Below are 144179 nucleotides of genomic sequence, written 5' to 3'. Positions count from 1 at the left end.
GGAAATATGGTACCATGAGGCACAGGCTGCAGTACCTGAACTACAGATTGTAGCAGGACAATGATGGATTCATTAGGTAGGTGAGTAGCTGAATTGAAAAGTGGGAGGGAAGATGACATTCCCCTTTAACCTAGTAGTACCTTTATAATCTGCTCCTTCAGTTTATTTAAGCACATGTCTTCTTTCCCCAATGCATGCAGCATAAGTAGGCAATGCTGCCATGCAAATTTTGACTTTTTGTCAAAAGTCAATTGCTAACCAGTCCCCCTGACCTCTGTATTTGCATAGAGCTGGGACACGTGGTTGTCACGGGAAGGGAGGAGGTGTTTTTGATGTGTGGGCTGTGATTAACAGCTTGGCTTCACATTGAATGAATGAATGAATGATTTGTACAGCGTTACAAATGCAAACTGAATTGCCTCAAGGTGCTTGATCCGTCCTGTGCTTCCTGTTCTTTAAAAGAGGTTAGTCTTGAGTTTTTTTCTGAAGGCCTGATGGTTTTCTTCCATGCGGATGTTAGTGGGTAAAGCATTCCATAGCCGTGGTCCTTGTACTGTGAATCTTCGTTCTCCCTTTGCTTTGTAGCAGGATTTGGGGATGAGGAGGAGGTTTTGGTTAGTTGATCAGAGGTTGCAATTTGGTGTGTAGTGTTTTATTTTGTTGCATAGGTATTGAGGAGCGCTTCCTTGTGTTCATTTTTCGGTGAGGCAGAGGGTCTTGAAAGCGATCTGATCCTTTACGGTTAGCCAGGGTAAGGTCTTAAGGAATGGGGAGATGGATTCCCAGGTTTTTTTTTTCCTGTGACTAGTCTTGCTGCCGTGTTTTGGACAACTTGTAGACGTGCAATCTGGTATTTGGGTAGTCCTATGTAGAGGGAGTTTGCATAGTCGAGTCGGGAATTGATGATTGTTCCAACTACTACTGCTTTCTCTTTTTCTGGAATGAAGGGGATAAGTCTACGTAGCAGGCGGAGAAATTTGTGAGATTGTCCATTCTTTGCAAGAAGAAAGATGAGAACCCAGGGGGAGAATAATTTGGTCTCGGGACAAACTGAAGCAACAATTTGGTTCAATCATTATGTTATAATTATGAGTTGTTTGTCATTTGAATAGTTCCTATTTGGCATTGGATTCTGTAAACACTGGCACACATAATCCCAGAATGCTCAGCTATAGGTCTCTGCAATACAACAGTACTATACAATAATAACAAGTACAATACAAGTGCTACAGTAAAATACAACAATAACCTGTCTCCCCCAAGTTATTACACATCTACAGCCATGCAATTTAACATTTCTTTCTATTAAAAGTTATACTGTTTCTCTCGAAGAAGAACATTTCACAGTATATATGTAATATAATTGTTGTATCTATGTTGCTTTTGGTTAAAATAATCATTGTAAACCTATTGCTATATCATCAACATAAATTAAAGTGATTTATTAGAATTTATATTCATATTGCAAGACAGTCACATATTATGAAATAGTTGCAGTATTTGTGAAAGCCATGAAGCCCCCCCACCGAGATCCAGCCTGTTGGAAGACTATGCTAATTACTACAGGAAATGAAAGTTCTTCCTCGTGTATCTTTGAAAGACATTAACTCAAAATGTGGCATTGATTGAAATGGCAAGATCAGTGTTGCATTATGTGCAAGTGTCTTCTGAATGGAGAAAATGAGCACATACGATTTCCTAGATTAATCTGCATGAAGAAACATTAGAATCATTTGATGATGACAGGATGTAAATGCTGCAGGTGTAAGGATGATGGCCGCCTGGTGGCTACTTTAGGGAATGCATCATTTTTTTTCTCAACACACCAAATGAATAATCCCTGACACTTCTGCAGTTAGCATGAGGTTAAACTAAACATGTGAGCTGCCACTGCTGAACTTTGTATCTGTTATGCTGATCCAAATGCTTTAATACCTTCTCAATCGATGTCCTGGTGTATAGATGAAGACCCGACTTTCCACTGAATTTACTAGCTGCATTACTGTTACAAATTACAAATCCTAAAAAATTTGGATTTTTCAAAGATCCAGAGTGGCAGTGTCTGTATTTCTCTTAGCATATGTTTATTTTAAGGTACCGTTAAACATATTATACTTGCTTTGTTGCCTAAATAAGATACTTACATTTATATATAATATCTCACAAAAGTAAGTACACCCTCACATTTTTGTAAACATTTTATTATATCTTTTCATGTGACAACACTGAAGACATGACAACAATTGAACAAATAGGTCCAGTGAAAACGATTTCTTTATTGTTATAATAAACCCACGCAGCAAGGATAAAACCACTGACTCGATTCACACTGTTATAACAGGTACTTATTCATAGCTACGTTTTAAAATAATGATAAAGACATATATATAAAAAAGCAAACAAAACTGTAAATTGGTGTAATTAGGCACGGTGCACGCCCACTACAGGTGACATAATGCTCTCAGTTGATGTAAAGGTGGGTCAGCTAAACTTCTTTCTCACATGATCACAAGGTTAACTCTTCAGACAAAAATAAAGACAAACAAGCCAAACCCGCAAAGGATATATAACTAAAGACCAAAAATTGAATGGTGATGCATGCCTGGCATAATTAAACTACCTAAACAGGTGGAAAATATCCGACTCAAGAAAATCTTCTAAAAAACAAAAAATTTTGTTTAACCACTTTCCGCAGAATGACAGCTGGGCGTTGGTTCAGTTATCCTGACTGGGCGTCATATGACATCCTGCACGATAACAGCGGGGGGGTGGGCGTGAATTGCAGCGATCGGTGGTGCGGTGTGTCAGTCTGACACATCACTACACCGATCTCGGTAAAGAGCCTCTGGCGGAGGCTCTTTACCACATGATCAGCCGTGTCCAATCACGGCTGATCACGATGTAAACAGGAAGAGCCTGTGATCGGCTTTTCCTCACTCGTGTCTGACAGATACGAGTAGAGGAGAGCCGATCGGCGGCTCTCCTGACAGTGGGGATTGTTTATCTGCACAGCCCCACCCCCTGGATGCCCAGGGAAGCCGCCAGGACCACCAGGGAAGCCCCCTGCATGTGGATGGCCAGGTACCTCCCCCTGGCCATCCGCATGTGAAAATTGATGCCCAACATATGCCAATCAGTGCCCACAAATGGGCACTGACTGGCACCTCTGTGGCACAATAAAAAACAGTGATGCCCAGCAATGCCACCCACCAATGTCATCAGTGTCACCCATCAGTGTCCATCAGTGCCACCTATCAGTGTCCATCCGTACCCATCAGCGCCCACCTATCAGTGGTCATCTGTGCCACCTATCAGTGCCACCCATAAGTACCCATAAGTGCCACCCATAAGTACCCATCAGTGCCCCCTATAAGTGCCCATCAGTGCCGCCTATGAGTGCCAATCAGTGCCGCATATCAGTGCCACCTATCAGTGCCCATCAGTGCCACCTATCAGGCCCATCAGTGCCGCCTATCAGCACCCATCAGTGTCACCTCATTGGTGCCACCTCATTGGTGCCCATCAGTGCCACCTTATCAGTGTCATCAGTGCAGCCATATCAGTGCCCATCATTGAATAAGAAAACATACTTATTTACAAACAAGTTTTTTTTTCAAAATTTTTCGATCTATTTTTATTTGTTGCGCAAAAAATAAAAATTGCAGAGGTCATCAACTACCACCAAAAAAAAACTCTATTTGTGGGAACAAAATGATAAAAAATTTGTTTGGGTACAGTGTAGCATGACCGCGCAATTGTTATTCAATTTGAGACAGCGCTGAAAGCTGAAAATTGGCTTGGGCAGGAAGGTATATAAGTGCCTGGTATTGAAGTGGTTAAAAAAAACACTTTCCATAAAAATATGTGCGCACATATGTATATGTACTTTGATAAAAATGCCTGTAGAGTTTCCCGGCAGAAGCACCTGTGCATGTCTAGCATTAGAATTCTCATGTAAACATATTAATATATGAGAAGTAAAACATATATATATGCATCACATAGTAGATCATTATGTGTCACTTACCTGAAACCGAAGCCTGCAATGTCACTGCTGTCCCCCCACTTTCAGTGAGCATCCATCTTCACCCCTTTTACTTCTGGGACCGTGAATGCTGGCTGTGGTAATTACTAAGTCAGTGAAACTGATCAAATCACCTGTGCAAAATAATGGAAAGCCTGAAAACATGACCTGCCGGGTGTACTTGAGGAATGGAGTTAAGAAACATTGGCCTAGAGGTCAGACTGCTGCTTTTTCCTCCTGCAGGATCTACAGTATGTGGATGGTCTGTTCCTAATTACTTAGCTGTGTTAAAATAGGTGTATTGGCATATACATTGTTTTTCATTTTTTGGGAGTTTAGTACTCTATTAATCCCCTATTCAATATTTTTCTTCTGCTATAGCTTTGGAACTGTAATAGTGCCATTTTGTAGGAGTTAGGACAGGAATGGATATGAGTATAGTGTTTTTTAGGAGATTGTTTTTCCTTATGTGCTGTTTATTATTATTTTTCTTAAAAAAATGCTGGTTATCTGTCACAGGGTTTTTGCAGGTGCCTCTCATGTCCATGCGCCAATGGGTCCAGTACTCATTAGGTCTAATCAAAGTCTGGATTGATTTTACCTTGCATACAGTATGGCTGATAAGTATATTAATAAAATTTTTAACGTAGGTCCTACATTTTATTTTTTACATTCACAGCTTTGGATGATTACACTTATTGGGGGTCATCTATTATAGCATTGCAGCGCTAACTAGTGCTAATTGCGGTAATTAGCACTAATTATCGCTAAAATGGTATTCACTATAGTGCTGGTGAGCAAATACTCCCAAAATCAAATTTACTATAGTTCCCTGAAACCAAATAGCACCCAAACCCTTATGCCCCATACACATGGTCAGATTTTCCAATGGAAAATATTTGATGGGAGCTTTTTATCAGAAGGCTCCATCTGATATTTTCCATCTGAATTTCCCGTCGCACAAAATTTGAGCTCTGGTTCTCAAATTTTCCGACAACAAAATCCGTTGTTGGAAATTCCGATCCTATGTACACAATTCCGACACAAAAAGTTCCACGCATGCTCGGAATCAAGCAGAAGAGCAGCACTGGTTATTGAACTTCATTTTTCTCAGCTCGTCTTATGTGTTGTACTTTACTGCGCTCTTGGCGTTCGCAATTTCTGATCAACTTTGTGTGACCGTGTGTATGCAAGACAAGTTTGAGCCAACATCTGTTGGAAAAAAATCCATGGATTTTGTTGTCGGGAATGTCCAATCAATGTCCGATTGTGTGTACGCAACATTAATCTGCTAAAACCTGGAGAATTGCACATGGAACTATTGTTTAGAGCATGATATAATTGCCTACTGAAATATGCAGTATATTATTTAATGATAATCTGCTTTTAAACTGTGTGAAAATGTGATTTATACACTGAAATATCTCTAAAAGTCTGAGAAGAGATAAATTCCCCATTTTTGTACAACTAGGTGCCAACACAACTGAGCATGCTCAGACCTGCAAATAGCTCACATTTCAGCTTTTTTACAAGGCACTATAGTAAATCCGAAAATTAGCGCTGAGTAAAAGAGCATTTTTTGGAAGTGAAAAACTGTGCAATTATAGTCCAATACAAGTCTTAGCCATTGAGTCTAATGGAACAATTGTAACTTTCACAAATAAATCCTTTTAATGTTGAGATGAAATGTATCTTTCTCTGAAATAATTTTTCCTTTGCAACATTGTTGCTTCTACTTAAAATATTTTGTTTTTAAGAATGCTAGAATGTGGAATGTTTTGATGTTTTGGTAAAATATATTTTTCTCTGTCACTTTCACTTGTTACTCTTCATCTAACAACAATCTTTACCCAAACTCACACGGTGTCTTTACAGATACAATACCATTGCTGATGCAAATTTAAAATGAGTCACAATTTTTTGTGCTTTTTATTATTTCCAAATAATCATAATTTGAGCCCAAAAAAATGTGATATGTGTACCAACATCAGAAATCAAAATGTAATACCCAAAAATGTGAGGGTAATATCACTATTCTACATTGACCCACAAAAAAACACCAAATATCCCAAAATAAATCAAGAAGAATAACTCTTGTGTAATGTAATTCCATTACCTATATGTCCAAAGAAATGCAGTGTTTATGTGTATTTATGTGTAGGAGGTTTTCACATGTGTCAGCTCTGTGGCTTAGAAGTTGGAGCTTCTGCTTAGCATCCCTAAGTGTCTGGGTTCAATTCCCAAACATCCTGCTTCATGTAGACAAGTTGTCTCATCTCCCAGGTCCTAAAACTAAATGTAGTATTTATGTGTAGGAGGGTTCCACCACCATTGTAATTCTTGCCAGATACACTAACCAATCAAAAGTATTGAGAAGCCTGCCTTTACGCACACATGAACTTTAATCGCCAGCCCAGTCTTAGTCCATAGGGTTAAACATTGATTTGGCCCACCCTTTGCAGCTATAACAGCTTCAACTCTTCTGGGAAGGCTGTCCACAAGTGTATCTATGGGAATGTTTGATCATTCTTTCAAATGCATTTTTGAGGTCAGGCACTGATGTTGGACGAGAAGGCCTGACTTACAGTCTCTGTTCTAATCCAAGCAACTCTGCAATTCTGTCTAGCAGCACTGGGGTTGCTGGTTCATTTCACCCAACACCCTAATGCTTGTGTCAAAGTTGATATGTTCTCCTTGTGGGTTTTTCACTACAATCCAAAAACATGCTGGCAATTCTATTTGTCTCCTGTCGAAAAAGTCTCTAATGTAAGAAAGTTCGTTTTGGACTTTTGGATTGGAAGCTCGTTGCAGCCAGGGACTGATGTTAATGTTTGTTAGCACTAATCATTCCCAGGTACTTGGACATTTAATATTGTAGGGCTTACACTGCATAGGTACATATGATTAGAAAACTGTTGCTTTGTTTATGTGCATGCAAATGGACTTTGATCCTTGGCCTGTAGTTGGAGATTTGATGCACATAGCCAAGGGCTAATACAGTTGCAAATTGTATTATGTGTTCCTGCCCATCAGGTGCAATCACTTTAGACATACACATAGAGATAGATTGAAAGATACTGGTGGGCGTGTACTTCTATTGGGCGTGTGTCAGTGTGCTAACAATGTAACCTACCTTATATAAAGGGCTACAGTAGGGTGGGTTCATTTGGCCTGAGAAGGCCAGTTTTTTTACTGTGATTTGTGCCTATTGACAAACGCCCAACTAGGGGCTGTTTGTTTGCTGAAATTTTTGTGCATTTTTTCAATCAAAATTGGGTTTATGTTCCTGTCTGACCATGCAAACATGGTTTGGAAGCATGTGCTGACCTTCTACTCTTTAATCTCATTGCTTAATCATGTACACAGAAATGCAGCTTCCAGCAGTACATACTCACCAATGTATGTATGTGGATTTATGGGGTGGGGGCAGGTGTTATATTTTGAACATGTGGCTTTTTTAATATTATGTTGGAATGCTTTGTAAGAATAATGACTGTTAAGTATGTTTATATAATCTTGCAGATAAAAATGTGATGTGTTGCCCGTTATACACTGAAAGTAAAGCTGTGTCCACTCGAAGATTAGGCAAATTTTAGATTGTAAGCTCCTATGAGCAGGACCCGTAAAACCCAATTGCTAACTGTTTTGCTAAAGCTAGCACCATATATCCTGTAGATATTTTTGAAGCTAGTAAATGAATGTACATCATTTTGTTTCTGCTGGCATAATAAAAGTAAATTATTGAGCTTGTTTGGTGTGCTTTTTTTTCTCTCTCTATTTTCTTTCTTCTTTTTAATTCATTTTGGGGGGGGGGGGGGGGGGTTGGGGAAGTGCAAGATCAGCTGATTTCACACTGGAGGTACTTTACAGGTGCTAAAAATAGCGCCTGTAAATAGCCTCTCCTCTCACTCCAGTGTGAACTGGCCCTAGGTTCACACCTATGCATTTTTTTGTGTGTTTTGCAGTTTTCAGAAACACTCTACAGTCCATTTAACATGGTTTTCTATAGTACTAGTTCACAACTATGCGTTTTGCAGCCAGTGTGTTTTTGGAAATGGTCGGGTTATACATTTCAATGGAACTGCACCAGAAATGCAACTGTTGCCTTTGTGATGTGATTTTTGATGTGTTTTGCATTTTTTTTAACACTGTATATAGCTGGTTGCTAACTGGGGGGCCAAGAAGCCATCTGCTGTGTCCTTAACAACCAATGAATCTTCAGCTTTCAGCGGTTTCTCCACTGAAAGTCCGAAAAAATGCCAGCCAAAAGCAAAAAAACTGCATTGTGGCCCCCCAGGTCTATACAAGGCCCTTCGGGTCTAGTATGGATTCAGAGAGGACCACCCTCCATGGCAAAATTTTACAAAAATGGTATGGGCCCCCCCCCCCCATTACCAGGCCCTTTGGATCTGGTATGAATTTTAAGGGGAACCCCCACATCAAAATATAAAAAAATGTGTGGGAGTCACCCCAAAATCCATACCAGGCCCTTCAGGTCTGCTATGGATATTAAGGGGAACCCTGTGCCAAAATTTAAAAAAATGGCGTGGGGGTCTCCCCAAAATCCATACCAGATGCTTATCCGAGCACACAACCTGGCAGGCCGCAGGAAAGGAGGGGGGAATGAGAGAGCACCCCCCTCCTCCTGAACTGTACCAGGCCACATTCCCTCAACATGGGGAGGGTGCTTTGGGGTCCCCCAAAACACCTTTTCCCCATGTTGGGACCCCAAAGCACCCTCCCCATGTTGAGGGTATGTGGCCTGACAGGTTGCATGCACAGATAAGGGTCTGGTATGGAATTTGGGGGGACACCCACACCATTTAAAAAAAAAAGAAAATTGTCGTGGAGTTCCCCTTAATATCCATACCATACTCTAAGGGCCTGGTATGGACTGGTGTGGGAACCTATGCCTTTATTTTTTTTACTTTAATTCTATATTGCCGGGAACCGGAAATTAATTACAGCAGCGAGCAATTTTTAATTTAAATTTTTCCTTTAGAAATGTAATTTTGCTGCGGTACAGTAATAAACATGGAAAAGGTGCGCTACTTTACAGGCATACTATAGACACCCCCCTGGCATGATATTTTAAGGAATTTTTCATTTTTATTGTTTCACTTTAAGCATTATTAAAATCATGAAAAAACAGCCACTTTAAAAACATTTTTCCAATTAATACATGTCTCCTAGGGCAGGACCCAGGTCCCTATACATATTTTATGGCAAAGATCTTGCATATAAGCCTTCAATGAGAACTTTGGATTTTGCAGGTTCAAGCTCCATTGACTTCCACTATTCTCTATGTGATCTGACAGACATTTTTGCCCGCAATAGAGCTGCTTCCCATTTGCATTAGTGCTCAGTTTCTGAGAGTTGAAGTCTTATTTGGCCTTATTTGGGCGCTATTTTCTGGGACTGCAGGATAATTTTTCATCACTATAGAAAATGACACCCTTTATGTCCAGGGCATTTATGAACTTATTGCGTATTAATATATACAGTATCTCACAAAACTGAGTACACCCCTCACATTTTTGTAAATATTTTATTATATCTTTTCATGTGACAACACTGAAGAAATTACACTTTGCTACAATGTAGTGAGTGTACAGCTTGTATAACAGTGTAAATTTGCTGTCCCATCAAAATAACTCAACACACAGCCATTAATGTCTAAACCGCTGGCAACAAAAGTGAATACACCCCTAAGTGAAAATGCCCAAATTAGGCCTGAAGTGACATCACAGAGATGGTGGATGTTAGAGACCTTGCTCTCCTCTACCTTTCATTTGAGGTTTGGGTCTGGAGACATTGTTGCCCATATATATATATATATATATATATATATATATATATACAGTGGTGTGAAAAAGTGTTTGCCCCCTTCCTCATTTCCTGTTCCTTTGCATGTTTGTCACACTTAAGTGTTTCGGAACATCAAACCAATTTAAACAATAGTCAAGGACAACACAAGTAAACACAAAATGCAATTTGTAAATGAAGGTGTTTATTATTAAAGGTGAAAAAAAATCCAAACCATCATGGCCCTGTGTGAAAAAGTGATTGCCCCCCTTGTTAAAACATACTATAACTGTGGTTGTCCACACCTGAGTTCAATTTCTCTAGCCACACCCAGGCCTGATTATTGCCACACCTGTTCACAATCAAGGCATCACTTAAATAGGAGCTGCTTGACACAGTAAGGTCCACCAGAAGATCCTTAAAAGCTACACATCATGCCGAGACCCAAAGAAATTCAGGAACAATTGAGAAAGAAAGTAATTGAGATCTATCAGTCTGGAAAGGGTTATAAAGCCATTTCCAAAGCTTTGGGAATCCAGCGAACCACAGTGAGAGCCATTATCCACAAATGGCGAAGACATGGAACAGTGGTGAACCTTCCCAGGAGTGGCCGGCCGCCCAAAATTACCCCAAGAGCGCAGCGAAGACTCATCCAAGAGGTCACAAAAGACCCCACAACAACGTCCAAGGAACAGCAGGCCTCACTTGCCTCAGTTAAGGTCAGCGTTCATGCCTCCACCATCAGGAAAAGACTGGGAAAAAATGGCCTGCATGGCAGAGTTCCAAGGAGAAAACCACTGCTGATCAAAAAGAACATCAAAGCTCGTCTCAATTTCTCCACAACACATCTTGATGATCCCCAAGACTTTTGGGACAACATTCTGTGGACCGATGAGACAAAAGTGGAACTCTTTGGAAGGTGTGTGTCCAATTATATCTGGCATAGAAGGAACACTGCATTTCATAAAAAGAACATTATACCAACAGTAAAATATGGTGGTGGTAGTGTGATGGTCTGGGGCTGTTTTGCTGCTTCAGGACCTGGAAGACCTGCCGTGATAAAAGGAACTATGAATTCTGCTGTCTACCAAGAGATCCTGAAGGAGAATGTCCGACCATCTGTTCGTGTACTCAAGCTGAAACGAACTTGGGTTCTGCAGCAGGACAATGATCCTAAACACACCAGCAAGTCCACCACCGAATGGCTGAAGAAAAACAAAATGAAGACTTTGGAGTGGCCTAGCCAAAGTCCTGACCTGAATCCTATTGAGATGTTGTGGTATGACCTTAAAAAGGCCGTTCATGCTTGAAAACCCTCTAATGTAACTGAATTAGGACAATTCTGCAAAGATGAGTGGGCCAAAATTCCTCCAGGACGCTGTAAAAGCCTCATTGCACGTTATCGCAAACGCTTGGTTGCAGTTGTTGCTGCTAAGGGTGGCCCAACCAGTTATTAGGTTTAGGGGGCAATCACTTTTTCACACAGGGCCATGATGGTTTGGATTTTTTTTCACCTTTAATAATAAACACCTTCATTTACAAATTGCATTTTGTGTTTACTTGTGTTGTCCTTGACTATTGTTTAAATTGGTTTGATGTTCCGAAACACTTAAGTGTGACAAACATGCAAAGGAACAGGAAATGAGGAAGGGGGCAAACACTTTTTCACACCACTGTATATACAGCCCTCAAATTTTCCACCCGCCTATTTACATTTTGCGAGTGGAAAATGAGGGCTTGCGAGCTGGGCTGTCTGGGAGTGGGGGGGCGAGCACCGACAGCGGGTGGGGTTGATCAGGTGTCCCAGGGGAAGAGAGCATGGAGGAAGAGGAGAGCCACAGGGTCACCGAGCGGCATAGAATGCTGTTACCGCGTACATTGAAATTGTCTCAGCTCTGCTCACAGCCCTCCTCTTAACCCCACGCCTGTGATAGCAGAATGTGGGTCCAATGCTTGGATGTGTTCTGTCTGTCAGAGGTGCAGAGTTAGGAGAAGGTAGGACTGTGTTTGATGGCAAGCAGAGCAGAGGCAATTTCATGCAGGCTGTAACAGCATGCTATTCGCGCTCTGTGATCCCATGGCTCTCCTCTTCCTCCAGCCATGATCCGGCCAACCCCTCTCTTCCTCTGCCCTGGCGAGGCTGCAATGTTGGGCACAGGGAGGCTTCAATGTTGGGCATGGGGAGTCTGCAATGGGGGGCATGATGAGGCTGCAATGTTGGGCACAGTGAGGCTGCAATGTAGGCACAGTGAGGCTGCAATGGCGGCATGGTGAGGCTGCAATGGGGCCATGGTGAGGCTGCAATGTTGGGCATAGTGAGGCTGCAATGTTGGAACAGTGAGGCTGTAAGGGGCACAGTGAGGCTGCAATGGGGGCATATCATTTATCAAAGCCTTGGGCATGTTGAACCTGTATATTATTTGCAACAAAACAATACATTTATATTTACATTCTTTTATCAAGTGATTGTAAACATCTGACTGAGGTTAATAAGGTATGTAAGACGAAGAAGTCAGCCTATAAGAAGGTATATCCTTTAAAATAAGGTGAAATATTGAAATATTAATATTAATATATATAACAGGTCAGAATATATAGAATTCAGACAGCTGTGGAATAACTAATGAGGGTATATAAAATATATCCGGGGCATGCTATAATTATAGCACAGTGTGAAGTAGTTAAAAACATGTGAGTGTAGCTATTATCATATAAATGTTGACAAATAAAAGGTAATAATATCCATAATGTAAAATGTCCACAGGCATAGATAGTATTTATTAGGCAGGTAGCAGACTTTGTAAAACAATCGGGTTTTTAACCATAAACAATAAATCCACAGTAGATTCTTTAAAATATCTTTATATTTTTGAAAAAGTAGTTTACTGATAACATAGAATCTAATTTAATAATATAATTATACTGTATATTTACCATACTCTGTGGTTCTTCAAAAAAAAAAAAAAGTTTTCACCAAAAATAGAAGAACCAAATAAAAGTAGGACCTACAGTATATGACTAGGTTAGATGAAGAGTCAGGTACCCAAAAGGTTAAATAGTGAATAAGCAAGCTACATAGAGGTTACATATTTGATTGGTTGGATGGGAGCTGGCAGGGAGGGGGCTCTAAGAGTAGTCCAGAGGGAGGAGTAAGGTGAGTCAAGTTGGAAAACTGCAGACAATGAAAGAGCTTTGAAAGAGCTCTTCCCTCTTGAAGGAGAAGAAACAAGAAAATGCCTTGAGCTAGTTGGAACATCTTCAGCTGGCTGCTGATGCTGATTGCAAGCATACACACTGGACAGAGCTGTGCATATGTAAACAATGCAGAGCTCCGTCCTGTCAGCAGGGATGTGCTGGATTACCAGCACATCCCTAAGTGAAAGCCACACTGTACACACAAAAACACTGGTTAGACACACATTTAACCCTTTGATTGCCCTAGATGTTTAACCCTTTCCAAGCCAGTGTCATTAGCACAGTCACAGTGCATATTTTTAGCACTGATCACTGTATTAGTGTCACTGGTTCCCACAGTTAGGTGTCCGATTATCCATCACAATATCGCAGCTATAAGTCGCTGATCCCTGCCATTACTAGTATAAAAAGATAATAATAATTCCAGCATATATACTATAATTTGTAGATGCTATAGCTTTTGCGCAAACCAACAATCAATATACGCTTCTTGGGATTTTTGTGTAGCAAAATACATATTGGCCTAAATTTATGAAGAAATTAGATTTTTTTAATATTTTAATTGGATATGTTTTATAGCAAAGTGTAAAAAATATTGTTTTAACTTTTCAAAATTGTTGGTCTTTTTTCTTTATAGCACAAATAAAAAACAGTGATAATCAAATACCACCAAAAAAAAAAAGCTTTATTTGTAGGGAAAAAATAGACACAAATTCCATTTATGTACAGCATGACCACATAATTGTCAGTTAACCACTTTCTGCCCGTGCTATAGCAGAATGACGTCTACAGCGCGGGCTTCAAGTGCAAGGTGAATGTCAATAGAGGTCCTACCGGGATCGTGCTGCTCGCGCGCCCCCTGGGGCACAGCCAGAGTGCACTGTGATCACCGAGTCCTTCAGACTTGGCTGATCACAGAACACGGTAAAGGGCCAATCACAGCGGGCCCTTTACCAGGTGATCAGCTGTCATCCAGTGGCAGCTGATCAGGAAGTAAGCACATAAACATAAGCCGGTTACTGGCTTTTTTTTCTCCTCATTAACCGCTAGTAACCTGCTTCTGTTACAAGACATCGGTCCCGATCTGTGCTGCTAATCAGTGCACACGAGTTCCATCTATCAGTGCCACCTTTTAGTGCCAATAAGTGCCCAGCAGTTCCAAATTTTAGTGCCAAACAGTGCCACCTTTCAGTATAAATCAGTGCCCATCAGTGCCACATTTCAGTGCCAGTGCTAACCAGTGCCACCTTTTAGTGCCAATCAGTGCCCATCAGTACCTCATTATCACTGTCCCCTACCAGTGCAGACATCCCAACCTGCAAAAACTAATTTTAACACAATCAGACACAACTAGAGGATGATCAAATTAAATGGAATCAGTATTTAGAGATTTATATCTTCTGAGGGATATTGAAAGAACACTGTAACCACTTCAGTGATTTGAGGAATAAAGGAAATGTCATGTCCTTGTTCATATGTGATGTATGAGCAAGGACACATGTAATTTTATTATGACAGAACACTAGTTATTAAACAACAAATTGCGACAATTTACCCACGCTAATACACATACCTTTTCTACTTATTTTTCAGACTTGTTCGTTGAGACATAATCCAGGACTTCCAGGACTTGCCTTTATTCTTCAGGGGACAGGTTGATTTGCAGCAGTCTGGCTCTGGCTCTGGAAAGAGGGAGTTGTTCCCTACCCTTCTTGTTGTTTAAGAACTCCCCACAATGGATATCAGTCGGTTGGTCTGGGGAGGAGACCTGGACACCCTTGATTATAAGGGGCTTGGATGTCTTTGCTGTTCGATATCCCAAAGTAACATACTGAAGTTCTGGACCATTTAACTGTTCCTGAAGTATTAGATCTCCTTAGTGGAAGGTTATACAATATGGATTCAAGTAGATAATGGCATGAAGGTAGCGTACATCAATTGTCAGGTGGATCCAGAGTTTTGCCATAGCAAAAAGATACAGTCAGGTCCATAAATATTGGGACATCTACACAATTCTAATCTTTTTGGCTCTATACACCATCACAATGGATTTGAAATGAAACAAATGAGATGTACTTTAACTGCAGGCTTTCAGATTTAATTTTAGGGTATTTACATATTTGAGGGTATTTTGTATATGTGCCTCCCACTTGTTTGTATAGAGCCAAAAAGATTAGAATTGTGTTGATGTCCCAATATTTATGGACCTGACTGTAGATTGGTATCCTTGGCAAAAACTTCAGGGTCCAGCCTTGTCAGGCATGAGCATTCCAAGTATACACAGTGGCAGGCAAACTGCATCAGACAGCAGCGCTTAAACCTGTGAAAGTGATTCCTACCCCTGGAGCTATTTCTAGCGTGACCTTTTCCTATCCTTGTTTGTCTTGCATGTCCAGGATGGAAGGCATTTCATTGTTCCAGGCTGACCCAGGCAATGTGGTATGCCAACCTAAGGAGGACACCAGAGAGTTGCTCAGAGGGATCTACTGGATCAGATCATCTAATCCCAAGGAATGTTTTTTTTTCCATCCAGCTTCACACTGCCTTCAGCATTTTTATGATAGAAGCTCAAGGCATCATGAAGTCTAGGAATCCCTTGATGCCAAACTGGGAGTTTAACTTCTTTATAAATCTATCGCTGGGCATGAGATGCATGCTTATTTTGGTGTAAGCCTCAGAACTTCCTCCTTAGGAGTTTGTTCATAGGACAAGTCCTAAGCTCAGCACTATTAGTGCTGTTGATGTTGCTGCCCTTGTAACTTCATGGGACCATAAGTAGTACACTCGTAGCCTTCACTTAGTAAGGTGAGTGTTCAAACTGGTGGTCTTGTCTGGCACAGAACCTTTCATGGGTTTTGTAGAAGACAAGGTTGTTGAGACCCAGTTCTTTGTCTTGCCTGTAGCAGTTTTTATCTGTTTCCCTAAAAGGGACATTCTTATGCAGTACTTCGGTCTTCCTCCTGTTCACCCAAAATAACTTTTCTTCTATTATTTGGCTGTAGTAAGGGTGGAGAGTCTCTCAGTGTCTGCGTTCTTCTTGTTTTTCAAGATGGGCCCTGTACTGTTGCTGTAATTGCTAGGTCCACCATATCGAGTTGACTCAGCAGACCATCATTAAACCCTATGGTTTAGGGTTTAGGTTCCATCCCTTCCTGACATGACACACTTTACTAAATCTTTGAGTGCTTCCCCAGCTTTAAATGAAGATCCCAGATCTGCAAGGCTGCCACCTAGGATGCTATCCTCATTTTCTTTATGTTCTCCCAGGTGCTTGAGGTAATTGTAGCCATATTAGTGAACTTATAACAGGAAAGGTTGGGTGCTGTCCATTGTTCCCTTTTTGTTGGTGTTGGCATCTGAGTTTTTGGGCAGGCCTTTGGGGTGGGCCCCCTAGAAGAAAGGTTTGCACCCTGGGGGCTTGCATTGCAGATGGTGCTCAATTTTCTTTTTGCCAGGTGGACATTCTGCCTCATCTGAAGCCAGATTCTTGTATAACGACCAGGACGTTCTTTGCGATGGAGACAGTTCATAGCTTTGTTGTTGCATCAAGAGCATATGGGCCTTTGTTTGCCTATCCAACAGTGGGATTGCTTTGACCAACCTTAGGATAAGCACTACCTCAATACATCCAGATCAAAGATAGCACACTTGGAAGTAATAGTCAAATAGGTTGCCAGAACAGCTATACCCAGTTCCATAGAAACCAACAAGGATAGAAGGTGGCAGCACACAATTGCCTTGAGGTTCCTAAAGTTAATTCAAAGAGCCCACTATATAGCTGGGCTGCAGCCACCATCGGTAATTGCTGCACATATGACCATTAGCATGAGATGTCAACTGACTTTATAGGCAGGGCAGCCAAACAGGTCCTTTAATGGTGAGTTCCTTTATCACTACTGATGGGGCCCAGTAGTCCTCACTACAGTTGACTTTACCAGGAAAACAGTAGCTTACACAATTTCTTTTAAGATAGGATTTATTTAAACTTAGCACCCTGGTAGTTTGTTATTGGTCTACCACATTTAGGCTGCCATGTTGGCACCAGGAAACAGAAAATTGTATCAGATACTTACCATAATATACCTTTCCTGGAGCCAATTCATGGCAACATACTAAACCTACCCAGTTAGTTCCTAGCAATATACAGAGAACGGACTGTGGGCATCAACTTTTTATAGTTACTCACATAGTTACTTCAGAATGAAAAACCGCAATCTTTATAGTGTTACTACAGGCTTTCCTTATAATCTTTCTTTGAAACTTGTTAAAAAAAATGATATCTTGTAAATCCATCTTTAACATGTATGTAAAGGCAAAACTATATGCATACACTGATGATCCATAGGAGGGGCGTTTAGGACTACCCACATTATCCCCTGAGTGACCTTCTCCATATCTCTCAATGCCGTTTACCTTCAGCAATAAGGTAACGATTTAACACACCTACGGGTGTTGCACACACTGAAGATCCACCTGTCACTGAATAGTCACGGAAAATTATTTGCTGCTACTATAGAACACCTCTACTGGATGTTCCTATAGAACACCATCACTTTGCACTTTGCACTTTGGACCTGACACCAGGGTCCTTTTGTGTTTCTAGTTACACTTGTCTGTTATAGGGACACTTTATATTTCCTCATCTTGTGTCACCGATTGGCTCTATTTTTTTAGCATTTCATTTGTGCCATTTTTTTTATTTATTCATTCTTTTTATTCATGTGTTAAACTCACTTATTTACCTTTGGTTATTATTGAGGATTTTAGCCAGATTCCTTTAGATTGTTTACTTTGCACATTTTGCACTGTGACACTTTTTCACTTTAAATATTGCAATTTCTCTACTTGCACTTTATATCTCTTACGTACTGGCAAAACCATTTTTTGAACACAACTTTATCCCTCATGGAGCGCAACACCAACTTCTTTTGTATATTTATTTATTATGGATAGTGTTTGACCCCTACGGTGTCTGCAGCAACCTTGTCTCCATCCTCCCCTGCTTACTAGCGCAGAAGTACCTACTTTTATATTGTTGATGTTGTTGTTGTTTTAGATAGGATAGAGAATAGTTAAACACCTATCAGGTTACTTTTTGCTGCCTGTGCCTGGCAGGGCAGATTTACTTACACTTCCTGTCCTGGAAACACAGCAGGAAATGAGAGGAAATCTCTCCAAAGTGAATGGAATTCCTATATCAAAAAGTTGTATTTGGAACATGTGTCCCTATTGGAGGGTTTACCCTTCCCTCTTGCTCTGATAACAAATTTAAAGCTTTGGATTTCTCTTCACTTTCTGTGTCTGTGACAATGGTCATTCCGGTCTCAGTACAGTTCCTATGATCATCAGCTCCATTTAGTGACCAAAATACCGTTTTTTTTCTCATTGAGGCAATTTTAAAACTATACTTCGAACACTAGATAGAGCTGACTATCACAGGAATTGATCTATTACAGAAAATACTAGGACAATTTGTCCAGCCTGCCAAAATGTTTGTGACATTCATCAAAGGAATGTTTTATAAACAGACTCCAAAGTGTAAATGAGGGTCCTTTAATACTTAATAGCACACATCTGGGGTGATGTTAAGCCCTCCACTTCGTACTGTGCCTAAGACTGGAAGGTAAATGTGATTCCAGCCAAAGAACACTTTATTTGCTAAAGTGCTGTATATCATAAACATTTGCAAGTTAAAAAATAAAATGTTCACATTCTTTTCATTCTTCAGCTTTTTTACAGCCACCTCCTGTCTAAATGCATGAACTTCAACACTAGCTGCATTCAAATTTTAGGGTGGGTTTTCTGGTGGTGACAACAATGCACCCTGCCCATGCAATGTGTGATGAATCTTCCCCTTGTAGTTCCAATCGGAGGCCCATGTGGTAGCGTGACAACATAAGAGCAGGATTGGGAGACAAAACTGAGGACCTTTATTGCAGGTCACAAAGTAGTCTTTTGGTAACAATTGCATATTTAACTATATTGAAAAATTTGAAATTACATTACTATGCTAACGCTGATGAGATGTTAATATCTAGGTCTACATATACTTTAACCCCCACTGGCAGTATTCCCGAATGTGGCTCAGGGTGGAATTTCAGAACCAAAAGCGGTAACCCTGAGCCAGAGTCAGGATCGCATTTCAGGATTCAGGAAGAGCTTACTTACCTTGTCCCCGGGATCCTGCGATACCTCCCCGCAGTGTGAGCTGCTCATCCTCCGCTCGATTCATCATGGAGCCGGGCTCCATTCCCTGCGAGCGTTGCAACGCACGGGGATGGAGAACAGCACCAAATTCAAAAAGTGAAACACACAATATACATACAGTATACTGTAATCTTACAGATTACATTACTGTATGAAATTATTTCACATCCCTTTTGTCCCTAGTGGTTTATTCAGTAGTTTTATATTATAAAAACTGTTCTTTCTGCCTGGAAAATGGAGATTTTCCATAGCAACCAAAACCGTCCCTTTACATCAAAAGTGGTTTTAGACCAGCTAGAAAACAGCGATTAATAAATTAGAATCGCTAATTTATGGGGAGATTCATGTGTTTTTGATTTGATTACATTATTGAATAATTTTTATTATTATTATATTATTATTTGGTATAATTATTTATAGTTATTTCTTATATTATAATTTATGATTTTGTTTTTCGAAATGTATCATACCCGTGATGTCTACTCGACTCTGGTTTGGACAGATTTAAGTGAGTAATTCCTAAGAATTACAGACCTACAATATAAAACACCAAATTTCCATGAAAAATAATGGTACCGCTTTCAGCACCAAAAATCTGAAATAATCATACCGTCAGGGAGGTTAAGGAACTCGGGGAGGCGATCCCTGAGGTTTCCTGCATACATCATTTACTGTAACACTATATTATATTATGAATAACTTCTGCATCAATCACCATTAGGGATGAGCCGAACACCCCCCGGTTCGGTTCGCACCAGAACTTGCGAACGACCCCCGCGTTCGGTACGAACGTTAGAACCCCATTGAAGTCTATGGGACTCGAACGTTCGAATTGGAAAGTGCTAATTTTAACGGCTAATATGCAAGATAGTATGCTAAAAAGGGTTTGGCGATCTGCCTCCTGCCTCAGGGGACATGGGTCACTGCAAAAAAAAGTTTTAAAAACTACCGTTTTGGCGGGAGCACTGATTTTAATGACGATTAAAGTGAAAAAAAAAAGTGAAATATTCCTTTAAATATGGTGCCTGGGGGGTGTCTATAGTATACCTGTGAAGTGCCACGTGTTTCCCGTGTTTAGAACAGTCCCTGCACAAAATGACATTAAACGGAAATAACACCATTTAAAACTGCTTGCGGTTTTAATGTTATATCTGGTTCCTGCAATATGGTTGAAAATCATTCAGAAAAATGGCATGGGTAGCCCTCCCTGCCCATTACCAGCCTATTTGGGTCTTGTACGCACATTAAGGGGAACCCTGTACCCATATTAAAAAAAAGGAAATGCGTGTGGCCCCCAGGCCCTATATACTCAGAACAGCAGTATACAGGCGGTGCAAACAAGACAGGGACTGTGTAGGTTTGTTGTGTTAAGTTGAATCTGTTTGTCATTTTCAACCGGTACATTTTTAAAGTGTAGCTCCAGTCAAAAAAAATATCTTTAAGCTTTTTGGAAAACATAGGGAAGGGTTATCACCCCTGTATAATTTGTTTTGTCGTCAATCTTTTTTCATCTCACTTGCTGTTGTCTCCTTCCGTTTGCAAGTAGGAGATGTTTGTAAATTGGATGTTTGAAAGTAGAGGCCTGCCCTATATGCTCTGCAGAAATGGCGGAACAAGGTGTTGGTTTTGCAACAACATTGTAAGCCCTCAAAGTGACTCTTGGTGGCCGCTGGAGCGCCCTGCTGTGAACGATTATATCAAGAATTGTAATTACATGCCATTGTTGAACAGTGGTAGAAAAATTGACCTTTGGTGGTTGTGGTGCTGGTGCCACAACACTATAAGTCCTCACAGTTACTCTGGGTGGGCACAGGAAGGGGCCCTCCTGTGAAATATTATATCAAGAATTGTAATTACATGTCCCTGTTAAACAGGGGCAGAAAAATTGGGCCTTAGGCACTGGTGCCATCACACTGCAACCTCTGCCATACACTCTAGTTTTTTTGCAGGAATTAGCCCTGCTGCAAAGCATTGCATCAAAAATTTTACTTAAACGCCCCTGTTAAACAGGGGCAGAAAAATTGGGCCTTAGGCACTGGTGCCATCACACTGCAACCTCTGCCATACACTCTAGTTTTTTTGCAGGAATTAGCCCTGCTGCAAAGCATTGCATCAAAAATTTTACTTAAACGCCCCTGTTAAACAGGGGCAGAAAAATTGGGCCTTAGGCACTGGTGCCATCACACTGCAACCTCTGCCATACACTCTAGTTTTTTTGCAGGAATTAGCCCTGCTGCAAAGCATTGCATCAAAAATTTTACTTAAACGCCCCTGTTAAACAGGGGCAGAAAAATTGGGCCTTAGGCACTGGTGCCATCACACTGCAACCTCTGCCATACACTCTAGTTTTTTTGCAGGAATTAGCCCTGCTGCAAAGCATTGCATCAAAAATTTTACTTAAACGCCCCTGTTAAACAGGGGCAGAAAAATTGGGCCTTAGGCACTGGTGCCATCACACTGCAACCTCTGCCATACACTCTAGTTTTTTTGCAGGAATTAGCCCTGCTGCAAAGCATTGCATCAAAAATTTTACTTAAACGCCCCTGTTAAACAGGGGCAGAAAAATTGGGCCTTAGGCACTGGTGCCATCACACTGCAACCTCTGCCATACACTCTAGTTTTTTTGCAGGAATTAGCCCTGCTGCAAAGCATTGCATCAAAAATTTTACTTAAACGCCCCTGTTAAACAGGGGCAGAAAAATTGGGCCTTAGGCACTGGTGCCATCACACTGCAACCTCTGCCATACACTCTAGTTTTTTTGCAGGAATTAGCCCTGCTGCAAAGCATTGCATCAAAAATTTTACTTAAACGCCCCTGTTAAACAGGGGCAGAAAAATTGGGCCTTAGGCACTGGTGCCATCACACTGCAACCTCTGCTATACACTCTAGTTTTTTTGCAGGAATTAGCCCTGCTGCAAAGCATTGCATCAAAAATTTTACTTAAACGCCCCTGTTAAACAGGGGCAGAAAAATTGGGCCTTAGGCACTGGTGCCATCACACTGCAACCTCTGCCATACACTCTAGTTTTTTTGCAGGAATTAGCCCTGCTGCAAAGCATTGCATCAAAAATTTTACTTAAACGCCCCTGTTAAACAGGGGCAGAAAAATTGGGCCTTAGGCACTGGTGCCATCACACTGCAACCTCTGCCATACACTCTAGTTTTTTTGCAGGAATTAGCCCTGCTGCAAAGCATTGCATCAAAAATTTTACTTAAACGCCCCTGTTAAACAGGGGCAGAAAAATTGGGCCTTAGGCACTGGTGCCATCACACTGCAACCTCTGCCATATACTCTAGTTTTTTTGCAGGAATTAGCCCTGCTGCAAAGCATTGCATCAAAAATTTTACTTAAACGCCCCTGTTAAACAGGGGCAGAAAAATTGGGCTGCTGGCATCACCCAGAACCAAAAATGTTCTTCCAACATATCAGCGGAGGAGGAAGAGGATAGACAATCAACATAACAGGACAGTCACTCAGCATCAGCATAGGCAGTCTTGAAGGGATGTGGTATTTCAAAAAAAATTATTCGGTTACATCAGCTTCAGGTGCTTGGTAGCTGTGGGTAATCCAAGACTGATTCATCTTGATGAAGGTCAGTCGATCAACTGATTCGGTGGACAGGCGCACCCTGTGATCGGTAACGAAGCCACCAGCAGCACTGAAGGTGCGTTCCGAAAGAACGCTGGATGCAGGACAGGCCAGTAGCTCAATTGCATACTGTGCAAGCTCTGGCCAGTGATCCATCCTCAAGACCCAGTAAGCCAGAGGATTTTCAGTGGGAAAGGTGTCCAAGTCTGACCTTGCCCCTAGGTATTCCTGCACCATGTAAATTAGACGCTGGCGATGGGTGCTGGAACCAATCATACCTTGGGGCTGCGGACTAAAAAATTGTCTGAAAGCATCAGTCAGACGGCCACCTTCTCCACCGCTCCTTCTGACTGATGCCTCAGCAACACGTTGTCCAGGACCAGGAGTTTGTGACCTCCCAGTCTCTGGGAACGCGTTGCACAGAGCTTTCTGCAAGGCCTCCCGGAGATGTCTCATCCTCTGCTCCCTCTGCGATGGCAAGATAAGGTCGGCAACCTTACCCTTGTACCGTGGATCAAGGAGAGTGGCCAGCCAGTAATGGTCCCTCTCCTTGATCCGAAGAATACGAGGATCCTTCCGCAGGCTTTGCAGGATCAGGGAGGCCATGCAGCGTAGGTTAGCTGAGGCATTCGGTCCGGAGTCCTCTGGGTCACTAAGGACAACATGATCCGCAGCTACCTCCTCCCAGCCACGTACAAGTCCACGTGTTTCTTGGGACTGTAAATCATCCCTATAAGACTGCTGCTGCTGATGCTGAGTGCCAGCCTCCACCTCCATGCTGACACAATCATCCTCCTCCTCCTCTTCCTCCTCCTCACCCTCTTCCTGTGTGATGGGTGGCACAGCAGGAACACTGTCTGGATAAAGGGGGCCTTGAGCGGCAAGGAAGTCCTCCTCTTCCTGCCTCTGTTCTGCCTCAAGTGCCCTGTCCATTATTCCACGCAGCGTATGCTCCAAGAGGTGGACAAGAGGTATAGTGTCACTGATGCATGCACTGTCACTGCTCACCATCCTTGTGGCCTCCTCAAACGGTGACAGGACAGTGCATGCATCCCTGATCATGCCCCACTGGCGTGGTGAGAAAAAACCAAGCTCTCCTGACCCTGTCCTGGTGCCGTAGTCGCACAGGTACTCATTGATGGCCCTCTGCTGCGTGTGCAGCCGCTGCAGCATGGCCAATGTTGAGTTCCATCTGGTGGGCATGTCACATATAAGGCGGTTCTTGGGCAGGTTCAACTCCTTTTGGAGCTCAGCCAGCCGAGCACAGGCATTAAATGATCGGCGGAAATGCACACAGACTCTCCTGGCCTGTTTCAGGACATCCTGTAAGCCGGGGTACCTGCCCAAGAACCGCTGCACCACCAGGTTAAGGACGTGAGCTACACAGGGCACATGGGTCAGTTGGCCCTGTCGGAGGGCGGAGAGGAGGTTGGTGCCATTGTCGCAAACCACCATTCCTGGCTTAAGCTGGCGTGGCGTCAACCACCTCTCGGCCTGCCCCTGCAGAGCTGACAAAACATCCGCCCCAGTGTGGCTCCTGTCCCCCAAACAAACCAGCGCAAGCACGGCATGGCATCGTTTTGCCTGCGTACTTGCGTAGCCCCTGCAACGCCTACGGAGCACCGCTGGTTCTGAGGACAGAGCACTGGAAGAGGCCATGGAGGAAGAAGAAGAGGAGGGGGTGGAGGAGAGAGGTGTGTCACAACCAATAGTAGCATTTTGGAGGCGTGGTGGCGGAACAACCTCCAATACTACTGCACCTTGTCCTGCATCCTTCCCAGCAGCCAGAAGAGTGACCCAATGGGCCGTGAAAGACAGGTAACGTCCCTGTCCATGCCTGCTGGACCATGAGTCAGCGGTAATATGCACCTTACCGCTGACCGCCCTGTCCAGCGAGGCAAGGACATTGCCTTCCACATGCCGGTAGAGAGCCGGAATTGCCTTCCGTGAGAAAAAGTGGCGTTTGGGGACCTGCCACTGAGGAACCGCACATTGTACAAACTCACGGAAGGGGGCCGAGTCTACCAACTGAAAAGGCAGCAGTTGAAGTGCTAGCAATTTAGCCAAGCTAGCATTCAACCGCTGGGCATGTGGATGGCTGGGAGTAAATTTCTTCCGCCGGTCCAGCAGCTGGGGCAGGGACATTTGTCTGCTATAATCGGACGTGGATGTACCACTAGCAGAGTTCCCGGAAGCACTTGGCTGTGACACACCTAATTCTACACCTTCATTCCTCTCAGAGCAGGTATCAGAGAGGACTGAAGGTCTAGTGGGGTTGGAGATGCCAGCTGATGAGGAGCAAGGAGAGGTCCGCTTTGTTCTTTGGTGTGGGTCTTTGAGGTATGCTTGCCAACGAGCTGCATGGCAGGTCAACATATGTCTGGTCAAGCATGTGGTGCCCAAGCGGCTGATGTTTTGGCCACGTGAGATACGCTTGAGACATATGTTGCAAATAGCAGCGGTGCGATCTGATGCACTCGTCTCAAAAAAGGCCCACACCAAAGAACTTTTAGAATAACGCGCAGAGGAAGCGCTCTGCGCAGATGAAGCGCTCTGCGCAGGCGGAGCTCTGCGGTGTGATTCAGTCGGTGTGCTGCCCCTAAGCTGGCCCCCGGAGGGCATCCTGCCTCGTTGGACATGTGCCTCCTCCTCCTCCTCCTCCTCCTCCCTCCTTCCAGGCACCCACGTGGAGTCAGTGCCCTCATCATCCCCTCCCTCTTCATCGCTGTAGCAAACCTGGCAGTATGCTGCAGCTTGTGGAACATGACTGCCAGATTGCTGTCCTTCTTGAGCATCCCCTCTCTCTGTGCTCACGCTACTGCCTTCCTCTAGCTGAGTGTCATCATCAGAGCCCACCAAACACTGGGCATCCTCCTGGAGCATGTACCCAACACTGTGCTCAAAGAGTTCAGGAGACTCCTCAGGAGGACGTGGTGGGTCTAGGGAAGGAGTCACTGATGATGACATTGAGAGGAGGGACGACGATGTGTTGGCAGCTGCTTTTCTACTACCCTGAGACTGGGTGAGAGAGGATGAGGAGGATGAAGAGGGCTTGGTCATCCACTCTACCAAGTCGTTGGCATGTTGCGGTTCAACATGTCCAGCTGCAGAAAAGAAGGACAAGCATGTCCCATGGCCACGTGCTGATGACAATGCACCGCGTCCCCGACCAGCACTGTTGTCTCTAGACACAGAGCCTGCTTGCCCTCTTTTATCGGCTCGCGCCTGTCTGCCTCTCCTTGCTGGCCTTCCAGACATGGTAATGGCCTGAAGGGAGTTGGGTAAAACAGTAGTTGGGTAGTTTATATTGTGCTGGAGGCACACAACACCCACTAACTCCTGCAGATGCCTTTTTTATAGAACAGCAGAGTTAAAGGGGTATATACAGATGTATACTGTGCTGTGCTGGAAGCACACACAACTTCTAATAACTCCAGCAGATGTCAATCGGGCCCAAATAGAGAACAGCTATGTAGGTGGATAATAGCGGTATGTACTGGGTACAGAGCAGGCACACAGCACGCACTATCTCCTGAGTGACACTGCTGACTGCAAGCTCTATTGTTAAAGATGGACCACTAGCTATATAGGTGAGGTGAATATCACGGTGTATACTGCGGTCAGGGCACGCAGACAATAACCAGAAAACAGCAGAGTTAAAGGGGTATATACAGATGTATACTGTGCTGTGCTGGAAGCACACACAACTTCTAATAACTCCAGCAGATGTCAATCGGGCCCAAATAGAGAACAGCTATGTAGGTGGATAATAGCGGTATGTACTGGGTACAGAGCAGGCACACAGCACGCACTATCTCCTGAGTGACACTGCTGACTGCAAGCTCTATTGTTAAAGATGGACCACTAGCTATATAGGTGAGGTGAATATCACGGTGTATACTGCGGTCAGGGCACGCAGACAATAACAAGAAAACAGCAGAGTTAAAGGGGTATATACAGATGTATACTGTGCTGTGCTGGAAGCACACACAACTTCCAATAACTCCAGCAGATGTCAATCGGGCCCAAATAGAGAACAGCTATGTAGGTGGATAATAGCGGTATGTACTGGGTACAGAGCAGGCACACAGCACGCACTATCTCCTGAGTGACACTGCTGACTGCAAGCTCTATTGTTAAAGATGGACCACTAGCTATATAGGTGAGGTGAATATCACGGTGTATACTGCGGTCAGGGCACGCAGACAATAACCAGAAAACAGCAGAGTTAAAGGGGTATATACAGATGTATACTGTGCTGTGCTGGAAGCACACACAACTTCCAATAACTCCAGCAGATGCCAATCGGGCCCAAATAGAGAACAGCTATGTAGGTGGATAATAGCGGTATGTACTGGGTACAGAGCAGGCACACAGCACGCACTATCTCCTGAGTGACACTGCTGACTGCAAGCTCTATTGTTAAAGATGGACCACTAGCTATATAGGTGAGGTGAATATCACGGTGTATACTGCGGTCAGGGCACGCAGACAATAACAAGAAAACAGCAGAGTTAAAGGGGTATATACAGATGTATACTGTGCTGTGCTGGAGGCACACACAACTTCCAATAACTCCAGCAAATGACAATCGGGCTCAAATAGAGAACAGCTATGTAGGTGTATATAGTGGTATGTACTGGGTACAGAGCACGCAGACAGCACGCACTAACACTACTGACTGCAAGCTCTATTATTAAAGCTAGATCACTAGCTATATAGGTGAGGTGAATATAGTGGTGTATACTGCGGTCAGGGCACAGACAGTAACCACTACACAAGAGCAAAATAGTAAATCAGCCAAAAACGATTGGTGTGTAACTGTGTTGAAGGTACACAGAACACCCACTGCTTCAGATGCTAACAAACACTACACGAGGCCGCCTGAAAGGCAGCTTTATATAGTGTGGGGCGTGCACTACACAGTCTGAGCTATGATTGGCCACAGGCAGGATGCCTGTGGCCAACCATTGCTCTTCCCGCTACTGGCGCTGCGATTGGCCAAGCATGCGGGGTCACAGTGCATGCTTGGCCAATCGTGAGACAGCAATGCATTGCGCCATCGCAGTGCATTGTGGGCCACACAAATTTTGCCGCGAACGGCCCAAACGTTCGGAATTCGGCGAACGCACGAACGACCGATGTTCGAGTCGAACATGCGTTCGACTCGAACACGAAGCTCATCCCTAATCACCATATTAAGTATAATACCTGATACAATGTTGGTTATATCAATGTGTAATCTGAAAGTCACCTTTCCAGAAGGCATGGTGTTGCTGTAATACCATTTTCTTGAAAGGGTCCTCTTAATTTATTAATGGGGCAATGATCAGGCTGCATTGATGAGGACACCGATCAGGCTGCACTGCTGTGGACACTGATCACCTTTCCAGAGGGCATGGTGTTGCCTTAATACCATTTTCTTGTAAGTGTCTTCCTAATTTATTAAACTGAGCTAGGAATTGGGAATGGGTATCCTGTGTTCTCTCTTTAGAGTCCCAGTGTGAGGGGCTAAAAAGAAATCCTGCCATGGTGCCCAACAAAGGACAAGAACATCACTTGAGAATTGTTGCCAGGGCTTGAATTCTGGGGGAATGCATGGGAACAATGTTCCTGCACTTTTTTCACAGCAGGAAATTTCCATTAGCAACCACATCCTACAGGACTGCAAGCTGTGGCAGGTAGTGTGGGTGGGGGTGTGGGAATAGAGGGCATCCATGCCAACAGGATCAGTCTGCCCTGGGTGCCACACATTGGGGAGGAAGGGTGTCACCCCAGCATGTCCCTCCTCCCCTTCCTCGGTCCTCCTCCTCCAGGGGAACCCTGTAACATGGTCTTACCTCCTAGAGTCCAGTGAAATGTGGAAAAATGCCAGCATGTATTATAGGAGGCAGGACCTTGTTACAGGGGCTGCTGGAGAAGGAGGACCAATGTGTGGCACTGCACTGGAGGGGACACTGATCAGGCTGCACTGATGGGGACACTAATCGGGCTGCACTAATGGGGCACTGATCAGGATGTACTAATGGGGCACTGATCAGGCTGCACTTATGTGGACACTGATCAGGCTGCACTAATGGAGACACTGATCAGGCTGCACTGATGGGGAACACTCCTCAGACTGCACTGATGGGGACACTGATCAGGCTACACTGCTGGGGGCACTGATCAGTAGGGATGGTCGGACTATTGCCGCCGTTCGCCCGGCGGACTTCCGTGTATACTGTGTAAAAGAACTTTGACCTATGATGACACATCCATCATGGGGTACAGGACAGCCAATTGAGACATTACAGCACATGGACACTTGGACATTCCCCCTAACTTATAAATAGACCCGATCCGGCGGCCATTTTACATTCTTTCTTCTGTCACTATAGGGAGAGGTTGCTGTGTGGAGCAGGGAGAGACTTCTGTGACCCAAATCGCTATTTATTAGGTCCACAAAAGTTCTTTTAAGGACTGGTATCATGGTATAGGTGTTAGGTGTAGTTCAGGATATAGGTTTGAGGCAGTGCTGTGCTAGTGATTGTTGCAGCAGCCTGAGTGTCTTTTGGCAGTGTAGAGAAAGGGACAGGACGCTGTGTGCTGCAGGGACAGTCAGTGTAATCATTAGCTGTTACTATTAGGTCCACAAAAGTGCAATTCAAGTTATTGTTCCAGCAGCCTCTGTTTTGTCAGTTTATATAGGGACAGGCAGGAAGCTGTGTGTGAGGCAGTGAGGGACAGTCAGTTTAATCAGTAGCTGTTACTATTAGGTCCACAAAGGTTCTTTTCAGGACTGGTATGGTAATAGGCTTGTACACGTATAATATTCTTTCTTCCAAATATAGAAAGAATATTATAATTGACTGCTGCCCTTCTGCTGTAGTCTGCTAATCATTCACAACCTACTTGTTCCACAAAGGTCCTTATAAGGACTGGTAAGGTCTAGGGTGCTACAGTACATAGGGTTGAGTGAGGTACAGTCTGCTATTCCATAAGGACTGGTATAGGTCCACAATACATAGGGTTGAGGTGCACTACTGCTGACCGCTGCCCTATACTGCAGCAGTCCTTTATCAGTATAAGGACTGACGTACAGTCTGCTAATCATTCACAACCTACTTGTTCCACAAAGGTCCTTATAAGGACTGGTAAGGTCTAGGGTGCTACAGTACATAGGGTTGAGTAAGGTACAGTCTGCTATTCCATAAGGACTGGTATAGGTCCACAATACATAGGGTTGAGGTGCACTACTGCTGACCGCTGCCCTATAATGCAGCAGTCCTTTATCAGTATAGGGACTGAGAGTTTTGTCACAGGGTCATTTAAAAAATGACAGGCAGAGGAAGAGGCAGGCGGAAGAGGCAGGCCCTTCCGCAGGGGTGGTAGGGGTAGGGCAGGAGCAACAGGCTTGAGCCAAAGTGGGAAGTTGCAGAAGGTGCGTTCAATTACTTTAAAGGACGCACCAGACTTGGTTGAGTGGCTCACTCAGCCTTACTCTTCTGCACCCTCCTCATCCTCTCGATCTACACCCTCTTCTTCACTCTCTGCTATGTGCACCCCCAAAGACACTACCACCAAAAACAACACCACCACCACCACCGCTTGAGTCACAGGAATTATTTTCCGATCCATATCAAGACATTTCTGATGCGCAGCCACTCTTGGTATTGGATCAGGAAGAGGAGGTAGCAACAACCGCTACTCAGCAGTCTGACGACAGTACCCAGATCAGCCCAAGGAGGAGGTTGGTCCCCGGTGTTGCTGCCTACTCCAAGATCTCTACTTATAGCGGTGGGGAAGGTGACGTCGATGATGACGTGTCTAGTGATGTCACGTGGGTGCCCACAAGAGAGGAAGAGGAGGGGAGTTCAGAGGGAGATATGGACCAGCAGATAGGGAGGAGAAGCAGGAATAACTTACATTGCACAGGAGGGACAAAGCAGACTGCAAATGTATCAGGAGCGAGTCATCGACCATGTACGGTCACATCTGGCGCTCCCAGGACACCAGCACATGGCTCCGCAGTGTGGGCTTTTTTTTAACGTGTCCACTGCTGACAATAGCGTTGCCATCTGCAATATTTTCAGTCAACGCATTAGTCGCGGTAAGCCCAACACTCACCTAGGGACGACCGCCTTAAGAAGGCACATGAGCAGCCATCACCGAGCCCAGTGGGAGCAACGGAACACACAAAGCCACACTCCAGGCTCTCATCGTCCAGCCTCGTCTTCTACTTCTCCTTCTCCTCTCTCCTCACAATTGTCCTCCACTCCACCTTCCATCACGCCAAGCTCACGTTTTCCTGCAAAAAGGCAGGCTTCCGTGGGCCTAATGTTCGAGCGTAAAAATATGATGACGCCGGATAACCCTCTTGCCCAACGGTTGACGGCTGGCTTGTCAGAACTCATAGCCCGCCAACTACTGCCATATAAACTGGTGGACTTGGAGGCCTTTCGCAAATTTGTGGCCATTGGAACACCACAATGGAAGGTCCCAGGAAGGAAGTATTTCTCAGAGAAGGGCATCCCAGAGCTATATGGCCATGTTCAGCGGCAAGTGAATGTATCTCTGGCACACAGTGTCGGTGCCAAGATACATCTGACCACAGACACGTGGTCTAGCAAACATGGGCAGGGAAGGTATATCACTTTTACTGCCCACTGGGTGAACCTTCTGATGGTCGTCAAGCATGTAACCCGTGGCACCCGTATAGATTTGGTTTTACTGCCACCAATTGCATGCAGGCCTGCCTCTACTTCTCCTCCTCCTCCTACTCCATCCTCCTCCCTCTCTTCTGCTGCGCCGCCCAAGCTCCCCAGAACCTATTCCACATGCCAGGTGAGACGTTGCCATGCCGTGCTGCGTCTGTTGTCCCTGGAAGCCAAGAGCCACACTGGCCCGGCACTCCTTTTAGCTTTGCGTTCACAGGCAGATCAGTGGCTAACACCGCTCAATTTGACAGTTGGTAAAGTGGTGTGTGACAACGGTGCCAATCTGCTTAGCGCATTGAAACAGGGCAAAATTACGCACGTGCCATGCATGGCACACGTCTTAAACTTGGTCGTGCAGCGATTCGTTGTCAAATACCCTGGGGTCCAGGACATATTGCGGCAGGCAAGGAAAATCTCGGCCCATTTCAGAAGATCTTACACGGTCATGGCTCGCCTTGCTGACATTCAGCGACGACACAATCTGCCGGTCAGACGTCTTATTTGCGATTGCCCGATGCGATGGAACTCAACCTTCTATATGCTTGATAGGCTGCTCCAGCAGAAACGTGTAGTTAATGTCTACCTGTATGAACTCTGCGGCAGAACAGGTTCTGGGGAGCTGGGTTTTTTTTCACCACGCCAGTGGCTGCTCATGCGCGACGCATGCAGACTTCTGCTGCCATTTGAGGAGATCACCAAACTGGTCAGTCGCAGCCATGGCACCATCAGTGACATGGTACCTTATGCCTTCTTTATGGAGTGTGCATTGCGTCGTGTCATTGATCAAGCTGTGGAGGAGCAGGAGCGGGAAGATGAGGAAGTCGCAATGCTGGAGGGCTACTCTATCTGAGACAAGTGAACAACAGGAGTCTGAAGAGGAGTCAGAGGAGGATGGTGCCGGAGCGGATGAGGAGGAGCAAGAATAGCATGCTTTAAACCTTTCTGTGATCCCTGTTGTTGTGCGTGGATGGGGAGAGGAGAATGAAGAGGACGACATTATCCTGGATGATGAGCAGGAGCCAGGCCACCACACCGCTTCCAGTTTAGTGCAAATGGGGGCCTTCATGCTCCAGTGTTTTAATAGGGACCCCCGTATAAAAAACATAAGGGTCAAGGACCAGTACTGGGTGGCAACGTACTTAGACCCCCGGTACAAACACAAAATGGCGGAAATGTTACCGCCGTCACAGAGGGCTTTCAGAATGGAGCACTTCCAGGCCTTGCTTCGAGAAATGCTGCATTCTGCTTTTGCGTGTGCTGGCAGAGGAGCAATTCCCACTCCCAGAGAAGGAGTTGCGGGTACCAATCCAACAGGGCCTGCAAGAAGAGGCTGGTTTGAAGATGTGTTGGTGACTTCGGATATGAGGTCATTCTTTCAGCCGACCCATCGACAGGTGTCATCCGGATCCAGCATCAGGGAACGCCTAGACCGCCAGGTGTCCGACTACATCGGGTTAACGGCCGATGTGGACGCTCTGAGGAGTGATGAACCCCTGGACTACTGGGTGGGCAGGCTTGACCTCTGGCCAGAGCTTGCCCAATTTGAAATTGAACTGTTGGCTTGCCCCTCATCCAGTGTCCTGTCCGAAAGAACGTTCAGCGCAGCAGGGGGGATCGTGACCGATAAGCGTACTCGCCTAGCTCATGACAGTGTTAACTACCTCACATTTCTAAAAATGAATGAGGCATGGATCTCGGAGGAATTCAACACATGTGACCAGTAGACCATGTATATGTCTATAAACAATTTTTTTAATCGAGCACACAGACCTTCTTTCTTCATTTGGCTCACTTCCTTGTCCAAAAAAAGCACACCGTACTATATGCCTGTACCCTCCTCTTTGAAGAGGTTGAGCGGTGTCATATTTCTACTGGGGCGGCTTATTATGAGGGGCTCCCACCATCCCTGTGCTGTGCTGACTTCCTCCTGGGGCTGCTTATTATGAGGGGCTCCCACCATCCCTGTGCTGTGCTGACTTCGTCCTGGGGCTGTACCTCTGCTGTGCATATTATGAGGGGCTCCCACCATCCCTGTGCTATGCTCATTATGAGGGGCTCCCACCATCCCTGTGCTATGCTCATTATGAGGGGCTCCCACCATCCCTGTGCTATGCTGACTTCCTCCTGGGGCTGCTCACGGTGCAGGTGTCAGTGCTGTATATCACAGTGCTGGTGTCAGTGCTGTATATCACGGTGCTGGTGTGAGTGCTTTATGTCACGCTGCTGTCAGTGCTCTCTATCATGGTGCTGCTGTCAGTGCTGTATGTCATGGTGCTGCTGTTAGTGCTTTTTGTCACGCTGCTGATGTCAGTGCTCTCTATCACGGTGCTGTTGTCAGATCACTCTATCACGGTGCAGGTGTCATTGCTGTATGTCACGCTGCTGATGTCAGTGCTCTCTATCACGGTGCTGCTGTCAGTGCTGTATGTCACGGTGCTGGTGTTAGTGCTTTATGTCACGCTGCTTATGTCAGTGCTCTCTATCACGGTGCTGGTGTCAGATCACTCTATCACGGTGCAGGTGTCATTGCTGTATGTCACGCTGCTGATGTCAGTGCTCTCTAAATCATGGTGCTGCTGTCAGTGCTGTATATCACGGTGCTGGTGTTAGTGCTTTATGTCACGCTGCTGATGTCAGTGCTCTCTATCACGGTGCTGTTGTCAGATCACTCTATCACAGTGCAGGTGTCATTGCTGTATGTCACGCTGCTGATGTCAGTGCTCTCTATCACGGTGCTGCTGTCAGTGCTGTATGTCACGGTGCTGGTGTTAGTGCTTTATGTCACGCTGCTGATGTCAGTGCTCTCTATCACGGTGCTGTTGTCAGATCACTCTATAACGGTGCAGTTGTCATTGCTGTATGTCACGCTGCTGATGTCAGTGCTCTCTATCACGGTGCTGTTGTCAGATCACTCTATAACGGTGCAGTTGCCATTGCTGTATGTCACGCTGCTGATGTCAGTGCTCTCTATCACGGTGCTGCTGTCAGTGCTGTATATCACGGTGCTGGTGTTAGTGCTTTATGTCACGCTGCTGATGTCAGTGCTCTCTATCACGGTGCTGGTGTCAGATCACTCTATCACAGTGCAGGTGTCATCGCTGTATGTCACGCTGCTGGTGATCATCTCCTGCACCCTCTTCTTTGCCTACCCTGACCTTCCCTCTCCTCCATTGCCTTCATGCGCTCCACAGTCCTGAATTGTCACAACAATTTCACATATAAAAAAAGAATGTTTGTAGTTGTCGATCCCAGATTCACCTCATACATGTGTTATGTCATTGGCCATGTGGTGGGACTTTGTTTGCACAACTATTAATTATTTTGTGGCTGCAAATTTGACCTGTAGGTTTGCAAAGTTCACCTCCCATTGAAGTCAATGGGGCCCGCCGCGAACGTTACGGTTCGCAAACTATCAGCCGCGTTCGCAGTCCGCGTTCGCGAAACGTCCCATCGGAAGTTCGTCCATCACTACTGATCAGGCTGCACTGCTGGGGAACACTGATCAGACTGCACTGCTGGGGACACTGATCAGGCTACACTGCTGGGGGCACTGATCAGGCTACACTGCTGGGGGCACTGATCAGGCTACACTGCTGAGGGCACTGATCAGGCTGCAATGCTGGGGGCACTGATCAGGCTGCACTGATGGGGAACGGTGATCAGGCTGCACTTATGGGGAACAGTCATCAGGCTGCACTGATGGGGACACTGGTCAGGCTGCACTAGTGGGGACACTGATCGGGCTGCATTGATGGGGACACTGATCGGGCTGCACTGATGGGGACACTGATCGGGCTGCACTGATGTGGACACTGATCATGCTGCACTGATGGGGACACTGATCAAGATGCACTGATGGGGAACAGTGATCACTCTGTACAGCTGGGGACACTGATCAGACTGCACTGATGGGGAACAGTAATCAGGCTGCACTGATGGGGAATAGTGATCAGGCTGCACTGATGGGGAACAGTGATCAGGCTGAACTGATGGGGAACAGTGATCAGGCTGCACTGATGGGGAACAGTGATCAGGCTGTACTGATCAGGCTGCACTGCTGGGGACACTGATCAAGCTGCACTGGTGGGGACACTGATCAGGCTGCACTGCTGGGGACACTGATCAGGCTGCACTACTGGGGACACTGATCAGGCTGCACTGCTGGGGACACTGATCCGGCTGTACTGAAAGGGGAACTGATGAGGCTGCATTGACGGGAACTGATGAGGCTGCATTGATTTGCACTGCTGAGGCCATATTGCTGGGCACTGGTAAGGCTGCATTGCTGGGCACTGGTAAGGCTGCATTGATGGGTACTGGTGATGCCGCATTACTGGGTACTGGTGATGCCACATTGCTGGGCACTGGTAAGGTTGCATTGATGGGTACTGGTAAAGCTGCATTTGATGGGCACTGATCAGGTTGCAATTGATGGGCACTGATCAGGCTGCATTTGATGGGCACTGAGGAATGAGTAGCCTGGCGCCTGGGCCCCATTTTGCACAATCAACCGGAGGACACTGTGTGTGTGTGTGTGTGTGTGTGTGTGTGCATAATATATATATATATATATATATATATACATACATACACACACACACACACCTTTTTATTTTTGAGGTGGGAGGCTGCACTGATGGGCAACAGTGATCAGGCTACACTGATGGGGAACAGTGATCAGGCTGCACTGCTGGGGACACTGATCAGGCTGCACTGCTGGGAGCATTGATCAGGCTGCATTGCTGGGGACCCTGATTAGGCTGTACTAATAGGGACACTGATCAGGATGCATTGCTGAGGACACTGATCAGGCTGCACTGATGGGGACACTGATCAGGCTGCACTGATGGGGACACTGCTCAGGCTGCACTGGTGTGGCTGCTTTGCTGGGCACTGGTGAGGCTGCTTTGCTGGGCACTGGTAAGGCTGCTTTGCTGGGCACTGGTGAGGCTGCTTTGCTGGGCACTGAGCAGGCTGCTTTGATGGACACTGATGAGGCTGTATTGATGAGAACTGGTGAGGCTGTATTGCTGGACACTAATCCGGCTGCAATTTGATGGGCTCTGAGGAGTGAGCAGCCTGGAGCCTGGGCCCCACTTTGCACAATCAACACAGGCAGCCTGAGGACATTGTGTATATATATATATACATATTTGTTTTTTTGTTTGTTTTTTTACTATACTTTTGCACTCTGTAACGGACTCGTCCCACACTCCACTTTAGTGTTTTCATCATATACCGCTTCCTCCAGTCTGAATATAGATATCAGATATTCCAACCACTGACAACCAAGAGCTAGGCAGTACTCGTTTTAGCTGCTAAACATGAATTATTTATTGGTACACAGGTAACACACGGGACAATCCCCCCTCCCTTTGAATCCTGGGATCTGTAGACTGTCAAATCAGCAGGGAGATCTGTTGGAGGAATCCCCCCCCTTAAAGCATTTACACATCCCATAATTCTTTTCTCCTAAGGCAGACAGACACAATAGAGCACAATACAGCCACACCCCAAACGACCCAGCAGAGAGCACATTATAGTATAAGACAATATACAATATATATATATATATAAAGCATTCCAGTGTAGCTGTACAGTGAGGTTCAATTAGTACAGAGCAGACTGGGGTTCTAGGTCACCCTGTGCCCCTAATAGACACACGGTGACTTAGATATAGGAGGTACATGGGGAGCTGAAACAAGGGTTTCCCAACCTCTCCAAGGGATTTTGGGTTCCACGGGTCACCCATCCAAAGTGACTCCCATCACACACACATTGGTGCATAGGTAAGGGATCCTAATGCCCCATACACACAGTCGGACATTCCGACAACAAAATCCATCGGATTTCTTCCGACAGATGTTGGCTCAAACTTGTTTTGCATACACACGGTCGCACAAAGTTGTCAGAAAATCCGATCGTTCAGAACGTGGTGACGTACAACATGTACGACGGGACTATAAAGAGGGCACTAGCCAATAGCTTTCGTCTCAAAATTTATTCTGGGCATGCGGGGCACTTTGTCCGTTGGAACTGTCTACACACGATCGGAATTTACACGATCGGATTTTGTTGTCAGAACATTTTAGATCCTGCTCTCAAACTTTGTGTGTCGGAAATTCTGATGGAAAAAGCCTTATGGAGCCCAGGCGCGATCAGATTTTCCGACAACAAGATCCGATCGCACATTTTCCATTGGAAAGTCTGACCGCTTGTACAAAATCATAAGTCTAAAGAAGCACATAAACCATAACTATGCTGTCTACCCTACTATGACCAATTCACATTGATAGTTCAGCTCGCTTACCAGTGATTAAGGAAGGGCACACTTCTGTTTGGGGACCACCTTTTCAAAAATCTTCCCATTGTGAAGAGAATGAGGTTTGGGTTTCAGCAGAGACACACACATTTGCTGCCCATTGCTATGGGGATACTAGTCCACATCCCTGGTGTGAATGGCAGGTACATTGGAGCACATGTATTCTAATTTCTACTTTTCTATTTAACTAAAACTTTTAAACATATAGCTCCCCCAAGTACTTAGCACTATGGACAGTGTTAAGTACATGTATTTAGTATTACTTTCATTAAAACATTACCTTGGTTTAACTTAAACATTAGCTTTACTGGGTAAAATTTCAAGGACAGCACACCCGCTTCACTAAAAGCAGTCAGTATTGTTGGTAAATATATGGTAAAGCCAGGTGACTCCAACATCACAATTTTACTTGGCTCCGTCAAGAATTAATACATTTGTTAGTATATTACCTTTTCTTTTTTAACTTAGCTTTGTCTTAAAAATGAAGTAAAAGATTTGTTCTCTATTTTTCCTAATTGCCCACAAATATATGAAAAGCTACCCCACAATGCTTCATTAAAACATTCAATCAGCACGGCCCTTAAATTAATGAATTAAAAACAATCTTCCATATGTCACTCAAAACATCAGCTAATGCAAAGTATAATTATTAATTTGTTCAGTGGAGCAACATTTTAGAAGAAAGGTCAATTAGCTCTGTTTTACAGTGATATGAACATCCTTTTATGAAACTATTTTTATACATCAGCACAGTGTCACAGGTTTCAAATTGCATTGATGTCTGAAGAACATTTCTAGCAGAAAAAAAATCTGTAGACTTTACTGTTCTCTAAACGTCCTTTGTCTGCATGAATTAAGTTAGAACTGATGGAGTGGATCAGTAGAGTAGGAGAATAGTGATATAACCTCTTACGAGACCAGAAAGTCTCAAACATTTCCTTTCGCAAGGTATTTCATTAGAGATAAATGCTGGACAATTTGCATCTAGAATTGAGAATACTGTGACTATGGCTGTATAATGAAATGAGACATATGTCTATTTAATTTCACTCACAAAAGAATTCTGAAGAGCTGGATCATTTGAAAGGCAAAGCAGAATGTCTATGACTGTCAAGCGTATAACCAAAACACCCTAAATAAAGAGCAATACACTGTCAATACAGTACATTATTAGTATAAATTGATAACGGCTATCCTGCTCAAAACTCAAATAATCGTGTCTCTCTATTTACCTTTGTAGCCATGCCCCCGTAGGTGTTTCTGAATGTAGTGGTTCACCTGTTACCCTGCCTAGCCAGGAGGTTTTTTTTATTGAGGGAATTTTACTTGGATGGGAAATTAGAAATTATGGGATGCCCAGGAACATTCAGTGAAAATTGCTTGGGACTTCTATATACACTCCAGTATAAACAATCCAGTCTTCTCTCCAGCACAAACTCTTACTTAAGACCTCTTATCCTTCACACCTCCAGCACTTCACTTGCTGCATACCGTCATTCCTCTAGCACTTTCCTTGTTGTAGGCTGTTACTCCTCCAGACTAGCTAGCACCACATGGTTAGGCCTGACACTAATTCAGCCAGGCCTCAGTGAACTGCCTTTTGCGGGCAGGGACCTCGGGCCCCTGTGGTGTAGAAATAGTTCAGGTGCTAACTGTTCTCTATTCAACTATCAATCCCAAATAGCTCCCATCAGGCCCTGTCAGCCAGCCTGGCTGCAATGACCTCTCTCCACTGCCCTTCCCACAGTCCTCTCTCCTGGTTCTGCACCCATTTCAAACTGCAACTCACTCCAGCTCTTCCACCCAACAACTCCTCCCCAGCTGGGCTGACCCCAGGTATTTGCCAATCCAAGTTGGTGATTGGTCAAGGCTCCTGAAAATTCCCCAGGCAGCGCCACCTCTCCTCTCCTTCTCTCCTTCTAGCACCTTCTAGAAAGAAGAGGGAGGGGACAGTGATGATACCTGTGAGTCACCCAGCCCTGCCCTGAGCCACTCCCAGTCTAGATAGAAAACAAACAGGCCTAGCCACCAGCTTGGCCTGCCTAAATTTTCATACTCTGCTAGAAAAATCCTCACTCAACACCTACCTAACTAGAGGGCTATTTTTTTGTTTTTTTTTAGGTTCCAACGTGAACTTAAAATTTGCTAATTAAAGGAGAAGTTTGGGCTGTATAAAAAACAAAAAACAAACATGAGCGCTGATTATTCAGTTCCCAGTCAGCTTGGAGCAGAAAGCAGTGACTGTCTGTCACTGCTCTCCGTTCTGCTCACCCAGTGCTCAATGGATCACCAAGCTGGAGATGGGTGGATGCAGATATCTTCAGTCAAATGATATGAGGATGGAAACACCCGTCAATTGGGCAGCTTGGTGGATATCAACAATATCGTCGGAGATCCTTCCAGATTATAGAGCAGCTCTATGACATCTGCTGTTAGCGTGTAATAGCCTGGCTCTGGGTCACAGGAGAGAGAAAGTATGTATATTCCTGTAGCACGCAAGAGAAGTATGGCCAAAATAGCTTAGTCCATACGTCTCTTTTAAGCACAAAATAACATATAAATTTGATAGTCCCCACCCCCAATGCACTACCAATACTTACTCCCCCTCTGCTCCCATTCTAACTCCAAGAAAAGGTCAGATCAGTTTAGATATAAGGAACCTCTTCCTTCTCCATGTGATAGCACTTGGGACTCCTGACTGACCACTTATCACCCAACACTGCATCATGGAAGGAAGGGGTATTCCCAGCAAGCATAAAGGCGTGGCAGGGGTGGGCTCATACATGAATGTACACTTAAGTCTGAATGGAGTGTAACCAATGGAGTATGCAATAAAGTTTGGGTTTGCTTTAAAGTAGAGGCAAAATGGGGCTAACAGGCAGGAACTTGTAAGCCATCCATGTAATTGGGGCAATTTGTTAGCCCCCTTTTGCCTAAGGAAAGTCCTTTTTTGTTTTAATTTGTGTTAAATAAATAATTTTTACTGGATTTACTTTATGGATGCCTGTTTTTGCATGTGGATGCCGTTTTGCATGCATCCTGCTCTGGAGTAGGAGAGCTTATCATTCCCTGGGGATATCCGGATTGGGGACACCGTTTACTACATGCTCTTTGCCACTGCAGGGGTGGGAGCTTCTGGTGAGTGCATACCTGAGGGGGCGCACAAGAAGTCACTTTATTTAATGCACGAGAAGTCACTTTATTTGATGCACGGAAGTTGATATAAAGTCGCATCACCTGGAAATCAGCACAAGTCACTTTTATGGAAATATGAATATTGGATACTAAAAAATGTCTTATTATATATTGGTTTAACTGACTATTTATTTATCATTGCTATACATTTGATATACATATTTTTTTCAGTTTGTTTCACTTGTCAACATATAATCCATTTTTTTTCACAGTTTTTCATTATCGATATTTTTATATTTTTTTCATATATAATTTTTTTGTCACCTGACTCACTTTCTATTTAGGAATTCACTTATTATTAACGTCAGTTTTTTAGCTATTATCCACTTTGTGATGATGCACCATTTCTGATGTGGATAAAGAGTGCTTTTATTTGTTTATAGGTTACTTACCAACAGGATTTTATTACACTGCTTAGGGATTCATTCTCTCATCTTTATTTGTCCTGAACAGATAACACATCAGTTGCTTAAAAATAGGAACCCCCATCATAGTTCTAAAGGTTCACATACTTTTCCCTATATTGTTTCCTATATTGTTTTAAACAGATTAGCAGATTAGCAGATTCACATATACTGTTGCATACTATATCTTTACCATGATTGGTTGATATATATTTATACTCATTATTAGCAGCGCCAATATGGCACTGATAGGTGGACATTGATGGATGGCACTGATAGGCGACACCAATGGGCATTACTGATGGGCATTGATTGAAAGCAATGATGGGCATTGATGGGCAGCACTGATTGCCAGCACTGACTGGCATCTCTAATGGGCAATGATTGGTGGCACTTGCGGGCAGTGGTGGGTACTGATTGGTGCCACTGATGGGCACTGGTAGCTGGCATTGGTGGGCAATGACGGTGACTGATTTGTGACACTATTTTACATTATTGCAATCAGGGCACTGATGATCAGTGCCCTGATTACATTCCTAGCTGTCCCCTGTGAGGAGATGCCGCTGATTGGCTCTCCTCTCCTTACTGACACAGCCGATCACATGCTTAAAGAGCTGCGGATGGGGCTCTTTCCAGAGATCAGGATTGCGCCATGTCCTAACAACACGGCACAGCTGCGATCGTTGCACTCCCCCGCGGGTGCACGAGAGCTACCGTTTTGGGATTCCGTCATATGATGTCGTCCCAGAAGGACAGCCGCACCGCCCCACTATCATTTGGCGGTGGGCAGCCGGCAAGCAGTTAATGGTGGTTATATAGATGAACTGTTGATAGGTAGGTTGTACTTTTTTAATTTAAAAGGTGCCAATGTGGCTATGAAATGGTATTGGGAATCAAAACCTGTCTATTTATGTTACAGATTAAGAAAATGTATTTTTGTTCCTGGAGAAGCAGGCGTTGAACAGTGAAATGAGTTGAATGTGAATGTGGAGACCTCATCTTGTTGGTTATAACCATACTGGAAGTAATAATGTTTATGATAGATAACATCTACTATATATGTAGGATGTGATTTGCAATCTCAGCAACGTGTTGATATTTTTAATTGTCATAATAACATTTTGGATATTTTTATATCAATTATTATTATCTTTGGTACCTCTAAAGTCCTAATATTTTATTTTTTTCTGGGGGGAATTTGTTAAGCTGTTTTGAGCTGTATTTTAATTATACTGTCTGCCCTTATGTTGTAAAGTGCTGTATATTCTATGTTATTTAAAGTACTGCATAAACTATTAGTGCTATATAGATCCTCTAATAATAATATTAAAGAATGTGGTATTGGTAAGAAGGATATTTAAGAATTTTACTACCCTACGCTTTCTTCTCTTTTCACATTGAGGTTTACTATTTATAAACGTTATATAGAAGTCTCACTAATGTTATATCATTTTAATTTACAGACTTTTCAATGTAATTTTATGGTACATATGAGGATGTAGCAATTAGGTCAATTTTAAATGGGGAAACATTACAGGAAAGTTTTTTTGTATTTTACTCCCAATAAAAACCAAGAAAAAACATTTGCATATCAAAATGTGCTTCCAAATGAAAGCACTATCTGTTACTCAAAAAATATGTACAGTACACCATGGCGGTCTACAAAACCAGAAAAACCTATTGTGCAGAACATAGACATTACCGAAACCGTGAAAAAAAAAAAACCCCCGAAGGGGATTTGGGCAGAATTTTTTTTTAGGATCTTTTTTTATTTTCTTCCATTTTATTGGTTGAACTAGATGGACTTGTGTCTTTTTTCAGCCAGACTAAGGCCCCTTTCACACTGGGGCAGTTTTCAGGCACTACAGCGCTAAAAATAGCGCCTGTGTAGTGTCTGAAAAAAACGGGCCCTTTCACTCCAGTGTGAAAGCCCGAGGGCTTTTACACTGGAGCGGTGCGGTAGCAGGACAGTAAAGAAGTCCTGCTAGCCACATCTTTGGAACAGTGAAAGGAGCTGTGTATTCACCACTTCTAAAACACTCCTACTCATTGAAATCAATGGTACAGCGTGGCTATACCGCCGGCAAAGCGCTGCTGCAGCGGCACTTTGCTGGCAGTTTTAACCATTTTTTGGCCGCTAGCAGGGGTTAAAACCACCCCGTTAGTGGCCGCAAACCACCATTAAAACGACGGTAAAGCGACGCTAAAAATAGCGCCGCTTTACCGCCGATGCCCACACCGCCCCAATGTGAAAGGGGCCTAAGTATCTATGTAACTGTAATTCTTTTACAGACTTTGTTTCTCTGTTGTGATGTAAACATTCAGTATATTTTCTCTACAGAAAGGTCAATGGTATAGTTTGCCTGTGCTAATCTGGTCAGATAATTTGGGTTCTGTTTAAACATTGGCAATCTTCCAAGATTATTCTGGAGTATTAAATAGACTAATGGGACAAAATAATTTTAATGAGGCAATTTGAAATACATTTTGAAAGTCAAAATAATTGTGAGATTACGCTGCTATAAATATGATCACTGTTATTTACTCCAATTAGCATTAACATAATATTCTTGTTTCATTAAATTATATATGAGTATCCTGTTTTTATTTGGCAATCTGATTACCTTTGTTTTTAGATGCCTGTACTTAGTGGAGTACAGCTGGTAGCCTTATCATATCTATCACTAAGGATAAAGGGGAGTATCTACTGCACCCTATTCCCCATGGTTTGTGCAAGAAAACTCCTTAATTGACCGTATTTATCAGCGTATAACACACACTTTTTTCCCCTTAAAATCAGGGGGAAATTGTGGGTGCGTGTTATACGCCGTTCCTTGCTGTCTCTGAGGGGAAGGAGGGAATGAGCGCTGCCAAAATAGGCCGAGCTGAGTGTACTGTGTACTTGGCTAGGCTCGGCTCTGCTCGTAGTCACACCCAGTCCCACCTCCTACCCTTTACGTCCCGCCATTGGACCGGTGTTGTGTCCACCATAGGAGCCAGGCCAAGGGGCGGGACTGTGAGACGTGCCGAGAGGAGCTGAGTACACAGGATATCCGGCTCTGTCTATCTCTAAAAATTAAAAAGATCATGCTACATTTTTAGGCAAGGCTGCAGATGGACACTGGGCAAGGCTGCAGATGCTAAACTTGGGGTATATATTATACGCCAGTGCATGTTATACACCGATAAATACGCAACATAGATGCTTTCCATTAATCTACAAATTTTGAAGTATGTGGTTAAAGAACATGTTTATCTTTATATAAACTAATACTAATCAATCTTTCCCACCGTTCCTAAGATGACATACACTACTTTCCCTCCTCTACCCCAACTGCATGCTTACTCTTGTATCACAGTGGCAGTCTTCTCCTATGCTTAATTCCTCTCTGCAGAAATCCTCTTAAGTAATGGCTGCTCCTGCACGCTTACATTTGAATGGGCCATATACAGAGGATCTCTAATCTTAGTATATAGTCCTATTCAGGTCACTGGACTGAAGAATTTTTTTGCAAAAAGGAGGTAAGTACTGTAAAAGGCCATCACTATAACAGGGATGTGGGAAAGAAGCTGGGGTGAGGGAGATAGAGGAGGCTTGATTAGCACAGGTTAGTTTAAAAGGAGTGAGGGTTCAGTGGGTTGGTTTTAATTTGTATAAATATAGACCTCTCCTTTATATTAGGATCAGGAAAAGTGAACATAGAATTTCATGAAGGTACTGTCTTCAGATATATCCAGTAAACAAAGTCCTCAATATCTTCTGGCAACCTTACCCCTTTGGAATACAGATTTTTTATTTATTTTTTCTGCTGTCAGCATTCTTTTGTTTACATTTCAGCTCTCACCAGGGATGCCCACTGACAGATAATGAGTCATCTGTAGTTATAAACATGACGACCGGCTTCCCAGCCTGCTCCTTAACAATTACCTATTCTTCACACAGAATTTGAATCAGTCGATCATTTTTTGACTGATCCAAATTCAAATTATTCCAAAAATTTGGAATTTGGAAGAAAATTAATAAACAAAACGAAATTTAACAGATGGAATCAAGGAAACTAAATTAGTAGCATAACGAATATATCCAAAACAAAATACATGCACGTCTATTCCAGGGTCTGTAGTATAGCTGTGTATAAAGAATCCGATACTAGTACATAGATTGGAAATTGTTCAGACCACAGGTGCCAGGGTACTTCGGGATGCTGTAGAAATTGCTTTGGAGGCTGCATGCAGGTTTCAAGTGTCCTTGTTGCCATTGTTGTGTCTCAGCAGAGAATAATTGTCATGAATGGCTTACATTCATGACTCATTATTTACTATTGTGATGCCTTGATTAGTGACCTTGAGCACATGTGTACAGGGCCAATCAAATCAGCCCTGTACCATGTGATAGATGTGGCCAATCACAATAATAGACAGGAGTCATGAATAAAAGCTGTCCATGACAGTTACAATTGCTGTTATGGTGATCTTTACTGTAATAAGCAATTACCATGTAAAATAAAACTTCTAATCTAACCTCCCCTGACTTTATGAAAGACATTGTTTCACAAAGTGATTTGTGCACATTAGATTTATTCATAGTTGTGTTGAATAGATGGCACAACATTGTTATTAGTATCCATATTATTATATAAAAGTTAAAAAAATGCCATTCTGAAGTGCAGGAAGAAATAGATTCCGTTAAGAGGCCATTGGTCTCTGAAACAAGATAGAAAGGGCAGAAACATAATCTTTGATAGTGCTGGAAGCCAAACACTGGTTCCAACCCAACCATTGTCTCAGTATTATTTTTCATGTTTTTTTTTATTATTATTTATAGACTTTTTTAGATTTTTATTATTTAAAATTTTAGTTTTTCCTCTTAAAGCAGTCCCTGCCCCAGTCAACAAACGCGGACAGGGTCAGTGAGGTTTTAACTAAAAAGCTTACAAGCGATCTATAGACTATTGTGTCAAGAATGCACCACTGACCAGAGGTGGTCCAATATGCACTTGGGGTGCAAGCCTGCCCTGTTGCATGTTTTATGATAGAGAGTGTCTTCACCATAGTGGGTGAAGCTGAATTTTAATAACTTAGGATAAGGGTGTGCGGTGTTTTAAGTTCTCCGTTTTTTAACTACACAATATTTTTTACAAACAATTAGGTGCAACAAGATAGATCTTGAATGCAAACAAGAAGCAACTGCCTGATATTCTCTAATCTCCCCAAAAATTAGCCAGCAGCAGGACATGTTTATTGAAAGTCTAAAATGTACCAGAGACAAGTGGTAAAAGTAAGTTTTTTTACTCCAAGAGACCACAGAGGATATGCCAGTCTACTGGCCAACCTCAGATAAAATTTAAAGTATACGTAATCTTCATGTTGTAAAACAACCCGGTTTAAAATAGAAACAAAATGCAAAACATTTGTGTTTAGATATATATAAAAAAAATACAGTAAATCCCCTTTTTCTCCTTTTGCATAAGTGATCACATAACCTCTATTGTCAGCTGCATAAGGAGCTCTGAGAGGGGAGCCATTGAATAGCTGTTTGGGAGGGAGCATGTTCAAGCAAGTCTGATCATTAGAGGAGAGCAGGCTGAGATCTCAACACAGCTAAAGAACTGACCACGCTGTGCTATCATGCCTAGTGTTATCAGTTTTTAATAGAATGCAGAGGGACTGACAGAAACACCAAAAAGGAAGAAATACAAAGAGAACAGGATACTTTTTCATGCAAGTACGTGGTACAGCTGGTATATATCAGGGATATTAAATACTGGGTTTACATATTCTTTAAACAGCGTTTTTATTCTAAAATGTACTACAAACAAAAAACACAGCTTGTGATTTTACAAGAAATAGGAGTCTGCCTAGAATACAGTGGTGTAATATTGGCCAGCAGGGAAGTTTACAGTTTAGGCCCAAATTTGCTGCCAACAAAGAGCAACGAAAAGGTGTTTTACTAGAAGAATTAAGAGACCACATATGGAAAAACAGCATTCATTTGGCTTCGGCTTTATAAGTAGCAATCTTTAGACATGTGCATTCGTTTTCGTCCGAATGCAATTTCTTCCGAATTTCAGGTATTTTCGTTTTCGTTTTGACAAACGATAACGAAAGCACAGAATCCAAAAAATGAAAGATCCGACATAAATAAATGCATTATTTTCATTTTCGTTGTTACTACAGTTCGATATAGAATAGGAGATTCGACGTGACTCTGACAATAACAATCTGTGTCTATAGAACCTATGGTCGAATGTGCCTAACCTTACCTCTATTAGTCCAAGATTATATAGAGAAAATATTCGACAGAAAAAAAAGATTTGACAGAGAGAAAAGATTCTGCAAGTTACTGTCCTAAAAAGTGTTTGGGGACCCGGGTCCTGCCCCAGGGGACATGTATCAATGCAAAAAAAAGTTTTAAAAACTGCAGTTTTTTCGGGAGCAGGGATTTTAGTAATTTTAAATTTCGTACCTGGGGGGTGTCTATAGTATGCCTGTGAAGGGGCACATGTTTCTGGTGCTTAGAACTGTCCCTGCACAAAGTGTCATTTATTCAGGAAAAAAAGTCCTTTAAAATCACTCGCAGCTATTATGAATTGTCGGCTCCGTAATACAGAGAACACTCATTGAAAGTCATTGATAAATTTTTTTTAAAAATAAATAAAAAAAAAGCGTGGGGGTCCCCCAAATTCAATTACCAGGCCCTTCAGGTCTGGTATGGATATTAAGGGGAACCCTGTGTCAAATTTAAAAAAATTGACGTGGGGTTCCCCCTAAATATCCATACCAGACCCTTCAGGTCTTATCAGAATCTGGAAGCCCCCTTTAACAAGGGGACCCCCAGATCCCACCCCCCTGTTTGAAATGGTAAGGGGGTACAAAAGTACCCTTACCATTTCACAAAGAAAGTGTAAAAAATAGTTAAATAAGACAAACACACTTTTGAAAAATTCCTTTATTAAAAATAAAAAAATAAAAATAAAAGATTCCAGAGGTGGTAATCCACTCTGGCTATCCAGCGAAGGGCAATCATCTCTCCGGGGTCCAGCGATGGCTGATCTGATCCAGCGCAGCGAATCCATCCATCTTCTGTCTCCACAGAGGAGACACTGCGGGGATCCCGGCGGCCTGACGTTTGTTTTATGCGGAGGGCGGGGCCACCCATCACCTGACCCCGCCCCCTCTGACGCAAAGGGAAACCCGGGCTTCCCCGTGACGTATGGGTGATCCCGCCCCCCTCTGATGTAACACAGGCAGGTTACCGTTACATCAGAGGGGGTGGGGTCACCCATACGTCACTGGGGAAGCCCGGGTTTCCCCTTGCGTCAGAGGGGCCTCAGCCTGCTCTCCTCCAATAAGCCAACCCTCTCCCTGCACAGTCATTCACTGAGAAGACCACTGTGTTGCTTCTTCTTTCCCCTTGGCTCTCTGAAACCCTTATAAAAACAGAAAAGAGGTATTTAGAATGTTTTTTTTTTATATATGCTTATGTAATAATTCCCCTTTGGTATTAATAAAGTATTCTGTAACTGTATACACAAATGTTTGCTTTTCATTTCCATTTTAAACTGAATGGGTTGTTTTACAAGGTGAGGGTTCACATATACTTTAAGAGACCGCAGAGGATACTCCAGTGTAAAACTGGCCAGCCTCAAAATAATTTTAAATGTCAATTTTAGGCTCAAATTTTCTACAGATAAAGAGCACAGCAGCAGCATAGATAAAATATAAGGTAGGTATTTAAAAGTTAGACCTATTATCCATGATTAAAACACTGCTGTATCTTTTGTGTTCTAATTATTGTTAACCATTTGTCGCCCTCTAACAGTACATTTATTGCTAACAGGTGGCCCAGCCAGGCTAAGGCCGCATACACACGGGCGGACTGTTCGCCCAACCTTGTCCGCTGAACAGTGTTTGGGCGGACAGTCCGCTCGTGTGTGGGCTTTCAGCGGACAGTTTCAGCGGACAGTTGGACGGACAAAGTCTTTCGGAAATTCCGAAAAACTGTCCGCTGAAACTGTGTTTGAGCGAACAGTCCGCCCGTGTGTGGGCTTGTCCGCTGTACTTTCGAAATGAGCGGACTGTTCCCGCTCGGAAAGTCCGCCCATTTCGAGCGCGTGTACAGGTAGGCGGGGCCCGCGAAGGAGACGTCGCGGGCTCCGCCGCCTGGAATGGGCTTAAAGGGGAACCCCAACGCCGAAAAAAATCGGCGTGGGGGTTCCCCCCAAGTCCACACCAGACCCTTGTCCGAGCACGCTACCCGGCCGGCCAGGAAAGGGGGGCGAGCGAGCGCGCCCCCCCTCCTGAGCCGTACCAGGCCGCGTGCCCTCAACATGGGGGGTGCCTTGGGGAAGGGGGGGCCGCGCGGCCCCCCCACCCCAAAGCACCTTGTCCCCATGTTGATGAGGACAAGGGCCTCTTCCCGACAACCCTGGCCGTTGGTTGTCGGGGTCTGCGGGCGGGGGGCTTATCGGAATCCGGGAGCCCCCTTTAAGAAGGGGGCCCCCGGATACCGGCCCCCCACCCTATGTGAATGAGTATGGGGTACAATGTACCCCTACCCATTCACCTGTGAAATAAAGTACAAATAAAAACACAACACAGGGGGAAAAAATATTTTATTGCACAGCCGGGGGTCTTCCGTCTTCGGGGGTCTTCTCGCCGGACTCCTCCGCTATGTGTGTGTAGCTCTTTTGCCAGCGGAGGAGTCCGGCTTTCTTCCTCCCCGCCGCCGGCCTCTTCTCCCGACTTCGGGGGTCTTGTCCCCCTCTTCGGTTCTTCTGCCGGGCCACCGCGCCTGGTCCGGTGGCCCGGTCTTCTGTCGCCGTCTTCCGTTCTTCTGTCGCCGCCTTCGGTTCTTCTGCCGGGCCACCGCGCCTTCTTGTAGCTCTTTTACAGGCGGTGGCCCGGTCTTCTGTCGCCGCCTTCCGTTCGTGTTCTTCTTCTTGTTCTTCTCCTGGAGATGTTGACTCGACGAGCTCTCCGGCCGGAATGCCGGGGACGCGCTGTGCGGTCACTTATATAGTGACAATGGGGCGGGGTCACATGGTATATGTCACATGGGTTGGTCACATGGGTTGATGTCACATGGGGACTATGACATCGTAAGGGGGCGGGGTCACCATGTGACATCAACCCATGTGACATATACCATGTGACCCCGCCCCATTGTCACTATATAAGTCACAGCGCAGGGCGGCTCTGGCATTCCGGCCGGAGGGAGCGACGTGTCAACATCGCCTGGAGAAGAACAAGAAGAACAAGAAGAAGAACACGAACGGAAGGCGGCGACAGAAGACCGGGCCACCGCCTGTAAAAGAGCTACAAGAAGGCGCGGTGGCCCGGCAGAAGAACCGAAGGCGGCGACAGAAGAACGGAAGACGGCGACAGAAGACCGGGCCACCGGACCAGGCGCGGTGGCCCGGCAGAAGAACCGAAGAGGGGGACAAGACCCCCGAAGTCGGGAGAAGAGGCCGGCGGCGGGGAGGAAGAAAGCCGGACTCCTCCGCTGGCAAAAGAGCTACACACACATAGCGGAGGAGTCCGGCGAGAAGACCCCCGAAGACGGAAGACCCCCGGCTGTGCAATAAAATATTTTTTCCCCCTGTGTTGTGTTTTTATTTGTACTTTATTTCACAGGTGAATGGGTAGGGGTACATTGTACCCCATACTCATTCACATAGGGTGGGGGGCCGGTATCCGGGGGCCCCCTTCTTAAAGGGGGCTCCCGGATTCCGATAAGCCCCCCGCCCGCAGACCCCGACAACCAACGGCCAGGGTTGTCGGGAAGAGGCCCTTGTCCTCATCAACATGGGGACAAGGTGCTTTGGGGTGGGGGGGCCGCGCGGCCCCCCCCTTCCCCAAGGCACCCCCCATGTTGAGGGCACGCGGCCTGGTACGGCTCAGGAGGGGGGGCGCGCTCGCTCGCCCCCCTTTCCTGGCCGGCCGGGTAGCGTGCTCGGACAAGGGTCTGGTGTGGACTTGGGGGGAACCCCCACGCCGATTTTTTTCGGCGTTGGGGTTCCCCTTTAAGCCCATTCCAGGCGGCGGAGCCCGCAACGTCTCCTTCGCGGGCCCCGCCTACCTGTACACGCGCTCGAAATGGGCGGATTTGCCTCCTCCTTACGTGGGCGAGTCCGTTCATTTCAAAAGTTGAGCGAACTGTTTGCCCAACCTTGTTCGTCAAACAGTCCGCTCGTGTGTGGGCAAGTCCGCTCATGCAAATTTTGAGCGGACTGTTTGACAAACTGTTTGCCGAACAAGGTTGGGCGAACAGTCCGCGCGTGTGTACGCGGCCTAAGCGATGTACTGTATACACATATATGCCAGTACTTGTGCTAATGCTACAGGTGACCTGCACAAATAGGGTCCAAAATGTCAATATGATTCCAGCTTTAAAAGGGTTAATCTTTAATAGCGCCACAACATTGCTGTTCTAACAACCAGTGCGCTCTGGAAACTGCAAACATGCAAACAGAAGAGAAGCACAGAAGCGCAGAAGCACAGGCTCTGGTGCAATACCATTTATTCTTGTAATACAAACTGGATAAAATGCACTCACAAGCAAAGATAAATCAGAGCTTATCCATAACACCTCCCCACCTTGGTGCTGTGCACCAAAATCTTCTCACTGCCCTTGATAGGCACTCCAGCCAACAGTGTGGAGCAGTCCTGGACCGAGTGCAGCTGCAGCTATGTGTATCGCCCTGCTCCTAATGAGCAGACGCTATTGTTTTTGTAAATGTAATGCCTCGTACACACGATCAAAAAATCCGGTGAAAAAGTACGGCAAACTCAAGTCCGCCAGACAATCCGCCTGTGTGTAGCCTCCGGTGGACTTTTTTCACCCAAAAGTCCGGTGGACTAAGAAAGTATTTTTGCACTCCAATCTGTCCGACGGACTCGCTTTTCGGCCGTGTGTATGCTAGTCCGCCGGACTTTTGAAATGAGCGGACTTTTCCCGCACAGAGAAAAGTCCGCTCATTTTGAGCGCGTCTCCAGGTAGCCGGGGCCAGCGAAGGAGGCATCACTGGCCCCGTCACCTGGTATGGACTTAAAGGGAAACCCCTACGCCGAAAAATCGGCGTGGGGGTCCCCCCAGGTCCATATCAGACCCTTATCCGAGCATGCTACCCGGCCGGCCAGGAAAGGGGGTGGGGACGAGCAAGTGCTCCCCCCTCCTGAGCCGTACCAGGCCGCGTGCCCTCAACATGGGTGGGCGCCGTCCGGATAGCGTGCTCGAATAAGGGTCTGATATGGACCTGGGGGCCCCCACACCGATTTTTCGGCGTAGGGGTTCCCCTTTAAGTCCATACCAGGTGACGGTTCCAGCGACGCCTCCTTCGCTGGTCCCGGCTACCTGGAGATGCGCTAAAAATGAGCGGACTTTCCTCCGCGTGTGTGGGCGAGTCCGTTCATTTCAAAAGTACGGCGGATAGTCCGGCGGACTTAGTACGCCGTATTAGTCTGCTGAAAAAGTGCTGTGTGTGGGCAAGAAGCTCGTTCGGAAAGTCTAGCGGACAGTCCGGCGGAAAGTCTGCCAGACTAAGTCCGCCGGACAGTCTGCTACGTGTGTAAGCGGCATTAGTTTGTCTGAAGCTTCAGTTTGGCTCAGACTAATTATGTCAAAGTTCTGGTTTCTATACCAGTTCAGCTGGGTTGTGCTAGTTTCCACTTGGCCATGGGTGTCGCTGTCACCACCGGTAAGTGTTGGAAATCCAACAGGCTGAATGCATTGGGTACCCCTTTTACTCAGAAATAGCTCAGTGGGAGTGGTTCACCCGCTGTGCATTCTGGGTAAGGGTACTTAAGGTACAGGCGCTATATTTTTGGGTGTTCGTTATTCCGACGTCATGGCCCTCCTGGCCTGAGGTGTGTGCTGCCTGTCTCTGTGTCTCAGGGCCGGCTGGCCCGAGGCTTTGTAACTGAAAGGGTGGGCCCAAAAGTCCTGGGGCCTACCGCTCCAGGGGTGGTCCTGTGCTGTCTTGCCTGTGGGGAGAAGCCAAGCAACTGGAGGATCCAGGGGAGGGCTTTTTCAGGAGAGGACCGAGCAACAAAGCTGGTGTCTCTAGAAGAGCCTGGAGATTCAGTTGGAGGATGCATCCTGGGTCACCTATCACACAGTATCGCCGGATCGGCTGAAAGAAACTGGTACTGTGTGACAATTCTTTAATTTTACAACAAGTTGCTGGTTGTGCTTTCCTGCGGCAGAGGATTGCACAACTATTTAGTTGAATTGACAAGTCTGTGGCAGAGACTTTGTTTGAGCATCTCACCGGCTGCTAGGTCAGTGAGAGAGGCCTATCCGGTGGTTGCTAGATCCAGCCTGTGGAAGCCATTTGTCCTCTGGATCAAGGAAATACCTCTAACCCCCAATTACAAGGTACCTGAACTCCCCTTAACCCTCTAACCCTCTATTGCAAAACTTGATGTTCTTTTAAACAAATCTTTGGAAAACGGACTAAGTGTCGGAGCTAACATTCTTTAATCCACTCTACAACAGGACCCCTAAGACGGACACAGTGAGCAGGTGAGGTAACGGTAAGCCCAAAAAAAAACAGCAGCTCCTTCGGGGGGTCAGTGCTACATATTTTTGATCACATACGTGATCACAGTTCATATACACAGGAAGCCTCCCCAGACACCGAGCATGACCCCCAAGGATGCCACTGCCTTGTCTGGCAGCCGGGGCAGCTTCCTGTGTATGTTAACTGTCAGCATGTTTGTAATCAAACATCAGCCAACAGCAGCACAGTTTGGCATCACTGAGAACATGGACAAAAAACTACTGACCAATGTCTATCTGCCAGCCAAAGTGGGCCTGTTACTGTTTAATTAAAAAAGCACATAATGCTATTAAAACTGCCTGGGAAAAAGGGTTTTTTTTTTCATACAGAAATTAATCAAGCTGGTGTGTTACTGCTGTATATAAACCAAACTAACTTAAAAAAAAAAAAAAAATTGGGTTGCCAAATTTGACTGTGGAAGGGGAGACTTGTATGTACAGTAAACACGCATACAAGGGTAAATGCAATGCACAGGAGCATTGTCATTTACACAAGTATGGCTGCAGTGGGTCAGCAGAGGTGAGCTTTCCCTTCTTTTCTACAATTAAATCTTTTATTAGAAGTTTTTATATTTTTATATATTTTTTTCACACAGAGAGATCTTTCTTTTGGTGGTATTTAATTGCTGCTGGTTTTTTTTTATTTTTTGTTAAATAAAACAAAAAGGAACCGAAATTTTGAAAAAAAAAAAACTGTTTCATAGTTTGTTATAAAATTTTGAAAAAAGCAAATTTTTCTCCTTCACTGATGTACGCTGATGGAGCTGCACTGATGGGCACAGATAGGCGGCACTGATGGGCACTGATAGGCACCACTGATAGGCTGCACTGATGGGCACTGATAGGCACTGATAAGGCGGCACTAATGGGCACTGATAGGTGGCACTAATAAGCACTGATGAGGCGGCACTGATAAGCACTGATGAGGTGGCACTAATAGGTGGCACTGAAAGGTGGCATTGAAGGGTGGCACTGATGGTTGACACTGATGAGCACTGATGGTTGGCACTGATGGGTGGCACTCAAGGGCACTGATAGATAGCACTGATAAGCGCCACTGATAGGTGGCACTGATGGGCACTGATGATCACTGATGGGTGGCACTGATGGGCACTGGTAGGTGACACTGATAGGCAGCACTGATCTGCGGCCCTGATTATTAGACATTGATGGGCATTGATTAGCAGCACTGGTTGGCATTTATGGGTGGCACTGTGGACACTGGTAGGTGGCACTGGTGGGTACTGATAGGTGGTACTGGTAGGTGGCACAGTGGGCACTGGCAGGTGACACTGGTGGGCACAGCCACGGCTTTCTGAGTGAGGGACCGATGTCCCTCTGACAGAAGCTTTTGATGGGCTTTTTTCCCCCCCTCACGCTGACAGTGCGAGGGGAAAATATACTGATTACCGAGCTTCTGTTTACATCACGTGATCAGCCGTCATTGGCTGACAGCTGATCATGTGGTAAGGGGCCGCCCTCCCGGCAATTAAGGCGCGCGCTGCAGCCGTCTTTGGGTTATCAAAGTACAGTGCATTGCAATGTTTTTAACAAACTTGCAAACCTATTTCTGCCCTGAAGAATAAGCTGTTTGCCTAATTATGTGCAGAGTGAATCTGATAGGAATTATTTTCTTGTTAATAATAAACTGATGCATTTACAGTGTTCTAGTGAGGAAAATTGCAGAGTATCTCACCAAAAATAAATTTTTTGTTGCAGGGGATGCCTAAAATCTGTCTTGTATCTTCTTGCAGACTTCTGGGAAAATCGGTGAGCCAATCACACAAGCAAGAAATTACATTTCTGGGGAAGTTCCGTACACCATCTGAGTACAGAAAACTCTAGGTTTCCATATTGCATTGGATTTTATGGAAAATTACAGTGCTGCAGATTGAAAAGAAAAGGACATTTTTAATAACATTCAAATACTACATGGCTTGTGCAGCAATTGTATATGCTATATAATGTTTTGTAAAAAAACAATTGTTTGTTTTTTTCCCAAGAAAGAGAAAGAGTTATTCTATACATTTTAGGAAGACTTGAGAGAAGACAAAGAAAAATTGAGAAGAAATTGAGTAAAATAGTAGCAATTGTGAAAGTTTTTTTGGGGGATACTGTTCCTCCTAAATATTTTGCCTCATAGGAATTTGCCTGCCTCATTGCCATTACTTGAATTAGGTTGGGTATCTGCAATCTCTGTTGATGAATAGATAAAATGGATATAACCCATAACATACAGTAGCAGACATTCCATCCTAAAGACTCCAGATTCCTTAGTTTCCTTAGAATTCATTTTAACATTTTGACAACATAGACATATAAATTCCAAATGGCAAAACATGAACATTCACTTTAATTGTCATCATATTTGTATCTGTTTAGGCCAATGGGTTTTTAAAAATGCATCCAAATACAAAATTTTAACATGAATGATTAAATACTAGCATTGTCATATATAGCCAAAGCTACAGTACTCTTTATTTTGTCAGATGATTAATATAAACTTCCATGAACTAATGACTAATTTATGTTCAAGCTAAACTTTTCTTTTGCTATTATCTGTATAGGTTTTTCCCTTTCAGTTCTAGTTAAAGCAAAAGTAATAATTTATATGATTGCTTGTGACGCAAGGCACCTCCATAAATCTGACACTTTCCAGTTCAGTCAATTCAATTAGTAGAAAATATTCAGCAGTATCCATTGAATTAGCACTGCATGCTCAATGTCTGCCTTAATTAAAAGAACTGTGAATTCTGAGGGTCAGGGTTAACTCAGATATCTGTCTATACTTTAAGTTAATTGGTTGCGTGTAACTTTTTTATTTGGTTGAATTTGCTTAGCATACTATATATTTTTGCTAAAACATGTATGGCTAATCTTAATAAGGCACTTGTATTCAGTTACGCTTAAAAGGAAATTAAAAGGGTTAGGGTTCAAGTAATTTCTTTTTCATAACATGTTTTATACCTATTTTCTGTATATATATGCAGTCTTTGTTTTACATATAAACATTTAAAAGTAATCTGATCAGCTTTTTTAAATTTTAATAACCCCCGTCACCATTATCAATATTAACACATATAGCAAGCAATTGAGCTGCAAGTTTGAAAATGACTTACTAAACTATTGCTAGACTTGCCAGGCTTTACAAGTTTGTTGCACAATTGTAGCAAGTTTGAATTGCATGAGTCCAGATCAACTTTCTTTACACACATTCTGCAAGTTCTAGTTCAGTTATGTTTCAGTTATGCAATATTGTGACGGGAGTCACTGTTAGGTGCAGGGTGACCAAGAAAAGAATGAACCCTGAGAATATGATTGGATTACTTCAAATGGGACAGTAATATTCATTAACAATATCTCTCAAGAAAGAAAGTGTAAAGACTATTCTTGGGCTGTTTGATTCTGAACTCAACGTGTTAGTTGAGAGAGCTGATCACATTGGCCTCTAGAACTGGGTAGGAGCCGGACAGTCTACTCATATGATAGTTTGTTGCTTAATAGGCTGAGGAGGGGAGGATATCACTGTTTGTATTGTTAATTGTAATTAGCTTCTGCTATCCTGTGAAGGTGTCCTGTGTTATACTTATGATAATGTTGATTGTGTCTTCTGAACTAAAAGACGGTAAGTCTGTCCTAAAAGTCATGTCTCTGAGTCCCCTAGTCTGGGTAAATGATTTAGTAAATTAGCTCATGTTAATTAGGTTTCTGGTTACAGCTGTATTGTTAGAGTAATATGAGCAGGAGGTAGGAACTTCCTCTTTAACTGTATATAAAGACTTGTAATTTTGGTTTTAATAGTCAGATTCTTGCTTGACCCTCAACACAGAGCCTCGTCTCCTACTTGGGGGAGAATTATTCATTCATTATTGGGTTTCTTGTTCGGCTGATTGGAGTGTTCGGTAGCTGTCTTTTTTTTTCGGGAGGGGAATGTCCTAAACGGCTTTAACCCCCTTCATATTTGGGGTGTCGTTACAAATATCCCACCACAGGGGTCACTGAGACTTGCAGAGCTCTTGCTGTACACTCACCACTGCAACTTAGGTCTTGCTAGAGACTTGACATGCAATTTTGCTACAAATTGGAAAAAAATAGAACTTGTGCTTCAAGTGCTCTGCAAATATACAATGTGCCAGTGAAAATGTGCACCAAGTTAACAAGGCTAACGATTCTACACTGCCACAAATGTGTGGCAAGTTATCCTTGCTATCTGGGATGGTTTCAATGTTCATTTCAGAAACGTCATAGCTGAAGGCCAGATTTGATCAGAACATTTTGTATTATTTAAAATCTAAACAATCCTATGTAACAGCAAAATGCTAATGAACTCTAATGATCAGTAAAGCCTAGAACACACTACTATTTTTTTTTGTTCAACAGGGTTGAATAAAAAAAAAAACTCACAGTTCAGATCGGAGCCACTGTACTAACAATCCAATATTAGTACAGCGATCTCCTCTTCTGTGCTATTGTGTTCTGGCAGGGGGATGGCCCTGCCAGAACCCTCCAGCTATTGGCTGAGAGTGCTGATTGGCAGCCAGTTGGCAGAGCATTTTCAGGAATGACCCTCGGACAGAAGTTTCTGTTGGACCAGTTGCCAAACATGGGCCAAGTGTTATGCCCCGTACACACGAGCGGACTTTTTGACATCAAAGGTCCGACGGAACAATTCCGGCAGACCATTCGATCGTGTGTGGGCTGCAGCGGACTTTTGCAAAAATCCGACAGACTTTAGAAATGGAACATGTTTCAAATTTTTCCGCCGGAACTCCACCGGACCCAGTTCCTACCCAGAAATCCGCTCGTGTGTATGCTAGTCCGACGGACAAAAACCGACGTGAGGGCAGCTATTGGCTACTGGCTATGAACTTCCTTATTCTAGTCCGGTCGTACGTCATCACGTTCGAATCCGTTGGACTTTGGTGTGATTGTGTGTGACCAAGTCCGTTCATTCGGAAAGTCCGTCAGAACTCTGTCAGAACTCCGTCAGAACTCCATCGAAAGTCTGTCAGACCTAGTCCCTGGAAAAGTCCGGTCGTGTGTACGCGGCATTAGGCAGTTTCTATTGAACTGGCCGATGTCACCCAACATTCAGCCTGTGTGTACTAAGCTTCAGTCTAGAGGAGGTAAAAGAGAAGTATATTTATCTTATTTCTTGCTTCAGCCCCTGAGTGGTGGTGGGTCTTCAACATACCCATAAACAACGAAGAGCCACCCATCCTGCATTGTGCATAATGACATGGTCAAGGGGACAGCAAAAAGGAACAGATTTGTTGAACCAGCAAAGACGTATTTGGGAGCAGGGCAAATAATTCTGCCTTTGCAATGCCCCTTGACCAAATAAGTTGACTTTATTAAGCTGTTCTTATTAATTCATGATGTGTAAAGAAAATGTTTGTCCTCAATTTGTATACTTGAGTTAGCATATGCATGTTATTATGTTAGTGCAAAATAACCTCTCTGTGGCATATGTCTGGCCTTGTTGCTTTGCGTTTGTGTATGTATATGTTTTAACTCTTTTTATTTTTTTCATTTTTCAAATTGTCACCTAAATGTAACTTTCAACTGAGCCTGATGTGTTCCGCCTCTCCTCTGTTTCAGATACTATATGTTGATTTGTAATTTATCTTCTGCCCTTATACAGCAATTATACCTATATCACTCACATAATACAGGATTACCAGAGTATTATGGGTCTAAAAAGAAAGAGCACAACAAACGTTAGTTTCTTTCAGAAGGGGAGGGAGAGGAATAACTGCTGTACCTCATTCAGTTGTTTGTGTAAACTCCAGCACAAGCTATTGAGCATTGTAAAAAAAAGGGCTTTTTTTAACAGAGCACATAAGGGGAACCTGGACAACAAGAAAATGAAAAAAAGGGGCCCACTTACTGACTCTATATGAAAACATGAACTGTGCATTTCTCATGGTTATCTGACATGGTAAAGTTTATAGTCCTAACCAAAATAAAGCCCGGCGGACTTCCGTGTTTACTGTGTAAAAGAACTTTGACCTATGATGACACATCGTTGAAAGATCTCTGCTCTATTCATTTTCTGGGGACAACCCAATATTTGTAATTTTCTTTCATTTTCACTTTTAATGATAGTGGTAAACAGAAAAAAAAGAGAAGGTGACTCTCCATGATGGGGGCACAGACACCAATAAAAACCTGACAAAGATTCTATTCCCTCTCCACTCTATCCAAAATTTTAAAAAAAAGTTTTGCCTTTAGTTATACTTTAAGATTTTTAACTCCTCCACTCAGGCTTATAGTATGGCAATAATCCGAGTATAATTATGTTTTAGTTACAATTACTTTAGCTTTTAATTTACATAATAAAAAAAACAGTTCCTTACAGAAATAAAAGGAGGCTTCCTCTGTCAGGGTGTCATGATAATTTAGCTGTCATTTATGTGCAAAGTAAAAAAAAAAAAAAACAGAATCTGTTCATTAAAATCCTTTTGGATAGGTGATCTATGGTGTTAAATGTAAACAGTGTAATATTTGACGTAATCCATACTGAAGGTTTGGAAGAATGTTATGCTTTTTTCTCATCATCTTACCAGTCAGTCAGATAGATGTATCAGGTTTGGCCTTCAATTTTTATTCTGACTAGTCACACAGGGAAAAAATATATATTAAGGCTTTGTCAGATCTAATTCTGAATTGTTCAGAATAATAAGCTAGAGGAAATGAATCAACCTAGATAAGGGGATGTAGAGAACACACTTAAAGTGGTATTAAGCTCAGAAACAAAAATATATTATATAGCAGTTTACAAATCCTTAAAGTGTTACTAAAACCCACAACAGTAAAATCAGTCTGTATATGCAGTAAAGCGTGCTTGTTATACTCACTGTGAAACCTAAGGGGTTACTCCTCTGCATTGTGTAAAAAGGCTGATTCATCCTGTCTTCTCTGATCCTCCACTTTTTCCACAGTCTCCAAACCAACTCCTGATAGATCAGAGCCTTGGGGGCAAGCTGCACATGCTCAGTTTGATGTGTATTGCTAGAGAGTTTTTTTTTTATCTTTGGACAGTGCATGTGATTAGCACAGGGCCAATCAGTACTGTCCAAAAAGAGGGTCAAGGGCCCTGCAACCTCATAGGATAATCAGGGGACAATGAAAACTCCTCCTACAAGCTTTAACCAGACACTGATAGAAGTCACAAATCTGCTCTATACTGCTAATGAGAAAAGGTTTTTAGCAGTTTATATTTATTAAAACTATTGCATTTCCATGTTCTGTGTATGGGGAACCTGGATATAGTGAATGTAGGGTCCTGGGTTTAGTAACACTTTAAAGGGTTTGTAAAGGTAAAAATAAAATAAAATAAAATAAAAATAACAAACGTGTCTCTGTGCAATTAAATCGCAGGTCGGGAAACTCCTCTTTTTAGGTCCCCCGCTGGCGCTCTTGGCCCTCCTCTCTGTCCAGTGACCCCATGGAAAGCCGCTTCCTATGGAGGCATTTGCACTTGCTCGCACCCGAGTTCTTCTGCTGTGTCCATTGACACAGACAGGGGGACTCAGCCCTGCCCCCGCTCCATTCTCACTGGCTTTGATTGACAGCACTGGGAGCCAATGGCTCCTGGTGCCCCAGTAAAGCCAGCAAGACCTGGAAGCGAGGGGAGAAAAAAATCTGCTGACATGCACGGCATTGGATCAAAAGGGGTCTCAAGTAAGTAAAGGGGGGGTGAGGGGGGATGCTGACACCTAAACATTTTTTACCCTAATGTAAGGAATGCATTAAGGTAAAAGATGTTTAGACCCCTTTAAATATTGTGGTTGCATTTGTTTTCTTCTTTTTGTCCTTTTTTCCTTTATTTTGACACCCAATGTGAAGGGGGAGGCTGAAACAAATACCTGATGTGAAGGGGAACTCTGATGGTGACACCTGATGTGAAGGGGGACACTGATGGGGACACCTGATGCGACACCTGATGTGAAGGGGGAAGCTGATACAGACACCTGATGTGAAGGGGGATGCTGATGGCGACACCTGATTTGAAAGGGGACTCTGATGGGGACACCTGAAGGGGGTTGCTAATGGGGACACTTGATGTGAAGGGGGACTCTTGATGTGAAGGGGGACTCTTATGGTGACACCTGATGTGAAGGGGAACTCTGATGGTGACACCTAATGTGATGGGAGACACTGATGGGGACACCTGATGTTAGGGGGGACTCTGATGGGGACACTTGCTGTGAAGGGGAACTCTGATGGGGACACCTAATGGGAAGGGGGACACTGATGGGGACACCTGATGTGTAGGGGTCGCTGATGGGGACAACTAATATGAAGGGGGATGCTGATGGGGACACCTGATGTGAAAGGGACTCTGATGGGGACACCTGAAGTGAAGGGGACACTGATAGGGACACCTGATGGGAAGGGGGCACTTATGGGGACACCTGATGTGAAGGGAGACACTGATAGGGACACCTGATGGGAAAGGGGGGCACTGATGGGGACACCTCATGTGAAGGGGATATTGATGGGGACACCTGATGTGAAGGGGGGTGCTGATGGGGATACCTGATGTAGAGGGGGACTCTGATGGGGACACCTGATGTGAAGGGGGACGCTGATAGGGATACCTGATGTGAAGGGGGATGCTGATGGGGACACCTGATGTGAAGGGGCTATTGATGGAGACACCTGATGTGAATGGGGACACTGATGGGGACACTTGATGTATAGGGGGACTCTAACGAGGACACCTTATGTTAAGTGGTGTTATTTTATTTTACTGGAAATGTGGATGTGATTGGTCTACTCTAATGTTTTATTAGAGAGAGATTTGTAATTTTTAGCAACTGAACCTGCTAAAAATTTGAATTTGAATTAATTCCCTCTTACCTAGGTAGACATTTGTGCATTGAAGAAATTTGTGCAAAGTTCCTGAAATACATAAATGCACAAAGCTATTTTACAGGTGTGCATCGGCGATGTTCATTCTCAAATGCACATCACACACCTTGCTTTTGCGCTCATTCACCTGCAACAAAACTCACGATAACAAAGTACTATGCGTTTTAGTGCAGTGGGTTTTTTAAAAAGGTTCTTTTGTGCATGTGCATGTGTAGGGGAGCTCATTGAAATGAATGGACTGCCCTATAAGTGTTGAACAAATCCATGCATACCCCATTACATCTGCAAAGGCATGAATGGAGCCTTTTGTGCTCTGTGCACCACTATTAGCCCTGCCCTGTCCACCTGGGGGAAGGGGCAGTTTGCCATCTTTGCCCTGGGTGCTAAATGACCTTATGCTGTCATATAATTACATGTCAATGAAAAAAATAATAATGAAGCATCTTCATCAAATCCACGCAATGGGGGTTATTTACGAAAGGCAACTCCACTTTGCACTGCAAGTGCACTTGGAAATGCAGTTGCTCTAAATCTAAGGGGTAGATCTAAAATGAGTGTAAGCTCTGCTGATTTTATCATCCAATCATGTGCAAGCTAAAATGCTGTTTTTTATTTTGCTCACATGTCCCCCCGGATTACAGTAACTTTACTTCCAAGTGCACTTACAGTGCAAAGTGAAATTTCCTTTAGTAAATAACCCCCAATGTGTTTTTTTCATTGACATGTAATTATATAACAGCAGGCTGTATGTCCAGTACCTTTTCATTTTTTTAATTTTAGATTTTTTTTTTATTTAATTACATTTTTTAATTCAAACATTATTGTATGGGTTGGTACTGATCAGTTGAATCTATAATTATTTATTACTCCTCCATACTAATCAGTCCATTTTTTAAATAATTATTAATTTATTATTTCCTTAGATATATTAGCAAGTGACAGTAGTTTGTTTCATTTTATGATTTGAATGGCAGTGACATCGTTTTTAATTCTTTTTATGATTATTGTAATTTCTAAGCACTTTATCAGCCTCTGTGTGTTGTTTTTAATGTAATTTTTAGTGCACTTCACAGTTTAATTGTAGTATGTCAATCCCTAGTGCTAGGGTATACAGTATATAGTTCTATAGCCTGTATCTGTCATGATTAGGGATGAACCGAACACCCCCCGGTTCGGTTCGTACCAGAACCTGCGAACGGACCGAAAATTTGTGCAAACTTTAGAAACCCATTAAAGTCAATGGGACTTGAACGTTTGAAATCAAAAGGGCTAATTTTAATTGCTAGTATGCAAGTTATTGTCCTAAAAAGGGTTTGGGGACCTGGTTCCTGCCCCAGGGGACATGTATCAATGCAAAAAAAAGTTTTAAAAACTACAGTTTTTTCGGGAGCAGTGATTTTAATGAAGTGAAAAAAAGTGAAATATTGCTTTAAATATTGTTCCTGGGGGTGTCTATAGTGTGTCTGTAAAGTGGTGCATGTTTCCCGTGCTTAGAACAGTCCCTGCACAAATAGCCATTTTTAAAGGAATAAAAGTCATTTAAAACTGCTTGCGGCTTTATGTAATGTCTGATCCCGGCAATATGGATGAAAATCAGTGAGATAAACGGCATGGGTACCCACCCCCCAGTCCATTACCAGGCCCTTTGGGTCTTGTATGGATATTAAGGGGAACCCCGCACCCAAATTAAAAAAAGGAAAGGTGTGGGGCCCCCAGGCCCTATATACTCTGAACAGCAGTATACAGGCCGAGGGAGGAGGCTGCGTTGGCAGCTGCTTTGCCAGACAAAGTACCCTGAACCTGGGTGAGAGAGGATGAGGAGGATGAGGACGGCTTGGTCATCCACTCTACCGAGTCTTCAACATGTTGTGGCTCAACATGGCCAGCTACCCATCTGAGTATCCAAGTACCTGTCCCGGCCCATCTGAGTACCCGAGTACCTGAGTACCTGTCACAGTCAGAGTATCCAAGTACCTGAGTACATGTCAGCCCATCTGAGTACCCCAGTACCTGAGTACCTGTCACAGTCCATCTCATTATCCGAGTACCTGAGTACCTGTCCCAGTCCATCTGAGTATCTGAGTACCTGAAAAAATAAAAGAGGGGGATTGCGCTATGGATAGGGGCAGTATATCAAATGGTATGAGCTGCCTCTGCCTAATATCACCACCCCTTGGATGGAAATATATTGGATGATCATTTGACTATAGGTGAACCAATAGAAGTATATTTTTATCCTTTCTCTACTCTGTATCAACCTTTGCATTTTAATTCTTAAAGGTATAGCGCCAGATCTGCTGTTTTTTGTTCTTTATCTGAGTACCTGAGAACCTGTCACAGCCCATCTGAGTACCCGAGTACCTGTCACAGTCCATCTGAGTACCCGAGTACCTGTCACAGTCCATCTGAGTACCCGAGTACCTGTCACAGTCCATCTGAGTACCCAAGTAGCTGTCCTAGCCCATCTGAGTACCCGAGTACCTGTCCCAGCCCACCTGAGTACCCGAACACCTGAGTACCTGTCCCAGTCCATCTGAGTATCCGAGTACCCGAGTACCTGTCAGCCCATATGAGTACCCGAGTACCTGAGTACCTTTCACAGCCCATCTGAGTACCCGAGTACATGTCACAGTCCATCTGAGTACCCGAGTACCTGACCTAGCCCATCTGAGTACCCGAGTACCTGTCCCAGCCCATCTGAGTACCCAAGTACCTGGGTACCTGTCCCAGTCATATGAGTATCCGAGTACCTGTCCCAACCCATCTGAGTACCCGAGTACCTGAGTACCAGTCACAGTCCATCTGACTATCCGAGTACCTGAGTACCTATCAGCCATCTAAGCACCCGAGTACTTGAGTACCTGTCACAGTTCATCTGATTTTCTGAGTACCTGTCCCAGTCCATGTGAGTATCCGAGTACCTGAGTACCTGTCAGCCCATCCAAGTACCCGAGTACCTGAGTACCTGTCACAGCCCATCTGAGTACCCGAGTACATGTCACAGTCCATCTGAGTACCAAAGTACCTGTCCCAGCCCATCTGAGTACCCGAATACCTGTCCCAGCCCATCTGAGTATCCGAGTACCTGTCAGCCAATCTGAGTACCTGAGTACCTGTCTAAGTCCATCTGATTATCTAAGTATCTGTGTACCTCTCCCAGCCCATCTGAGTACCCGAGTACCTGAGTACCTTTCACAGCCCATCTGAGTGCCTGAGTACATGTCACAGTCCATCTGAGTACCCGAGTACCTGTCCCAGCCCATCTGAGTACCCAAGTACCTGTCCCAGCCCATCTGAGTACCCGAGTACCTGGGTACCTGTCTTAATTATCTGAGTATCCGAGTACCTGTCCCAGCCCATCTGAGTACCCGAGTACCTGAGTACCTGTCACAGTCCATCTGAGTGTCCGTGTACCTGAGTACCTGTCAGCCCATCTGAGTAACCGAGTACCTGAGTACCTGTCACAGTCCATCTGATTATTTGAGTACCAGAGTACCTGTCCCAGTCCATGTGAGTATCCAAGTACCCGAGTACCTGTCACAGCCCATCTGAGTACCCGAGTACATGTTACAGTCCATCTGAGTACCCGAGCACCTGAGTACCTGTCCCAGTCCATCTGAGTATCCAAGTACCCGAGTACCTGTCAGCCCATCAGAGTACCTGAGTACCTGTCACAGCCCATCTGAGTACCCGAGTACCTGTCACAGTCCATCTGAGTACCCAAGTACCTGTCTCAGCTCATATGAGTACCTAAGTACCTGTCCCAGCCCATCTGAGTACCCGAGTACCTGTCCCAGCCCATCTGAGTACCCAAGTATCTGAGTACCTGTCACAGTCCATCTGAGTATCTGAGTACCTGAGTACCTGTCAGCTAATCTGAGTACCCGAGTACCTGAGTACCTGTCACAGTCCATCTGATTATCCGAGTACCTGTGTACCTCTCCCAATCCATCTGAGTACCCGAGTACCTGTCACAGTCCATCTGAGTACCCGAGTACCTGTTACAGCCCATCTGAGTACCCGAGTACCTGAGTACCTGTCACAGCCCATCTGAGTACCCAAGTACATGTCACAGTCCATCTGAGTACCGGAGTACCTGTCCCAGCCCATCTGAGTACCCAAGTACCTGTCTCAGCCCATCTGAGTACCCGAGTACCTGTCCAAGCCCATCTGAGTACCCAAGTACCTGGGTACCTGTCCCAGTCATCTGAGTATCTGAGTACCCCGAGTACCTGTCAGCCCATCTGATTACCCAAGCACCTGAGTAGCTGTCACAGCCCATCTGAGTACCTGAGTACCTGTCACAGTCCATCTGAGTACCTGAGTACCTGTCACAGTCCATCTGAGTATCTGAGTACCTGAGTACCTGTCAGCACATCTGAGTACCCGAGTGCCTGAGTACCTGTCACTGTCCATCTGTTTATCCGGGTACCTGATTACCTGTCCCAGTCCATCTGAGTATCCGAGTACATGAGTACCTGTCACAGCCCATCTGAGTACCCGAGTACCTGTCACAGCCCATCTGAGTACTTGAGTACCTGTTACAGTCCATCTGAGTACCCGAGTACCTGTCACAGCCCATCTGAGTACCCGAGTACATGTCACAGTCCATCTGAGTAGCCGAGTATCTGTCCCAGCCCATCTGAGCCCCCCAGTACCTGTCACAGCCCATCTGAGTACCCAAATACCTGAATACCTGTCACAGTCTATCTGAGTACCTGCCACAGTCCATTTGAGTACTCGAGTACCTGAGTACCTGTCACAGCCCATCTAAGTACCGAGTACCTGTCACAGTTCATCTGAGTACCCAAGTACCTGCCTCAGCCCATATGAGTATCCATGTACCTGTCCCAGCCCATCTTAGTACCTGAGTACCTGTCCCAGCCCATCTGAGTACCTGAGTACCTGTCACAGTCCATCTGAGTATCCGAGTACCTGAGTACCTGTCAGCCCATCTGAGTACCCGAGTACCAGAGTACCTGTCACAGTCCATCTGATTATCCGGGTACCTGAGTACCTGTCCCAGTCCATCTGAGTATCCGAGTACCCGAGTACCTGTCAGCCCATATGAGTACCAGAGTACCTGAGTACCTGTCACAGCCCATCTGAGTACCCGAGTACCTGTCACAGTCCATCTGAGTACCCGAATGGGGTAATTTTGGTGGTAATTTCATTGTCCTGGTGCTCCAGGGCCTTCAAAAGTGTGATAGGTAGGAAAGAAATGAGATGTGTAATTTCTGCTCCTAGAACGCCTGAAGCTACTACTTCAATGTTGGACCTCTGTATATGGCCAGGCTGTGTAAAAGTCTCACACATGTGGTATCGCCACACTCAGGAGGAGTAGCAGAATGTGTTTTGGGGTGTCATTTTTGCTATATACATGCTATGTGTTAGAAATATCTTATAAATGTACAACTTTGTGTAAAGAAATAAAGATTTTCATTTTCTTTCCACGTTTTCTGAAGACTTGTGTAAAAAAATTAACCATTCAAAAGACTCATAATGCTTCATAGAATATACTTTGGGGTGTTTGTTTTCCAAAATGGGGTCATTTTGTGGGTAATTCCATTGTCCTGGTGCTCCAAGGCCTTTTTTGGCATTTTTGCTATGTACATGCTTTGAGGTAAAAATATCTTATAAACTGACCACTTTGTGTAAAAAAAAAATATGTTTTCATTTTCTTTCCACGTTTTCCGAAGACTTGTGGAAAAAAATGAACAGTTCGAAAAACTCATTATGCTAATAGAATAGACGTTGAGGTGTTCGCTTTCCAAAATGGGGTAATTTTGTGGGTAATTCCATTGTCTTGGTGCTCCAGGGCCTTCACAAATGTAATAGGTTGTTAGGAAATTAGAGGTGTCGTTTATGCTCCTAGAACCCCTGACGGTGCTCCCTGCATGTTGGACCCCTTTGTGTGGCCAGGCTGTGTAAAAGTCCCACACATGTGGTGTCACCATACTTGGGAAGAGTTGTAGAATGTATTTTGGGGTGTAATTGGAAGTATGCATATGCTATGTGTGAGAAACAACTTGTTATTATGACAATTTTGTAAAAAACAAAACAAAAACAAAAACATCCTTCTATTTCCCAAGAACTGTGGGAGAAAAAAACAACTTTAAAAAAACTCACCATGCCTCTTACTAAATACTTTGGACTGTCTACTTTTCAAAAAGGGGTCATTTTGGGGGTATTTGGACTTTCCAGACATTTCAGAGCTTCAAGAAATTAAATAGGCCGTCAATGCATCAGGTGTGATCAATTTTCAATGATTTGCACCATAGCTTGTAGACTATATAACTTTCAAAAAGACTAAATAATATGCACTAATTTGAGTTATTCTTACCAAAGAGATGTAGCAGTATAAATTTTAGCCCAAATGTATGAACAAAAATAACTTATTTGCAAAATTTTATCATAGAAACAAAAAAAAGTGTTTTTTCCCCCAAATTTTCGCTCTTTTTTCACTTATGTCGCAAAAAATAAAAAACCCAGTGGTGATTAAATACCACCAAAAGAAAGCTCTATTTGTATGAAAGAAATGATACAATTTTTGTTTGGGTACAGTGTTGCATGACTGAATAATTGGCATTCAAAGTGTGAGAGCGCTGAAAGCTAAAAATTGGTCTGGGAAGGAAGGGTGTATAAATGACCTGCATTGAAGTGGTTAAAAAAAATGATGTGGAGTTCCACCCAAATATCCATACCAGACCCTTCAGGTCTGATATGGATTTTAAGGGGAACTCCACGCCAAATTAAAAAAAGGACGTGGAGTTCCCCTCAAAAATCCATACCAGACCCTTTATCCGAGGATGCGACCTAGCAGGCCGCAGGAAAAGAGGGGGGACGAGAAAGCCAGGCCACATGCCCTCAACATTGGGAGGATGCTTTGGGGGTCTGTGACCCCTCAAAGCACCATGTCCCCATGTTGATGGGGACAAGGGCCTCATCCCCACAACCCTGGCTGGTGGTTGTGGGGGTCTGCGGGCGGGGGCTTATCAGAATCTGGAAGCCCCCTTTAACAAGGGGACCCCCAGATCCTGCCCCCCCCTGTTTGAAATGGTAATGGGTACATTGTACCCATACCATTTCACAAAAGTGTAAAAAATTGTTAAAAAAGACACAGACACTGTTGGGATAAGTCGTTTATTAAAAAAATTTAAATAAAAAAGATTCCAGTGGTGGTAATCCACTCTTGGTATCCAGCGATGGGGGATCTCTTCTCCGGGGTCCAGCGATGCCCGATCAGCTAATTGGGGGGAACCCAACATCATTTTTTTTTTATTTGATGCGGGGTTCCCCTGCAGAAATGACACTTTGTGCAGGGACAGTTGTAAGCATGGGAAACATGTGCCCTTTACAGGCATACTATACAGACCACCCAGGTATGAAATTTAAAGGAATATTACACTTTTATTGTTTCACATTAAGCCTTATTAAAATCACTGCTCCTGAAAAAAACTTCAGTTTTTAAAAGTTTTTTTTGCATTGATACATGTCCCCTGGGGCAGGAGCTGGGTCCCCAAACCCTTTTTAGGACAATAACTTGCATATTAGCCTTTAAAATTATCACTTTTGATTTAGAACGTTCGAGTTCCATATACTTTAATAGGGTTCTAAAGTTCACACAAATTTTAGGTCTGTTCGCAGGTTCTGGTGCAAACCGAACCGGGGGGTGTTCGGCTCATCCCTACTTGTGAGGATCCATCTCATTGAGGAAATTCTCTACCGCTGAAATTCACAAATTAATAGGGAATACTACAGTATAAAGCCTCCACATCTTTTTTGAATCTTTTTGGAGCACATTGGTAGTGACACACATGTATTGTTGATATATACTTTTGAACAGCATTAGAATGTATAAAATGCAATTTTTTATGTCTTTTTGGGATATGTATCCTAAATTTTAATATTTTGTATTAATAAAATATAATTTACTTATAATCAACTGTGTACTCTGCTCAAATTGGTATTGTGATAGTCCATCTCAGTTGTCCCAATTTCCTTTTGTGGTACATTATTGATAAATGAGAAAGGACCAAGTACCACCTTTATAGAACCTGGATGTTAGCTTTTGTAAGGGGGATGTGTATAATACCCAATATACTCAGTAGCTTCTCAGGAAGAATCGGATTCCCCCCTCGAAACGCATTGGTCATTTAGAAGGTTCTCTGGCGTGCTGGACACATTTCTGGTGACCTAGTTGCTTTGTGTCCATTGTGGACTTTGAAACTCTTTTAAGATTGACTCGTTTGTTAGTATACACACTTTCTTTTTATACCAATAAACATCACTTGGATAATGCGCAAGGTTGGTGTGCCCACTTTTTGTTTTCTCCACAGTGTTCCCACTAGGTTTCCCCACACCCTTGGAGGGCAGCAAGTTCTATCACTTTTGAATGCAGGAGATTTTGTCTGTCTTTTACTCAGGCGCTTCACATAGTATATGACTTACCTATATTGGTTTTCCAAACTGTCATAAAAAATTGTTTTGCAAGGGGCCCAAACAACAGTGAGTAATTTATGGATATTCCTCCTCTTTGACTCATTGCTTTTGCACACCACTTCACAATCAGATCTATTTCTAAATACAAAACTGTATCAGTCAACTATAGTTGTCACCTAGCCTTTAATCTCCTTATCCGCATTCACTTACTCCAAGCATTGGAGCTTTCTGATTACCATATCTTGTAGCATCTGCTATTTACAAATACCATTTGAAATGTAATAGCTTATTGACTTTGTACAAGGAGCTCAAATTGTTTTTCTGCTATTTCCTATAAGAATTTTGAATATTATATCTTATCTTTTTTTTTTCTGGTAATTGTTTTTTCATACCACTGAAACCATTAATACTTCCTTCAAGAAGCCATAAAATGTATTGTTTTTCTATTTTTTCATTAGATTGTCACAAAGAAGAGGAGGGAAGAAGAGGAAAGAGGGGAAATTGTTTCCAGTGTGTTTGCACCAGTTTTATAATTCACCTAACAACTAAACACATTTAAATTGTAAAAGTCCTATAAATATATAAATGTATTCAGCTAGTGATTGGAAGACCCTGAAAAGGTCTTTTGAGCTAATGATGTGTATATATTCTGAACATATTGCTGATATATTCACATGTATAATTGGCATGCTTTTTTACTCTGGTTCTCTCACATATGTGTGCTAAAAATCTATACATCTATTTGTTCTTATTCAAAATAATGTCCTATAAAATTGTAAAGTTATTTTTGGATGCTTTCATATCCAAGGTGCATTAAAAAGTCCATACTAAGGACAACCACTGGTCCCTTTATCATGGCTCATCTAGGATGGTACTGGGGTGGGATGCAGTCCCCCAGATTTCAATAGTACTCCTCCAGTCTAGCCCTACCATGGACATAATGCCTGCCCAATGAGCCACTCCACCCATTCCCACACTGAGGGCCGGGATAAGGAGGGGCAGCCTGGTACAGTGAACTAAAATGAATAGTAATGTCCAGACAGAAGTGACAGCGGCAGAGTGGAGAAAGCTAGGGGGAAGTGTGGGTTTTGCTGTGCTTCCCCCTCCTGGTAGCATTTCTCTATACATCAGATGACACAGGATCACTCTTAGGTTGAACTGTACATCATTTAGTTACACCTCCCTCATCTACACCACGTACTGCTCATCTCTCGGCAGCAGGAAATGTGGGTAGGGGGCAGGTAATCAAACCATGTACAGTCTGGTCTAAGAGTGATATTGTGTCATCTGCTGTATGAAGGAGTACTGTTCTCACAATAGGGGGTGAGCACAGCCCAACCTTCACTTACATTCATTGTCAATACTCCTATAGTGTGTTTCCTCCTGTAAGTCTGAAGGATGGGTGTGAGGGAATTGTACTGGGAACACGTGGGAGGAGGGGATAACAATCATTTGTACTTGGGATGAGATATTTGTGCAGGAGCGGATGGAGGAGTATTTGTGCTGGGAAGGGTAATTTTGGATGGGGATTTGCACTAAGTGGAGGAATGGGGGATGTGTTAAGATGTGTGATTGAGGGGGATAGGTGCTAGGAGGGAAGATTTTGGGCGGAGGAGAGGATGTGTGTTAGAGGCGGGGGAGGTGGGGGATATGTGTTAGAAGGAAGTGGGGGGATTTGGGATCAGAGCGGGGACTGGGGGGTTGTGCTAGGATGGGGGATCTGGTGGGAGGATTTGTGGTAGAAGGGGAGATTTGGAGTGGAGAGGATTTGTGCTAGGAGGGAAGATTCTCTATTGATGTGGAGGCTTTATCCTGCAGTATTCCCCATAATTTGTGAATTTCAGTGGTAGAGAATTTCCTCAATGAGATGGATATGTTGGTAAGACCCTACAATGCCTTCATTATGCATCTACTGTATCCCATTCTTACACATAAATGTATTTTCATTTGATGGCTCACACTACCTCCAGGTGCAGGGGGTTGCCATGGGGACATGCTGTGTCCCATCGTATGCCAACCTGTATCTAGGGGGGTCGGATCGAACTGTATTCGCTGATGATTCCTTGCCTGTAAACCTGTCCAACATTTTATGTTGGTACAGATATATAGATGACATATTCATGGTGTGAATCTCCAGTGAGACAGAGTTGCAGGGATTTATAGACCAATTGGCAGCTAAAGCATTTAATTTAAAATTTACCATGCAAAGTGACCCTATGTCAATATCTTTCCTAAACATTAACATTTTCAAACAAGAATATAGTACACTGGGCGTGTCTTTATTTATGAAACCCACTGCAGGGAATACTATACTCCATGCGTCCTGTGCACACCCATAACCCCTAATTAGGAGTATATCTTATTCGCAATACTTAAACATCAAACAAAATTGTTTGAGTACTGAGTATTTTGAAAAGGAGTTCAAGCTTTTGAGGTCCAGTCTGCTTCAGAGGGAGTATACTAAACCACTCTGCAAAAAAGCATATAATAAGGCATGTCAGAGAGATAGACATGAAATGCTATTTGGAAAGAGAATCAGGATGCTGTGAGAATTGTCACTACTCTAGCCATCACTGTTTGGTAGAGGAATCCATAGGTAAACATCAGAATCTCCTAACCGGAAATCCTATCTTGAAAAAATATATGTAGCACTTACCACAGACGGAGCGGCTGAATTTGATTCGGGCCTGCACTCTGCTAATGAACCCCTCTGAATTGACTCAGCTGTGGTGCAACACAATACAGTACAATATAATTTAATGCAGTATACCTGTTTTGTAACCTCAGGATTCGCTGGCTCCACCTGCTGGGAGAAACAACACTCCACACAACTGGATACTTAACCAGATATATTTTACTGTGAATATATTTCAAAGGTGATTACAATAATTGTGCTGTGACCCCAACATAGGATGACAGTACAATAAATTTCAACATAAACAATTGCAAACAATAGATATATTTATACCTGGGAGCTCCCCCTACTTTTAAAGCTATGCGTGAGATCTCACTTAATGTATTTAGTCTTTGATCTTCTTGTCTTCGCTAGCTAAAGAAACTCTTTGTAATCCACAGATTAAAGTAAGTTTAAGTTGAGGTAAAGGTGCTCCTGGTGTAGCTTCAGTAACTATGTTACAAACCTTAGAAATGTCAGAGTAGATAGGCCTCAAACCTGCTCAGTGTCAGTTACTCGGCTCCTCCTTTGTGGAACTATAAATCCCAAGTGAGACCTGTGTATGAGTCTATCTGTGTGTAAAGTCAACAAACTGTGGGTTGTGACCCACTCACCAACTGGATTGGAACTCCTTATCGTAGCTTCGGTCCGGTGACTTTAGCTTGCTCCTCCATCAACTGGCTCCGTCACTCCGTTCCATTATGCTGGGTGAACCCGATCTTCCGATGCTCAAACGAGTGTCCCTGGATGTCTCCAATCCGGTCATTGTGTCTCCTGCACCATCAAGTCACTCACACAAGCTGTAGAAGCTGTGATCTGTGATGGCTGTAGGCTCCTTCTAATGGGAGGCCTCTGCACAGATCCCCACAGGCTGGCCACGCGAACCCAAGAGCTAAAATGGCCACTCGGGTTCCTTTAATGTCCTACCCAGCATGCACTGCTAGGGAAAGTGTTCATGGATAGGTCGTTAAGCCTCCTGGGTAAAAGGGTCAACCTTCTAAACAAAACAACAGTCACTTCCTGTATTGTGTTCAACACTTAAGAAAAATCAAAGTTATCACAGTCCACTTCCTGTATTTGACCGCTAGATGGTGCCAAATACTAATCCATAGAATTGTCCATAGGCTTACATTGTAGAACATTAACATCACATTAATAGGCGAAAACATGTCAGCGCTACATATATAAAAGAATATCCTCAACTTACATACAGAAAGGGTAGATCATTGAAAGATCAACTGGTTCATAGTCACCTTCAGGAGACTTCTTCACTGAGGCTAGAAAGGGCATGTACAAATGCGATACATGTGAGTATTGCAACTGGATTCTTGAAGGACCATCTTCTGCCTTGCCGGGTAGAAGCACACACACTATAGGACACTATGTTGATTGACAAACCAAAGGTGTCATATACATTGTGTTCTGTAGTTGCAGAGCATTCTATGTCGGCATGGCAATTAGGAATTTATGGGGAAGAATATATGATCACATTTATTATATTAGGAAAAATCTTCTGTACACCCCTATAGATGAAATACCTGATTTCAATGTATGGTTTATATTTATTGGATATTATAGGTCACATTAATCTGTATTGGATTGAACATCCTGATATTGTGATCCTTTTTCAATGCTGATTTTCTCCTCTGGGATCTATTTACTGAGTGAGTGTTATACTCTTGGGAATCTTTGTTTTAACATAAGTCCAGCCTAGTGACAAGACTAGCATCCTAACCAGTTGTGCTCCTTTATATAGGACAATTTATGGCATTTTTATGTACGGTTCCACCGCACTACACGGCATATCGCGGCTTTAAGTCACTGCGGCACACCATTGGCTTCTGTATATATATAATGCTAATATATTTTTTAACTTTTTGTAATAGACATATATAATTTTTTTTATGAAATTTTGTGTTACTGTCCTTCTCTGGTACCAGTAAAGTCTACAAGGTTTAACATATATTCTTTCAGTAACAGAATAAGTCATCTCAACCTCCTGGATGGAAGGACTACATAAATCTCAGAACTGGCTGAAAAGAATACAAATCCTTTAGGAGGAAATAAAGCATATAAAGCTAAAGATGCTTAAAATAGATGAAAAACTTAATGAATTGCATTACATTTTGTAATGTACTTGCTTTGTTACTTAAAGCACTATTGTTGTCTTCGGTCTCGAATAGTTGTACAGGCTTCTCTCCTGTACTGAAATTGCCTTATCTGTTTTCGCTGCACAGTTAGACAGAGCCTGTCCCAATGCTTGGCTGGATGACAAACAGGATCATCTAGGCCTTTCTTCCCTAGCTGAATTGCCCCTGACCCCTTTCATTAACCAGTTCCCGACTGGCGCACGCCGTTGTACATCAGCAGAATGGCACGGGCAGGCATATTGGCGTACAGGTACGTCCATTTTTAAATGCCGCCCTGCCATCGCAAGCGCGCCGCCGGCAGCACGCTTGCGTGCCGGTCGGGACCCCCGTGAGTCCGGTCACGGGTCCTGCGGACTCGATCGCTGCGGGGATACCCGCGATCGTCTCATAGGGCGGCTGAACGGGGAGATGCCGTTGTAAACAGCATGTCCCCGTTCTGCCTAGCAACAAGTGATGCTGATCTCTGCTCCATATGATTGGAGCAGAGATCAGTGTTCACTAACATAAAGCCCATCCCCCCACAGTTCGTAACCTTCCCCTAGGAACACTTAATCCCTACACTGCCACCCTCTGGTTAACCCCTTCACTGCCAGCGTCATTTACACAGGAATCAATGCATTTGTATAGCATTGATTGCTGTATAAATGACAATGGTCCCAAAAATGTGTCAAAAATGTCCGATGTGTCTGCCACAATGTCGCAGTCACAATAAAAATTGCTGATCGCCGCCATTACTAGTAAAAAAAAATTATTAATAAAAATGCCATAAAACTATCCCCTATTTTGTAAACGCTATAACTTTTGCGGAAACCAATCAATAATCGCTTATTGCGATTTTTTTACCAAAAATATGTAGAAAAATACGTATCAGCCTAAACTGAGGAAAAATTTTTTTTTATATATTTTGGGGGATATTTATTATAACAAAAAGTAAAAAATGATGCGTTTTTTTTCAAAATTGTCGCTCTATTTTTGTTTATAGCGCAAAAAATAAAAACCGCAGGGGTGATCAAATACCACCAAAAGAAACCTCTATTTGTGGGAAAAAAAGGACGTAAAGGGAGCCACGTCGCATGGCCGCGCAATTGTTAGTGAAAGCGACGCAGTGCCAAATCGCAAAAAGTGGTCTGGTCTTAAGCCAGCAAAATGGTCTGGTCTGAAAGTGGTTAATTGTATTTTGGTTCTGTTAATCATGGAGGTTAAGCATCAAATAGTGGCTTTACTTAGAGTGGTATGTTGTTTTCAGAAAGCTGTTTGCATCTCCCAGCCATGATCCATCTGTATTGTACAGAGAAACACAGAGCGCCAGTGATGATACCACTGCATCAAAATACAGAATGCAGGCAAACAGAAAGGTTTTATAAAAAATATATTTTTCTTTTAAAGAAAACAGGCATTAGCTCTTTGATTAAGGAGGGAGCGATAAACCAAGAAAGGCAAAATATATGCAACTTATGCCGCTTACACACGATCGGACCAGAGTCCGCCGAACAATTCAATCGGGTGTAGGCTCCAGCAGACTTTTTCTTCCCAAAAGTCCGGCGGACCTAGAAATAAGACTGGCTTCAAATTTGTCTGCCGGACTCGGCTTTTAGCCGACAATCCGTCCGTCTGTGTACTAGTCCGACAGACTAAAATCGACACTAGGGCAGCTATTGGCTACTGGCTAAGTATGAACTTCCTTATTCTACGTCATCACGACTTTTGGAGTGATCGCGTGTCGCCAAGTCCGTTTGTTTGAAAGTCCGACGGACCTCAGCTGCAAAGTCCAAGTCCGTTGAAAAGTCCAGTCATGTGTAGGCAGCATTAAACTTCAGATTTAAATAAATACTCCTTTTCACCCTTATTTTTCCTTTGTTGTAGTTCTATCGATATTCTGCAACCTCTTTATCTACATGCATGCACTGCAGGGATAGATACAAAATAATAGGGGGGCATAAAAGTATCAGTAGGTGTGAGCACATACAGTACCTTTATTAAAAAAAATAAAAAAAAATATGTTTTATTGCATTCATACAAGTGTGAAAGGACACTAAGGCCGCGTACACACGCACGGACTGTTTGCCCAACCTTGTTCGTCAAACAGTTTCGGCAAACAGTCCGCTCAAAATTTGCATGAGCGGACTTGCCCACACACGAGCGGACTGTTTGACGAACAAGGTTGGGCAAACAGTTCGCTCAACTTTTGAAATGAACGGACTCGCCCACGTAAGGAGGAGGCAAATCCGCCCATTTCGAGCGCGTGTACAGGTAGGCGGGGCCCGCGAAGGAGACGTCGCGGGCTCCGCCGCCTGGAATGGGCTTAAAGGGGAACCCCAACGCCGAAAAAAATCGGCGTGGGGGTTCCCCCAAAGTCCACACCAGACCCTTGTCCGAGCACGCTACCCGGCCGGCCAGGAAAGGGGGGCGAGCGAGCGCGCCCCCCTCCTGAGCCGTACCAGGCCGCGTGCCCTCAACATGGGGGGGTGCCTTGGGGAAGGGGGGGCTGCGCGGCCCCCCCACCCCAAAGCACCTTGTCCCCATGTTGATGAGGACAAGGGCCTCTTCCCGACAACCCTGGCCGTTGGTTGTCGGGGTCTGCGGGCGGGGGGCTTATCGGAATCCGGGAGCCCCCTTTAAGAAGGGGGCCCCCGGATACCGGCCCCCCACCCTATGTGAATGAGTATGGGGTACAATGTACCCCTACCCATTCACCTGTGAAATAAAGTACAAAAAAAAACACAACACAGGGAAAAAATATTTTATTGCACAGCTCCGGGGGGTCTTCCGTCTTCGGGGGTCTTCTCGCCGGACTCCTCCGCTATGTGTGTGTAGCTCCTTTACTAGCGGAGGAGTCCGGCTTTCTTCCTCCCCGCCGCCGGCCTCTTCTCCCGACTTCGGGGGTCTTGTCCCCCTCTTCGGTTCTTCTGCCGGGCCACCGCGCCTTCTTGTAGCTCTTTTACAGGCGGTGGCCCGGTCTTCTGTCGCCGCTGCCTTCCGTTCTTCTGTCGCCGCCTTCGGTTCTTCTGCCGGGCCACCGCGCCTTCTTGTAGCTCTTTTACAGGCGGTGGCCCGGTCTTCTGTCGCCGCTGTCGTCGCCGTCGCCGCCTTCCGTTCTTGTTCTTCTTCTTCTTCTCCTGGAGATGTTGACTCGACGAGCTCTCCGGCCGGAATGCCAGGGACACGCTCCGCTGCCACTTATATAGTGACAATGGGGCGGTGTCACATGGTATATGTCACATGGGTTGGTCACATGGTGACCCCGCCCCCTTACGATGTCATAGTCCCCATGTGACATCAACCCATGTGACCAACCCATGTGACATATACCATGTGACACCGCCCCATTGTCACTATATAAGTGACCGCACAGCGCGGCTCTGGCATTCCGGCCGGAGAGCTCGTCGAGTCAACATCTCCAGGAGAAGAAGAAGAACAACAAGAAGAAGAACAAGAACGGAAGGCGGCGGCGACGACGACAGCGGCGACAGAAGACCGGGCCACCGCCTGTAAAAGAGCTACAAGAAGGCGCGGTGGCCCGGCAGAAGAACCGAAGGCGGCGACAGAAGAACGGAAGGCAGCGGCGACAGAAGACCGGGCCACCGCCTGTAAAAGAGCTACAAGAAGGCGCGGTGGCCCGGCAGAAGAACCGAAGAGGGGGACAAGACCCCCGAAGTCGGGAGAAGAGGCCGGCGGCGGGGAGGAACAAAGCCGGACTCCTCCGCTAGTAAAAGAGCTACACACACATAGCGGAGGAGTCCGGCGAGAAGACCCCCGAAGACGGAAGACCCCCCGGAGCTGTGCAATAAAATATTTTTTCCCTGTGTTGTGTTTTTTTTTGTACTTTATTTCACAGGTGAATGGGTAGGGGTACATTGTACCCCATACTCATTCACATAGGGTGGGGGGCCGGTATCCGGGGGCCCCCTTCTTAAAGTGGGCTCCCGGATTCCGATAAGCCCTCCGCCCGCAGACCCCGACAACCAACGGCCAGGGTTGTCGGGAAGAGGCCCTTGTCCTCATCAACATGGGGACAAGGTGCTTTGGGGTGGGGGGGCCGCGCGGCCCCCCCTTCCCCAAGGCACCCCCCATGTTGAGGGCACGCGGCCTGGTACGGCTCAGGAGGGGGGGCGCGCTCGCTCGCCCCCCTTTCCTGGCCGGCCGGGTAGCGTGCTCGGACAAGGGTCTGGTGTGGACTTTGGGGGAACCCCCACGCCGATTTTTTTTGGCGTTGGGGTTCCCCTTTAAGCCCATTCCAGGCGGCGGAGCCCGCGACGTCTCCTTCGCGGGCCCCGCCTACCTGTACACGCGCTCGAAATGGGCGGACTTTCCGAGCGGGAACAGTCCGCTCATTTCGAAAGTACAGCGGACAGGCCCACACACGGGCGGACTGTTCGCTCAAACACAGTTTCAGCGGACAGTTTTTCGGAATTTCCGAAAGACTTTGTCCGTCCAACTGTCCGCTGAAACTGTCCGCTGAAAGCCCACACACGGGCGGACTGTCTGCCCAAACACTGTTCAGCGGACAAGGTTGGGCGAACAGTCCGCCCGTGTGTACGCGGCCTAATAATTCTTACTATTCAACATCCTTAAAGCCAAAGTTAACCTAAAAAATACAAAATAAGCACAGTGGACATTAGTTACCTTCAGTGTGTCTGCTGTGCTTCTGTCTAACTCAGTAGTAACCTAACCTTCCTCTTCCAATCAAGAGTGCCCGACTATGCCCACCCTTGCCACCCAGCTCCTCCATTATAATGCTGTATTATAGCTTTTATGAATAAAACATAATTTATGAATGGAGGTCTGGCTTCACTATCCAAAGTAGAAGGGACAATGCAACCAATGTCCACGTGGAATTTCAAACCCTGCCCACTGTCTTTATTGTAAATGTATGCATTAATATAGACTCAAAATTGTAGGTACCACATTTCACATTTTTATAAACATTTGCTCAATGTGGCATTTTCCCATTGTCCCTTCTTTTTTTTTGTCTTTTTTTTGTCTCACTTCTCCCATGTCCATCCATGTGGCTGATGTCTGTTCTTCATACTAATAGATGTTGTATAGGTGAGCACTGTGCATAATATTAGTGTTGGATAGGGATCTCTGTATGATGAAGGCACTACAATGACTCTATGGGGGTTATTTATGGAAGGCAAATACATTTTGCACTGCAAGTGCACTTGAAAGTGCACTGAACATGCACTTGGAAGTGCAGTCGCTCTGAATCTAAGAAGTAGATCTGAAATGAGTGGAAGCTCTGCTGATTTTATCATCCAATCATGTGCAAGCTAAAATGCTGTTTTTTATTTCCCTTGCGTGTCCCCCTCAGATCTGCAGCAACTGCACTTCCAAGTGCACTTGCAGTGCAAAGTGGATTTTCCTTTAGTAAATACCCCCCTATGTTATGGTACATGGTTTAAGTGTGAGCTTTTATATGTTGTTAAAAAATATATATTTTAGATAAACATAAACTGTAATATTTGGGTATCTTAAAAGCCCATCTTTTTCTTTCTCTCTTTTCAGTGTATTTCTTTATCAAAACCATCCAAAACTGCTATATAGCTACCATCTAAGCTATGTCCGTTCCTTTGTGGGCTTTGAGGAGAGAATTTCCCAATGACTTTCCCAATGACTTCCGGGCAGGAAGTGATATCTATCCAGCTTGTACTACTCATTCACATAGGGTGGGGGGCCAGTATCCGGGGGCCCCCCGCCCGCAGACCCCGACAACCAACGGCCAGGGTTGTCGGGAAGAGGCCCTTGTCCTCATCAACATGGGGACAAGGTGCTTTGGGGTGGGGGCCCCCCCAGGTCCATACCAGACCCTTATCCGAGCACGCTACCCTGATGCCCAGGAAAGGGGGTGTGCAATAAACTATTTTAACCCTTGTGTGTTGTGGTTCTTTTTTACTTTTTTTTTACAGGTGAATGGGTAGGGGTACATAGGGTGGGGGGCTGGTATCCGGGGGCCCCCTTATTAAAGGGGGATCCCGGATTCCGATAAGCCCCCCGCCCGCAGACCCTGACAACCAACAGCCAGGGTTGTCGGGAAGAGGCCATTGTCCTCATCAACATGGGGACAAGGTGCTTTGGGGTGGGGGGGCCGCGCGCCCCCCTTCCCCAAGGCACCCCCCCATGTTGAGGGCACGTGGCCTGGCACGGCTCAGGAGGGGGGGGCGCTCACTCGTCCCCACCCCCTTTCCTGGCCGGCCGGGTATCGTGCTTGGGCAAGGGTCTGATGTGGACCCAGGGGGGACCCCCACACCGATTTTTCAAAATGAGTGGACTTTTCTCCACATGTGTGGGCGAGTCCGTTCATTTCCGAAGTACGGCGCATATGGCACTGGTCAAAAAGTCAGCTCTGGTAGCTTTCATATTTCTATCTTCACATACAGTACTAACTTTAAATATGGGAATTCGTATATTAGGATCTAGCGTTAACTTTCATAGCATAACAAAATGCAACAACACCAGCACAGTGATAATAGATCCCTAGCAATACAATATTTGATCCCAACACCATGATATTATCTCCAAGCACCATAAAAATATCCACCACCAGTATAAACTTTCCTACCAGCAAAAATTTGTAATCTGGAAATGTACTAAATAAAACACCAACACAGTCATATTAACCAGTATTATAGCTATCCACCAGCAGCATAAAAAGATTCTCTATCTCTATAAATTATTATTGTTATTATTATTATACAGCGCCAAAAGTTTGTGCAGCACAGTTACAATACAATAAAATAAAAAAAGGTTAAGAGGGCCCTGTGCATAAGAGCTTACAATCTAATAGGGTGGGGAACATGGTACAAAAGGTAATAACTGTGGGGGATGAGCTGATGGAAAAGTTAAAAGTTCAGTTGTTAGTTGGAGTAGGAGATAGCTGGACGGATTGAGGTAGAGTGTTCCAGGCTCCCTTTGTTTATCAGAAATGAGGATGTACCAGAAGAATAAGAAAACGTGTCACATGACTGACAGGTCATGTGATCAAACTCTTCTCCTATCAGGAGTGTTCCCCACAGGACAATAGAGGCCCCACACTACATAAAACAAAAAAATGTAAGAACATATTGGTATTTACTCTATTTTAAATAGGTCTCTTAATTATATACTTGATTATATGCTCACAAGTGTGTGAATGATTAAAGTTGGAAGCATGAAGTGAAAAAAATCACTTGAATCTATATTAAAGAAAATAATTCAAAAATGTATCTGTGAATAATTACTAATATCTGTAATGTAGTGTTTTATGTGTTTTCAGCGATCATCAAAAAATCTTCAACCAAACGTTAAAAATGAAACAGCAGTTGGGCATATAATCGTCAATGTAATAGTTCCATACAATTTGTGATATATATCACTCTCAAGTAGTGTATATCCAGCAAGGATTTACAAGTAGAAAACAGCTCCACCACAGTGAATCTTATGCTGCGTACACACAACCGGACTTTCCGGCAGACTAGGTAAGATGGAATCAGTCCGTCTGACAATCCGATCGTGTGCGGGCTAATCCGATAATTTTTCATTAAAAAAAATCAGACTGACCTAGAAATAGAACATGTTTCAAATCTGTACGATGGACTCAATTCCTATCGGGAAAACTGTTCGCCTGTATGCTGGTCCAACGAACCAAATACGAAGCAAGGGAAGCTATTGGCTACTGGCTATTGAATTTCCTTTTTTAGTCCAATCTTCCATCATCACGTTTAAAATGAACGGACTTTCAAACTGACTTTTCGTTCGGAAGTCCGTCGGAAGTCTGTCGGAAGTCCGCTGTAAGTCCGTTGGGAAGACCATTTTCTGCCGGAAAGTCTGGTCATGTGTACGTGGCATTATGGGCAAACTCTCACCTCTCTATAATGACCTCCACAACATAGGTCAATATGTGGTCCAATACCAGACAGACACCATTTCCTCTTAATCAGCATTAACTTTGACTCTTGGAAAATTGCAGCTCAGATGGATGGATGATTCAGTGTATATTCAAATATTAAAAGACAATGAGAACCTATATCACTTTTATTGTATTTAAAAATTTAACATAAAAATAGCAAGCAAGCCACATGGAATAAGACCAGACGTGAGCATATATAACTTTAAAAAGTTCCCATGTACAATCGACAAGGCGGATGGCAATGGATTGGATCCCTCAATGTAAGCCTGTATGTCAACCTTCTCTCAGTGCTGTGATGCCACACCTCGACCAAGTTGACAATACATGCTTACGTTGAAGGATTTTAAAATGTTTTTTGTTGTGTTAAAAACACAAAGGTGTGTATTAATAACATAGTCATTGTCATCCTTATTCCAGGAGGCATCATAGAGGATGGCAAAGAAGGAAAAAATTAATATATATATATGGAAAAATGTTTATTCATAATAATGAGTTACAGTATCTCACAAAAGTGAGTACACCCCTCACATTTTTTAAAATATTTTATTATATCTTTTCATGTGACAACACTGAAGAAATGACACTTTGCTACAATGTAAAGTAGTGTGTTTACAGGTTGTATAACAATGTCAATTTCATGTCCCCTCAAAATAACTCAACACACAGCCATTAATGTCTAAACCACTGGCAACAAAAGTGAGTACACCCCTAAGTGAAAATGTCCAAATTGGGCCCAATTAGCCCTTTTCCCTCCCTAGTGTCATGTGACTCGTTAGTGTTACAAGGTCTCAGGTGTGAATGGTGAGCAGGTGTGTTAAATTTGGTGTTAACACTCTCACTCTCTCATACTAGTCACTGGAAGTTCAATATGACACCTCATGATAAAGAACTCTCTGGACATCTGGAAAAAAAATGATTGCTCTACATAAAGATGGCCTAGGCTATAAGAAGATTTCCAAGACCCTGAAACTAAGCTGCAGCATGGTGGCCATGACCATGCAGCAGTTTAACAGGACAGGTTCCACTCAGAATAGGCCTCGCCATAGTCGACCAAAGAAGTTGAGTGCACATGCTCAGTGTCATATCCAGAGGTTGTCTTTGGGAAATAGACATATGAGTGCTGCCTGCATTGCTGCAGAGGTTAAAGGGGTGGGGAGACAGCCTGTCAGTGCTCAGACCATACGCCGCACACTGTATTGAATTGTTGTGCATGGCTGTTATCCCAGAAGGAAGCCTCTTCTAAAGATGATGAACAAGAGAAAGCCCTAAACAGTTTGCTGAACACAAGCAGACTAAGGACATGGATTACTGGAATGTCCTGTGGTCTGATGAGACCAAGATAAACTTATTTGGTTGAGATGGTGTCAAGCTTGTGTGGCAGCAACCAGGTGAGGAGTACAAAGACAAGTTTGTCTTGCCTACAGCAAAGCATGGTGGTGGGAGTGTCATGATCTGGGGCTGCATGAGTGCTGTCGGCACTGGGGAGATACAGTTCATTGAGGGAACCATGAATGCCAACATGTACTGTGACATACTTAAGCTGAGCATGATCCCCCTCCCTTTGAAGACTGGGTCGCAGGGCAGTATTCCAAAATGCTAATGACCCCAAACACACTTCCAAGACGACCACTGCCTTGCTAAAGAAGCTGAGGATAAAGGTGATGGACTGGCCAAGCATGTCTCCAGACCTCAAATGGAAGTTGGAGGAGTGCAAGGTCTCCAACATCCACCAGCTCCGTGATGTCATCATAGAGAAGTGGAAGAGGACTCCAGTGGCAACCTGTGAAGCTCTGGTGAGCTCCATGCTTAAGAGGGTTAACGCAGTGCTGGCAAATAGAGGACACAAAATATTGACACTGTGGGCCCAAATTGGACATTTTTCCCTAGGGGTGTACTCACTATTGTTGCCAGCGGTTTAGACATTCATGGCTGTGTGTTAAGTTATTTTGAGGGGACAGCAAATTTACATTGTTATACATGCTGTACACTGACTACTTTGTAGCAAAGTGTAATTTCTTCAGTGTTGTCACATGAAAATATATAATTAAATATTTACAAAAATGTGAGGAGTGTACTCACTTTTGTGAGATACTGTACATGCCACTCATAATTTAGTTGTTTTGGACTTGTTTTATTTTTTTGTACCAACATGCATTGAGGGCCTACACAAAAAAATGGCCCCATACAAAAAATCAATTTACACCAATTTGAATGGGCCCTAAATTTTATTTGGTGAAACCTAACATGGGTACAAATAGGGTTCAGATACCATTTTGTCCAACGTTGGTGATGCTCAATAATTCAATGTTTCCATTACAGTTGTAAGCAAAGTAATTTAATTTCAAATGCAGTCCATAAGGTTGTAATTGTATAGTTCCAAAAAAATCAAGGCATCTGTATATTAACTTTAGAAAGGTTAACATTGAGAGTGGACTGTTATGTCATACTGCATTGTCATGTTGCACCCTAAATAAAGAAAAAAAAAGATCAATAATTTGAATATTTCAATAGAGCTCCATCATGTCTAAATGTTTGCCACATCACAGCTATCCCAATAAGTTCCTACCTAAATCACTTATAAAGATGGACTGTAGCATTTTTAAGATTTTTATGGTTATACATGTAAAAGAGACTAGCTTAACCACTTCAGGACCGCCGTATTGCCATTGTACATCAGCACAATGGCACAGGCAGGCACAATCACGTACATCTACGTGATTGCCTTCCAGCGGGTGGGGGGTCCGATCGGACCCCCTCCCGCTGTTTACGGCGGTCCGATTCGGTCCAGGAGCGCTCCGTGATGAGGGGATGGCCGTTGGTTTTCGGCCACCCCCTCTGGATCGCTCCTGGCCAATGAGAAGCTTCCTCCCCTGTGTATTGTTTACACAGGAAGGAGGAAGTGATGTCATTCTCCTCGGGGCGGTCTTTTTGACCGGACTACGAGGAGAAGACTAAAAGTAAGTGTGCACCAACACTACACTGACATGTAGGTACACACAGGCACACAAACCGCCCCCCGATCCCCCCCCCGATCGCCCCCCCGATCCCCCCCCGCCCCCCTCCCCCCCCAGTCACAGTGTCACTGATTGCATTGATCATTTCTTTACTGATCAATGCATTCAGTGTCAGTTGTGACAGTAAAAACTGTCAGGACAGTTAGTGTTAGGTCCAGGGTAGCCCCCTATCACCCTCCAATAAAGATTTAACCCCCTGATTGCCCCTAGAGTTAACCCTTTCACCCCCTTTTGCCAGTGTCACTAAGCGATCATTTTTCTGATCGCTGCATGTGTCGCTAGGTAGCTGGTTATTTTTTTAGGTTCACCGCCAGGTTTTTATATCGCTAGGTACCCCGATATACTACCCAATAATGGTTTTAACCCCCTGATTGCCGCTAGTTAACCCTTTCACCCCCTTTTGCCAGTGTCACTAAGCGATCGTTTTTTTGATCGCTGCATTAGTGTCGCTACAGTTGCTAGGTAGCTAGTTATTTTTTTAGGTTCACCGCCAGGTTTTTATAGCGCTAGGTACCCCGATATACTACCCAATAATGGTTTTAACCCCCTGATTGCCGCTAGTTAACCCTTTCACCCCCTTTTGCCAGTGTCACTAAGCGATCATTTTTCTGATCGCTGCATGTGTCGCTAGGTAGCTAGTTATTTTTTTAGGTTCACCGCCAGGTTTTTATATCGCTAGGTACCCCGATATACTACCCAATAATGGTTTTAACCCCCTGATTGCCGCTAGTTAACCCTTTCACCCCCTTTTGCCAGTGTCACTAAGCGATCGTTTTTCTGATCGCTGCATTAGTGTCGCTACAGTCGCTAGGTAGCTAGTTATTTTTTTAGGTTCACCGCCAGGTTTTTATAGCGCTAGGTACCCCGATATACTACCCAATAATGGTTTTAACCCCCTGATTTCCGCTAGTTAACCCTTTCACCCCCTTTTGCCAGTGTCACTAAGCGATAATTTTTCTGAACGCTGCATCAGTGTCGCTAGTGTCGCTAGGTAGCTAGTTATTTTTTTAGGTTCACCGCCAGGTTTTTATAGCGCTAGGTACCCCGATATACTACCCAATAATGGTTTTAACCCCCTGATTGCTGCTAGTTAACCCTTTCACCCCCTTTCACCAGCGATCACAGTATAAGTGTCACTGGTGACGCTGGTTAGCCAGTTAGTTATTTAGGTTCCCCGTCAGGTTTTTATATAGCGCCAGGGACCCCCATATACTACCTAATAAAAATTTGAACCCCCTGATTGCCCCTAGTTAACCCTTTCACCACTGATCACCGTATAAGTGTTACGGGTGACTCTGGTTAGTTTGTTTTTTATAGCATTTTATATTCAAATCCGGAAGGCAGTGCTTGGTTTTCGGGGTCCCGTACGTGGCTAGGCTCCCAAAAAGTCCCCCACATGTGGTATCCCCGTACTCGGGAGAAGCAGCAGAATTTATTTTGGGGTGTAATTTGACTTCTGCCCATAGCATGTGTGAGCAATATATCATTTAGTGACAACTTTGTGCAAAAAAAAAAACGTTTGTAATATTCCCGCAACTTTTGGCAAAATATAAAATATTCCATGGACTCAACATGCCTCTCAGTAAATAGCTTGGGGTGTCTACTTTCCAAAATGGGGTCATTTGGGGGGGTTTTGTGCTATTTTGGCATTTTATGGCCTTCGAAACTGTGATAGGTAGTGAGGAGTTAAATCAAAAATTTGCACCCTTAGAAATCCTGAAGGTGGTGATTGGTTTTCGGGGTGCCGTGCGCGACTAGACTCCCAAAAAGTCCCACACATGTGGTATCCCCGTACTCGGGAGAAGCAGCAGAATGTATTTTGGGGTGTCATTTCACATATGCCCATAGCATGTGTGAGCAATATATCATTTAGTGACAACTTGGTGCAAAAAAAAAAAGTTTGTAATATTCCCGCAACTTGTGGCAAAATATAAAATATTCCATGGACTCAACATGCCTCTCAGTAAATAGCTTGGGGTGTCTACTTTCCAAAATGGGGTCATTTTGGGGGGTTTTGTGCTATTTTGGCATTTTATGGCCTTCGAAACTGTGATAGGTAGTGAGGAGTTAAATCAAAAATTTGCACCCTTAGAAATCCTGAAGGTGGTGATTGGTTTTCGGGGTGCCGTGCGCGACTAGACTCCCAAAAAGTCCCACACATGTGGTATCCCCATACTCGGGAGAAGTAGCGGAATATATTTTGGGGTGCAATTCCACATATAACCATGGCATGTGTGAGCAATATATCATTTAGTGACAACTTTTTGTAAAAATTTTTTTTTTTTTTGTCATTATTCAATCCCTTAGGACAAAAAAAATAAATATTCAATGGGCTCAACATACCCATCAGCAATTTCCTTGGGGTGTCTACTTTCCAAAATGGGGTCATTTGGGGGGGATTTGTACTGCCCTGCCATTTTAGCACCTCAAGAAATGAGATCGGCAGTCATAAATTAAAAGCTGTGTAAATTCCAGAAAATGTACTCTAGTTTGTAGACGCTATAACTTTTGCGCAAACCAAAAAATATACGCTTATTGACATTTTTTTTACTAAAGACATGTGGCTGAATAAATTTTGCCCTCAATGTATGACTAAAATTTAGTTTATTCGATTTTTCTTATAACAAAAAGAAGAAAATATCTTTTTTTTTCCAAATTTTCGCTCTTTTTCCATTTATATCGCAAAAAAAAAAAATCGCAGAGGCAATCAAATACCATCAAAAGAAAGCTCTATTTGTGGGAAGAAAAGGACGCAAATTTCGTTTGGGTGCAATATTGCATGACCGCGCAATTACCAGTTAAAGCAGCGCAGTGCGAAATTGCAAAAAGACCTCTGGTCCTTAAGGTGTTTATTGGTCCGGAGCTGAAGTGGTTAATATAGGCAATCTTATCAATATGTGTTACTGTAGTAAAATCCCTTTACTATGTATGTTATCTAAACAGGGTTACAGCCTTTGCGTATTGTGGCTTTTTCTACCCCACTGCTTTTTTTTGTTTTATATTGTGATTTTCTTTGTTTGTTTTTGTTTTTTTGCTTTGTGAAAAAGGAAGATTTTTTCGCTTAAAATAATATGATTTGTTAAGGCTTACAGGTACCTATCCTTTCATAAAAAGTGTACATTTTAATGATAGATCCATTTTAAAATGTGTAAGTTCCCCTAAATGATTTCAATTTATAAATAACCACCAAACTAGTTATTTTCATTTAGCATGACTGTAAACATAATGCTTTCCTAAAATTTTCTTTATACATAGTCTGAATAAAAACACATGTTCATAAAGCCAATCATACGCATTGCATTAAATATAGAAAGCTACTTTTAAGACGAAGAGAGATATGTGACTACTCTCTTTAAGTGTGACTTTTCCATCTTTAGCAGTTTCAGAATCCCATTAAGGGAATGAAGGTGCTACATTAAGTCAATAATGCAGAAGTTTAAGCTTCTAATGGGTAGGTTATCTAATAAATTGGGCACATTAAAAAAAAAAAACATTACAGTTACACAAAAAAGAAGACAAAGTTAATGGGTCTTTGGATTTTTCTTTAGAGCAGAATGACTGATAAAAATAGCCTGAATCTGTGGATATATCTATAAGAAGCAGCTCTGTAAATGTACTTCGAATAAGAAGGATGCATTCTATACACACATTAAAAACTCTGAAATTTATAGCAATTAGGGATGAATAAATCTGCCAGTGTTCATCAAATTCTGCTTGAAATTCACAAAGCATCAAACCACATTGATACAAAATTTTGCTAATTTTTAAAGTTAATACACAAGCTATTGTCAAAAAAAGGGTATGGAGAGCTGGTCACTGCCATGAGGGATATTTTAGTAAAGCAAAGAATTGTTTAACCACTTCAATACCAAGCACTTATACAACTGTCTGCCAATCAGTGATTCCCATTGTGGGCACTGACTGGCATCCTTTGTGGGCACAGATTGGTATCCATTGTGGGCACTGATTGTCATCCCTGGTGGTCTAGGGTGGCATACCTGGTGGTGGGCATCCCTTTTGGTCTGGTGCGATCCCTGGAGGTCCAGTGTGGGCATCCTCAGGGGGGCTGCACTCATGATCGATCAGCACAGACCCCCCCTGTCAGAGGAGCAGCCGATCAGCTCTCCTCTACTTATGTCTGACAGATGTGAGTGAGGAAAAGCCGATCATGGCTCTTCCTGTTTACATCGTGATCAGCCGTGATTGGACATAGCTGATCATGTGGGAAAGAATCTCTGTCAGAGACTCTATACCTAGATCGGAGTTGCGGTGTGACAAACTGACACACCACAACAACGATCACTGCGATGCGCACCCCAGGGGGCGTGCAGCGGCTTAATATCCTGAAGACATCATATGACATCCAGTCAGGATAGTGAAACCCCTTTGCCGCCATCATTTTGCTATATGGCAGGTGGCAAGTGGTTAAAACATATCATACAGAGTGCAACAATGAAAATCCTTTAAATTAGATCATGCCTTGAAGATGTGTGTGTTGTTATGGAACAGTATGATTTTCAAGGATAGTGTCAGTGACACCACACATTTGCATCACATATTTTGGATATGTAATTTTTTTACTTTTACATTTAGCTAAACTTAAAGCAGTATTACATGCAAAACCAAACATTTATCACATTACAGTTAACCAATTCATAGATGTATTGGCTGTATTGATGACCCTTTTTAGACTGTCTTTCTTCTAGTTTTATTTGATGATCCAGCCAGTAAGTCTGTTGTTTTTCAAAAGCACAAGCTCTCCAGCATAGCTTCACATTGGCAGGGGTGATTAAAATGATCAGATTTTGTTTATTCATGCAAAACCTTTATCCCAAAAGGAAAATACACTGTTTGCTGTAACTGATTATAAAGTGTTAAATGGAGTTTGGCTTCAATTTGTAAGTGTATCTCAATTTGCTAATACATTTAACAATACCCAACTTGTCCCAGACCAACATTGCTGCTGTCTGCTGTGCCTCCTGTTCTCATTCATACAGAATTTGAAGGTATTTTTGGTGGTATATATTTTTGGAAGTAATAGGCCTGCATTGTTCAGTGCAAGCAAAAGCCACAACAGTAGCCAGAGTCAGAACAGTTTCATAGTGTATTTTGTAAGCTTGTTTTTCATGGTATCACATTAAATTATCTTACATGTTTTATTAAAAAAAAATTGAAATCCACAGCCATACATTTCCTGAACTCCCTCCTATCCTTGTATACCCAATTATTTCCACAATATTCAAACTGTAGATTTCAGATCTGCATTTGGCAGAAGTTAGCTGGTGTCAGAGCAGTGTGCAAGCACTTGAATACGGTAGGTGTTGAATAGAAAAAGCGGGTTATATCGTGCAATACAAATTTAAAAAAAGAGACAATAGCCACATAAATTGTTCAGTGGCTGGATGTTCAAAAGATTAGTTAGCTTGCAATATAAGATTGAAAAAGAGATGAGTCAGATTATATTTGAGAGACACTGGCCACAAATATTGCACATTGGCTTGCGCAATTCAAGATGGCAGTAGGCCTTACCCCAAAGTATGGTGGTCTGTGTCTCACCTTGTCCAAGCTCTTTGGTCTGCAAACCTCTTCCCTATGTAAACTAGTCCTAGTCTGGGTTGTACCCAAAATTCCCCTTATGCTCAGCATCCTAATGTCAGCTTGCCCAAACTGCCATATTTACAATTGTTCCCTGCTTTACATGAGTTTATGACCTGTGTTACACCACAGTGTAAGGAACCCAGCTGCTATTATGTCACCTAGAAGGCCATTTCTGCCTTCCAGTAGCATGTGGAATGCAATAAGGCAATCGGAGGCAGAGGGGGAATATGCGGAGGATGAGTTGGATGGTTGGAGTGCTAGCAGTACAAAGAATGAGACCATGGGGCAGGAGAAGGAAATCACCCTTTTTCCAACTCAGGGGAAGGACAGGAGTGGCTTTCTTCAGATAATTATCTCCTAAACCGTATAGGTTTAGGAGATATTTCTTGGACCTACAGGTAAGCCTTAATCTAGGCTTACCTGTAGATCAAAGTGGTTTGTAAGGGTTTACAACCACTTTAAGGCATGAATAGCAGCACAGCGCTTGTGCTGTGTCATTCTCCTCTTCCTAACCAGTAACAAACCTGGTTGATCCTTCCAGTTCCTGTGTCCCCCTCTGTGTACTGATTACCGTGGTCAGGTTATGTGCCTCCATCATCTTTAGCCCTTGTCTCTCCTCTGACAGTCTCTACCCCCTCCCTCCCTGTCACCATGGGAGTGTTTCCTTTCTACCCCTCCACCCTCTATTCAGCTGCATAATGTATCCCATGCAGATATCCAGCCATTTCCAAAACTGTATGTGTTTGTTTGAAATGAAAAGGTTAAACACTGTTTCTGAAACCGCAGGTGTGCAGTCACATGACCCCTCTGTGCTGGCCGGCCCGAACTGTGGAGAGAAGCAGGAGGGGTGGCGATCCCCCCTGTGCTGGCCGGCTGATGTCAAAAGGGAATCTCGGCCCCTCCTGCATCTCTCAGTAGATTGGGGCCAGTGTAGTGTCAAATACTGTCCCCCATCAGATAGTGTTCGCCCTGTACTGTGCTTTTGCAGTACGGAGGACAAGAAGATGCCAAAAGTCTCTGAAGATGAACAGCGCCTGCACACTGAGTCCAGGTTCAAGCCCCACCTTCCAAGTGAACATAGAGCTAGAATAAAAAATTGCCGAGTGAAGTAAGGCCGTGCCCGAAGCGTGGCGATCAAAGCAAGACCCCGAGGGGCCCTCTTACTAAGTGCTACTACATGTCAACTTGGATGGTGGGGCTTAAACCTGGACTTCTGAGACTTTTGGAGTCTCCTTGTCCTCCGTACTGTGCAAGCTCTGCATTTGCGCAGTACAGGCCGGACACTATCCAATGGGGGGACAGTATTTGACAGAACACCAGCCAGCACAGGTGGATCACGTGACTGCACAGCCATGGTGTTTTGGTAATGGCTGAATATCTGCATTAGATACATGTAAAGTCACTTTAGTGGCTTTACAAACACAAACACTTCCTTCAAAGAGTGCAAGCCAGTCTTATGTGATTCATGAGTAAAGGAATGTGGTGTTGATTGAAAACACAAACAATGCTGTTAGGCCTTTCATTACTAAGGCTAGGTTCACATTAGTGTGGGCTGTGAGAAGGGATGTAATAACACACCTTCCTGCACTTTCCTGCACCCGCAGAAAAGAATCAATCCAGTTTAGGAGATTGTGGGGGTACCATTAATCCTAATGGAATCCTTGCACACCAGAAATCGAAGCATGGTTTCCTGCACTGGAAACCACACTGCATTATGCAGCTTCCCCTATGGACACATTTTCTGATAAGGGGCAGGGACCTTTTCCTTGCTTTTCAGTGGGTAAATGAATGGGCTGCTGTACCCTAGCCAAAGCAGCTGCAGGGAAACCATGTAGATGTGAACCCGGGCTAAATGGTCCACCTGTTCTCAATAGTGTCCCTTTTGCATAGGTTGTGATAGTGCCTTTGCTTTATATTTATATTGCACAGCGATGGAGAGTATTAAGAGACACATGTGAGGCGAATATCAATGCATAAAAACCCAGTGTAAACTGGTGAGTGAATAAATAAGAAAATTCATAGAGAAAATTATTAATGTGAGCCGGCGTGCTGGAAAATTTCTAGTGATGCATATAGTGGTCTTGAAGAATCAGCAGTGAATACGTTAAATAAATAATATACAATAACCGGCATAAATGGTGTGCAATAAATAAAATAAATCCCTAAATAATGGAAGAAAATTCATATAATAAAATAAAAAATTAATATTTAAAATCAGCATCAAATATATTCAGAAAAAGTGCAAAATGCATATGCAATAGTGTCCAACTTCAAAAAGGTGCTTTGGTGCCTATAAACATCAAACAGCGAAAGGTGCTATGGGTGGTGGGTGTCCTGTGCGGTCCTGCGTGGTAAGTGGATGAATGTCCCCTTACCTTACTACTGTATGGTTACAGCGTAGATATATATATCTTTATGGTCCCCTTTAGGTTTCTTATGGCTTTTTTCCTATGGTTTTTATGCATTGATATTTGCCTCACATGTTTTACTGTTTAATTTTGCCTTAAGATTTATTTTGCATATTTTTAGTTAGTATCTATTTACTTTATCCAATTTAGCGCACCACTATTCTTATATATATGTCTGGAGGATTGCCTCCCATAATGTTCAGGGCTTAAATTCACCCCTTAAACGCAAAAAGGTCATATAAATCTTCCAAATTAGATATTATTCTCTTGCAAACGACCCACTTCTCCATTAGGTATAACCCCACATTTATTCACTCTCATTACACTAAATTTTTCATGGCAAATGTGGAGAACAAAACCAAAGGGGTGGCAATTGCTATAGCTAAGACATGCAACTTTCATTGGATTTCTGACACTAAAGACCCCGGGGGCAGGTACTTATTGGTAAAAAGCACCTTAGATGGACAAATGTACTCCTTAGTCTCCTATTATTCCCCGAATAAGGGGCAAGCAGCCTTCTTCAGATGTCTCTTCCAAGCCCTGACTCCACTTCTGGAAGGCAAGGTCATATTTGGTGGGGACTCCAATGCGCCCTTTGATCAAGGCTTGGACAAATCTAGACCTCTGAGATCACAGCTCACCCAGCCATCCACCGAAAGTCTCAAAATTGCTAAACTAATACATGCACAGGGTTTGGCGGATGTCTGGAGAGAGCTGAACCCCACCAAAAGAGACTACACCCACTTTTCCCATCCACACAATAAATATGCCAGGATTGACCACCTGCTAGTCTGCTCCCATTTCCCTCTCGTACTGAAATCACACATTATTGAATCTACCCTTTCTGATCACTCCTTGGTGGTGATGAACATTCGCTCCCACTACAATAGACCAGACCAGAGACAGTGGAGGCTTAACGAATCCATTCTCTCTGATCCTAGTCATGTTACACTGCTGGAGGACTCCATCAGAGAATACTTCCAATACAATGATCGGGAGGAGGTTTCTGCGGAAACGCTGTGGGCAGCTCATAAAGCCTTTATTAGAGGGGAATTCATTAGACTTGCTGCCAACATCAAGAGAGAAAGAGAAGCAGACATCAAGAGGCTAGAAAATGAATACACCTTAATAAAGACCCAGCACAAACTGAACCCTGATCCCACCCTGATCCCTCAACTTGACAAGGTCAGACTGGAACTCAATCTGGTTCTAACTGCTAAAGCTGAAAGACAAATACGCTGGTCCCAAAATCACTTTTACACACAAGGAGATAAAATGGACTCTATGCTAGCCTATAAATTGACACCCAGACTAAAATTGCATACAATGCCGAAAATACGAATCCGTGGACAAGGCCCCACTGTAAATCCCTCCAAGATGCTGAACTCATTTTCTGAGTTCTACAACAAACTCTACTCGCCGTCACCCTCCCCAACTGATTCTGCCCTAAAAGCCTTTCTAGATAATCTACCCATTCCTAAACTATTCACCAACCACAGGGACAGCTTAGAAGCCCCTTTCACGGAAGGGGAAGTATTAGCGGCACTGAAAACCCTGAGGATGGGTTCAGCCCCAGGTCCGGACGGGTTATCCCATCCCTACTATAAAAAGTTTGCTAATTTCTTAGCTCCATACCTATCAAAATTCTTCAAATACACAATGAAGGGAAACCCAATTGATCCTTAGCTTAATGCAGCCTTTTTAGCAGTTATTCCAAAACCGGACAAAAATCAGAGGAAGTGGGAAATTACCGCCCCATCTCCTTAATAGATATTGACCAAAATTTCGTAAAGATATTGACCAAAAATTCCGTAAAGATATTGACCAAAATTCTCGCCAATCACATGGCTCTGTTTATTAATGCATACATCCACAAGGATCAAGTGGGTTTCATCCTGGGCAGACAAGGCCCAGACCAGATACAGAGATCCATTGATGTAATGTCAATTCTTTAATCTAACTGGGCTGGGGGTCCTAAACAATCGGGCATGTTGCTCTCTCTAGACCTAAAAAGGCCTTCGATTCGGTCTCATGGCCCTACATCCTTGCCATACTGAAAAAGTGGGGAATTGGCCATCGCTTTGTGGGCTTAATCCAAGCACTTTACTCCACTCCCACTGCAAGGGTCCGGATCCAAGGCTTTTACTTGAAACCCATAAAGATAAGACAGGGGACCAGACAAGGGTGTCCACTCTCACCACTTATTTTTGCAATAGCAATAGAGACACTCGCCATAGCCATTTGACAAAATCCAGACACCAAAGGGGTCTCCTGCGGCCCGTACACTCATAAGTGCGGTCTGACATTATGCTTTTCATCACCTCCCCCGTCACCTCCCTACCCAATCTTTGCTCTCTATTAAGTACTTTTTCTAAGATGTCACGACTTCATGTTAACTACTCCAAATCGCAGGCCCTAAATGTATCCCTAGATACCCCCACGGTAGATTTATTAAAACAGTCATTCCAGTTCCAATGGAGTGATTCTTCCATCAGATACTTAGGTATCAACCTTAAGGCTCAGATAGAAAGATTATACACCCCCAACTACCCTCCCATGTTTTGAAAATTAGAAGCTGATCTCCGAACCTGGGCACAACTTACTATTTCTTGGCTAGGAAGGATAAATGCTGTCAAGATGACACTACGCCCCAGATTATTGTATTCATTCCAGTCACTACCCATTCCCATTCAGAAAGACCATATAAAAGCCTTCCATAGCAAAATCTTGAAATTCATATGGGGAAAAGCAGGCTACAGACTAGCACAGGGAACCCTTTACACGCACAGGAAAAATGGGAGCCTGGGACTCCCCCACCTATATAAGTATTTTCAAGTGGCCAGGTTAGCCCAAATGTCGGTAGTCTACTCCAAATACGAAAAACCTGATTGGATCCAAATAGAAAAACAGGCAGTTCTCAACTTCACCCTGGACTTCTTACTGTGGACCCCTCAGAAGAATAGACCCCCGATTCTCTCCCCGACCCTATCCCACTCCTTCACTCTATGGGACGCTCTACGTTCTTTAACATCCCTAGTCTCAACATACAAACCCTTGACCCACTTGTTTAATAACCCTCATTTTCCCCCAGGCAATAATGTCTGCAGAACAAGTTCCCCCACAAACAGGGTTTTTAGGCAGCAAGAGACAAGGCAATAATGTCTTAGCTTTTAAATGGTGGAGGGATGAGAGCCTCTATAGGATTGGGCACTTTTTTACAGCTGCAGGGACACTCACCCTTAAACACTGCATAAAGAAGTTAGACCTCCCCAACGCTGAACTATTGGGGTTCCATCAAATTCAACACTTCCTGCAATCATTATGTAAGGGGATGATAATCCCCCCAGCTTTCACAGATTATGAACTGTGGTGTGGTCAAGCCATGGACCAAAGGGGGGGGGGGTCTCCATCATCTATAAGTCACTGATCACTCCTGTCTCCAAGGCGTCATTTATGGTCGCCTGGGAGACAGACTTTAACTTCCTATGGCCCAAAGAAAAATGGCATTTGGCTTGTGCTAAGTCATTCAGGGGTCTTCTTAACACCACCCTGATGGAAACAGGGCTAAAAGTCCTGACCAGATGGTATTACACGCCTACCAGAATAGCCTACATGTTCCCTGCCGCCAGCCCCCTCGGCTTCCGAGGCTGTAACCTCATAGGCTCCATGCTACACATATGGTGGGAATGCCCGAAGATTCGCTCCTTTTGGAAAAAAATCTTCAACCTAATCAATACACTGGTCGGGTCTCACATTCCTAGATCTCCCTTATGCCGCGTACACACGGGCGGACTGTATGGCCTACTTAGCCCGCCGAAACACATTTCAGCGGACAGTCCGCTCGTGTGTGGGCTTCAGCTGACTTTTTCAGCGTGCAGTCCGGCGTACTAAGTATTTCGGATTTTTCGAAATACTGTCCGTCGTACTCGCATTTCGGCGCACAATCCGCCCGTGTGTATGCCAGTCCGCCGTACTTTTGAAATGAGCGGACTTTTCCCGCCCGGAGAAAAGTCCGCTCATTTTGAGCGGGTATCCAGGTAGGCGGGGCCCGCGAAGGAGACGTCGCTGGCCCCGCCGCCTGGTATGGACTTAAAGGGGCTCCCCCCTAAGTCCACAACAGACCCTTGTCCGAGCACGCTACCCGGCCGGCCAGGAAAGGGGGGCGAGCGAGCGCCCCCCCTTCTGAGCCGTACCAGGCCGCGTGCCCTCAACATGCACCCCATGTTGATGAGGACAAGGGCCTCTTCCCAACAACCCTGGCCGTTGGTTGTCGGGGTCTGTGGGCGGGGGACTTATCTGAATCCGGGAGCCCCCTTTAATAAGGGGGCCCCCGGATACCGGCCCCCCACCCTATGTGAATGAGTATGGGGTACAATGTACCCCTACCCATTCACCTGTAAAATAAAAGTACAAAAAAAAACACAACACACGAGATAAAATACTTTATTGCACAGCTCCGGGGGTCTTCCGTCTTTGGGGGTCTTCTCGCCGGACTCCTCGGCTATCTTCTTGTAGCTCTTTTGCTAGTGGAGGAGTCCGGCTTTCTTCCTCGCCGCCGGCCTCTTCTCCCAACTTCGGGGGTCTTGTCCCCCTCTTCGGTTCTTCTGCCGGGCCACCGCGCCTTCTTATAGCTCTTTTACAGGCGGTGGCCCGGTCTTCTGTCACCGCCTTCGCCGCCTTCCGTTCTTCTTCTTCTTCTTCTTCTTCTTCTCCAGGAGATGTTGCCTCGACGATCTCTCCGGCCGGAATGCCAGGGACGCACTGTGCGGCCACTTATATAGGGACAAGGGGCGGTGTCACATGGCTTTATGTCACATGGGTTGGTGTCACATGGTGACCCCCCCCTTACGATGTCATAGTCCCCATGTGACATCAACCCATGTGACCAACCCATGTGACATAAAGCCATGTGACACCGCCCCTTGTCCCTATATAAGTGGCCGCGCAGCGCGTCCCTGGCATTCCGGCCGGAGAGATCGTCGAGGCAACATCTCCTGGAGAAGAAGAAGAAGAAGAAGAACGGAAGGCGGCGGCGGCAGCGACAGAAGACCGGGCCACCGCCTGTAAAAGAGCTATAAGAAGGCGCGGTGGCCCGGCAGAAGAACCGAAGAGGGGGACAAGACCCCCGAAGTCGGGAGAAGAGGCCGGTGGCGAGGAAGAAAGCCGGACTCCTCCGCTAGCAAAAGCGCTACAAGAAGATAGCGGAGGAGTCCGGCGAGAAGACCCCCGAAGACGGGAGACCCCCGGAGGTGTGCAATAAAGTATTTTATCTCGTGTGTTGTGTTTTTTTTTGTACTTTTATTTTACAGGTGAATGGGTAGGGGTACATTGTACCCCATACTCATTCACATAGGGTGGGGGGCCGGTATCCGGGGGCCCCCTTATTAAAGGGGGCTCCTGGATTCCGATAAGCCCCCCGCCCGCAGACCCCGACAACCAACGGCCAGGGTTGTCGGGAAGAGGCCCTTGTCCTCATCAACATGGGGACAAGGTGCTTTGGGGTGGGGGTCGCGTGGCCCCCCCTTCCCCAAGGCACCCCCCCATGTTGAGGGCACGCGGCCTGGTACGGTTTAGGAGGGGGGCGCTCGCTCGCCCCCCTTTCCTGGCCGGCCGGGTAGCGTGCTCGGACAAGGGTCTGTTGTGGACTTGGGGGGGACCCCCACGCCGATTTTTTTCGGCGTTGGGGTTCCCCTTTAAGTCCATACCAGGCGGCGGGGTCAGCGACGTCTCCTTCGCGGGCCCCGCCTACCTGGAGACGCGCTCGAAATGAGCGGACTTTCCTCCGCGTGTGTGGACGAGTCCGTTCATTTCAAAAGTAGGGCAGATAGTATGGCGGACTTAGTACGCCGTATTAGTCCGCTCAAAAAGTGGTGTGTGTGGTCAAGTCCGTTCATTCGAAAGTATGACGGACTGTCTGTCGGATTGTATGACGGACTAAGTAGGCCAAACAGTCCGCCCGTGTGTACGCGGCTTTAGTAGCACTCCTAAATGATCCAATCCCACACATATCTAAGCCCTCTAGCAGACTGGCTCAGTTTTTGTTTTTAGGTGCCAAGCTCACTATAGCTAGGGCCTGGAAAAAAATAGGCGTCTATCGCAATGGCCAAGAGAAAAATCTCATGGGTAATGTCTCAGGAAAGGCTGGTCAGCTTAATACAAGACACATCTCATAAATTTGTTGCCACCTGGGAACCGTGGGCCAGACTCTTGGGAATTTCCAATTTCCCCTACGTGTAATACACATGACTCTATGTCTGTACAGTGAGTGGTGCTCCTACCCCTTCCCTCCCCTATCCCCCTCTCTCTCCCTCTCTCTACCTTTGAATACTCTCCTCTCCTCTCTCTTTTATGCTTACATGTTAGTCCATTAGGAACTTAGTTGGAGCTAGAGTGTCTCATAATCACCTAAGAGACAAAGGTTATATTGTTCTAAATAGACGCTGGAGGTTTTTCCCCCACGCAGTGGATCAGAAGGTATTTTCCTTGCTGCCTATAATACAGTAAAGACTCTCTTTGTTTGCTAGGAAATGTTAGCTCAGTTTCGTTAGGGCTTTGGGCTGACCCCCCCCTCGACACAATGGGGGTGTCGAGGGGAGCTAGGGTCAATCCGGCTTGAAATGACCCCCCAGGTCAGCTTCCTAGGCCTATCATAGAAAGTTGAGAGTTTAGGCTATAAATTGCATGGATAAAAAAGTGATCATTTCACCACAAGGCCAATTACTTGTTCCTTTCACCTTCATACCCAATGTCTGTAATGTTAACTGAGATACTGTTTATCCATATCCGAATGTACTTTTGTTAACTTGAAATAAAAAAAATTTTGAAAGTAAAAGGGGAATGTGACACGTTACTGATAAATTACATGTATGTGCTGGTACCAAATGTTTTTTTTTTTTTTTTGAAGAATCTGATCAGATAAAAAATTTTAAGAGTAGCGTTTCAATTTATGTATGGGGTATTTTGATTAGTTAGTCAGACTTTAAGGACTGTTTTAGTTGTAATTGCCTATCCTTACATTATTGAAGTTAAAAGGTGTTTTTTTCAATATCAGCAAATGTGCTATATTTGTGCAAATTGTTTTTATTGTGTTTAAACTGTATTAACAATGATTGGGGATTTTAAAATGTTTGATTTTATCTTTTTTTTGGTTAAATACAAGTTTAAAAATATTATAATTAAGAAGTATATATCTATGCTATGAAAAGAATAAGGAAGTTGTGTATTCCGGGCTCTACGCCAGAGGAATTGTGGTTAGTAAAGACAAATAGAAATAACTGTGTTGTGTAATCCTATGCACTAGGGTAAATATTAGGGATGAGCTTCGTGTTCGAGTCGAACATATGTTCGACTCAAACATCGGCTGTTCGCCCGTTCGGCGAATTCCGAACGTTATGGGCCGTTCGTGCCAAATTCATGTGGCGCTCACGGCCCACAATGCACTGCGATGGCGCAGTGCATTGCTGGCTCATGATTGGCCAAGCATGCACTGTGACCTCGCATGCTTGGCCAATCACAGCGCCGGCAGCGAGGAGAGCCATGATTGGTCACAGGCAGGATGCCTGTGGCCAATCATAGCTCAGGCTGTGTAGTACACGCCCCACACTATATAAGGCCACCAGCGCGGCGGCCTTGTGTAGTGTGTTGGCGTCTGAAGCAGTTAGTGGGTGTTCTGTGTACCTTCAACACAGTATACACCGATCGTTATCGGCTGATTTTTCGTTCTTGCTCTTCTGTAGTGGTTGTTGTCTGCGTGCCCTGACCGCAGTATACACCGCTATATTCACCTATATAGCTAGCGATATATCTATCTTTTATAATAGAGCTTGCAGTCAGTGTTAGGAGCTTGTGCGTGCTGTCTGCGTGCTCTGAACCCAGTACACACCGCTATATCCACCTATATAGCAAACTATCTTGCTCGATTTAAATAGAGCTTGCAGTCAGCGGTAGGAGCTTGTGCGTGCTGTCTGCGTGCTCTGAACCCAGTACACACCGCTATATTCACCTATATAGCAAACTATCTTGCTCGTTTTAAATAGAGCTTGCAGTCAGCGGTAGGAGCTTGTGTGTGCTGTCTGCATGCTCTGAACCCAGTATACACCGCTATATCCACCTATATAGCAAACTATCTTGCTCATTTTAAATAGAGCTTGCAGTCAGCGGTAGGAGCTTGTGCGTGCTGTCTGCGTGCTCTGAACCCAGTATACACCGCTATATCCACCTATATAGCAAACTATCTTGCTCATTTTAAATAGAGCTTTCAGTCAGCGGTAGGAGCTTGTGCGTGCTGTCTGCGTGCTCTGAACCCAGTATACACCGCTATATCCACCTATATAGCAAACTATCTTGAACGTTTTAAATAGAGCTTGCGGTCAGCGGTAGGAGCTTGTGCGTGCTGTCTGCATGCTCTGAACCCAGTGTACACCACTATATCCACCTACATAGCTCTTCTCTATTTGAGCCATCTGCCATCTGCAGGAGTTATTGGAAGTTGTGTGTGCATCCAGCACAATATACACTACCCAATTGCTGTTTTTCCCAACTCCCTTCAGCCCATTACCATGTCTGGAAGGCAAGCAAGGAGAGGCAGACAGGCGCAAGCCGATAAAAGAGGGCAAGCAGGCTCTGTGTCTAGAGACAACAGTGCTGGTCGTGGACCCGGTGCATCGTCATCATCAGCACGTGGCCATGGGACACGCTTGTCCTTCTTTTCGGCAGCTGGACATGTTGAGCCGCAACATGCCAACGACTTGGTAGAGTGGATGACCAAGCCCTCTTCATCCTCCTCATCCTCTCTCACCCAGTCTCAGGGTACTAGCAAAGCAGCTGCCAACGCATCGTCTTCCCTCCTCTCAATGTCATCATCGGTGACTCCTTCCCTAGAACCACCACGTCCTCCTGAGCAGTCTCCTGAACTCTTTGAGCACAGTGTTGGGTACATGCTCCAGGAGGATGCCCAGTGTTTTGTAGGCTCTGATGATGATACTCATCTAGAGGAAGGCAGTAGCGTGAATGCAGAGAGAGGGGATGCTCAAGAAGGACAGCAATCTGGCAGTCATGTTCCACAAGCTGCAGCATACTGCCAGGTTTGCTCCAGCAATGAAGAGGGAGGGGATGATGAGGGCACTGACTCCACGTGGGTGCCTGGTAGGAGAGAGGAGGAGGAGGAGGAGGAGGCACATGTCCAACGAGGCAGGATGCCCTCCGGGGGCCAGCTTAGGGGCAGCACACCGACTGAATCACAACGCAGAGCTCCTCCTGTGCAGGGCGCTGCCTCTGCGAGAAGAGGGACCATTACTGGCTGGCCACTCTCCTTGATCCACGGTACAAGGGTAAGGTTGCCGACCTTATCTTGCCATCGCAGAGGGAGCAGAGGATGAGACATCTCCGGGAGGCCTTGCAGAAAGGTCTGTGTAAAGCGTTCCCAGAGACTGGGAGGTTACAAACTCCTGGTCATGGACAACGTGTTGCTGAGGCATCGGTCAGAAGGAGCGGTGGAGAAGGTGGCCGTCTGACTGATGCTTTCAGACAATTTTTTAGTCCGCAGCCCCAAGGTATGATCGGTTCCAGCAACCATCGCCAGCGTCTGATTTACATGGTGCAGGAATACCTAGGGGCAAGGTCAGACTTGGACACCTTTCCCACCGAAAATCCTCTGGCTTACTGGGTCTTGAGGATGGATCACTGGCCAGAGCTTGCACAGTATGCAATTGAGCTACTGGCCTGTCCTGCATCCAGCGTTCTTTCGGAACGCACCTTCAGTGCTGCTGGTGGCTTTGTTACCGATCACAGGGTTGCGCCTGTCCACCGAATAAGTTAATCGACTGACCTTCATCAAGATGAATCAGTCTTGGATCACCCACAGCTACCAAGCACCTGAAGCTGATGTAACCGAATAATTTTTTTTGAAATATCACATCCCTTCAAGACTGCCTATGCTGATGCTGAGTGACTGTTCTGTTATGTTGATTGTCTATCCTCTTCCTCCTCCGCTGATATGTTGGAAGAACATTTCTGGTTCTGGGTGATGCCATCAGCCCAATTTTTCTTCCCCTGTTTAACAGGGGCGTTTAATTACAATTTTTAATGCAATGCTTTGCAGCAGGGCTAATTCCTGCACTAAAACTAGAGTATATGAGAGAGGTTGCAGTGTGGTGGCACCAGCACCAGTGCCTAAGGCCCAATTTTTCTGCCCCTGTTTAACAGGGGCGTTTAATTACAATTTTTGATGCAATGCTTTGCAGCAGGGCTAATTCCTGCACTAAAACTACAGTATATGGGAGAGGTTGCAGTGTGGTGGCACCAGCACCAGTTCCTAAGGCCCAATTTTTCGGCCCCTGTTTAACAGGGGCGTTTAATTACAATTTTTGATGCAATGCTTTGCAGCAGGGCTAATTCCTGCACTAAAACTACAGTATATGGGAGAGGTTGCAGTGTTGTGGCACCAGCACCAGTACCTAAGGCCCAATTTTTCTGCCCCTGTTTAACAGGGGCGTTTAATTACAATTTTTGATGCAATGCTTTGCAGCAGGGCTAATTCCTGCACTAATACTAGAGTATATGCGAGAGGTTGCAGTGTGGTGGCACCAACACCAGTGCCTAAGGCCCAATTTTTCTGCCCCTGTTTAACAGAGGCGTTTAATTAAAATTTTTGATGCAATGCTTTGCAGCAGGGCTAATTCCTGCACTAAAACTAGAGTATATGGGAGAGGTTACAGTGTGGTGGCACCAGCACCAGTGCCTAAGGCCCAATTTTTCTGCCCCTGTTTAACAGGGGCATTTAATTACAATTTTTGATGCAATGCTTTGCAGCAGGGCTAATTCCTGCACTAAAACTAGAGTATATGGGAGAGGTTGCAGTGTGGTGGCACCAGCACCAGTGCCTAAGGCCCAATTTTTCTGCCCCTGTTTAACAGGGGCGTTTAATTACAATTTTTGATGCAATGCTTTGCAGCAGGGCTAATTTCTGCACTAAAACTACAGTATATGGGAGAGGTTGCAGTGTGGTGGCACCAGCACCAGTGCCTAAGGCCCAATTTTTCTGCCCCTGTTTAACGGGGGCGTTTAATTACAATTTTTGATGCAATGCTTTGCAGCAGGGCTAATTCCTGCACTAAAACTAGAGTATATGGGAGAGGTTGCAGTGTGGTGGCACCAGCACCAGTGCCTAAGGCCCAATTTTTCTGCCCCTGTTTAACAGGGGCGTTTAAGTACAACAGGGGCGTTTAATTATAATTTTTGATGCAATGCTTTGCAGCAGGGCTAATTCCTGCACTAAAACTAGAGTATATGGGAGAGGTTGCAGTGTCGTGGCACCAGCACCAGTGCCTAAGGCCCAATTTTTCTGCCCCTGTTTAACAGGGGCATTTAATTACAATTTTTGATGCAATGCTTTGCAGCAGGGCTAATTCCTGCACTAAAACTACAGTATATGGAAGAGGTTGCAGTGTGGTGGCACCAGCACCAGTGCCTAAGGCCCAATTTTTCTGCCCCTGTTTAACAGGGGCGTTTAATTACAATTTTTGATGCAATGCTTTGCAGCAGGGCTAATTTCTGCACTAAAACTAGAGTATATGGGAGAGGTTGCAGTGTGGTGGCACCAGCACCAGTGCCTAAGGCCCAATTTTTCTGCCCCTGTTTAACAGGGGCACTTAATTACAATTTTTGATGCAATGCTTTGCAGCAGGGCTAATTCCTGCACTAAAACTAGAGTATATGGGAGAGGTTGCAGTGTGGTGGCACCAGCACCAGTGCCTAAGGCCCAATTTTTCTGCCCCTGTTTAACAGGGGCGTTTAAGTACAACAGGGGCGTTTAATTATAATTTTTGATGCAATGCTTTGCAGCAGGGCTAATTCCTGCACTAAAACTAGAGTATATGGGAGAGGTTGCAGTGTCGTGGCACCAGCACCAGTGCCTAAGGCCCAATTTTTCTGCCCCTGTTTAACAGGGGCATTTAATTACAATTTTTGATGCAATGCTTTGCAGCAGGGCTAATTCCTGCACTAAAACTACAGTATATGGAAGAGGTTGCAGTGTGGTGGCACCAGCACCAGTGCCTAAGGCCCAATTTTTCTGCCCCTGTTTAACAGGGGCGTTTAATTACAATTTTTGATGCAATGCTTTGCAGCAGGGCTAATTTCTGCACTAAAACTAGAGTATATGGGAGAGGTTGCAGTGTGGTGGCACCAGCACCAGTGCCTAAGGCCCAATTTTTCTGCCCCTGTTTAACAGGGGCACTTAATTACAATTTTTGATGCAATGCTTTGCAGCAGGGCTAATTCCTGCACTAAAACTAGAGTATATGGGAGAGGTTGCAGTGTGGTGGCACCAGCACCAGTGCCTAAGGCCCAATTTTTCTGCCCCTGTTTAACAGGGGCGTTTAATTACAATTTTTGATGCAATGCTTGCAGCAGGGCTAATTCCTGCACTAAAACTAGAGTATATGGGAGAGGTTGCAGTGTGATGGCACCAGCACCAGTGCCTAAGGCCCAATTTGTCTGCCCCTGTTTAACAGGGACATGTAATTACAATTCTTGATATAATATTTCACAGGAGGGCCCGTTCCTGTGCCCACCCAGAGTAACTGTGAGGACTTATAGTGTTGTGGCACCAGCACCACAGCCACCAAAGGTCAATTTTTCTACCACTGTTCAACAATGGCATGTAATTACAATTCTTGATATAATCATTCACAGCAGGGCGCTCCAGCGCCCACCAAGAGTCACTTTGAGGGCTTACAATGTTGTGGTAAAACCAACACCTTGTTCCGCCATTTCTGCAGAGCATATAGGGCAGGCCCCTACTTTCAAACATCCAACTTACAAACATCTCCTACTTGCAAACGGAAGGAGACAACAGCAAGTGAGATGAAAAAAGATGTACGACAAAACAAATTATACAGGGGTGATAACCCTTCCCTATGTTTTCCAAAAAGATTAAAAATAGTTTTTTTGACTGGAGCTACACTTTAAAAATGTACCAGTTGAAAATTACAAACAGATTCAACTTAACACAACAAACCTACACAGTCCCTGTCTTGTTTGCACTGCTTGTATACTGCTGTTCTGAGTATATAGGGCCTGGGGGCCACACGCATTTCCTTTTTTTAATATAGGTACGGGGTTCCCCTTAATATGCGTACAAGACCCAAAAGGGCTGGTAATGGGCAGGGAGGGCTGCCCATGCCATTTTTCTCAATGATTTTCAACCATATTGCAGGAACCAGATATAACATTAAAACCGCAAGCAGTTTTAAATGATGTTATTTCCGTTAAATGTCATTTTGTGCAGGGACTGTTCTAAACACGGGAAACATGTGGCACTTCACAGGCATACTACAGACACCCCCCAGGCACGATATTTAAAGGAATATTTCACTTTTTTTTCTCACTTTAATCGTCATTAAAATCAGTGCTCCCGCCAAAACTGCCATTTTTAAAAACATTTTAGGCATTGACCCATGGGGGAGGAGCCAGGTCCCCAAACCCTTTTTAGGACAGCATCTTGCATATTAGCTGTTAAAATTAGCACTTTTAATTTCGAACGTTCGAGTCCCATAGACTTCAATGGGGTTCTAAAGTTCGTACGAATTTGGGGTCCGTTCGAAAGTTCTGGGGCGAACCGAACCGGGGGGTGTTCGGCTCATCCCTAGTAAATATATACTTCGGATGAGATAAGGATTTAAAAATATGAAAAAAAGGTGTTCAAAGGTGTTTCAGGGAAAAATATGGAAAACAGTTCTAAATGAAGAATGAATGGAATGGCCAAATGAATGTTGAATGAGAAAGTGGTTATATTGTATTTAACCACTTCAATACAGGGCACTTAAACACCTTCCTGCCCAGACCAATTTTGAGCTTTCAGCGCTGTCGCACTTTGAATGACAATTGCGCGGTCATGCTACACTGTACCCAAATGAAATTTTTATCATTTTTTTCCCACAAATAGAGCTTTCTTTTGGTGGTATTTGATCACCTCTATGGTTTTTATTTTTTGCGCTACAAATAAAAAAATACCGAAAATTTTGAAAAAAAAAATGTTTTTTTTGTTTCAGTTTCAAAACTTTGTAAATAAGTACGTTTTCTCCTTCACTGATGGGCACTGATGGGGCTACACTGATGGGCACTGATAAGGTGGCACTGATGGGCACCAATGTGGCACCAATGAAGTGGCACTGATAGGCGGCACTGATAGGCGGCACTGATGGGCGACACGGATGGGCGACACGGATGGGCGACACGGACGGACACTGATAGGTGGCACAAATTGGCACTGACAGCTGGCACGGATGGGCGGCACGGATGGGCATGGATAGGCGGCACAGGTGGGCATGGATAGGCGGCACAGGTGGGCATAGATAGGTGGCACAGGTGGGCATAGATAGGCGGCACAGGTGGGCATGGATAGGCGGCACAGGTGGGCACTCATAGGCGGCACAGGTGGGCACTCAGGCAGCACAGGTGGGCACTCAGACGGCACAGGTGGGCACTCATAGGCGGCACAGGTGGGCACTCATAGGCGGCATCGGTGTTATAGTAATGGATGCCAATCAGTGCCAAACAATAATGCATGCCAATCAGTGATGCCCATTGTGGCCACTGATTGGCATCCATTATGGGCACTGATTGGCACCCATTGTGCTGACTGGCACCCTGGTGGTCTAGGGAGGATTATGGATTTTTATTACCTTTTCCCTGGTGGTCTAGTGGTGTCCCTGGCGGTCCAGTGTGGGCATCCTCGGGGGGGCTGTGCTGATAATCGATCAGCACAGACCCCCCCTGTCAGAGGAGCAGCCGATCGGCTCTCCTCTACTCGCGTCTGACAGACGCGAGTGAGGGAAAGCCGATCACCGGCTCTTCCCATTTACACTGTGATCAGCCGTGATTGGACACGGCTGATCACATGGTAAAGAGTCTCCGTCGGAGACTCTTTACCGAGATCGTAGTTGCCGGGTGTCAGACTGACACCCCGCAACAACGATCGCCGCGATGCGCGCCCCCGGGGGCGCGCAGCGGCTCATAATCCTAATCACGTCATATGACGTCCGGTTAGGATTATGAAACCACTTTGCCGCCGTCAATTTGTAATAGGGCGGGCGGCAAGTGGTTAATGAATGCACAGGGTATTATTATCTTAGGTGTTTGTTTAAAATGTACACAACAAGTTGTCTCATATTGTGTTTTCTTGTTTTCGGAGCAGTGGTAATTAGCCACATGTTCCTGATAATATATATTATCCCAAAAGTATTGAAGAGAAAGTTTGTTTGAATGACAGTCAGAGTGACTATTCTGGATATATTTACCTTTTGAATTCCCAGAGTGTCAATTGTGAAGTGTTAATAATGTAATGTTGTTTATCCACCAATGTTTTGTTTGTTGCTGATGATCAGATATATTTATAAAGTTGGGAGGCTGACTTCTGAGTCAGAATATGTGTTTGGGTAAAACGTTCTGTTCGGAGACCCTCGGGTCCACTTGGGTCCCGGGGAAAGAAGGAAATAGAAAGGTGTTTACATTTGTTGAAGTCCTGCTGTACTACTGGATTTGAAGGAAAAAACAAATGTTTAGTTCATTACATAGATTCAACATATTTAAGACTGTTGCTGAGAAACATTTTTATTTCTGCATGCTTACTTATGTTTGAGTCAATGAGGAATATTATTTTTAATACCTCCAATGGTTAAGGCCTGAATTGATCAGGTAGATTCTGTGATTATTCATGTTGGATGAGGAGTATCAGCCCCAGCCAGCCAGCATTCACCCCTAGCCCCATGCACATGAAGAAATGCCCATTCATACCCTATATCCTATCTGGATTAAGAGATGACTACAGCTTTTACATGGAAATCTTCGTTGTTCATCTTTGTTGTTCAAATGCCATGGGAGGTGCTGAGATGAGTAAACGTGGACTCCTGCTGGAAAATGTTCCTGGAAATGACACCTTGAGGAGGAGCCAAATGATGCAAACCCGAGGTCTACGAATTCCAGTGAGCATCACAAGAGAGAGATCCAGATACGCCAGCCCGAAGACCCAAGTCTAGCCCAATGCATCAGTTCCAGTTTGTCTGTGGAAACTGAGTTCTATCCTTACAAAGAGAGGCAAGGTTTCTGGGGTGGAGGATCTCTGGAAAATATGGATGAGCACAGAATCAAACCAAATGTTTTGGGAAAAGTTTAGGCGAATGAGAATTATAATGCGGATATTTCCTTTTCCTTCCTTTTTATGAATTTGACATTCAGAAGCCATACAAGAGATTTTTTTGTGCTTTTCTTTGGGGCTATTTTTTGTTTGGCCTAAATGCTGTTATGCCCCTCCCACTTGCTTTTATGGACTGCCACGCCCCTTCCCCCTTTGTATTTCATGGACAATCGCTATGAATCTGAGATTATGCATTTATTGTTCTCTATTTTTACATGCTTAGGATAGTGGTAAAAGTAGTCCAGGTGAATGTTGAGGGTATATTGGGGGCAACAGGGTTTGTGATTTTCAGATTTGTGACAAAAGAGAGGATTGTAATAATATGCCAAAACCATTGTGAATCCATTTCCGTTTAAATCTGCAATCACAAAAGAATGCACAGAAAAATGCTTGCACATCACTGTACAATATATATATATCATTATGGTTTAGTTTGTCCTTTCCTGTTCTCTGTTCTGTAGGCCATGGGACAGGATGCATGACTTATGACTCTTAACCAGATGGCCCGTTGACTCTTGTAACCTCATGATAAATGTATTTTAGGGGTCATTGACTTGTATAACCATATATTTTATAGCAATACATCATTTACTAACCACTCCCACCTCCCCTTTTTCTGTTGGTATGTTGAACCATATATAAGCTGTAACGCACCTAAAAAAGACAAACATTTTATGAATGCAAAGCCTGCTTCCTGTTTCATTCGGTGTCTCCAGATATCTGAGGGCCCTGTTGGTGTACCTATAGAAGGGTGGTCATCCAGAATACCTACTATTTCCTTTCACATGCGATAATAACATTGGCGCACTACAAGTGAAATATCTCCTAACTGTTTAGAAGATATTTCCATTACCTATAGGTAAGCCTTATTCTAGGCTTACCTATAGGTTAAAGTCACCAAAAATTGTTTACAACCACTTTAAGTGTGATGGATCAGTATTACTGTGTATTACTGAGGATCACCCAGTGCCAAAGAAGAGGCAAAAATAAAATGTGCTTTCTGGGACCTGCCTGAAGACATCAGGAAGAGGTAACTATAAAAAAAAGTGTAAAATACATGAAGTTGCCCCAAAGAAAACTAATGGGCAAATCCTTTTGTAGGTGTAGGGTATCTATGCGCAACTTACCTAAATTAACCTGCTGATCCTGGATCTACTGAGTTTGCAACCTTAGTAAAGTAGCCCTTTAAATTATGGTTGAAAAAGACATGAGCAGTAAAAAACATAATAATAATATAAAAGGATGTTTTCCAATGAGCCAAAATATATGAAGTGATAATGTACTTTTTCATAGTTCATGAGGTAAACATTGCATATCAAACTCCACCATTTCAGCCGAATTGGTCAGCTAATGCTAGTAAATTCAAAATATATTATAGAAACATTCAATCAATGCTTTAACTAAAATCCAAAGGCATGACTCACTAAAAAGCTGATATTGTTTAAGGTTAAAGGTAAAAGTAGCAAGAAATGCCAGAAACTCGATCGCTTCTTAAAACTTTATTAAGCATTAAGGATGAGCCGAATACCCCCCGGTTCGGTTCGCACCAGAACCTGCAAACAGACCTAAAAGTGTGAACTTTAGAACCCTATTAAAGTATATGGGACTCGAACGTTCAAAATCTAAAGTGCTAATTTTAAAGGCTAATATGCAAGTTACTGTCCTAAAAAGTGGGGACCTGGGTCCTGCCACAGGGGACATGTATCAATGCAAAAAAAAGTTTTAAAAACGGCCGTTTTTTCAGGAGCAGTGATTTTAATAATGATTAAAGTGAAACAATGGCGGGTGTCTATAGTATGACTTTCAATGAGTGTTCTCTGTATTACGGGAGCCGACAATTCATTATAGCCGCGAGTGATTTTAAATGAATTTTTTTCTGCAGAAATGACACTTTGTGCAGGGACAGTTCTAAGCACGGGAAACATGCGCCCCTTCACAGGCATACTATAGACACCCCCCAGATATGAAATTTAAAGGAATATTACACTTTTATTGTTTCACTTTAATCATTATTAAAATCACTGCTCCCGAAAAAACTGCAGTTTTTAAAACTTTTTTTGCATTGATCCATGTACCCTGTGGCAGGACCCAGGTCTCCAAACACTTTTTAGGACAGTAACTTGCATATTAGCCTTTAAAATTAGCACTTTAGATTTCTCCCATAGACTTGTACAGGGTGTTCCATGGCTTTTTGAATTTGCCACAAACACCCCAAATTGTTCACTGTTCGCTCAACGGCGAACAGGCAGTGTTCGAGTCGAACATTAGTTCGACTCGAACTCGAACCTCATCCTTATTAAGCATTAACAGCAGTGCGAGATCTAAAGTGCTAACATGTTTTGGCCAGAGCCTTCCTCATAGCAAGGTAAAAGTAGAATGGGACAACTGATGATAAAAGTCAGTGTACATCGGCCATTTAAAATCAGGTTGAGGTTAGTCTGAATGCACACTGTACCATAAGCTCAAACAATATAGTGGCTACCATGCACAGCTGCACCAGATTTTACACTCTCCAGTTTTAGTAAATCAACCCCTCCTGTATTAGTGATATACACTGTTGTCAGTGGAGGGGGGGGGGGGGGGGGTAATTTTAAATATGGTAGCCAATTTAGATACACAGATAATATACCTTATTTATCGGCATATAACATGCACCGGCGTATAACACGCACCCCAAGTTTAGGAGGGAATTTTAAGGAAAATAACTTTTAGGAGAGATGTTTAAGGAAAAAAACTTACATTTAAATGCCCATCAGTGCAGCCTTATCAGTGTCCATCTGCAGCCTTGTCAGTGTCATTTGCAGCCTTGTCAGTCATTTGCAGCCTGGCATTGCAGCCTTGTCGGTCATTTGCAGCCTTGCATTGCAGCCTTGTCAGTCATTTTCAGCCTTGCATTGCAGCCTTGTCAGTCATTTGCAGCCTTGCATTGCAGTCTTGTCAGTCATTTGCAGCCTTGTCAGTGTCGTTGCAGACTTGCCATTTAAAAATGGCACCACCGAGATACAGAGCGGATGTCCTGTGTATCTTGGCGGTGCTTGGTAGCTCTCGGCCGTTCTCGCCGGCTTTCGGCTGCACTCGGCCGTTCTCGGAGGCTTACGGCTGCTCTCGGCCGAAAGCCTCCGACAAAGTCTCAATCGGCGGGGGATCGGCGTATAACATGCACCCACGATTTTACCCTGATTTTAAGGGGAAAAAATTGCGTGTTATATGCCGATAAATACGGTAAGCCAAATTCCAGCTCAACCTTTATAAGCAGTTACAGCAAATTGTTTTCCATTTGGGATAAAGGTTTTGCATGAATAAATAAAAGCTAATCATTTAAATCACCCTGCCAGTGTTAAGTGGTTTATCTCATCCATGTAGTTCTGCTAGAGAGCTTGTACTGGCTGGATCACCAGATAAAAATAGAAGAAAGAAAGCCTAAAAAATTAAACTAATACAGCCACCCCATCTAAGAATTGGTAAGCTGCAATATAATAAATGTTTGCTTTTGGGTTTAATACTGTTTTGAGTAAGGTGCACATGGATAGTGTAATTCCCAGAAGACCAGCTAGTCAGCAAAAAAGCTAATTAGAAACTGTTTTAACAATTTGCATTAAAACAGAGGTTTGCTGTATACATTTTTATATATACAAAGCCACACTGCTGCTCCAAGGTCCTTCCACAAAGTGTGATCCTAACTCCAGTCCATTAGAGCTCTATATATAGCCATATATATTGGGACATATATATATAGCACTGAATGAATTGAAAGCAGGTATGCCTTGATAGTAGACTATTTGTGCTTAAAAGCACATGGACAAACTAGAATCTCAGACTTGCTCAGTATAGTAGCAGCTGAAATCTGTATATCTGCATAAATACAAGCAAAATTTAAATAACTACTCAGCTCAGAAGCAATCACTATAAAAATGCAAGATCTGACCGAAACAGTTGCTTCTATGTCATGAAAAAAAGGTCTGAAAAAATACAAACTATGCGAGGAGAATAGAGAAGAGGGACTGAACCCAATACCACCCTCATTTACTCCAGTATTCTAATGTCAGGAACGAAAATCTCTTGCCTATGCTACACAGTCATCAAGGTGCCACATCTGAAAAGGGTCTTTAAAGGACTTCTCATGAGGCCCTTTCCCAAATGTTTAAGTTATAAATTGTCAAGGTGTGTCGTTTAGGGAATACGCACCTGTGCAGGGTTGGAGCTAGACTATTTTGCGCCCTAGGCAAGACCAGCTACTTGCATCCCCAAAGCCCCCTGTCAGAAATGTTATATCTGTGAAGAAATATAGGAGATGAAAAAAACTCAGAGTAAGAGATAGTGTGCAGTGAAATGCAGCCCCCAAATTAGCACAAGGCTGTGACAGGCTTACCAACTGCCCCAACCAGGGAAAGAAACAAAGGGTAGTACCACCAGTGCCTCCACAAGGCCAAATGACCTGCCAAACCATAATATATACTCCCCATAGAGAACGCACCGCCCACACCAGTACCCCATTCAGTGCACGGCGCTTGCCCAGTCCAAGACCCACAGCAAAATGAATGACTGCCGTTGCCATCTTGAAAAAGCTCAGCGTAGCCAATGGAACCATCAAGGAGAGCGGGACAACCTGGCATGCCCCCGAAGACCCAGGCATCCAAAAATAAATAAAATACGATGACAGGGACTACTGTAGGTCAAGGTCAAACAGTACGAACCAGCAGCCGTGGCTGCGCCCTAGACAGTAGTGCGCCCTAGGCAGCTGCCTAGTTTTCCTTGTGCTAATGCCCATCCTGCACCTGTGAAACTGGAGTAGTGGTCAAGACTGAATACAGAGCTAAGTTTCATGTGTTTTCCATAATACTTACAATAACGAAGTTTCCTACCTAAAAAAAAGAGGTTACATTACAGTACAAGAAAATACCACTCAGTTAGACACCAACATGATTATACTACAAGGTTCGGAATGCTAATTAAAAATGTTATACCTACTAGGAGAATTATACATAAGATATATATTGTTAGTCTCTAGCAGCTCATAATGTTATTCTGATGAACGGTATGCTAGTTTTTGAATTGTGTAGTGGTGTCCGTTAGTAATCTTGACTTACCTAGCATAGTGGTCATTTAAGATGTTTCTAAATGACATAATAAAATACCCCATCACACTTACAACATACTTCTCAGACCAATTCATTACTGGGTTATCTGTATCACCTTGTCCAGGAACAAGAAAAAAGAGTTGTGCAAGCAGCTCCAACCTCTTGTTTCACCATTGAAACTGTGAAGGAAAACTATTTATAAATGGATATAATACTAGTAGTATCTTTTTTTTTTAATTTAAGGCCTTTTTTACACAACTGTGTATTACTTTGGCCAGGCCCTGCTTAGTTACACTATTGGCAGCCCACTGGACAGGTAAGAAGTGTCATAATACAAAAATATGACTACACACTGTCCAAATTGAAGTATAATTTTACATTATGCAATTTCCTATCAAGGTAATAGGAGAACAAAACTTGAAACCTACCATTTGAAAGTATTCAGGCAGGCCCTTGCACTACATGCTTTGGTGAATTCATCCATAAATATGAACACAAAAGAGGTAGGTATAGTGTGTATGGGTTTGGAAAAGTCTGCAGTTAGAGGATTGGTATCGGTTGACTTAGTGGTAGAGGGGAGGGAGGGTTCCAAATGAGTTTGGGACCCCCCAAAAAAATTATTGTGCACTCTGCCTGAATTTAAGGACAAAAATCAAATTTTTACACATTTTAGGGGGTGTTTAGGGTAAAGCACTACAGTGGAGCTGACAAAATACATTGTTAAATGACTAGTCCGGGTGTGTATGGGCCCAGGATAGCATGTTGGGGAGGTTAGTGAAGGCAAATATGCATGAAGGACAGGTCTCTGGAATAATAATTCCCAGAGCCTGGGGGAGATGCCTGTCGAGAACTTGACTTCTCCCCATCGCCAAGTACCGCACGTTGACTAGCCTCTGCTCGGGAGTGATGACTCGCCCCATGCAGGTGTCCTGCTTCGTAATATAAGGGGACAGCAAAGCCAACACACTGTGAAAAACGGGGTCCATCATCCGTGGATAATTCCTGAAATCATCAGGATTATTCTCATGAATCTCCAGCAACAAAGGCATGTGCGAGAATTGGTCACGCTGTAATAACTAATTCTTCATCCATGAACTCCTCCCCCCCTGTTCATGGACCGGGCTTGGGTCGAAGTAAGAACCCGAACACCAAGCCCCCTCATAGCACGAACTCCACGATGAGTACATGCAACATGGCTAGAAAACAGTTGGATGGTCAGAACGAACTAAAAAGAGCGACCTAAAAATCAGAAACTAGCGGACAATAACGCACTGACAAACAGATACGAACTATAAAAGAACGCACTGAAAAACAGATACGAACCCACAAACAGAAGAGCAGTAACAATCTGAAAAGCACAAGGCTGAAAATTGTGAATTGCCTCTCACCAAACTTCTACTAACACGAGATAAACACGAGATTAGCAGGAGCCCAAAGGGTGGCGCACTGGCTATTGAACTTCCTTTTTCTAGTCCCGTTGTATGTACTGTACGTCAGCAAGTCCTTGCCAGTCGGAATTTCAGAAAACATTTGTGTGACCATGTGTATGCAAGACAAGTTTCAGCCAGCATTCGTCGGAAATAAATCCACAGTTTGGTTGTCAGAAATTCCAATCGTCTGTGCGCGGCATTAGCCAACTCAAATCCAAATGGACACCTATATATAGAGAGAGATAGATTTTTTTTTATATATTTTGTACGTATTTTTGTCCTTTTTTTTCTAAACATGGTCTTGTTGCACCTTTTTACATTATATAATCCTGACAGTTGTATGCGTATGATACTCATATCTCTACTACTCAATTATGTGGCTTTATTTACATATGTATTGTCCATGTATTGTCCAGTTTTTATACCTTGCATTATTTTATTATATGGTATGGGCATGTGCCCCCACTATTGCTCTCACACATATCTTTTTATATATCATTCCTTACACCATTCCCTGTACTCCTGAGGCTCCTTCATTGTTTTTGTCATTCCCCTTTTTTTTATATATTTTTTATGCTTATATTTAGGAGGCTATACGTGTCCTACTATAAGCCCTTGTACGCGCGGTCGGAGATTCCGACGGAATGTGTCCTATCGGACCGTTTTGTTGGATATTCCGACTGTGTGTGGTCTCCATCGGACTGTTTCCGTTGGAATATCCGACGGACCAACTTTTTCAACTTGCCGGTAAAATTTTCCGACAAAATGCTCCGATAGGACATACTCCAATCATGTGTAGCCTACTCCGACGGACAAGGTGCCACACATGCTCACAATCAAATTCGGACATCTTCTTTTTTGTCACTTTGCTCATCTTTTCATTTTTTGGGGTGTGTTTTGGGTTTCAACTTACCACAACACCATTATTATCTTTTTTGTATTTTCTTTTTCTTTTTTAATCTACAGGAGGTTGTTTGGTGTTGGTGCCCCTTGTTATTCATTTCACTTTGTATTTTTGAAATGTACCTGCCTACTCACAAATAAACTGTCCTTTTTGAAGTAAAACACATACACAAGTATTTCTTCAAACCAAAAAAGCCTTTATTTAGGTGTCAAAAAAAATAAAAAAGAGGGAGGCAGCGCTGGAGAAATTTGTCAATTTGGCGAAGCCTTTGGCCCCCAGGGCAGACATGAACTAATTTGAAAAAGAAAAATTCAACATCACGATACTATTAAACCCCTTGTAATTATAATAGTACGACCCCAAATTGAGGGGTGGGACGATGCGGACATGTTTCCCATCAATTGCACCTCCACAATTGGGAAAGTCCCAATGACTGGCAAAGTGGGAGGCCACAGTCTGCCATTCCTGTGGCGTTGAAGGAAACTATGGAGTGAAACAAGACAAAAAATTAGTAATTTTGCTAATCAACATTGCAAGCAGATTAGACACCAACATTTTTGGCCAAGATCAGTATAACATTTTGGGAAATGAGTATTTAAAGCCTAAAGTATAAGGTCCCCTTATCAGAGTCATTGTCTCTCACCAAACTTCTACTAACACGTGATAGACACGAGATCAGCAGAAGGAGCCCAAAGGGTGCCGGATGTGGTGCTGAACTTCCCTTTTCTAGTGCCGCCATATGCAGCTTACATCACCGCGTTCTTAGCAACCGGAAATTCCAACAACTTAGTCCGACCGTGTGTATGCAACATCACTTCCGGACCTCTTCCCAAATTAATCCGTCGGAACTAATCCGACGGATTTGGTTGCCGGAATCCCCGACTGTGTGTACAAGGGCTAAGCCTATTATAGTGCGTTCTTGTCCTTTTGTTTATTTGTTTTTGTTTGTTTTATATATTGTTTGCCCAAGCAAGCTACTATATATATATTTCACATTAATATTCCTTAATTCCATTCCCAGAGTCACACGCACATTATTTATAGTTTATAATATATTATATATATATATATATATATATATATATATATATATATTTATAATTTATCAACCTATATTCTTTCCATTACTACTTTATAATGGCCACTATAATGTTAGTCTATGTGGAGACCAACGGAAAATGGTCGCCATAGTGTTAATCTATGTGGAGACCAATGGAAAATAGCCGACGCAATCTATTTCAATGCGGACCATGGGAAAATGGCCATCGGTAATTAAATTTAACACACTATTTAAAGACATCAATGACAGCTTATTGTTTCCCCTGATGAAGTCACATGATGTGACGATACACGTCAGGATTGGAGCAATAGGCAGAACCAGAAGTGACGGAAGTATATGAGCTTGGCGCTCGTGGAGTGTTAACTGTGCTTTTAAACTAAAAGTGAGTGTATCTATGTTTGGGTTTTAATAAATTGACATATTTTAAACGGGATTACTGGAATCTTTCTTCCATTTTTCTACCTCCCTAAACTGAGCTTACTAGAGGAGAAGGTTACACCACAATCCATCTCTGTAAACACCAAAGAGGGATCCTCTGAGGACTGCTGCATTTGATCCATTCATACGCTATTGGAATCTTTCTTCCATTTTGCTACCTCCCTAAACTGAGCTTACTAGAGGAGAAGGTTACACCACAATCCATCTCTGTAAACACCAAAGAGGGACACTCTGAGGACTGCTGCATTTGATCCATTCATGCTGTAACCTTACAGCAGTAAGGTGAGGGTCTTGTACACATTTAGGTGTCACTACAGTGGATTGGCCTGGCATGGACTGTTTTTTTCTGTTCATGGTGGAGGGATATATACTGTGTTTACACGTTTAAGATACTCTAATCTAGAGTGTGCATTGAAATTTTTCATTTATATTTATGTTCCTTATTGCTATATGCTATTAACTATTTCAAGACTACATGTTAGTAATATTTTCACAGTTTTATCATTATGTGATTGGTCTTATTATCAAGTTGCCACCACCAGGTATTGATGATTACTGTTTGTAGAAAATGTGTTTCACTTTGCAATTTAGCACTCAGCAAGTTTACGATTGTATAGATATACAATTTTGTGTTTTGATTTTGCACCAGCACTTTAATATTGTTATTATTATTATTTATTCATTTGTTACGTTCCATTAATTTAGAAGCAGCATTCGTTATTTCGGATAATTCGTTACTTTGGATAAAATCATATTTGTTACGTTCATAAACAGCCAAATTTGAAAGGAAATTCCAATACCTATAATTTAATAGTTAGTTATTATTAGTTAGTTATTATTTTGGAATTTCAAATTTTTTGATTTTCACATTTGTATGGTAATATTAGTGTGAGACCCAGCAGTATAGAGAAACACAGTAATGATACACTATACAATATATTTGCCGTAACCTTGGGACCCGTCACTTCACCAGCTGTAGTAATAGATAGAGACTCACACAGAATATCAATTAACCACTGAAAAGTTTACTAAAGTGGATATTGAACATAAGAATAATGCAATTGAACATAAATAACAAATAACAGTCGATAACAGTCGATAACAAGCAGTACTGGTATGAAAACAGCAGGTTCAATGGCCACCGTATGGGGGTTTATGCAGACAGGCACACAGTGAAATAGATGTCCAATACTTTCCTAAACGTATACTGAACACCTTCCTGCTGCTACTTCGATTCACACACCAACATATATTACAATATATCTCACATATAAGAACAATGTAATATATATATATATATATATATATATATATATATATATATATATATATATATAGATATATCTATATATATATATATATATATATATATATATATATATATATATATATATCAATCATGTGCTCAAGGGCTCCCCCTAGTTCGCAATTCAAAGTTCAAATAGAAATGTAAAGTAGAACTGTGATGATTTGCAGAAAATGGTAAAAGTTCCTTGTCTCCAGAATCTTCAGCTAGCTTATGGTTTAAACTGCAGTATTTGTAATCCAAGCATTGAAACAAATAGAAAGGAAACTGTAGAATAAACTGATGTGCTGGTAACTGTGTAACTAGGGATATAGGGCACTTAGAATACTCCCTCCTTTCAAATCAGTGAGTACAATTCAGAATTGACTTTAAAGCACAATGGGAACAACCCTGAAATTCAGCTGCATGCAGCTTGTGGATAAGTGATATCACTACTGTGGGACTACAAGTCTCACCAGCAGTCTGTAGATAATGCACTCAGCTAATAATGTACTTTACTGAACTAGGCAGGTGCCCTTCTCCCCACAATATTTTCCCCCCAGAGGCTGTGAGGCCCCGTCCAGTCTTTCCTGCTGTTGTCTCAGTCTGATGAAAGATGGCTCCGCTACGCTGTAATGCTCCTCCAGATGGCTGGCATGCAGGAACTTCCAGATGTCCTGAACTGCACACTGATCCTCAGCTAAGCTGGCAGAATTGTACTCTGGAGTCTCTCAGAGGCTGGCAATCCCGCTTTGTGCCCGGCAGGCCGCAATCTTTTGGTCACACAACACAGACCTCCTTGCTGATTGCTGAACGATGTCCCAAGAGGCTGAAAGAAGAAAAGTCCCTTTTATACCAGCTCCTAGCATGCAGCACAATAACTTGGCCTTGTGGGTCTAATAGTTCTCAAATTAAGTTAATACATGAGTCAATTCCTCATTAAACTACATCTCCCACAATGCTTTGTAACGCTGCTTCACAGAAACTAAACAAAAGTATTAATAGTATTAAAAAGGCACTAGAAGGAGCCAAACTCTTAAAACAACAATACGTTATATAGCATTATAACTTGGGTAGCAAAACCCCTGTGCTACATGTCAGAAATAATACCTTTGAATTCAACATACAGAGATGTATTTCATTGTACCTTTTACATATATTAATGGCAAACATAATTATCATTTTATTAGTTATAAAAAACTTCAAAGAAAAAAAGTAGAATATATGAGGTTGCATATCTGATAAGGTTTATTTTAAATTACAATTATGCACATCATTATTTAAACTAGTGTTTTTGATGAAAGCTGTCCAGTTCATTCCCGAGACGTGACAGAGCTCAGAATTCAGTTGGCCACATGCTCCAGGAAACATGTAAGGTCTGTAACAGGAGTGCCAACATCCTACTTGGAAAAGAAGAATACAGTATGTGTCATGTTAACAGCGGCAATATTTCACTGCATGTGTTCAGAATTAAGCAATCGGCAGGAATAGATTGGAAGTCTGGCACAATTATGAAGCATCTAGGGATTTGTGCGGGTTAAGGGGCACCTGACTGCCAGCTGTCTCATCTGAAAAAGTTAACAAATTAATAAATAAGTAAGCAAGCATATTTTAGTAACATAATAATACATAATTCTTAAAGTCAGACTGTGTGTTTTAGGATATTATTTCTGAGTTTATAGTAAAACTAGAGTCACAATATTTATAACTAGGTCCCAGGATTTCATGTATGGTGATGAATACATACAGTAAATCAACTCAAAATTAAATCCTATCTGTACTTATTTAAATGCTTCTCGATAATTGTGGTCAGGTTCTGACTGGGAATCCTGCAATAACAGCATTTGCCAGAAGGGTTTGTGTGTCTGGAAGCACTTCGCCAGTGAGTGTTCTTCGTCTCTCTTTTTTTCATCTTTTTTTTCATCTGTATCTTGTGTATCTGTATCATACAAATAGCAAAATGGTAGTAAAATTATATTAAACCTCCAGACAATTTCTTGGTGTTTTGGATGACGTGGGAGAAGAGTTACAATTTATGTCAGGGACCACAGTGGGTAGATTTTCACTCACTTTGTGTCCACGTGACAGTGACACCAGGGAGAATCAGGAAGGAACAGACAGTTTTGCCCCTTTATACATTAGCAAGAGAATGTCACCAGCACACCAAGAATCTCCAGAACAGGTCTGAAGCTTTATTCAGATTCACATTGTTACAGTAGATTGCAATGTTTTAGAGGCACCTGATGAAGGGATCCTGTGTGGCTCCGAAAGGTTACAATCGCTGAATAAACCTTTGGGCCTATTCCAGAATAGTTATAATGGTGACATTATCTTGCTATGACTTGATGCGGTTCAAGCCGGTGGTCGCTTCAGCACCCACTTACATGCACAGCCACTTCTACAGGAACGTGTGAATTGAGAATAGTTCATATATAGACTAGAACACCTTTAGTCAAGCTTATATAGACTAGAACACCTTTAGTCAAGAGAAAGCCATCAATAAATCTGCATATCATCAAGTATTGCCCACTTGAGATTTCTTGTTTAAATTTGAGACCCAAGATAAACTTTAAACCCTCTGTTGGTACTAGTTGCTACCTACTAATAATGACTCAATAGTACCTAGTTTGAATATGTCTACTTTGTCTTACCTCGCACATATTTTCTATGTTGATGATTATGCTAGCAAGCTGAGCGATGTTTGAAAAATGTAGAGAAGAGAACATTACAGAAAATGTGCTTATAATATGTTCAAACATTGTAATTGTTAGTTATTTTGACAAAAAATGCATCCAAAAACAGAATATGTCTCCACATGCAGCTTTCTGTGATGGTCTCTTTTTCTTGAAGTACTGAACAACACTTACCTTTAGTATCAACAAATATATTGTAGATCCAACCAGCTCATTGTTTGATTCTGCTTTCGACCAGGGAGAAGGCTCTAAACAACATTTCAGATGGAACATGTTGAGTCATTATCTTTCAGAAAGGAAATAGTGGATCAGGGTGTAGCAACTCACCCCACAGCACTAGCTAGACTCACACTGATGGGAAGATTGGTATAATTTGTTGCTTAGAGTTGTAATACTTTACAATTAGTCTTAGCAATCCCTTGATTGATTTAAAGTGCAAGCTTATCTGTACTAAAAACAACTTTAGTCCCCTATTCTCTATGTGTCTAAATTACTGTAACTACTTCAGCCCCGGAAGGATTTGCCCCCCTCCTGACCAGACCATTTTTTTTCCGATACGGCGCTGCGCCCTTTTCACTGACAATCGCATGGTGGTGTGACGTTGTACCCAAAAAAAATTGGCGTCCTTTTTTCCCCACAAATAGAGCTTTCTTTTGGTGATATGTGATCACCTCTACGGTTTTTATTTTTTGCATTATTTTTTATTTTTTTATTTATAAACAAAAATTAAAAGTTTGCATGGCTGTTATTAGAGAGGCTGTCCAAGGACCCTGACTTTGGTAGTGATCTGGCGTGGCATTTACAGGAAATCTTGGAAAAAAGAGAACAGTTGCTGAATGTCTCAGAAGTGCTCTGGGCACTGGAAGATTTGCAGTTACTAGCCATTCAGGAATGGGAGCTGGAGATCACCTACAGAGGGCTGCTAGACTCTGCTCAGCAGCAGGTCTGGACTCCCTTTGCCTGGGACTATCAGGAGGTACCAGCCAACCGCTCTGGCTCCTGGCTGAAGTGTCGGCAATGGGGCAGAATAACAGTGCACTTTGCCCATCTGCACCCGCAGCATGGATGAAGGAATGAATCTGTCCAGCAACCAGGTAACGTTATGGAAGATGGAGCAGCCAGCTCATCTTCTCATTTGCAGTTCCAGGGTTTGGGAGAAGAGGAAGCTGTCTTCATTCCCCAGCCACAGATCACAGAATGTATGGATTTAATTGACTTTTCATCTGAAGATGTTATGGATTATGAGTCACCTGCCAAAGTGTTGGCACGGGCCCAAGTGCCATTAACCCGTGCCCTGGATTTTCAGCAATTCCAGAGACTAGTGATTTGATAGACTTTTCTGCTGAGGAGGAACAACCCAGTGAACCTCCAGCACAGGAGCTAGCATCAGGGCAGAGCAGTGTTTATGGTATTTGTTGATTGTTGTAATTATATTCCTGTGTACAGTTTGTATTAGGGTAATATTATCTGGAGGGGGATGTCCTCCTGTAAGGTATATATTCTGTGTGTTTTTTTGATAAAAGTTCCAGTTTTGCAGCTAAGCTATTCCTGTCTAGTTCTTGGTTGCAATATGCAGCTATAATATCTGATATCTATGTTCAGTGTGGGATGGTTCTTTCACACTTACCTTTTTCAGATGTCTTTAGCGCAGTCATGTGACAAGCAGGGATCCTCCTCCTTTTTGGTTTTCCTGGATGTAGACACCATTATTAATGTGATGACTCTCTCTGTGGCACTCTCAGCATCTTTACACTGTGAGTGTAATATGTCCCTATGGCACCCCCTCAGAGATGGGTCCATGATTTCTCCATTTACAGCATGTTATCAGTGTTCCAGATTTAATCGTGCTAGACATCATTCAACCCATGAGACTCTCTACATCTTGTGCTCAAAAACAAAATATTTCTGGGACCTGTTACTACTGTTAGGTTTGGGAATCAGTTCCCGGGCGCTATTCCTATAATTGTCAGAGAAGTTACCTGGTTGGTCGCGGTGCTGGGCATGCTGGTGTGCGTCGATGTGCGACGGTGCATGCTGGCACGCATGTTTCTGTGCTCACTGTGGTGCGCGCCCCTGCGGGCGCTGGTGCGCGCTGTTGTGCACCTGTGCTCACTCCTGTTAGCGCCGGTGCGCGCTGTGGTGTGCACTCCTTGTCTCACGGGTGTGCGCGCTGATGCTCGGGCGCGCGTGCGGGTGCGTCTGCACTTATGCAAGTTGGCGAGTGCACGTGCGTGGTGTTTGGCGCCAAACGGTCTATTTTGGTCTGCCGCATACTCCATTCAAGTGCTGCCTGATCATCAGCTCCCCCATTCCCTGCTCCGTTGCCTGTGTCTGCTTTCCTGTATCTCCGATCTCCTGACGACCCGGCTTGCTCTTTGGACACCCCTGATCTCTGCCTGCAGTTGACCTCGGGCTGTTCTGACCTCGCTCCTGCCTGTTCCTATTGTATCGTTGCTGCCCGCCTGTTGCTGAATCCTGCCTGTACCCGGACCCGCCTGCTCAGCCCCTGCTCTGCACCCAATTGCCTGTGTTTCAGCCTATTACCTGCTCCTTCGGGGTTCATCCTACGTCCAGCTCCTGGACCCTCTTCATAGGCTCTCATACCACTCCCAGCCACCTGTCTACTCTACAAGGGGTTGTGAGTCGGACAGGTATGGGAGACCACCCTCTGCCCAAGCAGACTCACTGGTCTGGTAAGTGGAAGTCTGACAATAATGAACATTATCCTATCAGGTGTGTGGGTTAGGAGTTTGTTGCCTTAAAAGTTTTTCAATGGCATATTATGTTTATACCATGACATTTCTTATACTTCTTATGTCGTATGGCATCTCTGTTAGCTAAAGTTTATAATGGAAGTCAGGCACCCTTTTATCAAACCGTGGGATCCTTTCTGAAATCCTTGCCCGATATCTTATATGTAGGTGCCAAGAAACTAACAAACATTGTGTATTTCTTTTGCACGATTTCTCTGAAGGAAATCTTGAGCCAATGTATATTATTGTGACATGGTTCATATTTTATGTTTGTGTGTCACTTTGTTACCCAATAAAGCTCTTTGGAACAAAAAAAAAAAGGAGATACTGTGGGAGAATGCACTGAAGAGGAGGGGAGTATCACAGTTGTTTTTTTATCTTATAAGCGTATGCATTTTTTTTTTACATGTAAAAAGTGGAGCTCTAAGAGTAAAACTGGTGATTGTGTTAGAACAAAATAATGACCTCTATGCCCTAAAAATTTCCCAAACTGCTGGTTATGCACCACTGGTGTTACTCACCCTCACTGTAGGTGTGACACTTCAGCATTTAGGTTTTCTGTGTGGAACTAATTTGTGGAACAATGCACTTATATTATTGTCAGCCCATAGCTCACATAAAGCATACGACTCATGATGAAACAGCTTGCATTGGCCTGTGAGTGTCCTCATGAAATTTGTGAGAATACATTGGGGATAGTATAGCATACAACATTTATTTAGTCTAGTGAAGCTGTGTTCACTTTAATCACCCAGTAATGTACAGGGTAACTGTGACAGACCCATCCAGGACAGTGGCTTTTGGAGGGGACTGCAAGGTAGCCTCTTGCCTACTAACTATGGGCCCTGGCTTTTGATGGGGGCTCTATTTTTAGCAGGTGTGTACCTAGGGGACCCTTGGAGTGGTCTTGCTTCAGATTGGAAACACATAGAATCTAGGCCTGGGATACATATTTGGGTCCGTTGTGCCCAAACCAGCAATGACTGCTTTATACTGTGAGACTCAGAGTAGATGTTAATATAATCAGCTCAAACCAACCTGATACTGAGGTCCCCTGCTAAAGTCTGTTTATTAAGGTGTTATGTGTTTATTGTTAAGTATGTCTCTTTCATTGTGTGCCCCCCCCCCCATTGTTAAATGAGTCACCTATATTTTCTGTCTGTTTGTCTGTCTGCTCATCTCTTGGAGATGTGATTAATATTGTGACCACTTTACCTTGTTACTGAACCATTGTGGGATGTTATGTGTTTATGCTTATGATAATGTGTAATTACTTTAAGTATCCAGGGTTGTGGGCTGGGTGCCGAACAGTCTGGGCACCTAGGTTTGTTTAAGTCACTAGTTGTTGATTAGTTCATGTTCATTAGATCACTGTCAGCTTTAGTTGCTAGATGTGAATTAGCATACGGTTTATGTTGACTGTTACTTAGATGTGCTGTCTACAGTTTATATTGGATAATGTGAACAAATCCTTATCTGATTTTGCATGGTATATATTCTGGGCGAATTTACAATAAAGTCAGTTTGAGTTCCAGTTTTCACTTAAGCTAGTGTTGTCTAGTCCTTGGATGCAATATTCAGTTACCATATAATACCTGGTTTCTGGTTCCAGACTGGAGGAAGCTACAGTATATCTTGAGAGAGGCACACAAGCTGGGTGCTGGATGGTTCTGTCAGAGTAACCTTTGAGTTTAATAAATTCTCCTGCAAATTATTATTAATTAAAATTATTTTAAAGTGATCACAGCTTCACTGGACTAATTTACCATTCTGCTGCTTTAGCAAATTTACTTAGTTGCCCTACATTCCTCTCCGTGTGACAGTTTTTAAATAGTACAGGTGGGCTCAAAACACTGCACATGGCTAATTAAAGATTATAAATCTGTAAAGCAGGCAAAATCTGAGTTTTTTTGATAGAGGAGAATATGTGAATGTTGAATGTGAATGTGGTAAGGAACTAAGCATAGCTTGGAAAACATTTTACTTTAACAAATGCATTACAGTTAAAGTCTAAGCAAAGACAATTCTTCACACAATAAAGCATTTATGTTTTAAATGCATCCTAAAATACATATGTGAATGTACTGTAAATGTGTCAGTAACAGAGAAAAGTAATTACAGGAAGGGATAAATAGCCTATCTATGCATTGTGCAGCGATTGTTATAATCACACATGATCATTGATTATTTCTCGCTTTTGACAAGCACTATGTACTATGTGCGCGTGGAACTTATTTTTGTGTTTGAAATAATTTGCAGTTTTCTTTAGAAAATAAGTTAACATAATTTTCAATAGGGCAGTGTGTATTGATCCAGGAACTAGAGGAAAAGATTGTAGCAAGTGGTGTGGAAACATCATTGATGTGTGTAGGGAAAAAAGTGTTTGTAAAAGACATTTTATTGATGGGGAAACATGATCGAAAATGTAAAAACAAACCACAGCATGTATTATAGAGAACACAATTCTGATATGTGGGCAGCGTTTTTTTTTTTTTTTAATGTTTAAAGGATAACTGTAGAATTAAATAAAGACCCTAAATCGGCAACATGCCTTGTCAATAAAAAATAAGTGCATTGTCTCTCCTACAACAGTACCTTTGCACTGCACAACCTATCCTGTACTTGTATCTTCACAGCCTGTCATGTTACGCCTATGATGAGTGCTATGCCTCCACTGTATGTGCAAACTGCAAGATAAGTGGAGGGACTCTACCTCAGGCTGGTTTAGAGAATAGAGTAGGACGGCAACTTGCAAAAACAGTGTATATGCCACCTATTTTCTGTTTGCAACCCATGGCTACCTTATTCAGATACAAAGTTGGTGTACAAGGCCAATTAAATTCAAGATCAAATTGCATTTTATACCGCAGTATTGCATACATTGTGGCTGGGTTTTTCTCTTTTTGTATTTTTTCCCCTTATTTTTACCTGGGGATTCTGGCAGTAACATACTTTCAGTCCTATATTTATGAAGAACCATTGTCACCCTGGGACAGGAAGTGTGCTAGAACATCCCCTCTCTTTATCCTAAAAACATAAGATGGTGTTAAAAACCATGAAATCAGACCGAGACAGAAGTACAGTTAAATCACACTTGTTTAATAATAAAAGTAAAAAGAACAAACGTAGTCAAAACATAGCCGAAGTTCAGTAACTGGAACGGATAGTTAGAGATCAAAGTAGTGGAACAGCAAGCAGGATCTGGAGCCAGAAGGCATGTCAGCAAAACCAGTCATTAATCGGGAACACAGGAGATAGTTTCTTGTGATGTGACCAAGGTGAAGGCAGAGCTCCTCTAGACTGGATGGCTTAAGTAGGCAGAACTGATGAGCAGGATCATCAACAGCCAGGTAACTGGCAAGAGATGGGAGCTGGCAATTAGCCGACAGCTGAGTGGCCAGCTCAAAGAAGGAAGGGCTGGGCCCAGCCCTGACAGTACCCCCTCCTCAACGAACAATTCGTCCTCGGAGGACCACCAGGCTTGAGGGGAAAACATCTATGGAAATCACAGAGGAGGACAGGGGCATGTAAGTTTGAGAATGAGACCCAAGAGCATTCCTCCGGACCGTGCCTTTCCAATGCATCAGGTACTGTATGCACCCACGGAACCTACGGAATCAGTCAACAATGGACTGTACTTCATACTTGTTATGGTTTTCAACCTGTACAGGGTGAGGACGTGGCACCAAGGTGTTAAAGGGGTTGCAGACCAAAGGTTTTAACAAGTTGACATGAAATACATTCAAAATACACATATTAGAAGGAAGGTCTAATGCATAAGCCACTGTGTTAATCCTGCGAAGAATACGGAAAGGCCCAATAAACCGAGGTGCGAACTTCAGTGAGGGAACACAAAGTCGGAGGTTGCAAATGACAGCCAGACCCTGCCCTGAAACTGGTAGGAAGGCGCAGGCAGGCATCTGCGGTCAGCATGGAGTCTGTACCTATTATTAGCATTACGCAAAGCCTCCTGGACTTGTACCCAAGTGGAACAAAGACCATGGAGATGCTCCTCTAACGCAGGAATACTCTGCGGAACAAATGAGTCAGGCAACATGGAAGGTTGGAAACCATAATTCGCCATAAACGGGGACAATCGGTAAGCAGAAATAAAGGCTCTGTTGTGAGCAAACTCTGCCCAAGGTAATAGGTCAGACCTGTTGTTATGATGGTCAGAAATATAGCAACGTAGGAATTGCTCCAAGGACTGACTGGCTCATTCTGCAGCCCCATTACACTGTGGGTGATACGCAGAGGAGAAAGCAAGCTGAATTCCCAATTGTGCACAAAAGGCTCACCAGAACTGGGACCCAAACTGACTACCCATGTCCGAAATATCACCTTGGGTAGCCCATGTAAGTGAAAGATCTCCTGAGTAAAAATGAAAGCCAATTCCTTAGAAGTGGGCAACTTCTTAAGTGGAATACAATGACACATCTTTGAGAGCCGGTCAACCACCATAAGGATAACAGTGTTGCCTTGCCTTTGTAACTCCAAAATTAAATCCATAGACAGGTGGGTCCAGGGCCTCTCTCCATTGGGTATGGCTTGTAGGAGGCCCACTGGAAGGTGTCGTGGGGTCTTACTCTGAGCACACACAACAGGCAGCTACGAAGGCAGTTACATCAGCACGTAGACTAGGCCACCAGAATTGTTGGGAAATGGCCCAAACAAGTGGACTCTTCCCAGGGTGGCCAGCTGCCTTGGGAGAATGGAAAGTCTGGAGCACGGCAGTACAGAGACTCTCTGGGACAAAGCAGTGGTGACAAGGTTTTCAAGGAGGAGCATGGACCCAAGTAGCAAGAATTTTGTTACCCAAAGAGAAGTGAGACTGGTGCGGACCATAGCCAGAATACAATCAGGAGGAATCACAGGAACCGGAACCGACTCCAACTTGGAGGTGGAGGAAAATTGTTGTGACAAGGTGTCGGCCCTTACATTCTTAGTACAGGGTAAGAATGAGAAAATGTAATTGAAATTTGACAAGAAAAGAGCCCATTGCGCCCTTCTGGGGAGAGGCATGTAGCCTCAGACAAGAATGTGAGATTCTTATGGTCAGTAAGAATGAGAACTGGCACAGTGGTACCTTTGAGGAGATGTCTCCATTCTTTCAGGGCTAAAATGATCGCCAACAGCTCTCTGTTACCAGTCTCATAATTGCACTTGACAATTTCTTGGAAAAGTAGCCACAAGGATGCATAGCGTTCTCTGAGGTAGGACGTTGAGACAGAAGGGCACCAACACCAGTCTCAGATGCATCAATCTCAAGGATAAAAGGTAACGTAGGATCAGGATGTGCCCACACAGGAGCAGAAACAAAAGCAACCTTGAGACTCTCAAAGGCCTTAATGGACTCCGGAGACCCACTCTGTGGCTTACCTTCCTTTGTGGTCATATCAGTGAGGGGCTTGACCAGAGATGAGAAGTTACGAATAAACTTCCGATAATAGTTAGCAAAGCCCAGGAAAGGCTGCAGAGGATGTAAACCCATGGGTCGGGGCCACTGTAGGACTGCTGAAAGTTTCTCTGGGTCCATCGAAAAACCAGTAGTGGAAATGATATAGCCCAAGAATTTAACCTGTTCGCGATGGAACTCGCACTTCTCCAGTTTACAATAGAGATTGTTCTCTCTTAATTTCTGAAGCACAAGACAGACATCTGTGTGGTGGCTCTTTAGGGACTTGGAAAATATGAGGAGATCATCGAGATAAACCACCACACGTAACTGAAACAAATCTCGGAGGACATCGTTAATAAATTCCTGACTGCCAGGGTGTTACAAAGGCCAAAAGGCATTACGAGGTACTCATAATGGCCTGTTCTGGTATTAAACAAGTTTTCCACTCGTCTCCCTCCTTAATCCTCATGAGATTATATGCCCCTCTCAAATCAAGCTTCATGAAAACCGTTGCTCCCTTGAGGCGGCCAAATAACTCTGTAATCAACGGAATTGCATAGGCATTCTTAATCGTGAAACGGCCAGCTCAGAAAAGGAAGGGTTGAGCCCATCCCTGACAGAGGGTTCCATGGTTTACACAGGAGAACTGGGAAGGCTGGCCTTTGTTTGCAATTTTATGAAATTACAAGAACACTGGATTTTTAGCAGGTTTCACAGGTACCATATTTGTCTGTACTTTCAGAAATTGCACTTAGCCGAAACAATGGAATGAATCCAGCCAACACATCTAATGAATGGAAAGATGCAATATATTACATTATGGTTGTTAGATTTGGATTTAGATTTACCTTTAAATAGGAAGTAAACCCTGATGGGTTTACTATCTCTTTGTTTCCCTGCAAAGGTAAAGCATAATGGGCTATTATGCATCGCATAGTAGCCCATTATGTGTCACTTACCTGACACAGGAGCCAGCGATGTCACCGCTGTCCCCTCTTCCATGGAGCGTCCATCTTCTTTCTGGGTATTGTGGCTCCGACGCTGTGATTGGCCAGAGCCACGATGACATCACTCCCACGCATGCGCACAGGAGCCGCCGCTAACAGTATATCACCGTTAGCAACAGCGTACTCTGTGTGCCTGTGCGCATGCGTGGGAGTGACGTCATCACGGCTCCGGCCAATTACAGTGCCAGAGCCACAATACCCCGGAAAGAAGATGGATGCTCCATGGAAGAGGGACAGTGGTGTCATCGCTGGTTCCTGTGTCAGGTGCCTATCTTTTTGCAAATATCTCCTAAACCATGTAGGTTTAGGAGATATTTCTTGGACGTACAGGTAAGCCTTAATCTAGGCTTACCTGTAGGTCAAAGTGGCCTGTAAGTGTTTACAACCACTTTAATTGTACATTTTGTTCATCTTTATATTGCCTTTCCAAAAAACTTACCTATGCATTACAACTTCTCTACTTTACAAAAAAACACTCCTCACAACTTCTAGAGTGGGCTCCCTTCTTTCCTGCTGACTGTTGGATATGTTCCCCCATCAGCACAGGAACTAATGTTCTTGCTAGTTCAAAACCAGTGCATGCACAGTGCCTTCTCTCTCTGCCTCTGTTGCACAATGCTGAGCCCAGCCACTGCTGCAACAGAGAGGAAGAGAGTGCACTACATATGCACTGGTTTTGAATAAGCAGATTCCTGTGCTGATAGGACCATGCTCTTTTAAGAGCTTTTCTTGCAGAGAACTCCTATGTCCGCTAGGTTTGAGCCTTAAACATCCAGCATGTCTCTAATAAAAACCCTGCACACACCTGCCCAATCAGTGTGCTGATTGTGCGCAAACCCTGGATCCAGCATCAGAGATTTCATCTCTGCAAAGCCTTTGAACCAAAGTCTCACAAACCTAGTCTTAGGAATTAATATAGAAATACTGCTCTATACACATAAATAAACAATAGCAGCCAGCACTACAATCCTAACAAAAATTGTGTGAATAAATAAAGTTAAAACAGTGCAGTGCTAAGAATAAAATGTTGAGTATTGGCATATCAACATACTGTAATATACAAAATAAATTGTGATTAGCACATAAAAAAAAACTCTACGCGTTTTGTCAACAAAGACTTCAACTGTCACAAACCAAACCAAGTCTTACCAACCTCTGAGGAAACCAAATATTCAATTCCCTCCATTTGAGACAAGCACCCAGCACTGACAGAATAAATATACAGTGTATATATGTGTATATATAATAATAATATATATAAGCTAGTGAGCTGACAGTTGCTGACCACCACATTGAATGGCTGACATGAATATGTACAGTATGCTGCAGCTATACATGACTGGTAACTGGTAAAATTTATTTGCTAAAATATAAAATTTTCTAGTTTTTTTTCTGCTCAAGAGTTTGCATGTGCAGGGTTTAAAGGGCCGTGTATAATTAGAATTGAGACTATACCAATATAAATACAATTAACCACTTTCAGACCGGACCATTTTGCTGGTAAATGACCAGAGGTCTTTTTACACTTTGGCACTGCGCTGCTTTAACTGGTAATTGCGCGGTCATGCAATGTTGTACCCAAACAAAATTTGCGTCCTTTTCTTCCCACAAATAGAGCTTTCTTTTGATGGTATTTGATTGCCTCTGCGATTTTTATTTTTTGCGATATAAACGTAAAAAGACCGCAAATTTTGAAAAAAAATGATATTTTCTACTTTTTGTTATTAGAAAAATCCAATAAACTCAATTTTAGTCATACATTTAGGCCAAAATGTATTCAGCCACATGTCTTTGGTAAAAAAAAAGTCAATAATTGTATATTTATTGGTTTGCGCAAAAGTTGTCACATCTACAAACTAAGGTACGTTTTCTGGAATTTACGCAGCTTTTAGTTTACGACTGCCTATCTCATTTCTTGAGGTGCTAAAATGGCAGGGCAGTACAAAACCCCCCCAAATGACCCCATTTTGGAAAGTAGACCCCCTAAGGAAATTGATAAGAGGCATGTTGAGCCCATTGAATATTTTATTTTTTTGCCTCAAGCGATTGAATAATGACAAAAAAAAAATTATTTTTTTTTTTTTACACAAAGTTGTCACTAAATGATATATTGCTCACACATGCTATGGGCGTATGTGAAATGACACCCCAAAATAAATTCTGCTGCTTCTCCTGAGTACGGGGATACCACATATGTGGGACTTTTTGGGAGCCTAGCCGCGTACGGGGCCCCGAAAACCAAGCACCGCCTTCAGGCTTTCTAAGGGCGTAAATTTTTGAGTTCACTTCTCACTACCTATTACAGTTTTGAAGGCCATAAAATGCCAAGATGGCACAAAACCCCCACAAATGACCCCATTTTAGAAAGTAGACACCCCAAGCTATTTGCTGAGAGGCATGTTGAGTTCATGGAATATTTTATATTTTGCCACAAGTTGCGGGAAAATTACAAACTTTTTTTTTTTTTTTTTTTTTTTCACAAAGTTGTCACTAAATGATATATTGCTCACACATGCCATGGGCATATGTGAAATGACACCCCAAAATAAATTCTGCTGCTTCTCCTGAGTACGGGGATACCACATATGTGGGACTTTTTGGGAGCCTAGCCGCGTACGGGGCCCCGAAAACCAAGCACCGCCTTCAGGCTTTCTAAGGGCGTAAATATTTGACTTCACTCCTCACTACCTATTACAGTTTTGAAGGCCATAAAATGCCAAGATGGCACAAAACCCCCACAAATGACCCCATTTTAGAAAGTAGACACCCCAAGCTATTTGCTGAGAGGCATGTTGAGTCCATGGAATATTTTATATTTTGCCACAAGTTGCGGGAAAATTACAAACTTTTTTTTTTTTTTTTTTTTTTCACAAAGTTGTCACTAAATGATATATTGCTCACGCATGCCATGGGCATATGTGAAATGACACCCCAAAATAAATTCTGCTGCTTCTCCTGAGTACGGGGATACCACATATGTGGGACTTTTTGGGAGCCTAGCCGCGTACGGGGCCCCGAAAACCAAGCACCGCCTTCAGGCTTTCTAAGGGCGTTACAGTTTTGAAGGCCATAAAATGCCAAGATGGCACAAACCCCCCCCAAATGACCCCATTTTGGAAAGTAGACACCCCTAAATTTACGGGTACACTAGTGAGACTAGGTAATAAATGGCGGGTGCCCTGAAACTATAAAAAAATAACTAACCAACCAGCGTCACCTGTAACAGTTATATGGTGATCACTGGTGAAAGGGTTAACTAGGGGGCAATCAGGGGGCTTTATGCGGTAGTATATGGGGGTCCCTGGCGCTATAAAAAGCTGCGGCGAACCTAAATACCTACCTGCCTAACTAGCGTCACCTGTGACACTAATACAGCGATCAGAAAAACGATCGCTTATTAGGCTGGGTTCACACTGGAGCGATGCGGGAACGCCACGAATGCGCGGCGGGTTCCCGCATCGCATGCCTCCCGGCGGCAGTTCACACTGCCCTATGCGAACTGCTGGGAGTGTCAGTGAAATGTTACTGACACCCCCAGATCAGTTCGCATATCGCAGTGCGATCTGCAAACTCGGATCGCATGGTGTGAACACCCATGCGATCCGATTCTGCTGCGGGCCAAAAAAAGGGTCCCGTGCGAATTTGCGGCGGGTGCGGCGGGTGTGGCGGGTGCGGCGGGTGTGGCGAATGGCTGAACTCGAATCGCACAGAGATCGGATGTGATTTGCACTGCAGTGCGGTGCGAATCACATCCGTTCTCAAACCGCTGCAATCTGAACCCAGCCTTAGTGACACTGGCGACGGGGGGTGATCACGGGGTTAAACCTTTATTGGGGGGGTTAGGGGGGTACCTTAGAACTAAAGGGGGCTAACCCTAACTGCCCTAACAGTTATTAGTCACAAATGACACCCGCCGGGTGATCAGGGGGTTAAACCTTTATTAGGTAATAAATGGCGGGTGCCCTGAAACTATAAAAAATAACTAACCAACCAGCGTCACCTGTAACAGTTATATGGTGATCACTGGTGAAAGGGTTAACTAGGGGGCAATCAGGGGGCTTTATGCGGTAGTATATGGGGGTCCCTGGCGCTATAAAAAGCTGCGGCGAACCTAAATACCTACCTGCCTAACTAGCGTCACCTGTGACACTAATACGGCGATCAGAAAAATGATCGCTTATTAGGCTGGGTTCACACTGGAGCGATGCGGAAACGCCGCGAATCCGCGGCGGGTTCCCGCATCGCATGCCTCCCGGCGGCAGTTCACACTGCCCTATGCGAACTGCTGGGAGTGTCAGTGAAATGTTACTGACACCCCCAGATCAGTTCGCATATCGCAGTGCGATCTGCAAACTCGGATCGCATGGTGTGAACACCCATGCGATCCGATTCTGCTGCGGGCCAAAAAAAGGGTCCCGTGCGAATTTGCGGCGGGTGCGGCGGGTGCGGCGGGTGCGGCGAATGGCTGAACTCGAATCGCACAGAGATCGGATGTGATTTGCACTGCAGTGCGGTGCGAATCACATTCGTTCTCATAAACCGCTGCAATGTGAACCCAGCCTTAGTGACACTGGCGACGGGGGGTGATCACGGGGTTAAACCTTTATTGGGGGGGTTAGGGGGGTACATTAGAACTAAAGGGGGCTAACTCTAACTGCCCTAACAGTTATTACAGTCACAAATGACACCAATGCAAAAAAAAAAAAAAAAAAATGACATTGGTGTCACTGTGACTGGGGGGCAGGGGTAATTGGGGGGGTGATCGGGGGGTAAAGGGGGGGTGTGAGTGTGCCTGGCATGTTCTACTGTGTGTGTAGAGTGTTGGTGCAACTCACCGATCCGCTCTCCTCCGTGTCGGAACGGAAAATACCGACACGGAGGAGAGAATACATCACTTCCTCTCCTGTGTTTACATTACAGGAGAGGAAGTGATGTCACGGGGGATTTCCATTCGTCGAGAGCGATCGCGAGGGGGTGGCCATGAATGAATGGCCGCCCCCTCATCCCGGATCGCTCTCGAAGAAATGCCGACCGCCGCAGGCACCGGGGGGGGGCCCGATCGGGCCCCCCACCCGCGGGCAGGCAGGGACTTATATATACGCCCATATGCCTGCCCGTGCCATTCTGCCGACGTATATCGTCGTGCGGCGGTCGGCAAGTGGTTAAGTTTGACTCCCTGGTTAAAGAGGTTTTAATTTTAATTCAAGCAAATATATCAAAAAGTGAAGACCACTTTTATATACAGTAACAAGTTAAAACAAGGTAGAAACTACTTTCATTTTTTTTTAATCTATATTCCAATGCTGGAGCTTTCAGCACTGTTTTGTGGAATCTCTGCACATTGTTCAGTGTATTGTGGTAAGGACCGCAACTCCAGGTAGAAGAAAAACTACTGCTCCAACTGTAAATACAATCAAATATAAGGTGTATCTAAACCCAAGAACACAAATAGAATATACTAGAACTTACTGACCCTTAAATGAGGTGGTTGCAATAGTTTTATTTTACCGAATTTGATTTTCTTTTTTCACGCTATTCCTATCCTAGAGTGGCAATGCTTACTCACTGTACTGTATGAAGGAGAAGCATTATCACCTTTGGGCAGAAAGTGTGTGGAATACAGACAACCTCCTCCTCTCCTCCTCTTTATAACATGGGATGTGAGTATTTCTGTAATTAGCAGAGGGGCTCTGGGCAGGGTAATAACACTGGTTTAGCACTACAGTGCACAAGACACATGACAGAACTAGATGTATGGTAGAATTAAATTAATTTTGCACCTATCAAACAGATATAAAGCATTATTTCAATGGCATATTTATTAGACCAAAAGGGAGGTTCATTATTAATATTTACATAAACTGTATTTTTTGGCGTATTGCATGCACTTTTTCACCCTAAAAATCTGGTGCAAATAGCGTGGGCATTGACCAGGCTGCACTGATGGCAATGGGGAGGCTGCAGATGGGCACTGCCCCTTATTTTTCTTTAAAGTTCCTTATTAAAAATTTTAGTTTTTTTCCTGAAACTTCCCTCTTAAAATGAATGTGCGTGTTATACGCCTGTGCGTGTTATACGTCAATAAATACGGTACTTTAATTGCCATGTAGAGTAAAACTAGCAACTATGCAGGTCATACCACTACCCAGATACCTGCAGAAGATCCTCCATAGCAGACATGCCCAATGATGGTGCCCCAATGCATCTCATGGCTTGATCACTTGAACTTTGATGTGATGTGACATACATCACTGCCTTTTATTTTATAGCTTGATATTATCCCATATGCTGACAGACTTATCAGAGCCATGTCAATTTTACAGGCACTGACAGATTTGACAGAACCGTGTAAATATATGTACATTTCTAAATTTCTGGAATATTTAATAAGTTGCATCAGGATTCATTAGTGACATTGAATCCCTACCTTTGTAAATCCAAGGCTTTTATTATGGGTTTCCAATTTTTTTTTTACTGAATCCCTTAGTCTATTTTACATGCAATACATACATTTGTTATAGCAATTCAATCTTTATTAAAACAAACATTTATTCCATCTATATATTAATTTTAAGACCTTAAAAGCCACTTATTACTCTCTCTGGAAATGTTAAATATGCTATCTCGTAATTCTGATTTGATGCCTGTCAGTTGCTCTGATCTTCTGCTTATGGCCTACTAGCAGTAACCAGCATAAATTATTATTTATATCTACTATCTTTTAGTGCAATAATAATATCCATTCAAAAGCATCTCATCAAAATGACACTCTACTATGTCTATTACATTTAACACTTTTTTTTTCCAGAGTAGAGGTGAAACAATTTTAGCATACACCCCTTCTGTCAGTAGAGGGCAGAGCATACTCATGTTACTGCTGAAGGATTTTTTTGTATTGTGAATCCTTGGTCTGAAACTGTTTTTATTCTATTAAATATGTAATAATAAACAGAAAGGGCTTAAATAAGCGTTCTAGAATGATGCTGATAACAATGATTATTTCTATATTTATGAGGGTCAGTGTAGGAATATCACTTGCATTTTTCTAAAGGAAAAAATGGAATCAAAATGGTCAAATGCTCTTTTTGTAAATTATACATTTATAGTCAAGAAAGCTATTATACTAATTAAAGTGCATAAAAAACGTATTTGCAGATTGCCTTAAATCGTTTTGGGAGTTACAGTTCTAAAAGGAGTAAATGCCATTCAGTACAAGCAGGAATGTCATCTTGACATTATTAGAATAAAGGCAAGAATGAAGATGCGATATATACAAGTTACTCACTCTGCAAAGGTTTATTGGGCAGTTTTGTTTTTGCCACTTTTATGTGCTTTGTTCCTTTTTTTACAAGCGAAATTTAATATATGTTAAATCAAATACCAAAATTGGAATACTATTTATTAGGGAGCGTACGTTTATCCTTCCATGCCATATTCTCCAACACAGACTTCTATTGAAATTCCAATCTAACAGAGCTGCAGGCAAATATGTACCAGTCAGTACTGTATGGCTCCCCAGCATAACCCTAGAATTCATAGAAACCTCTTCTAAGCACAATTTCAGGCCCAAAAATCATATTATTTTCTGAGGTATGGGAAGAGCATGCATGCTTAAACGTATTTACCAGAATGTAATGCTCATTTCCAGGCCAAAATCAGAGAATGTTTAGTGGTCATTTCATACTTACCTACTTACTCTATACTTATCTTAGATGATAGTTTTGGTTCTTTAAAATTGCCCCTTTCTGTCTCCCCAGGCTGCTCCCTAAGCTGCTGCCCACTGTGTGTTTGTGGGTGTCCTCATGTAGTAATGGCACTGCTGTCCCTGCCCTTTGCTGACTTGTTTGAGTCCATAGACACACCTAGCTACGCTCCTGCACCCTCCAAATCCTACCAGCCTAATGTGCTTAGTGCTCTCCTCAACAAAATGGAAGATCAGGAAAGCTGCATGAATGGTTCCAGAGCTGGCTGTAAGTGTTTTGTGACAAGGGGCACAGAAAGGTATTGGACAGTTTTTACCTTACTGCAAGAATGCATTTAATGGCACTTCAAATAAATACGAATTATTGCATTATAATTAAGATGGATTCTATCCAGACAGCTTAGGCTTCCTTACACATGCCTGCCAATATGTCATTTGCACATTTATTGTAAACAGTATGCTGTTTACAGAGTTCAGTAGCACAAGCTGAACTTTACACACACAAGTCAATGTGTCAGTTTCTGCTTCATAACTCCCCCTTCCTTTGTAGGGCACTGTTCAAAGTTTAGTACGAGACATTTTGTCTGTAAGGGGACAACTATCATTGTGGTCTCACGTTGAATACCTATGCTGACTTCCATACTGAATACTTTTTCATATGTTAAATATGTTTATTTTTAGTACAAAGATTGAATGAATATGTAAAAAAAAAAAAAAAAAAAAAAAAAAAGAAACATCAGCGTAAAACTTTAAACAACTTTAGGCAAAAAAAATAAAATAAAAGGAGGTATATGTATTAAGGTGAAAAAACACCTGGCAGTGACCGTCCCCTCAGCTCCCCCCCCCCCACCCCCGTTTTACTTACCTGAGCCCTGGAACTTGACCCGGTGGGGACACGCTGTCTCTCTGCCAGGGGTTATCGGCTCTTGATTGGATACAGTGACAGCAGCGCAGCCATTGGATCCCGCTGCTGTCAATCAAATCCAATGACGCAGGTACCAGGAGGCAGGGCTGAGTCATACATTTGGTGGCTATGGATGCCGAATTCTAGACTTGGGAGTGAGCCCGCAAGGTAACCCCTCTCGGGAGAACGCTTATCTGATGCAGGGAGGAGCCGCGAGAGCCACCGGGGGACCCCAGAAGAGGATGTTCAGGACCACTCTGTGCAAAACGAGCTGCACACACTTTAAATTGGCTCTAAATCAGTCATTTACTTTATGCAAAGCTGCCAATCATGTATGATACTCCTGGGAAAGCAGAACTTAGAAGGCATGTATAGGCATGCTGGAGGTATAAGCTGAACTCTCATGGTGTAGAACATTAATAATTACTATTCGTTTCCTACATATACAGGTACTAGGTAATAAGGATAGGAGAGATATGCAAGCCCATAATAACCAGACAACAGCAGATAACATAACAACATCAGAATTCATGTTTTGTTGATCTAACTTCAGTCTTCAGATCAAATAAAAATGTATTTTGTTACTATAGATTACAGCACATTATACATCATTTCTTTTATATACTATGTTTTTTCTATTGGATTTTAGCTTCCTTACTTAGTTACTGTAGTGTTGGTATTTATACTGTATGTGACAAACCAACTAGCTACATAGTTAAAGTTAGCAATGTTGATGTACAATCACTTATTATATCACATATCACATTTAAATTTTAAAAAGAACACTGATTAGACTCCATCTAAGTTCAACAGATCCTTAGCTCATTATGTGTTGACTCTTCCTGAACTCAGAACAGCTTAAGACAGGTGCAATGTAATGTATGCCTGCCTTATGTTGACCTCAGGTTTAAAAAGCATTCTAATGAAACTTTCCTGCATATGTTTTATGAATATCGTTATATTCCCTACAAACAGCAAAGGGATAAATACGTATAATAGTACTAAATATTGAAAAAAAAAAGAAAATATTATTTTGCATAGTCTAAGTTTCTTGGACTTGCAGGCAACCTTACAGAAGTGATGTTGTGTTATTACGCCTAAACAGGATTATCTCCAGTGTGATGTAGTTACTGTGAGTCAATTGACTTCAGTCCAGGCTCTTGATTCCAATCCACCAAACTGCAGGGGTTCATGGTGTTACAATCACTGACAGTAATTTGGTGGAGATCAAGATATCTCTGAGGAGTGAAGGCAGCAGAGCAATAATGAAATGTCAGAATACCTTAAATGTACAAATGCTCCAGTGCAAAAATTCAGCATGCACAGCAGAACCAAACATTTGTCAACCAGAAGAAAAAGAGAACGAACAACAAAGTTAATATTCTGAACAGTGAAATTCTAATCTTTAATTTAGTTTCTCTTGTACAGAACAGAAGATAGTTTAGCTATTTTATTCAGGTGACTTTTTTCCAGGTAGCACACAAGTAGTCATCTGTGTGACTTGTTGTCTAAACTATACAGCCATGTTCTAGCCATTTGGCCAGCTCCTACAGGCACTTGGTTGCTGTCCCTCAAATCTCATTCCTAACTTTAACAGTTATTTCTGCCATCATGAACAATATTAGTAAGACCTCATCTGGGATATGCAGTTCAATTTTGGGCGCCAGCTCACAAAAAAACGATATTGGGGTACTGGAGAAAGTGCAAAGGAGGGCAACCAAACTGATAGGAGGCATGGAAAAGCTCAGTTACGATTAAAGATTACAGGAACTGAATTTATTCTCTTTTGAGAAGAGGAGATTAAGGGGGATATTGTCAACATGTATTAATACATAAATGGTCCATATAGTGAACTTGGTGTTGAGTTAACATTTATAGGTAAAGTTGAACCAGAGAATATCCGATTGCTCTCGGGAGGATCAGGAAAGGAATTTTTTTCCCTTGCTGGAGAAAATTGGTTCATGGTTTGCTGTTTTTTTTTTTGCCTTCCTCTGGATCAAGGGTGGGTATAGAATTGGGTATATAGGATTGTATGATTTTATTTTATTTTTCTGATTTTTTTTTCCCCCTTTTATTGGTTGAACTAGATGGACGTGTGTCTTTTTTCAACTAGACTTACTATGTAACAATGGTGGCAATACAGGAAAACTCTGGAAATGTACCCCAATTCCCTGGTGTCCATTATAGAACTAGACAGATGATAAAAAAATAAAAGCCAATTTTGGACAGCAGGGCCTGAGACAAGACTCTACCCTGGTCTCCTGTCAGGAACAGCTGG

Source organism: Lithobates pipiens, unplaced genomic scaffold (genome assembly GCF_037356315.1).
Source record: "Lithobates pipiens isolate NorthernLeopardFrog02 unplaced genomic scaffold, aLitPip1_a1.2 Scaffold_16, whole genome shotgun sequence".
In the NCBI taxonomy this organism is placed as follows: Eukaryota; Metazoa; Chordata; class Amphibia; order Anura; family Ranidae; genus Lithobates; species Lithobates pipiens.
The sequence above is the reverse complement of the archived record's forward strand: the minus strand, read 5'-3'. Positions refer to the sequence as shown.